The sequence below is a fragment of the Gouania willdenowi genome, chromosome 2 (assembly GCF_900634775.1).
Source record: "Gouania willdenowi chromosome 2, fGouWil2.1, whole genome shotgun sequence".
Lineage (NCBI taxonomy): Eukaryota > Metazoa > Chordata > Actinopteri > Blenniiformes > Gobiesocidae > Gouania > Gouania willdenowi.
In genome coordinates, this window is record NC_041045.1 from 9,104,932 (window position 1) to 9,249,110 (window position 144,179).

The 144,179-nt window shown below is 37.9% G+C and overlaps 1 protein-coding gene across 5 annotated transcripts; it reads right to left on the reverse strand.

The window, feature by feature from the left end:
• Positions 1–2,387: 2,387 nt before the first annotated feature.
• Positions 2,388–85,617, reverse strand: LOC114475363 (potassium voltage-gated channel subfamily H member 7-like). Of its 5 annotated transcripts, none has more exons than XM_028466100.1 (18): positions 85,114–85,189; positions 83,493–83,723; positions 55,412–55,567; positions 47,875–48,357; positions 46,217–46,237; positions 43,535–43,558; positions 42,019–42,233; positions 32,822–33,247; positions 22,371–22,602; positions 22,117–22,284; positions 20,636–20,835; positions 16,340–16,583; positions 14,424–14,629; positions 13,806–13,890; positions 11,482–11,727; positions 8,847–9,000; positions 5,795–5,984; positions 2,388–5,166 (listed from the first exon to the last, which is right to left on the reverse strand). In XM_028466100.1, exons 1-18 carry the CDS (start codon positions 85,187–85,189, stop codon positions 4,951–4,953), a joined length of 3,573 nt encoding a protein of 1,190 aa, XP_028321901.1. In that variant the 3' UTR covers positions 2,388–4,950. The 5 variants fall into 5 exon arrangements, with proteins under 5 accessions (XP_028321901.1, XP_028321893.1, XP_028321910.1 ...); XM_028466092.1 differs by having other exon boundaries at positions 16,340–16,592; XM_028466109.1 differs by lacking the exon at positions 46,217–46,237 and having other exon boundaries at positions 16,340–16,594; positions 20,635–20,835; positions 85,114–85,617.
• Positions 85,618–144,179: the final 58,562 nt, after the last annotated feature.

The following is a 144,179-nucleotide window of genomic DNA, read 5'->3' on the forward strand; positions in this document are numbered from 1 at the left end:
GTCCTACTTACTATAAACATTGCTTGTGGCATATTTGACTCTTACTTTTTAAAGTATCTCGCTCAAAAAGTTACTCAAGCGAGAGAGCTCCCCTTTCCAACGGCAGGACGTGGACTCGAACCGAAGACCTGCATCATGAGATGCCCCGGCCAAGCGCTGATCGCCACAGTCCTACTTACTTTAAAATTTTTCGTGGCATTTTTGACTTTTACTTTTTGAAGAAACTCACTCGAAAAGTCTCTCTTGCGCTCTGTTCCAAAGGCAGGACCGGTACTCATACCCAAGCACTACTGCAACACATGACGCAGCCAAACGCGACTCACCACAGTCCCTCTGCCTATACCTATTGCTCGTTGTGTATTTGACTCTTTTTTTTTTAAAGTAACTTACTCAAAAATGAGCTCTTGTGCAAGAGCTCCCCTTTCCAACCCGGGAACTGCCACATCAGACGACCAGGTCAAACGCGCTTCGCCACAGTCCTACTTACTATAAACATTGCTTGTGGCATACTTGACTCTTACCTTTTAAAGTATCTCGCTCAAAAAGCTACTCAAGCGAGAGAGCACTCCTTTCCAACGGAAAGACAAGTACTCAAACCAGAGCACTGCTGCATCAGAGGCCCCGGCCAAACGCTTCTTGCCACAGTCCCACTTACTATACATATTGCTCTTGGCGTATTTGACTGTTACTTTTTAAGGTAACTCACTCGAAAGTCCATCCCAGTGCTCGTGGCGTATTTGACTTACTTTTTAAAGTTACTCACTCGAAAAGTAACTCTTGCACAAGGGCACACCTTTCCAACGGGGGGACGGGTACACAAACACATCAGAGGCCCCGGCCAAACACCCTCTTACTCTGAACGGTGCTCTTGGCGAATTTGACTTGAAAAGTATCACTTAACACGTGAGGTGTATTGACTGCACCATATGATATTCTTTAATGCAATATACATTTTACCTAGTTTGAGTATTGGCTTTCGTAACACGTTTTAATAATCAAACACAGCAAACACTGCTGTTGGAATGTTTATTGCTTGTGAATTGTGGAAGTTGCCTATTCCCGGCCTTTGGTTGTTGTTGCATGGGGGTTTTACCACCATAATAACCATTTGTTGCTTCCCTTCTTTGTTGAAAGCTAAAGTTTTAAACTCCACCTGTTAAGTTTCAAGTTTCTGATCAGATCCATATATGCGTGTGTTTGGTTGTTGGCTCGTCAGTGTGGCTTTTGGCTCTGCTGCGCTCAGGACCTTGCAATGGAGGGTCTAACGCGGACACTCATCACTTTGTATTCATAAAATGTTATGTTTATATCAAGAAGGTGTCCGCAGAGAATTCTTCACATCACCACAACATTTAGACGCGCATGTCGCGAGGCTGTAAACACTTGGCTTAAATTTGTGTGTTGTGATCATAGGTGACGGACGTTCGTAGTACAGCTCCTGTCCGACAGGGAATGTTTAGTTGGTCGAAGCCAGCCAGAGATTAATCCAAACTAGATTCGAAGCATAGGCCCTTTATAATTCAGTTTATTTTGTGTGATTGCTTTTGTGTGTTGCTGGTATTATTTTAAATATTCAGTCAGTGTGTGTTTTTAGTGTCGTTAGGTTGTCTTTTTTTTAATATGTTTTTCTATTTTTGTGTATTTTGTACTGATCTTGTGTACTTTTTTAGTATGTCTTAAATATATACATAATCATTATTTTGTGTATTTTCATTGTCATTTCGTATGTTTTAGCATTAACAGTCATTCTCTGCATTTTTGCGTTTTTTGTGCATGTGTGTAAATCATTTTTTTTCTTCCTTTTTTGTTTTTTATTTGGGTTTTTATTTAAAATAATGATAAGTATTGTTTTGCTCACAAAGCACATTATTTATACATAAAATAAATCGATAACTGCCTTCACTGATCCTGGATCTATTCCTAAGACACAAAGCAAGCTCCACACACATCTGTTCAAAAATCTAAACACACACAAAAAAAAAAAAACAAATGTTCTATGGTTTCAGATTCAAAGTAAGAAGTTATTGACTTCCATATTATTCTTATTCGTAGGAAAATCTTTTGTGGAATACATTTTAAATAACACTTTACTTGTAGTTCTTTGTTTTTGGGTGGTTTGGACATCATCATAGATATAAACTTGACATCACATGGATTGCAGCTGCCGTGTGCCTTTGTGGTGGCCATCTTGGTACAGGCCTGCTACCTATCCCATATTTCATGTCATTGGAGCTATTATCATGACATGAACAGTGTTTAATGGTGATATTACCACTAAATACATCTTTAAATAAGTAAGTTAGTACATGGAGTTCTACATTATATACATTTATAGATGAATAATAATCATAAATCACCAAATAAAACCTTTTTTTCTCAGTAGGCATTCGTTTTTATTCATTTTTAACAACTTATGCCTCTCCCATCAAAGTCTATGTACACAATATATTTCATTTTAAATATACTTCGGAACAGAAACATTCAAATTAGCTGTTTAAGTGTTGCATTGTATAAAATACAGTGGCAAACATTAAAAAAATGCATAAAAACAATTCTGAACAGCACTAGATTTAAAAAGTGACATAATAATTAATAATAATCATGATAATAATAATATCGAGTACAGCAAGTTTTCTAATCTGTGCAAAAGTTTGCAAAATCCCATGAAAGGTCAGCAGGCGATACTCGCTCTTCATCAGTACCAGAGGAGGGTATCCTATCAAAGGGGTGGGGGAGGAGTCTTAACAAGCTGGGAGGGGAGGGGAGGGGAGGGGGGCCAAGAGATGAAAACCAATGTGCAAACCAAACCGAGACATTGGATGAAGCTTGTAGAGCCGTCTCCCTGTGTGCTACATTGGGAGGCTGTGAATCGCATTCATCATCATCATCATCATCATCATCTTCCTCTTCCTCCTCCTCATCATCATCCAAAGAAAATCAGGGTTTCCCAAAGTAAAGAATAGAAAAATAATTGGCAAATCAAACACTTTGCTGTAGAAAAATAGGTCGACATGTTGCTAAATCTCTCCTTTAACCTACGTGTGTCACACAGCGTTTTGAGACTTTAGTTACCAAGTCAAGTGCAGTCTCCATGCAATACATGAGTGTGTGTCATCGCTACAAAAACCAAAAAGGTCTGATTTCATCATGCAGTTCCATCTAAATTGTTGGGGGTACATTTACACGTGGCGTTGTCTGTAAAGGCTCGAGTGGACGATATAAAGCTAAGGCTGTCGGAGCGCAGATGTCGGCTATAAACATAAAAAAAAAAATCTTGTTTGCTGTTTGTTTTTTAAAAAGTGGATTCTTCGGAGAAAGGCGATGGAAGACCGAAAACATGCAAGAGAGGGAGTCAAGGGAAGCTATCACATGCTAATCACATGTTTGATGTAAAGTCAAGTCATGCCTGTATACTATTTGCCAAAAGTACCGGGACGTGTGTTTAGGACTTTGGTTAATTTTCAGTGCGTATCAACTCAATTTCCTCATATTTGACGACAATTTTTTGTTTGTTTCAAGTCACAAAATGTTGTCTGGTGGGGATAGTAAAGTGTGCATTTTCATGGGAGTTATCGCCTTAGCCCCAAACCCTGAATGAAATTTTAGAATAAGATGCAACTGCACAAATTAACTCAAAATTGGTGTAAATGGCACAAAAAAAAAAAAATGGTACACACAAAAAGTGAAAGTGTAATTTTCATGACAGGGTCAAATGTGTTGGCTCCCAAAATTGAGAATCATTTTTTTTTTTTAACTTTTGCCTGTTCAAATGGATGAGGCAGATAACTATTGGAAAATGTCACACTTTCACCATACATACGATTAATTATATTTAACATTCCTAAAATACACTACACTTTATTTACCATAATGTGCCATGTGTTTTATTTCCTTTATATTTGATCACGTGACTCGCCATCTTTCCTTACGTCTTTGTGTGTGTATGTTTACTACCATTTGAATGAAGCATCCCAGTACTTTTGGCAACAGAGCATGACATGTGTGTGTTGTTTGCATACACACAATGCAGCGGCAGGGTTGCCAGATAAAGGTGATGACTTCCTGCACTGAAACTTGACAAAAAAACCCATTAAGATTCCACCAAAAACCTCCCACTTAGGTTTGTAAAAACAACACATTTACTTTACTTAAAATCATCCAACCTGGCAACGCCGCAGTGCGAGTCGGACACAGAGAAACAACACACGTGTGTTCTAATTGATTAACTTAATGTGAGCCTCCACAGCAAAAAGCGCTGCTCTGAGTTGTTTTTTTTTCTTGTACTGGCCGTCATTATTGCTCTCAAAGACCCATGCGGGTCGTTGTTGTGCTTGGGAAGCCCACGGAGCCCCTTCAATGTCGTCACACTGTCTACAAAGAAGTCTTTCCGTGTGTTGCGGAGAACACTAGGCACACTAAACTTGGAGAATCTGGTGAGGAGGGATAAGATTGTGACCACGTTGGAGCTAAAATGGAGCTTCCAATGCCTCAGGAATAGTTTCAAGTAGCTTTTGTTCCCTGCAACGAGGAAATAATGAGTAGAAGGAAAAGGAGCTACAGTTCTCTGGGAGCGCGCCGGGATCACACCTGAATGCCCCGTTTAGTTAAGGTGTGCGAGGAACATGCAGAGAACAGAAAAACATGGGAACCAAAGTCATGCATATCTTTTCCAGATGCACATGGTGTGTGCGTCGTGTTGCTGGCAGTGTTCTGTCAACTATGTACATGGTCGCTGATGATAACAATATAGTGTGTGAATACTTCTGTATAAATTGAGTTTATTCATCTACATGTGGAGGTGGGTGGGGTGGGGGGATTGGAAAGGAATGGAAGTAAGTCTACAGTTTGTAACCTTTGCATATTCAGTCTCTTTCTTAGACCCTGAGTCAAGCTTAAGAGAAGACCTTCAGTCATCGTTAGAGGGTTAAGGGTTGGGGGGGCCCAAGGTTTCTAGTTCCCTGGAAGCCCCGGGTCGGACACCGGCCTATGGAGTCCCAACATTCCTGAACTGCTGGGAACGTCTGGTACTGAAGCCGGTCGAGCCGACGGGGGGAGGTCCTCCGAGGAGTCCAGTCCAGCTAAGCTCCCAGTTGGAAGAGTCTCTGTGTAGAGGAGGACCGGGGAGGTTTCTTTGGATTTGTTCTGGGCCATTTCAAAACCAGGACTCTGTGGAAGACAACACAATGCTGACATAGTGCTGGTGTCAAATTACAAGCCTACAATGCTGTTTAGAGGCCGATTTTCTTTATACTCACATTTCAAAGTCTTTAAAAGGGATGTGTACAACATTCTCTTATTTCTCATGCCGAATACAAATAAAATTGAGGCTGGTGTCAAATTACAAGCTCTTGATGTCAACGTTGCAACAACAAATCAATAAAAAAATCGACTATTAAAAGCGTTGGCAACAAATTTCATGATAAATTCGTTGCATTGTGGGATTTTTGTCACTGACCGTGATGCAGAACCGTTTACTCCACCTACAGACTGTTTGCGTGTGCGCAGTGTTTGTGTGTGTGTGAGTCTGTGAGAGACACTTTAATTTCAGTTAAATCAGCTTAAGGTATAATTGCTTTATAGATAAACTGTTTCATTAAAAAATCTGATTAATCGATTATTTTATTGACCGATTAATCGATCAGGAAAATAGTTGCAGCTTTACTTGCGTCCAAGGTTGTGTACAGGGTGATGGTGAGGCTGGTGTCAAATTACAATAATCTAATTTTACGCATATTTATTAACCAAACACAAGTACGAGGACTTACAGTGATGCAACATGAGCGACGGTGTGTACCTGGGGCCGAGGAGGGGCGGGGCCAAGGCTGAGATCGCTCTGGTGTGCTGACACAGGCTGGTTCCTGATGGCCGGCCTCTGGTACTCAGGGCTGGAAGTGACGGTGCTATAGGCGGGGGGCCCGGCCGTGGTCTGCCTCTGGAGGAGGTGCAGGATGGCTTGAATATCCGCTGTCATCTGAGACTCCAGTCTGACCAACACAGAAGGACAACGTCAGGATAAATAAAGTAAACAAACAGTATTAGCGCTATAGTTAGCGACTTTAACTACCGTACCTTCTGGCGTACAGGACGCAATTTTTTTTCCTTTAAAGTGGAGGGTGCGGGCAATGCTGCGGTGCGCTTTATGTGTGGATTTTTCAGTCAGTCGTCAAATGGACTGATATGCAGACGTGGAGCAGTGAGGAGGAGACTTCATGCTGATTGGAACTGATCACAATACACTGCAACCTACGTTAACCAGCAGCCCTCCCACCTGCCTGTCCTGTTATTACAATGCTACAGAAAACACGTTTAGGCCACTTCTAAATGCATTTTAGACCAAAGTTGGCCTAAAATACATGACAAAATGAAACCTTAATGGAAATTTATTGAAATTTTTGGTTTAAAAAGTGCAAAAGTTCAGTAAAATCACCAGTACATGGCACTGTTTCTCTTAAACACAAAGCAATGATTTAAATGTATTGTATTTGAGATTGGTGTAGGTACAGGTGAAAACCACCAGGGGGAGACTCAACACAATTCTTTTTTTTTTTTTACATGTTTGAGCCATTAAGCCTTTAATATGCATGTTATTTTCCTTTTTAATTAGCAAAACAAGGTTTATGTTTGGCATTTTGCTAATGCTTGTTAAGTGGAGAACAACCAACTAGCCTAACAATTAGATTTTAGCAGAGGTGGCAAAAGTACTAGTCCTCAGTACTCAAGTAAAAGTATAGAATAAAAAAAATTCTCTGGTATACATAAAAATATTGAAGTTGCTGCCTTATTTGAGTAAAAGTAAAAACATACAAGCTAATAAATGTCCCAGTCACTTTGTAGATTTTCTGTATTTTGTTGTCTGATGTATTTTTGTTGTTCTTTTGTGTAATTTTTTTAGTATACATGTTGTCCCATTGTGCATTTTTTCTGTTTTTATGTCCTTTTTTTTGGATTTTTGTTCTTTTGTGTATTACTTTGTTTATTTGTACCTTTTTTTTTAGGATCAATTTTGTGTATTTTTGTGGTCCCATTGTGCATGTTTTTCTCTTTTTGTGTCCTTTTTTTGTATTTTTGTTCTTTTGTGTATTTATCCGTTTATTTGTAGGTTTTTTTAGGATTTATTTTGTGTATTTTTGTTGTCCCAATGTGCCTTTTTTTTCTCCTTTTGTGCATTTTGTTGTCCTATTAAGTATTTGTGTGGTTATTGTAATTTTGTGTATTTTTTGCTGTCATTTTTGGCATTTATTTTAGCCTGTGTGCCATTTTGCAACAACAAATTCTTTTTTTTATTTGAATTAAAATGATCGAGATTTATATCATATATCGCCATTTTGAGAAAAAGTATCGAAATATGAATTTCGGTCCATATCGCCCAGCCCTAGTAGAGAGTACAGATATTAGTTTAAAAAAGTAAGGTACAGATACCAGAAAAAAATGACTTAGTACACTAAAGTAGTATTTGGATTTTAGTCAGGCTGAGCTAGCAATTGGCCATTTTATCTGACTCTGATATAAACTCGGAAATCTTCTCAACAAATGTGATGGCGGCGTCCCCAGAGGGCGGCCATTGTGTCACAGAATGAACCATTAAGGAAGTGGTGCATGAGCTCCTCTGTAGTCAACAACACATTTCTGCTGGAAGTATTTTTACTCCACTCAGTAATTAAATGAAACGTAGCCAAACGGCCCGTCAATTTGATGCATCTTTGTGCTTTTGAGGAAAGTAACAATTGTTCTTGTCTCTCGGGCACCAAACTTTTCGCAGTATTTGTTGGGCATTTTAAATTAAAGCTCTATAAAAGGAACGTATATAAAACTCGAAGTTAAGTCAGGGTGTTTTCTTGAAAACAATTAAAACCACATAATCAAACATTTTTTCATGTTTACTTGCCCGAGGCATTGTAAAAAATAAATAAATACGGTGCTTTTATTAAAAATATTTTTTCTTGGTATTATAAATGAATATTGTTTTATTATTTTAATTAAAAAAATGTGAAGTTAAATTTAAGTGAGCTACTTTATAATTAATTAAAAAATAATTTAAAGGAGGACATTACACACAAGGATTCAAGCACATTTTCCTCCTCAATCTAAATTTCCCCACATATTATCGACAACTAAGAAGTTAATTTGGCTCATTAAATTGAAATATAATATTTAAGTGACACATTTTATATGAAACTTCAGTGTGTTCGTTTTGTGATTGTCATTCTGCTTCCTTTCATGCCATTTTCTAATCATTTTCTGTTTCATTGTTGCTGTATTGTGAAATTTTCTTTCATTTTGTGGTTTTTTGGAGTCATTTTGTATACTTGGTACTATCATTTTGTGGATATTTGTTGTTTTTAAGATTCATTTGTATATTTTCTGTTGCATTTAGTTATTATGTTGTTTGATGTTTCTTATTGTTGTTGTTTTGTGTATTTTTGTTCATTCTGTGCATTTGTGTCACACAAAATTAGACTGAGGGCCCACCTGTTGCCATGTCTGCATTAGACACAGATGACACCAGGGGTCTTTGGAGAAACCTTACTGAGGTTCCTACACTGATCCACCCACCAATCAAAGTCACAAATGGGAGAAAATGTGCAACATCTGTCGAATAAATCTCTCAGGGTGACATCAGAACTCTGGCTATGTGCTATAAATAGCTGTAAATAGCTAAAAATAGCCAAGCCGCTAATTGCCTGTATCCGGGAATGTAATGTGTACATAACATACAGTACATATGTTCATCAAGTCCTAATTGCTTTCTGTTTGTGATCTAAATTACCCGTGTAATTTGACACCTGCCTCAGAAGATAGTTGGGTGCATTTACAGGCGTTTCTACTAAATGTAGATTTGAGGTCACCTGTTGAGGTGCTGCTGCAGCATGTCCAGCCGTTGCTCCACCTCGCCGTAGGTGAGGTCAGAGTCGCTGTCCTCATGACCGGCGGGCGTTTCCTGACACAGGGGGGTCTCCTTGGCCCCCTCGCTCCCTCTCACCCACTGGTCTGTGTGGAGCTCTGTGGAGAAAGGAGTAGAAGTGTGCCATACATCGATTATTACATTGACCACGATTCGACACGTGACGGTTCGATAACGATTCATAAATGTTTAAAAAAATAAAATAAATCAATGCTTTTTTAAATAATAATAACTAAACAACAGGAACACGACCGCTGCTCGCAGAACAAAAGAGAAAGTTGCGCATGCCGCCTGGATTAAAACCTAGCGTTTGAAAGAATCGAGTGCTATATTCTATGATTTATCCTTTTTATCAATCCACCTTTTTGCCTAAAAACCCAAATTCCACAAGAGAGCCGATGCAGGTTTTATATGTTTTTAAAGCTGCTTTTATTGTGCAGAGCAAAATTTTTAGTTTCCTGTTCTTGAAGTATTTTTTTTTTACTGAATAAGATAGCTTTTGTGTGGGTTCAGATTGAATAAGCTAATGTTTTAGTCATTTAGTTCATCTGTTTGGTTAATGGATAATGACATATGTACCTGTATTTTTAGACAAAAACTGGAGACTTAATTACCTTTGCTGTTAAAATGAACATGGTTGTCAAGGGAAACTACTGTACAGAAGAAAAAAAATCCACCGTTGTTCTTTCACCATTGATTTTTCATGCAAACACTGAGTGGAACTTCTGCTGTTACCACGGTAACAGCTAACAGTAAAACATCCAATTGGAGAACTTGCTAAATAAATCATGGGGATGTTAATTTTATTTCAACTTAAAACAGCCTCCTATAATATGACTTCTAGTTCTAATATGTTAAGAGAAAACGAGTGCCAGTAACATGCTGAAGGGCACATGTGACATTTGTAGAAGCAATAAAACAAAGTTAAAGGTCTATCAAAGATATTTCTCTCCTATTAAAGTGGTTTTAACTCAGGTGAAATCAAAGTTTTCCTTATTAATGGAGTTTATGGCAAAAAACGTGCTAACTGGAGTCGATCGCGATCCTTCGGTGGATCGTGATCTTCTAAAGAACAAAATGAGATACAGATACTGAAACGCTTTAATACAAAGAAGTGGAAGCTGAACTCAGCATCACATGTAAACATTTTTAAATCCAAGTTAAAGGCGTTTCCTTTTCTCTACTGCGGATGACTGAGAGGGAGATTTTTTTATTGTTTTTACTGTTGATTTTAATGTTCTTATTGACTTTTTAAACTATTGAATGTTTTTTGTTGCACTTTTTAATCATGTTAAGAACAATGAATTCAGAATGTTTATAATTCACTAAGTACAGTTTAAAAACAGCACAAGGAATTTAACTTGGCAGATGGTGCGAAACACAGAAAAAGAAGAAAAAACAAACCAGAAACAATAAAAATAATAAAAAGGATAAGGGATAAATAAATGATAATTATATACATACAGTATATACAAGTGCGGCAGGTAATTGCCTTGTGTATGAAATGTGCTATTCAAATACATTTTCCCTGCCTGCCTTGCCTTATTATTATTATTATTATTATACAAATTTTGAATAATTATTATTTGTAATAATAATAATATAATAATAACTGTAATAGAGTAAATATTAAAATCTAATTATTTACAATTATAACAGTAAATAGTGAAGAGCTGTCAGTGGTAAAAAGTAGCTTGCGAGCCGAAAAAGTGTGTGCACCCGAGTTAGAGGGAAACCTGGGCCTATAACTGCAGAGTAGAGAACAGTGGGAACGGCTCCACCTTAGCCACCATTTTACTGGTGTGTGTGTCATCATAACATAATCTAATCGCGAGAGTGGACATGGGCTCGTCTGTAAGCGGTCACATTTACTGGTTCAGTAAACGGGAAGAGATTCAAATTGTGATGTAGCTGGTTATGATTGAAAGTCCGCATAAACAGGACTGAATCAAAACATAACCTAACCACTAGAGCAGACATGGGCTCGTCTGTGAACGGTCGCATTTACAGACCTTGGAGTCACTTACCAATAAACGAGAAGAGATTTGTCACCTTTATAATAAGTGCTGACTTGGACACTGGGAGTGAGACCCAAAACCAAGGCAGGCCGACTTGATTATAATGTATCATGTTTTTCTGCAGTCAGTGCCTTCTCCTCGTCCTTCTCTCTCTGCTCTATTTCAGATGTCGTGAAGCTGATGATGACAATTCCTGATCTGTGGTTCACGGCTCAACTAGTCTGGATGTTCTATGTCTCTATCCTGTTCTGTTGGTCCTTCTGTTTACTAACCACAACCAGTCGACGCAGATGGCTGCCACCTCTGAACCTGGTTCTATCGGAGATTTCTTCCTGTTAAAAGGGAGGTGTTTCTTCCCACTGTCGCTAAATGCTTGTTCATGTGGATCTTGTTGAGTTTTTTTCTTTCTTATTATTAATTTTATGTTTTGATAAGCGCATTGAGATGACTTTGTTGTAAATTGCGCGATACAAATAAAGTTGAATTGAATGTGTGTGTGTGAGCTCGCTGTGATGTGTGTGTGTGTGCGTGTGTGTGTGTGAGCTATCTGTGATGTCTCACCTTTGTATTGCTGACTCTGTGCTCCGTCTCCAGCCTGAGCGTCAGGACTCCCACTCAGCCCCAGGCCCAGGGCGTGGTCCCTAACTACCGGGTAGCCAAGCACCCCTGAGCACAAAGGCCTCTGTTCCTCCTCCTCTTCCTCCTCCTCCTCCTCCTCCTCGTCCTCATCCTCATCCTCTCCCTCCTCGGCAGAGTCTGTTCTCCCCTCCGCTGCGGAGGAGGCGTAGATCTCCCTCCCCCGCTCGGCTGCTGGGAGAAACCACATATCAGGGAAAACACCCACATCTCGGGGGGCCACAAGGTAGCCTCGGTTTATCAACAACAGGTTGAGTGTTTTCTGGTTCAACTGAGGACAAATGATGCTCATGAGACTTTAGCAAGAAAGTGTATTTGTCCAAATAAAAACGAGAATCTCATGAGGAAAAGAAAAAACAGCACAATGATGTGAAGTTTTATGTGCAAACCCATCAACTTGGCGTCATTTTAACTGAAAGCTCTATTAAAATATCTTATATATGTTGGAGAGGGTGTGGAGAGGAAAAAGCAAGCTGTGTGTGCTTCCTACACGCCCTACTCTGAGCACATTCTGGAAAGAGGTTGAGAAGATACTGACAAATATCTTTGACCTAAATCAAAACCTGAAATCAGAAAACTTTTTGGGAATAAATGTATCATTAATAATAAACAAGGTGGATATCCCACTCTTGAATGTTTTATGTATTGCAGCCATGAAGCAGGTGACTAGGACATGGAAACAACAAATTTCACCCAAAATAAATCGTTGGTTGAGAACAGTATAGAGCAAACTTTAGATGATGAAAAATGTCATCAAAAATTAGAGATAACTTGCAAAAAACTAAAAAAAAAATTACTTTTTACTTTATTACTTTATTTTTACTTTCACTTTATTTACTCATTTTTTTAACATTGTTTTTTAACAAAACAGAAAAGTAACCTAACCCCACCCCAAGAGCAACCACAGACATTTTCTTGTGAAAATGGTTTGTTTATATTATTTTTAAACTGGTTGATGGTTGGACATTGTTTCAGCTCCACACTCAGTGTGTTCCATAGCCTTACTCCATTATTTGTTACGCAGAATCTTTTCATTGTTGTTCGACATCTCTGAATCTTAAAACTCAACTTTTCCCTTTACTCATCATTTACTCTGAAAATAGACCATTACATAATTTCATAACTTTTTATTTCTCCATTTTTGGGGGGGGTTGTTCGGTTTTGGTCTGTTTTTCTTTTTTTATTAAAAAAAAGATAGAAAAAGGACTACCAGTATCTCTCGTCCAAACTAAAATAAAAAATTTGGATTCTTCCAAGTTTGATTCAAAGGGCAACCAAATCAGTGGCAGATGCAAAGTTCTTCTTTAGGTCTAAAATAAATAACAACTTAATAATAGAGAACATTATGGTAGCTGTTCAATTTTCTGTGTGGATGAATTGATCAAGACATTAATAGCGTGTTGCTGGTTTACAGATTCAAACAACTATTGACAAGTAGACATTTCTAAACTATTAGGAATACGTGACATTGCCAGATACTGGTGGGACTTTAGCTCTAAAGGTCGTATAGATTCAGTTTTCCCTCCTACTCTTCCTTGTGTTGAAGTGTTTCTGGCTAAGATAATGTCACAGGCTCAATCTTTTATCCAATACAGATCCTTTACCTAAAGAAAACCTAAGTGTACATACATGGGGGAGTCTTTTCAAAGGCTAATCTTTCTTTTACGTAACATAGCAGCTATCAAGCTAGACCCAGGGCAGTGGTTACTGATAGCGGAGTTCCAGCTCTGCTCAGTTAAGTGGGAACTTCACATTGTACATTTCACCTTACATAATATAAACTGTCTCCCAATCTCAAGAATGCGTTCAGGGTATGCTAGGCTGGGCTACGTGTCCACTATACTATGCTAAAAACTAATGTGACAAATTACCATGTTTTTCTCAAATAATACATGATTGAGATATTTTCAGGGATTCCTTCAAAATAAACGACTGTTCTAAATTTGAAAAAATTCCAGCTGCAATGTTGTAGAGTTAGCGTGTTTAGCACGTTTACATAGCCATTGAAGCATGTACTACAGTGCATTGTTCATGAGTCTCTGTAAATTATTTAAGCCCTACTTTATCCTTTGTAAAATGGAAAAACTCACTCTATAGAGGTCGTAGTATTCTTAAAACAAAGCACAAGCTAAGATTTGTTTTAAAACTGTGTTAAGTATTTGTGCTTCAGTTATGCTAACTGCCTAAACTCCAAGGTCGTAAGGCAAAGTAGCTTGAAGTTTTGTCACAAAACCACCCAGTTTGCTCACCTGAAGAGGATTTCTGTTTGTGCGATACCCGTCTTCGACACTTGTCGTCGTCTGTGTGTGACCCGTCTGCTTCAGAGAAGCTCGTCTTTAAAGAAACGGAAAGTACGTAACATTGGAACACATGAAACAGTTTGCTGCTTTAAGTTAAAACTACGACTAGCAATTCATGAGCCTGGGTTGCTAAATTTGACACTGTAATCTGCTCCCTTGTCACAAGAGCGCGCACGTCGCCAGGCTGAAATCAACTCGCTTAAATTAGCGTGTCATAATCGAGATTCGTAGGTCAGCTTCTGTATGAATGTTTGGTCAGGTGAAGCGTGCTAACAGAGGTACTGTAAATCCAGGATATAATTATCTAGCTTCGTAGTACAGGCCCTACAAGTAATAAATACAATTGTAAAATCAATCCTAAAACATACTGAAAGCCAGTGTAAAAACTCTAAAATGAGATAATATGGTCACATTTCTTGGTTGTTGTTTTGATTCATGCAGGTAAAAAGCCTATTACAGTTACCTAAACAAACAAGAAGAGATAAAATAATGTAAAATTGTTTCTGTCTTTAAAAGTTAAAACAGAGCGTATTCTAGAACTCTGTGAATGACCGTTAACCGACTCACCTTTGCCTTTTCGTCCCGGAGGTTAAAAGTCAGCTCCAGGTTGGTGAGAAAGTTGTCAGCAAACTCTGGATACATGTCCAGCACTTCCAGGATCTCCTCCCTCTGAATGGTGTGCAGGTCGCAGTAGCTTAGCGCTCGCACATCTGCGCAGGACTTCCCCGGTTTGCTGAACAGGTGAATCATTTCCCCGAATATGTCGTTCTTACCTAAAAAAAAAAAAAAAATCAAGCACGAGACATTAACGTCTGATTCAGGACATCTCTGAGATACTCAGAACTCACATCCAGACCTAATGCAGGTCAGTGTTTAGTGACATGTGAGAAGAGACGCCACCTGGCTGAGGAAGGTTCTGGATCCTTAAGGGCATCACAGACATCTGGAGAGGGGATTTGTGCAACGCCTGTTGGTTAATGTGCAGTCACGCAGGTCAAACTATCTTTTTATTGTTTAGTCAGTAATGACCTACATGGAAAGGCCAAATGCTTTATCATGCTTGGTTAATGGGGGGCTGGTTGATGACTACGGAAGGCTAGAAAAGCCCAAATTGGAAAACAAAGACAAATGTACACACAAAAAACCACAACAGTAACTTTTAAAAAATAATATGAATAAATATTTTTTGTAGTAGTTTTGTAGTTATTAAGGGGAAAAAAACTGCATCCTTATATTAATCAAATAAAAGTTGAGATAGTGAATTCATCCATGGTTCTGGTTCTGCTCCAGTTTTCAATGCAGTCTGTGGATATTTCAGTAAAAAGCTGCTCACGTTGATGTTTTGTTTTGCAGTGTTACAGTGCAAATAGTATCCAAATAAACTGGTGACTGACTATCAACTGTAAGGTAGAATAGATGTTACATCTTCTACGATTTGATACTTTTGCAAAAACAATTACAATGCTTTTTTGAAAGCAGTAAAAATATATACAGTATATATTTTAATACCGTGAGCCACTAACAGCAGCCGTCAACACACACAGAAGTTGATCACAAGAAACAAGGAGCACCACTAGACTCATTACACCACCTCTGGTTCCTTTAATCATATATCGTGTGTGCTTTTCGTAACATCCATTTTCTTTGTTTTGATTTATTTATGCATTAATAATGTTTCAATTCACCAGCTCATCAGTAATGTGCCTTATACATTGCTCTTTTTTTTATTGTAAGGAGTAAAAGTCCGCCCCCCTGTGTGGTGAGAATAAAATGAAGCTCTAGTCCTAGTTTCCCTGAAAATATCCAAATATCTCACAAACAGAACAAGATTTAATTTTAAAACAGAAAAACGCTGATTATCTGATTTTTGATATTTCCGTAATTCTGTTTTGGCTTTAAGTCAGTAAAATAAAATAACCACACTGTTTATTTGTTATTTTTATTTGGTTTTAAAACGGAATAACCAAAGAACGAAGCGTACACAGATTTGAATATTCTTACAGGAAGTCCGCAATGGAAAGATTTAAGTACTTTAGCTAAAGACGACCTCACCTCAAATGACAAGGTTCACTAAGCAGAGTGAGTGAAATAAAGGCCTGGGAGCATAGGAATGATGTATAATGAGTACGTGGGAAAATAGAGCAATCAGCAGTTCTTCTGCAGAAAAATATGCTGACTGAGTGTAACCTAGAATTTCACCATACATGGTTCTTGCTCATCTTGACCCTGTTGTGTCATCGGCGTTCACAAAACCCTATTGACCGTGTGGAAAAATAAAGCAGGACACCCTCGGCACCGTCTTCGTGGAAACAAACTGAAAAAGCGGGATGAGATTTACTATTTACCTCTATCACCAAGCAAACAATCAATACCAAAAAACTCTGAAAAAACTGTCATTTTCTGTCCCTCCTTTCCTTATTCGAGGCATCCTGAGGGATATTTATTTAATCACAATATAAATAAAAAGGAAAGAATAAACGCACCAAGGATGGCCACCACCACGTCGTCTTTGAGGATTTCAATGGATCCACGGGACACAAAGTAGAGCGCCGTCAGCACGTCGCCACTGTGGACTAGCGTGTCTCCCGGGGGTGCGTGGGTAGTTTTGAACCTCATGGCCAGGGCCCTCAGGCAGCCTTTGGTGGCTCCACGAAAGGCTTTGCAGCCCTGCAGCAGGCTCTTGTTCAGGTGGAGGCAGATGTCTGCCTGCAGGCACTCTGGGAAACCCTTCAGGACCTGGAAGTGAAACATGGGTCAGAGCACAATCACATATAAACGGATGCTTCTCTTTCTTCTAAATATGTCTTTCAATGCAAATTAAGTGTTTGGTTTTGGTGACGTTGGGGGTCAAATTAACAGGCTCTCCAGAGAACTTTGAGACTATTGCCACTTGTGTTCTTTCCTTCTTCTCAAAACCTTTTCACACCCCTGCAATGTGGGTTGTTTTTATCTTTACAAGGCTTTAGGCAGCCTTGAGGGAGCTTTAGAAAAGACAGCAGACAACATTTAAAGAACAAAACGCGGCAGAAAAACAAAGCGTACGGCAGGAGGTCAGCGCATGGGTTGGAGCTTTGCAACAGTCGGATTATTATTATTATTGCCTCTATAACTATTGATTTAAAACAGAAAGCAAGATGCTTAATTCACATTACATGCAACAAATAAAGCTTAAACAATATAGCTTTCAATAAAAAATCTGAATGACAAAGATTGTTTGTAAAAAGAAAAAAAAAGCAAGTGTGATGATCAGCAGATTAAAAAACCTACGGAAAAACTTTAATTTACTATAATTCACATTTAGATTATTGGAAATATTTTGAACATAAAGAATACATATAATTAATTTTGAGATTAGCTATTCAAATAATGTCTTATAAAAGTACATTCATATTTTTTTTTTTTTTACAAAACAGAAAATGTTTTTTTTTTAAATGCATTATTCATAGTTTTATTTTGAAAATTACAAGAATACGTCAACAGTCCTGGTGTTTCTGGTAAAAGAGAGAAAAGAAGTCATAACGCCTAAATCATGTAATTACTACAAAAGAAAAAATGATAAATGTAAACAATGTAAGATCACCAATCAAAAAACCTATGGAAAAACTTTAATTTACTCTAATTCACATTTAGATTATTGAAAATAGTTTTAACATGTAGATAAAATATAATTAATTTGAATATTAGCTATTCGAATAATATCTTCTAAAAGTACATTCATGAAAAGCTTTTTTTTAAAAAAAAACAAAAAAAAAAATATTTTTTTAATGTTGCATTAGTATAATTTTATTCTGAAAACAAATCATTTAATATGATGGCAATTAAATCTAAAACGTTATTATAACGAGGCTGGTGTTAAATTACATGAATCGATCAGCAGTACTGGTGTGAAAGAGGCTAAAATATAAAATGCAGGCTTGTTTAGGGTAAACAAAAGGAAAATGTATTAGGATTATTAAAGTTAAACCTACGTATTTTAGTAGAACAGATGCCCTTTTACAATTAAAGACATTTATATAATTTAAAGCGTATAACTCCAACTGGTGTATGAAAACAAATAACACACTTACCCTTCAAAGACAAAAAAACAGTGACCACTGACATAACAATTAAATCTCCGGACAACTCAAACTGACTGTAAATAACCAGCAGACTCTCAAGACACTGGAAGGCAAGAGAAAGAGCGTTGACGACAGGAAGAAAAAAAGCAGAAACAACCAAACTTTGTCTGTTTGCACTCGACACAATGTGCTAGGGACACATCACAGATGAGAGAAGCGTTCCCTGAGATGAGTTTCCTGGGCTCAGACAAGGATTTTTTTTGTTGTTGCAAACAACAAAAAAGTGGATCAGTAGATTTGGAAAGGAAAGACTGAACAACATTTGGCAAGCACAGGTGCCATCACAGAGCACACTGCCAAGCCTCCCACAAGTGGGAGGGAAACCTGGCAGGACCCCCGCGTGGCTGTGCACACACTCAAAGGCGTGATTCACTCCGTCTCTGGTACTAGATGAGCATCATGGGGGTGTTTTTGAATGCACATGCAGAGAGAGAGACCCTACAGCTGGCCACATGCAAGCCTACTGCAGTATACATACGCACACATACTGTAAATCCATGTTGTGTTTACACAGCAGGTTTACAGTATAGGCGGCGTTTGGTGTGTGTTCCTAGTTCCAAAAAAGTTGACAAGTTGAGTAAAATGTCCTTTAAAATATTCTCAATCACACATTTTACTTTTAAAAACATCAAAATCTACATGATCATTTGCAAATCTAACCGTAATGAATCATGATTAAGTGCATCTCGTGAATTTTAAAACATGTCAAGTTATTGCACATCGTGCTCCATTTTCATTTTTTATTTTATTTATTTATTTTTCCATGCTGTTTTCAAACTGCATAATATTTTTAATATACATATATATATATATATATATTAGATAAAATATATAAAATATTAAATATATATATAAATTACTGCATCAGTATATTATTATTTGTATTTTATTTTTATATATTATGTATAAAAATAATGAAAAAATTACAATAAAATAAAAATGTATATATATATATATTAATAAATTAATATATATTATTAATATTTATTAATTAATATTATTAATATTTTCTTCATATATTAATTTTTTGTGTATTTAAAAAAATAAATAATTAAATAAAATACAAAATTATATATATATATATATATAAATGACTGGATCATTAAAGAATTTGTTTTATTTTGATTAAATTACCTTACATGAACAAGATAAATGATATAATCTGTTATTACCTAATCATTGTTATTTTAAGTTTCTAAAATTCTATAACTGCATTTGTTGTTTTTGCCGTGTAGTGTAAAATTGTAATGAAATTCTTAAAAAAAACCCACAAAAACTAATGCGGAAAAATAATGCAAAAAAAGCATTATTTATACGCAATAATACGCAAAGCCCTAATAAAAACAAAACCAAGCAGCATCATACATTTGTAATGGAACTGGGGAAAACACCATATCACACCATTATTTGGAGCAGATTTATATGTACGTAAATTATAAGAATTATAATCATTTCTTTTATTTTTTTGCATCCATTTTGTTTATTCAATTTTACGCACGTTTCAGCCTTTTGTGGAACAGAGGTTTTGTGTAATGAATGAAAGACCCTCGTTAAACATGCATGGTTTGGTTTTGTAATGACAACTGTGTCTCAAATGGTTTTTTTTCTTTTGTGTACATCACAGTTCAAAGATAACATTGCATTCAAATACTGAATAACAGACAGTAGTTGAGTACCTCCTGCTCTTACCATAGTGGTGCGGTCATTCCATTTGACATGTGGCAGGCATGGAAAAGACAAACTTCTATAAGTACCTCCAGCAGTTTCATGCTAAAGAAAGCTAGAGTGACTACAGGCAATACACAGTACGTCTGGTTTATATTGCATTGGTGGCTATGGCTAAACATTGTGTTGCATACCAGAGTTTCTCAAATGGGGGTATGCGATGGCACTACAGGGCGTACTTGAGATAGAGAGAGACAAATGAACAAATCAAGTGTCGGTCTTGGTCTAACCCCAGGCGTGATATGACGGGAAATGATAAAAACTGTAGAAATAAATCTATTCAGGAGCCACTAAATGTTTTTCAACCTTGGAGTTTAAATGGGGTCGCCTAAAATTGAAATACATTTTTGAAATATTTTAATTCTTCTTCTTTTTTTAAAAAATTAAAACAACTGTATTTCTATGCTTTCACTTTGTCAATCTAGTTCAACTAAAATACAGGAAATATTAAAAATAAATACATATATACAGTATATATATATATATGTCTGAGCTCAAACATGTTCAAAAACTAATTCTAGAAAAAAATGTCTTCGGGGTTGCCAGAAATTCTTGATAATATGAAAATGGGGTCACGATCCAAAAAAGGTTTGGAACCACTGCATTAAATAAGGTTTATTACCACTTATTTACAAAATGTGATTCTTTAAAATGTGTGTTATCGCTTGTCCATCATCCCATTCCATCATTATGATCTATAATTGTTTTTTATAGTATTCTGAGCAAAATGTCATACAAAGGGGGTACTTCGATTCAGAAATAAGACAAAGGGGGTACTAGAACCTAAAAGGTTTGAAAACCACTGTAATGTATACAAAGCAGAGGAAGCATCTTTAGAACTCACACATGATGTTATCAAAGAGAGAGAAATGGGAGGAGAAAGCCAATCACAACCCAGGTTGTGTTACCACTGTGTGTACCCACTCCCCCTCGTACCATGTTCATGTCGATGCCGTTGGTGTACGTCCAGGCGTGTTGAAAGTACTCCTCCAGCCGCTGCCTCAGAGGGTTTGGGATCTGGTGAAAGCGGATGAACTCTTTGACCCGTAGCATCTGGAGGTGATACCTAGCCGTACCTGAGTACAACCTCTGGATGATGGCTGACACGTTTCCGAAGATACTGGCGTACATTAAAGCTGGCGGGGAAGAGCGGTGGAGTAGAGTTCGGTTAAACGTGTAGCAATGATTACCTTTACTACTTCTACCTAGATTTGCAAATCGATGTGAAATGTACAGATTAAAAAAAGGTTTGGAAAATTATCACTTTCGATGAAAGCATATCTTGGTTCAGGCTGAGCGATCTCAACATTTTTTTCTCAAAATGACGATATACGATATTAATCTCAATATCTTTACCTCAATAAAGTCTGACCAGAAAGACAATTCTGGGTTAAATTTGTAGATGAAAAATGCCACACAGGCACATTTATTAACAAGCAGCTAAACAATATGTGCCATTTTTGGCTTTTTCTCCTCAAAGGGACAGCACGTGTGAGTGAGTTCTGTAGTGTGGCCTTTTTAAAGGCACAGGTCTGGGTGTGGACACACTCAGAAATCCATCCAACTGTGCTTTTCATTCTGTTCTGAGATGTAATGAAAGCAGCAACTCCTAAAACTAGTATTTTAAAACAAAAAAATTGTAAAGGACAGTTTGAATAACATGAAATACTTGTATGATGTGACTTGTACTGTATGATTGTATAAATCAAAACAAGTTAAAAAAATAAAAAAAGATAGTTCTTGATATACGCAATATTGTCATTATTTATATTGCCAGAATAGAAAACTTGATATATCCTAATTCTCTATATATTGCCCAGCCCTTATCTCGATGTTAAGATCATTTAAACAGTAACTAAACCCCTGCTTTCTCCTGACCTGCCATGAGGAGGGAAATGAAAAAAAAATGCCTTCATTATGGGCGGGGCTCCAGGAGCTGTTAAGACATGCCTTGTCTATACTATAACATCTCAAATGAACAATCTATGCTATGCTAACTAGCTACTCATTATACCTCTCTCTTCTCTCTTCTTTCAATCTAACCTACTCACCACAGATTGTATATAGAGCCCACAGGTGATATCTTTTATAAAAGGGGCGGGGCTAACAGTGCTTGTTTGTGATGCAGGATGGTCCCAAAACATTATATGATCTTGTTTACAGCCAATAGTAAAAATTAATTGTAATAACTGGATTTTAACCCATAGAGGGCAGTCACGCTGACATTTTACAGCTAAATAAACCGAATTGAAATACTTTGACTAAAATGTTGAGAGTTGGACCAGGATCAACCAACAGCACTACTTCATACCCAAATACATGGTTTTGGGGTTTAGTTACTCTTCACGCGACCACTTGAATCTGAATAAAGACTTGATGAGCAGTCTAGACCCGGCCCAGTCTCAGCTGTCACTCACATCCAATGAGCATGACACAGATGGAAAAGATCTTCTCAGAATTGGTGTTGGGGGACACGTTCCCAAAGCCCACACTGGTCAGGCTGCTGAAGGTGAAGTAGAGCGCTGTGACGTACTTGTCTTTAATGGATGGACCCGAGCTTGGGTCACTGTAGTTGTATTTCTTGCCTTTAATAAGAAAGAGATAACAAGCCTGATAAATTATCGGTTTTGAACTCACACTCAAACCCAGACGTGTTGTCTTCAGACTCTACCTATCGATACTCCAAGGTTGTCCAGCCAGCCGATCTTGTGCTCTAGGTAAGGCTTCTCCACGTTGCCGATTGCGTACCAAATGCAGGCCAACCAGTGGGCAATCAGGGCGAAGATGCACATGAGCAGCATGAGGACAGCGGCGCCGTACTCAGAGTAGCGGTCTAACTTGCGCGCCACTCTTACCAGTCGTAGAAGACGTGCCGTCTTTAGCAGCCCGATTAGAGTGGTGGTCTGAAAAACAAATTTGTTCACTTAAAATAATTCAACAAGAGTATTACTAGCAAAGTTTCCATTACTCTTGGAAATGCACAAAATCTAAATCGTGCAATGAAACACAAAAACTTTCAAATATCGCTAAAGAGTTGTTGCGCTTTCATGAGGAAGAATTTCAGATGTTTCGATATTGAAATGTGTCTCAAAAGTGGTATAGAAACACTTTTTCCGCAAATAAAGGTCACAGAACGTGACGTACCTGGTGGTCACCTGACCACTTCTCTCCAAGTAAACATGACGCGGTACATGTAGACAGAAGAGGAGACCGGGACATTTCTTAGCATTATACTTTATTAGTCCCATATTAGACGTGAAACACCAAAGGAATGCAAAGTTCCCGTGGTGAAGTCTCGTGGGATGAGATTTCACGGGAGGAGCGAGGCTCCTGCCCAAAAAAACGTTCCATGGAAACACGTTCAAAACACAATTATACTTTGTCAACATTTAGAAATATTGCTTTTATTTTGCCAAAATCTGTAATGGAAACCCAGCTAATGACATGCAAAGGGTTACAGTGCTTCAAAGTGATATCAATAGTGAGTAAAGCTGATGTGTTTGCAAAGAAAACTGGGATTATTGATGATCTGATGCAAAGCAACTTCAAACAAAAGTCAGATGAAGCCATGACTCTTTAACGTCCCTTTGACATCTTTTTCATGTCGATGCTAAATTAAACTACAAACCACGAATAGTGCTTCCACAATGTATGTTTTATTATTGAGTCTCTCTTGATTGAAAAATTGACCGTGTACAGTAAAATCTTGCACAGTTTTCAGTTCGGCTTGTGATTGTGATGCATGACAAGGTTCTGGTATCTTCTAAATAGCAACTCGCAACTTTTACGCCTCTCTTCAAGTGGCTAGCGTGAAGTGTATTCCATGGCAGACAATCCTGTACTCATTACTTTACTCAACTGAGATGCTGTATCCTAGACCTCATTCACATTAATGGGGGTAATGGGTGGGTGATGTGGCCAACAAATGCCAGAGGACATACATGACCAGTAAAGTACCATCGCCGGTCCTTGTTGCTTCCTTTCTGGTACGTCCTTATGTGATATTGTAGACTAATCCAAGTTTTCCAAGTATATAATTGCATACTGTGGGTCTAAATGCACTGTACATACGCTTTTATGCTGCTCCAGAACACAAAAAGCAAGTTACCTCCTCTGGTTTAATGAAAATTGGATGCTGCTGTGAAAATTACAAAAATGTAATAAACAACTAATTAGTGCCAAGCTGTGCATTATTTCATTCTCATGTTAACGGATGTTTCCATGTTATATTTAATAGAATATCTTGGCAATAAAACATATGATGTCACAAATGGTGACAATGGGACTTTAATAAATATACAGGAGACAGTTGTGCTAGTTTCTGTTGCTTTTACTTTAACTGAAACATTAGCGTGATTATTCTATTAAAGGCTTTTTTTTTTAGCTGATGTTGAGGTTTGCTTTCAAAATGAATACATATATAATGCATATTGGAGCCTTTGTCACTCTTGAAAGTCATTCACGTCGAATGAGCGCACCTTTAACCAGCCTCGCAGAAAGCACGCGCACACTCCGGTACATGCTTGAATGCATACATTGCAATACACACACGGCTTTCTGCGTTTTAATCCTCCAGCTTCTGGCATGGGCCAATTAACATCTAGATAATGTGGTGAACTAGGGAGAAGGGCACAATGTATGACTACATCACAAGTCTCAATCTATTAGTGTCGGGCAATCTGTAAACACAATAAGGGGAAATGCTAATGGGTTCCACGACTTTTTATCATGCCAGACAATTATCCTAATATCCTTTGGGAAATCATCACGAGCCACCTCCTGCAGTAAATGTGCTTTCCCATGTACTGTAGATGCTTGCGTGTTTACACCTGTTATGTAAGGGATTGTAAATATGACAACAAAAAACACAAAGAAGGCCTAAGGCTGTCCATATTTTAAAGTTAGCGATTCGTGAGAATGAGAGGGTCTTGGGTATAGCGAGAAGGATGGCCGTGGCAAACTTTGACAGCTTCATTAAAGAACTTTCGTCTCCCCTAAATCACCCCCATCATTCACCAAGCTATGAACATGCAGCTCGCCCTTTCACTGACAACACAGTGAACAGTGCATGAATCATCCAGGAAACAGATTTGCACTAAACTATTGCCTGAGAGCCTGTCTGAGGTGTAGTGCGCTTTGACTTTGAGTGACCCACACACACACGACACGAAGCAGTCCACACAGCGTAATGATGATTAAAGTCTAGGCTTACACTAAATCAGAGTTGTTTTGGGGGCCGAGCGGTAATGCTAAACCTCCCATCGACCACCAGCTGCATGAGGAAGTCTCGACAAATATCCTTCGGGCCATCTGCCACAATACCACTCATTAAAAGCCGAAAAACTCACTTGTGTCTCACTGCTAAACAGTTTTTTTGGGTAGACTGTATGTAGTATTTCTAGGAGTAACACAAAGTATGTACTTTTAGAAGCAATGCAGCTTAAAGCTAATTAGGGGTACTTTAGTTTAAAACATAATTCACTACAAAGAGATAACATACTGTACCTCTGAGCACCAGCACCTGTTGGTGAGGACAAACAGGGATGTTTTTATGTCTTTATTATTCAATCAAACAAAAATAATAGATTTGTAATAATAAAACAAATACTAACTCGTGTTTACAAATCAAAAACATTTTTGTTTGCGTTTCCTGAAGTTTCGGTTGCGGTTCAACTTCAACTTGTGGGCGGGGCCTCCTCCGGACGATGTTAGAAGTTTTTTTAATTGGTCAGTTTGCGCATGCGCTACGACCAGAGCTTAATTTGGGCCAAATCCTGCTGGAGCAAGACCTGGCCCCTCCCAGATTTTGACCGGCACTTATTTTGATTGGATCCAGCACCTTGTTTATTTTCTATTTTTTATTTTCCCAGCACCTCATTTACTTTTAGGTGTTCTGAGTATCATATTTGGACAGCTGTGTCTTTTATTGAGTTGAAATCAATGGATATATCATTGTAAACACAAAACTGAGTATAAAAACTGAGCGCGAGTGAGGAAGAAAGAGGTGTTACGGCAAATTTGCGGTTGACCTCATTTGGAGACATGATTTATTGCTCTGGTTGAATGATGGAGTCCAGGCGAGGCATTGATGATTTTATAAAAAAGGTTTATTATAAAACTAAATAAAAAAGAGTACAAAGATGGACAAAATTAGTGACCGCCCCAGGCGGACGTCCGATGATCGAGTGGCACAGTTCTAACTCATCACGTATATTCCCCCTCAGTCCCCCTCCCTCCTCCCCCCGGGAGATAAAGAGGACAGGGTGGAGGTGAACGAAGAGAGTGAAAAGAGACAGTTTCTTCTTTGGGTCAAAACAACCAGTTCTCTGGTATCTCCTGATTGTCGTGAGTGTTGGAGGTGTGTGCGTGTATGGTGTTTGTGTGTATGAATGGATGTGTATTGGGTGTGTATGTGTGACTATGTGATGCCTCCGTGTCTGAGGGATAAGATGTGTTTTGGGAAGCTGACCTCGAGAAGAGAGCAGAAAACATGAGACAGCAGAAATGAAAAGTCTCAACTTAAAGCCTTAAAAAGAATAAGGTCTATGAGTAAATATGTTAATAAACATAACTAACGATTTTTGCCCCGACAGAGGAAAGTCAGGCCACGCCCAGGCTATGTCTAAAGTGTGATTTTTCGCAAAAATTGTGTCTTGGAAGACGGTGGACAATGGCAAAAAAAAAGGCAGTTGGATTAAAGAGAAGCTAAGCGTGAGGTAAAGTATTTCTGTGGATATAACAGAGCAGCAGCAGCAGTTAGCGTAGAGAGTAGCAGCATTTTTAGCAACAATACTAACGCCTCCAACGGACAGGACACGGGAGGAGAACTATCCAGGGAAAATGAGGAGGACTCAGGGACAGAGAGAAGAGGAGGAGACGACGATAAAAGTTCTGCCATGGACATTGATACAGAGGCTAAGCTCAAACTTATTTAACTTATGAGAAATAAGCTGTGAAATATGTAACAGAAAGTTGGGAGCAGACCTTCTCTTTTGGACAAATAAAAGGTAAGCACACGTTATGTTTTCATTTTTCTGCTGCACTGCTGAATCACTAGGTGTAAAAGTGGTTAAACTAGCAGTGATTTAGCGCTGTCCTTGGTGCTGAAACACAGCAGATTTTGGCAGCTGTCACTCAGAGAGAGAAATGGATGCTCCGTAACAAGTGACTGGTTGTTGCTTGGAAGTTAATTGGCTGTTTGTGTTCATGTGATATTATTGGCCCAATTAGCGAGCAAAAGTTTTATGTGACATTATTGTCTCTTTCTTATTGCCGGAACAACACGCGGCCAGTGTTTCAGGACCTGATGCTTAATTTACAAATTAGGCACTGCCGTGACCCTTTGTCGTCACCGGTCGCGGGGTCATTTGGACAAAACTACACGAATCCCATTCACTCCCATCTCTGAAAAAAGCAAAAGTTTTTTCCAGTTATCAATACAACACCATTTAAACAAGGTCAGTTTCCGCTTGTGTCGCAATAAGTTTGTGCATAATTTTCTTATTTATTTCCGTGTTGTTACAGTAGAATGATATGCTTAGGCATTACAAATCCATTATTTTTGCTTGCAAATTCTTTTTTTGTTTGATTGAATAACAAATCTACTTCCATAGTTTTCCTTCTCAGTAAACTCTGAGTAATCCAGAACACACTGAATCAGTGTCGCTACTGGGCCGTGAAGAAGCCAACATGGCGCTGACCTCGTCTTGCTTACAAAGAGTTTACTTGTACCTGTGGCTGTTTCACAAGGATTAATGACGAACCTCTTTGGACTGAACCTCTAGTCTTCTGATAGGGGTGCAAATAATGTTAACGACAAGTGACCTTTAGGGAGTCAACTCAGCTGTCATTTCTGGGTGCAACGGCATTGCTCACAACATTCCACTGGGAGGAGCAACGGAGGAAAAGTTGTTTTCAATGCGTGATCGTCGCCTAAACCGTGTGTCAGACACATTGTTGGAGTCTCTACATTGACTATAAAAGTGAATGTTTGTGTGTTGTTTTATTGACTGTATGTTAACCAGGGCTGGGGTCAATTAATTTTTTCAGTTACAAGTACGTTTTCGATTATCAGTGTTCAATTACAATTCAATTACGATTAGTTATCAGCATTTTTTCTAATTCAAATTTAATTCCAATTCTTATGTATCCTCAGAAAGTCAATTACGATTACGTTCTCAATTACTAAAGTTCAATTACAATTAATCACAATTACGGAGCCTGGAATAAATAACCTAATAAAAGTTAACCTTCTTCTTGTGTTAGCTTCCTGTTAGCATCTCTTATGCTAACGGGTCCTAAATCAGCTGTAAAATACACTAAAAACAAATAACTATCATCTAATTTATTTATCTATCTATTTGAAATAAGCTATGTAATCAATAAAAAGACATGTTTTAATATTTTTTTAAATGGTAATAAGTGTCAAACCTTGTTATAAAAAATATAATAACTGTTAACTACATATGTGTAGAACTGTACAATATTTATAGAATTTTTATAGATTTTTATAGAATTTATTACATTATTTATTATACAAGTCAATTATCTGAACTTAATTACAATTTAATTAGGATTACAACAGCAACAGATTTTTAAAAGTACAATTATAAATACGTCATAGTTGTAATCAATTATCAATCACGCGATTACAATTATAACTGACCCCAACCCTGATGTTAACCCTTACCTAAATGTTTATAGCACATTAGAGCTGCAACTAATGAGTATTTACATAATTGATTAATTGATTTTTAATTGATTTTTTTTCTCTATAAAGCACATTTAAACCCTGTTTAAGCTGATTAAACTGAAATATAAGTGTCTCTCATGCACAAACGCGCGCGAACGCAAGTCACACAAACACTGGTGAGTGCGGACACAAAAAACACTATGCGCGAGCGCACACAAACTCTCATGGTGCACACACACAAACACTTGTGGTGTTCGCACACACAAACACTCATGCGCGAACGCACACACAACAATGCGCACACACAAACTCGTGGTACGCGCACGCAAAAGACACGTGGTGCGCGCACACAAAAAACAATGCGCGCGTACACAAACACTCGTGGTGTGCAGAAACGCACAAACACTCATGGAGCATGCACACACAAACACTCATGCGCGCGCACACAAACATTGTGCGCAGACTCACAAACACACATGCATGCACACAAACACTCGTGGTGCGCGCACACAAAAAAACTCGTGGTGCGCGCACACAAAAAACGCGTGGTGCGCGCACACAAAAAACAATGCGCGCGTACACAAACACTCGTGGTGTGCAGAAACGCACAAACACTCATGGAGCATGCACACACAAACACTCATGCGCGCGCACACAAACATTGTGCGCAGACTCACAAACACACATGCATGCACACAAACACTCGTGCGCGCACAGGTGAATCAAATGGCTTTGCATGAAATTCAGTAGTCGATTTATATCGATTTGTTGTTGCAGCCTCATAGCACATGTCACCTTTACACAGAATCTAAACCTAAACTGATATTGAGTATTTAATTGAAAACCATATCCCTGAAGACCAAATGAAACAAGGGAATAAAGTTAACTGTGCCAGTGGGAATATTTCAAGCACACAAACATGTACTCCCTTTAATTATTATTAACTAAGTAATATATGACAATACGCTTTTTTTCTCTGCTTGCACATCTCGGCTAACTTGTGACTTATCCAGGATTTACACAAAATACCACCAGCGTGTTGCTTTGCTTTCTCATATGGACATTATATGCAAATAGTAACATCATATTACAACAAGGCATTCATATGCAAATGATTGAAGCGCTCAACAGACTCCTGTTAGAAAGAATTGTGCACCACATCATTTCTTTATCACTGTCGAGCAGTCGTAGGCACACAGAGAATAAAAGGAGCTTCTCTCACGTGAGAGTTCCACCTGATATGTTCCAAGTAAAATCAGAATAAAAAGCCTGACAAAATTGTCAGATTTGGTATCCAGGCAACAAAGGTGCATGAGATTAAGTGTAAAAATAGCCCTCGTCTCTCTGCTGTGAACTAAAATAACACCGCTTTTAAGAAAGAAGCTAAAACTGTGCACGGGTGTGTTTTTCCAAGTCTTAGTTGATTTGAAAAGCTAAAAACAACACGCTATTTTAAGCCTTTTGACCACAAGTTGTGAACACACACACTTTGAGAGTGCATGGTGGCACGCTTCTATACGCATCATTCAACCGTCAGAGCCTGTATTTGCACCTGTCACTCATTGCTGGCCCCTGGCCATGTTCTCTCTCAGGATCGTACACCTGGTAAATAAATACAGAGTCAGCAAAGAACCAGCCAGCACACGCCATTATCTGTGGTGCACTTTGAGTGTTTAGGGGTGTTTTAAATGCTCCATTAAACCCCTTTCACAGATTATAGTGGACAGTATTGCTCTAGTGGCTATTTTTGGGCAGAAATCACATTGTTGAGTCTCTCAAAGTTACATTTCTGAGCCAAATAACAAACTTGTATGATATTTGAATGAGTTGTTTATATGTTGGTGATAAACTACCACACCAGAGTTGCTACTCCCCAGAGATAAGTGGCTATCAGCTGCTCAGAAAGTTGCTAAAAGTCACTAGATTGCGCCGTTTCTAGCTGCTCGAGCTGTAGAGAGAGATCCACCAACGTTGCCAATTTAGAGACTTTGACACTATATTTAGCAACTTTTTAGACCCTCAAAGCTTTTTCTGGTGTACCCAATTACTTTCTCGAAAAAAAACTTTAATGTTTTTTCTCGCAGTCGTGCCTCTGTATTTCTCTTGTGGTCATCATTCATCATCCAAATGTGTTTGAGCAGCTTTACAAGCTCCAACTAATGCTTTTTGTTTGTATTTTGTATGCGTTAAAACCTAATGTATTATTTTCTCTCTTTTTTTACTCCAGAAGACGACAAGTATTCTAATTTCAGAGGGGCTGGTAGGCGCAAAATGGCAGCCACATTGTAGCTTACCACCACTGGTATGACTGATGTGAGTAACTGGTGTGAATGAATAATGGTTTCTGTACGCGCTTTGAGTCTCCTCGAAAAAAGCACTATATAAATCCCAAGCCATTATTATTATTGTGTTATTTTTCTTCAATTACTAGACATTTCAGCTGACCCCACATAAAATCCAGGTGATATATGAAAATATGGAGCATTTTAAAGCTTGGATAATACAGAATATCACAGCAGAGACACAGAAAACAAAAAGTATATATATATATATATATATATATATATATATATATATATATATATATATATATATATATATATATATATATATTCCTGAATATATGGGAGAAAAAAATATACATATCTTTTATTAATTATTTTCTATTTATTTAGCTTTTTATCCAAATTCCAAATGAATTAATCAAAAAATATAATTTAAATAGAAAAATCAAAATGAAAAGTATTTAAAATCCAACTTTTATAAGTAGTTCAGAGGTTTTGCCTGCAAACCACTGAGAATGACTCACTTTTATAAAAAAAAAAAAACAAAAAAAAAAAAAATTTTCTCGGTTGTAAATTACGCATTAAATAGTCCCTGTGTTACCCTTGAATGCACGCACTCACCGAGCTTTAGCTAACTGATTCAGCTCCATCTCGTAGACGCACTAAATAGTGTCATTGCAGGCGGAGTAGTTAAGGGAGGCTGAGATGGTTTTAAGTGATTTCTGAATGCCGGGGGCCGCTCAGTCTGGTTCTGGTGAGAGGCGAGCGGAGGGAAGCAGATGTGACAGCTGAGTGTCTGATTGGTTTAGGGAGTTAAGTGGCGGATATAACGGCTCAGAAACATGACTGCCACAATACAAAGGTTGTTTTATGCAGCTCAGCAATGACAAAAAGAAGCACATTATTATTTTTGTAGTTGACTAATCTATTGTTTTTCAATGAGCCGACAAGTCACGATTATTTTTCTGTGATGAAGCACATAATTTAGAGTGCTTCAATCCTTCCATCTGTGAACGTGTTCCTTTTGTACTGTAACAACATGTTTTACAGAGAGGAATTAAAACTGACATAAAACATGTATTTGTAGTGTAGTTGTCATATTTAACACATAAAATAGCATTGAAATCACAATAAAATTATGAATACATTAAATATCACAAACTTGAAGGGGAAGTTGTCTTGAACAAAGTAGTAATAGTGTAGTAAACAGAGAGGAAATAAGTAACCCATCTTTATTTGTTCTAAGAAACCCGAAAACAGTATTTGAGGTTTATTTTCCCAAACTCGCCTGTGAAAAATCACTTTCTGAGCAACTCTACACAAACAGGTTGATTTGCGTCCTACTTATGCATATTCATGAGTGGGCGTGTCTATAGACGGGGCACTGACTTCCTCCTCCCCGCACCGTGACGTACGGCCAATGGACGGCCCGCCCTCCTCCCACCCACTCCGTAGCCGAGCTCATGCTGCTTTATAAACACGAGACAGAGCGTGGGGGCGGGGCGTTTGGCGGTACATACATAGACTTTAGAAAATACATACATAAAACTGCGCGAAGGACGCTGAAATGCTCACCTTCGTGGGTGTGTCTGTTTACATGTCAATCACGGCAGAGAGTTTCCTGGAGGCGCGGCTTCTCCAGCTCAGTGCCGCGTCAAGTTCGGCATCAAAGTGGGAACGCGTCATCAAATTGGAGCGAGGTGTTTGGGCTCACCCTGCAGTAAGAAAGGAGCAAATCACCCTCTAACTAATAATTGATGGAATTGATGGTTTCACCGGTTTGTTTTTGGTGAAAAATTCTGAAGCTTTAGAAACTTTAGGTCGCGTTTAGCTTCAGTTTTTTTTTTCCTCTTTCTGCTATTCTTCTTCTTCACTGTTTAATTGCACAAAGTTAGTGGTGCAACACTGGTCCTAGCGGTAAATGTGAGGTACTGCAGAAGAAAAGAAGCAGGAAGCGGCCGAGGGCTGGATTTTATCATTAATTTACGAGATTAAATTCAAATCCCAATTTTTGTAGTCGACATTATCGAATATGTTGACTAATCATTGCAGCTTTAAAAAAAAGTGTTAGAAATTAACCTTCTAATGAGTGTTTGTGATCTAAAAGCAAAGGACAAACATGCAAAATTAGAAATTTAGTCCTACCTCATCAGATCCGGAGCCAAAAATGAGCAGGTCAAAGGGAATAGCAGCGACCATGTCTATAAGGAACCAGCCTTTAAAGTAGTGGATGGCGATCTTCGCTGGGTGGCTCACCACTTCCTCATTGATGTTGACGTACGTGGTCCGAAAGTTGATCAGTATGTCCACAATAAACATGATGTCCACGATCAGATCCACCACGTTGAGTGGTGAGCAGGAGTAGCCACATTCCCGTCTCCGCTGCTCCTCAATGTCGTTCAGCAGGAAGGCGGCGGAGTAGGGGGTGAAGATGGCCGTGTAGATGACCAGAAGCAGAATGAGCCAGTCCCACACCGCCTTGAACGGGCTGTAGTGGAGGATGGTCCACTTGTCCATGCGGGGCGTCTGGAGTTTATACTCGGGCAGGACGTCGGCGCCTAATGAAAGAACCTGAAGCAGAATTTTTAAGTAGTGAGAACTCAACGTAAATTAATCGTGAAGCAAAGTTTTTTCATGATCTCTTATACTTTAGTTCAGTGTTTCTAAAATGGGGTTACGTGTACCCATAGGGGTACGCAATGGCACTTCAGGGGGTACTTGAGAGAGAAAGTGTGGAAAATTAACAAATAAGGCGTCAATCTTGGTCCCAACCCAGGTAAATGATAAAAACTATAAAAATAAATCTATTCAGGAGTGTTTTTCAACCATGGGGTCGGGACCCCATGTGGGGTCGCCTGGAGTTTGAATGGGGTTGCCTGAAATTTCTGAAAAATTAAAATAGATTTTTGAAATTTTATAAATATTGTTCTTTTTAAAAAAACAAAAAAAAAACAATGCACAATCTTAAACAACTGTATTTCTATACTTTCACTTTGTGAAATATAAATCTAAATCAACTAAAATGCAGTTAAAAAAAAATAAATAAATAAATATCTGAGCTCAAACATGCTCAAAAACTAATTCTAGAAAAAATATATATTAATATCAAAATGGGGTCACAATCCAAAAAAGGTTGGGAACCACTGCACTAAACACAGTTACTTTCCACTTATTTACAAAACGAGATTATTTAAAATGTGAGTTATCACTCGTTCATTCCATCTTTATGTTCTATAGTTGTTTTTAAATAGTTTTCTAAGCAAAATGTTGTCGGACAGAGGGGGGACTTAGATTCAGGAATAAGAAAACCTTTAAAAACCTCTCTAATATCAATAATAACATCGAGCTACATCAATAAATCAATAAATAAAAGAAAGGAAGGTGGACAGAGAATGAGTAGATCAAATGAAACAATAGCCTGTGAGAAATGTTTCCATTCTTTTTACAGATATCTGCAACAGTTACTGCAGCCATCTGTGAGTAAAGCTGTGACAGGTAAACAGCGTTAGCTTTGGTAAATCACATTGCATGTGCAAAGTTTCGGGCTGTAAACAATTATTATTAAGGAGCTACATAAAAAAAAAAAGATGCTTAAGATATTTACCATTAGAAGTGAAAACAAATGCTTTAATACAGGTATTTTGAACAAACTTACAATGGAATGGACGCATTGCCCAGCAATTACCAAGATTTACTCAAATTTAACAGATTGTGTCAACGATTCCGCAAGGTTTTTGAATACGTCAATTACCAAAAAAAAAAAAATCTGATTCATTTTTTCAGCTTGAAGCCTCGTTCATTTGTTAATTTAAAAAAAAAAATATTTCGAAATGTTATTTTTTGCCATCTTAGGTTGACACGCATCTTTATTTTTTGACTCGGCATAATATGTTTAACAAAAAAAGTAAAAAAAAAAAAAAAAAAAATGAAACAAATTGGTTGGTATTATTACAACAGCAGTTTTATTTTCCATTGTAAATTCAAAATAGAGCTTTCTTTAAGTCAACTTTCACCCAAATAATCAATTAATTGATGGAATAATCGATAAAAAACACTATGCATTCAACAAGAATATGGATGTTTGTAGAGATCAACACTGACCCCTGTGGCCACAGATGGTACTGCTATGTATCGCAAGCTCTCGGATGAACCTGAGAAATACTAGTGTGATTTGCTATACAGGACTGTCTTTAACATTTGATACATACTGACACTGTCAGTAGGTGGCAGTAGATAGTCGAGTAAAGTCACATAACCGGTGTATATTTTAGAATAAAGTATGACGGGCCCGTTTTAAATGTATTATGGCCCCAGCTTATAGGCGTCGAAAGTCTGAGATTTGTTGTGCAGCAGCTGCATTGTCATTCAACATCGCTTGGCAACTATAGGAAGATTTCCCATGAACCGATTCCTTGAGGCGTGATTTCCCCACATATGAAATATTCATGTGTGAAGTGATGGATGAGGAAAAGCTTCTCATGTAATGTTAACTACCCATTTGAGAATAATAATGAAATAATGTGAGACGCATGAGGCAACCTGCTTCGTTGCAGTATTTTCTGCAAACACAGAGGAAACCCTGCAAGTTTGGAAATGTTTCTCTGTCATTTATTAGGGCAGTGTTTCTCAACTAGGGGTACGTGTACATCTTGATGTACGCAATGGCACTACAGGGGGTACTTGAGAGAGACGGAGAGGGGAAAATTAACAAATGAAAGCATTAAAAATATGGGGTTTTTATCATTTTTATTTTTCGTTAAAAATGATAATACTAAATATTACCAGCAACTCATGACACAACAACAAAAACACAAAATAAGAGAATAATATACTGAATAACAAAAAGAACAGACAACAACAAATTACACAAAACGACACCAAAAACACACACACTAAGAGAGAAAAACACTTACTATTACCGGCAACACTGAAAAAAGACACAAAATGAGAGAAAAATACACAAGATCACTTCAAAGTACACACAAATAACAGAGAAACAAACCCCAAAAAAATAAATAAAAAATAATCACACACAGAGAGATTTAAATGATACCAAGAAAACTCAAAAACGACAACAAAAACACACAAAATAAGAAAAAAACATTATGAAAAATTAAAAAGAACAGATAAGAAAATACACAAAATGACACAAAAAAAACACCCAAAATGATGATTGAAATTATTTTAAATGCTTAAAATACAAAGGTCAGTCTTGGTCCCACGTCAGGAGGGAGATTACCGTAAATTATAAAAACTATAGAAATAATTCTAATCAGGAAGCACTTAATACTGTTTCATTTCACTTATTTACAAAATAAGATTCTTTAAAATGTGTGTTATCACTCATTAATTCCATCATTATGCTCTATAGTTGTTTTTTGATAGTATTCTGAGCAAAATGTAGTAGTTGGACATAAGCAGGTACTAGGATTCAAGACAAAGGGGGTACTGGAGCCAAAAAAGGTTGAGAACCACTGTCTTAGGGGATAAGAATAACTTTAAAGGGATGAAAATATAAAAATAAAAGTATTAAGGAGGGACTACTTCTGCTGTATGAAAACATATTTGAGCATGCAGGTTTGATCTGCTCCAATGAGCCTGAATGCCACAATCATGAGGCCCGTTATTGCCGTTGCCATACATTCCCGAAAAGCCTAAGCCATCAATATAACAACATTGTCATGGACCATTTCAGATAAGGGTCGCAATGACTTGGGGGTAATTATAGAAGCAGGCAGAGGATACTTCCATTTATCTTAAGTGTTCAGCACCACAGTTGCTAGAAATGAATTCACCAGTAGCGCTTCTTTCATTGCCGACAGTGGAAACTAAAGGGCGAATGGAAAGAGACACAGGTAACATGAGTTTAATATTGTTAATGTTGGCCTGAATTTTATTTTCTTGCTGATTTAAAGCTGATTAAATAGAAAACGGTGACACCAGAGAACTTGTCTGTGTTTTGACCAGCGGAAAGGTCTAAATTTTAATCTGGAATTTTTCAGCGCTGGGGTTTTGTCACTAATAGGGACAAAGTAGTTTTTAAATGAGCGGGGACAGAGTTAACTGAATCAGTGGGCTTATGTGCACACAGTTAAGTTGATTAAGAACCTCTCATCTTGTCTGACGATACAGTACATGCAACAGAAAAAATGTAATGTGCTTTTTAAATTGTGACTTGTCTTCCTAACTTTTAACTTTCTTGTGCACTGTTTTTAAATGTGTTTTTCTTGTAATTTATTGTGTTATTCTTTGTTCTATTGTTATGTTTTTTGTTTCCTGCCTAGGGACTGTGGAGGCTGATTAGCATTGCTGCTGCAATTCGGCTTATTTATGTTTATTACTGTCTAAATCGATGCTCAATAACGTCCACTGTCCCCATCAGATAAATAATAAATAAAAAAAAACTCCTGACTTACTCTGACTCCGGCTGTAACCGAAGAGGAAGATAACAATGCATAAAAGTATTTTTTAAGCCTTTTTTGCCCTCTATGTATTTTAAGCTGTAGCAGCATGAAAATGGTTTCCTCATTCATTCAAAAGTGCTGTTTTCTCAAGCCACATGAAAACACACTGAACAGATCTCTATGGGGCACGTTTTGATACGATTTTGGCAAGTTTGGCAGAACAGTAATGACATCGAAGTAGAGAAAGCTGATAAAATGGAATGTCAAGCTGTAGTGCTGGTGCTAGTTTCACCACACGGTAGCAAAAGCTGTGTCTGGCTAGCTTCTCACTCCATTATACACTGCCATAATATAATATAGCACCCAGTGTTTCCTTAATCACAGAAAACAGAAGGAAAAAGTTCACTACTTAAAATGGAACAGAAATGGCAATATGACACTGAATATACCCTTGCATGCATATTTTGGAGCAATATCACACATTTACAGACAATGTTTCACTGTAAATGGGTGGGCAAAGGGACGGAAATGTCCATTCGGGGGCAAAATATCAAGTAATATAACGCAAAATATCGTTCACCTCCTAACATGGGAATACCTATATGACACGTACTAAGCCCTCACTAGCTGCGTTTCACCTGAATTTAAAAAAAACACTCAGATATTGCTAACAGGTTTTTACGCTTTCATGAGGAGGAATTTCAGATGTTTCAATATTGAAATGTGTCGCAAAATCACCATGGAAACACTTTTTCCGCAAATACAGGTCACAGAACGTGACGTACAAGGTCACATGACCACTGCTCTCCAAGAAAACATGACGCGGTATGTGCAAACAGAAAAGGAGACCGGGACATTTTACTTTAAAATTATTAGTGCCACATTAGACGCGAAACAACAAAGGAATACAGAGTTTTATAAGGAGGTTCTGAGCGAAGTCTCGTGGGATGAGATTTCACAGGAGTCACGAGGCTAGTGCCCAAAACAACGTTCAATGGAAACACGTTAAAACCACAATTATACTTTGTCGACATTTAGAAATATGGTTTTTTTTTGGGCCAAAATCTGTAATGGAAACCCAGCTATTGACATATTTGGGAAAATAGCATGAATTTATTGACAATTTTCTACCATAAAACATGCAGCTTAATGTGTAGTAACACTAACAAATGCACAAACTTCAAATCTTGCGCACAATCTTGTGTGATTTCGGCGTGTGCATGATTTGCACAGTTTCGGGAAGTTTAATATCCAGTAACAAAGCCAGTAGGCACATTTTAAAACAGAAAATCTGAGCCTCTATGCGTAGCCCCGGAAAGCACGGCTCAATTCTACCAAACGGATGAAGTCTGTTTAAAACTACAAACAAAATGGACAGGAAGTGTCCCAAAGTGCAATTTTTTGCTGTCCTTTGTAGACAGTAAAAAGGTTTACTTCCCCTGTTGAAATAATGAGAACATGAGGCTTTACAACATATTCAAAAGATGTGCAAAATGAAGGTGTGATTGGCAAGTTGGCAAGTCAAACAAATATAGAGAGATGGAACAAACAACTCCGAGCGCACGTGGATACATGAACCCTCTGCCTGTGAGGAGGCCTGGGAAGAGTCAGTTGGTTGGCAAAGTGACAGCTCTAGATTAGAGTGTTGTGGCCAATCTGTTACTAAATAAAAGATCCCATCTTAATTATTTAACCTGTGGTCGCCACTGTAGCTGTGTGCACTCGCTGCAGATTAAATCATGATGCCAATGAGCATGAATTTTCCCTGATTTTAATTGAGGTATTAGTTCTGCCTTAAGACTCTTTGTGGTTGTGCCCTGGGACAAAAATACTTTAGATAGGGCTGTCACTTGTTAACTAATTTAATTAAATACAGGAAATAATATTGCACAAAACAAAATAACCTCTGGTAATTGCTTTTTTTTTTCTCACTCCAAACAGGGCGAAACCATTCTTATTTCAAGAGTTCCCTCTATACCCAGAATTCTGATGCACCGACAAACAATACAAGACAAAGACTGCAGATGGAAAACAAAGCTAGTTGTGTGCAAATTGTGCAAGAAAGAGTTTGCCGAACGGAGCTTTTGCATCCTCCGCTACCACCTCAATGCTAAACATGTAGCAGCTAGCACGGACACTCGGACAGTGCGAACAGCTACATGCTGCGAGCACGCCCTGATAAATATTATTATCTGAAGAAGAGAAAAAGCAACAAGTCTGTTGTCAAAAAAGTGTTCTTACAGTTTATGATGTGCTAACTTACAGAACTACATATGACATTTATTTCATTTGTATGTTCTACTATTTAGAGATTGGCAAAAGTACATAGCAATATGACATGTAACCCTTGGGACTAGTCTCAAATACAGCGTAATATAAATGTCTACGCCTGCATCTGTTCAAGTCTGTCAAAACAATAAATTACTTTATCAAGCTAGTTATCTATCAATGTTTTGATCTGCCACAATAATGTAATTTAATTGAAAATACCTCAAGTTGGGAGCTTTTCTCAGCAATTTGTAGGTGCGATTAAAAAAAAGAGATTAATTAATTAATTACAGAGAATAATTCATTAATCACACTTTTTTTTATCTCTTGGCAGCACTAGCTTTAAATGTCAAAATCACATGCATGGTTCCAAATGTGCTTTACTTGAACTCTCCATTTGCCTTTGGGAGCTGAGAGGAAGCCAAAACCAGTGGCAAGGGTAATCTCCAAACTGGTTACAGAATCTATTTATTCCTCCTTTATGACTCCAAGAGGTTTGACATTGGCTCCAGTGCTGGCTAAAGTTTCTATGTGATGCTATCATTTACACCATTAATGGAATAACGCAAAACTGAGACCCAAGTGTTTTGAGGAAAACTTTGCCCTTGAAATACATTACTATGCAGTTCCTCTTCTGCTGTAGCCTCCAAGGACTGGCAGGATAGGTGAACATGACCTCTAACCCTCTTGGTAACTAGTGTTACAGTAAGCTCAGGTCGCAGCGTGACATCTGTAAGAGTATCTCCATTTATCAGCTAAAGGTGGTAGAAAGCCTCTGCTGCTTTTATGTATCCGTCTTCACGCTTTCAATGAATCATCGCGGAGCTCCGAGGTTGTGGTACATGTATCCACTCCACTGACTGTGGCGACAATTCCATCTAAGCAAGTATTACTTAATGATGACAACTTGATAGAAGAAAATTCAAAGAAACAAATGTACATTATGGAGTTGACTTGAAGGATTGGTCATTAAGATGTAAAACTGATGACAAGGTGGGTCCCTGCTATTAAGTGGTATGTCCTGAGTGACGTATCATCACAATAGAAGATAGTGGGTTACTTGGAACCATGGAGGATTGGAGCCTCAAGGAATATTAAGATGCAATTTTAATATCATGTTCTAAGATATTATCCTGATCAAGTGCCACTTTGAACACAATGTGGACATCTGCTGCTTAATCTCCATCCTCTAGAACCCTTCCCCCTCCACCATCCAAACACACACACACACACACACACACACAATCTTAGGCCCAACATCATGCTCGAGAAGCGTCACTTAGTGTAGCGTTCAGAAACGACAGCAAATATATTGGAAGTGGTCGACAATTACCCAAGCTCGCATGAGTTTACTGATTTTTGTTAAGTTAGCCCGGGGTAGTTGGCTGGAATGCCAGTTTGTAGAAAACGCCAAGCAAAGGTATTTGCAAAAAAATATGAATAAACTGAATTATTTATGTCAAAGATGAATATTATTGCTTGTAGTTTTTGTTGCTATCGTGAAAGTAAGATTATCGGGTTATCTTTGCCCACAATAATGGTGAAGTAAAAATGTGATATCATGAACGCCCCTGGTGTAGCCTTTAACTCAATGTTTCCTTGTGCCTTATACTTTATGCTACTCACATTTGCCAGGCACAAGTCACAACGTTTAAGGGATCCTCCTGTTTTTACAAATGTGCCCTAAAACCTTTGAAATGTCCTTATTAGAAGATCTAAGCCTAACAAATCGCATCATTTTGCACCAGATTCGTTTTATTAGCTTTTAAAAATGGGACGAGTTTACGTTTGAGAGCCTGTGCGCTGCCATGTCAAAATAACATCATTGATTATGTGAATCGCCCCTTTCAGTTGTCTGTATTTACGTGCACTGAGCTCTTCTTCTCTTCTTCATGCCGTCTACAAAACAGCAGAGTTGGAAGTGTCGCCCCCTGCGGTCACAGATTTTTTTTGGGATTTTGTTTATCAAATTTCAGTAAACAAGAGGTTTACACTGACTTTTTAATATATAATCTGCATAATCTGACACTGATAGTTATTTTGAATCAAAAATTGCACAGCAGTGGTATGTACTGTATATCAGCTGTTATAGATACCAAAAGTACACAGAAGGTGCCTTGAAATGAGAATAAAGAATTGTCTGATAGAAAAAGTTTATTAGTCACACGGCAGCTGTTCTTAGGCTCATTTTAAACCAAGATAGTCTGGAACTAGGTCAGAATGGGCAGGAAAAACTGGGAATCCTAAAACCTTGATTTGGCTTGGTTTGTGTTCACAATTTGCTTTTAAAATCCCAACAAACTGCATTTGATGAAATGTCGGATTGAAATGCTATTTCACCAAAGACTTTCTATGCTAGCCAAAATATGAAGAGTAATCCTGTAGAGCATATGTGAATGCTGAATGCTCCAAAACTGCAAAGTCCAAATATAAAGGAATATCACGTGTTTCAGACTAAAAGCTGCTATAAATAACTCCAAAGACATTTGACCTGTCATTTAAAGCGCGTTCTTGTGATGGATCAGTCCCATAGATACATATTTCTTTAATTCTGAACTAAAGTCGTCATTGTTTTATAGACATTAGCCCAAAACCAAAGCTACAAAGATCACATGCTGCACATCATCCGTTAAATTCATGTATGTTGAGTTGTTTAACAGAATCCCTTACCTGTGTGACCTTGTCTGTGACGTTGTGTGTGCGATCTTTCACTTTCGGAGCGATGATTGTCTTCTCAGACGATGGAGGAGACGGGCACTTCTTTTCATTGCTGGGATCGGAGAAGTTGAGCGTGATGAGGGGAATCTTATTGATGGTAGTGTACTTGTTGAGGTTGGAGTCAGAGGTGGAGCCCAACAGGCTGGATTTGATCTGACTCAGTGGGCCTAAAACAAAATGGAGATGATGTCATCGTTTAAAGTTGCCACGCTGTGTTTGCCCTCATGTGTACACATCACACAAGTCAAGAGCCATTGTTGTGACATTAGTGGTGAGCATGGAGTGATTGTCAATCTCGGAAATAGGTCCACCACAATACAACAACAACATCAACCTTTTGTTTCAGATTTATCTTTGTGGGTGAAAAAAAATCCCTGTTGGATGAAACTCAACTGTTGTGATTTCATGAAAATCTCCCTTACTGCACAATATGGAGTCAACCAATTTATACACAATAACTATTTTCTTTCTTGTAACAGCATTAAGGCTGCAACATCGAAATAATAAAATCGATAAAAATCCACTATCAAAAGCACTGGCGACGAATTTCCTTATCGTTTTGTTGCGTTGTGCGACTTATGTCACTGACTGTGACGCAGAACCGTTTGATTCACTTGAGGAGCTTGTGTGTGCGCCCACGAGTGTTTGTGTGTGCATGCGCCACGAGTGTTGTGTGTGCGCCCATTTGTGTGTGCATACCACGAGTATCTGTGTGTGTTCGCACGAGTGTTTGTGTATCTGTGCGCGCACCACGAGTGTTTGTGTGCGCGCGCACATTTGTTTGTGTGTGCTCGCACGAGTGTTGGTGTGTGCTCGCACGAGTGTTGGTGTGTGCTCGCACGAGTGTTTGTGTATCTGTGCGCGCACCACGAGTGTTTGTGTGCACGCGCACATTTGTTTGTGTGTGCTCGCATGAGTGTTTTGTGTGTGTGTGCGCCCGCGAGTGTTATTGTGCGTCCGCGCACGAATGTTTGTGCACGTATGAGTGTTTGCGTGCGCGTACACCAGTGTTTGTGTATGACTTGCATGTGCGAGCGTTTGTGCGTGAGAGAAAGCAGGGTTTAAATGTGCTTTAAAGATAAAGTTTTTTTCAAAAAATCAGATTAATCAATTAATTTATTGACCGATTAATCAATTCTGAAAATAATTGTTAGTTGCAGCTCTAGACAGCATTCAACAATGTGTGACAGCACTGCACACACTATGTGGTCAATGATTGTGATAAATAGTGGAAAAACAGACGATCGCTGATTCCGTCGTGTGAGCCAGTAGGGATTTGTTTTTTTTTTTGTTTTTTTTTACCATCCCTCTTTTCACAAAGTACAGCACAGTGATTGAGAGTCAAGGACAGAGAAACAGACAGCTGAGGATGAGCAGTTGCATGCACAGCTTCAATACATGCCACAGTCAAGACAAGTCAGAGAGGGCATAAAGTGGAACTGAAAGGAAAAAAAAGCCAAAGCCATACCCCCAGCCATCCAGGAGCGAGACACTAGCAAACCAGGAGAGAGAAGAGATAGGAGGTAAAGGGCAAAGTGGGATCATGGAGGATTGGAGGGTCAGTCATAATGGATGCAAACAGCAGCTGCAGTTACATGGACAGTTCAAAGGTTACTTCTCAATTCTTTTCTTAAGCTCAATATGAAACTTTTCAATCAAAAGAACTCAAAGGGAATTTAAAGCAGATTCTTAAAGGTTTCAAAGTTCTTTAAAAGCAAAACAGTCTTTCCTGAACAGGAGGAGTTAAATGTATTTGAAAACTAAGCACTGGTCAGAACGTTGACACACTCGCAAACTGATATTTGGATTTTAATGCTTGACAATGTAACTATAGAATGTTTTGTTTTTGATCTTTTTTTGTGATTATGTTTTGTGTCAATCTGTGTTTCTTTCAGTTAATGTGTCTGATATGGTATGCTATAGCCCCTCTTAGTATCTTATTAGTGTGCATTGCAAAGAGACTATCTTGATAGGTAGACTTTTGTCTCCACTCAGGTGAAACTCATGCCCTGATCCCTCTCTGAACTATTTAAGTAGTGGTTTCTCACACTCTGTTTGCTGGTGGATTGTTTTTGATGACTTGGATTCTACTCTTTGTGTTTCCAGAAACTTTGGTTTTGGTCTTTTGCATTTTTTCCAATGTGAGTCGTTCATGAACTAGTGTGGGAGGGGGCTGAAATTTTCATTCTTTAAAGGTGATTGCCGCTAGCGCTGGGCGATATGCCTGGAAAATGTATCACGATATAAGTTTTTCATATCAGTCGATAGCTATAATTATTAAACCTATTCAAAATAAGTACCGGAAGAAGAAAGGCAGAATTTAAGTACTTTTATTTTACATGTAACATTTAAAAACTATGGAAATAAAATGCTCAATCAAACAAAATGTACAGCTACTCCTCTGTCTATAACCCCCAGAATGCCTTGCGGTTTTGGGTCGGGGATTGTTTACGAGTTTTTTCAAACGGAGTTCAGTAAATTTATCGAACATTCAATTGCACATTTTCTATGGATATTCATTCATTATCGTTATATTGCCCAGGCCAAATTGCCACTACTGTATGTCAAAATAAAAGAAGGACTGAGGGCTATGAGTGTAACGTATGATTTAAAGAAGATTTTGAAATAAACAAATTAACCACCTTCACAACGGTTTTGTTTCTAAGAGTTAACATTGTGATTGAATAATATTATGAAAGACTAAAAGTAAAACACACTATATGAAGTACTATGATAATAGAAACCACATTATTGTTAGTACATTTATTTGGTAATGTATTAGTTTAGTCAGTAAAAGTACCACATTAGAAATAAAAAACATACCCATATTTTTAAATGGAGCCCAAAGTAAGGCTTGTCCACCTACGTGTAAAAGTCTAGTTTGGTCATTGCGGCTCACTAATTCATTTATATTTAAACAGGAAGAAGTGCATCAACGTTTATAACCAGAGGTAATAAAAAAAAGCCTCTGCATTGAACTGAGATATTCATGTCCATGGAAGCGTAGCTACTATGGCATTTAAAGCAAGATTGAGCAACATGGTCAACAATTTCATCACATAACAGTCAGAAAATGCACAACTTAGCATAAAACCATGACCTTTTTTTAAAAAAAACAATTTCATGCAGCATTAACAATGCTAGTTGATACTGTTCCTGTTTATTGACTAACATATGACAACAGAGAGTAAGAAGTTGTAGAGGGAGGTTTCATCTCGTGAGGCCTTATTGATTTTCTCCGATGAACAACAGGCAGTGGAGGCTTTGATTGTGTTGCTTCATGCAGGCGTGTGCTGAGGTCAGTGTTGGGTTTCGCTGTTAAACAGTCCTCCCTGGGGGTGAGCTGATAAGACAAAGTCATTCAGCCCTGCACTGGTCTTCTAAAGCTTACAAACACACTAAGTGATCCAGAAAGGCATTCTGCAGTGGTCTAACCCTCTAATTTCCACCGCATCCTGCTCCATAACTGCTCCGAAACTGCAACGCGGCTGATATTTTTCCATTCCAGTGAATGTGTCAATTTCCAGCGCATCCGAATCTGCATCAGCACAGCTGCGTAACTGCTGCAGCATGCTGGAGCCGCCTGCAGCAAATACGCAGCCATTCAACTTAACAAAAATAAGCCAGTGCGGGACAATAAGTAGTGCATCAACACAGAATAAAATATCCAGATTATTTTCAAAATAAGGCGGATCGTAATTCCATCCACTGACCGAGGTTACCCCTGGCAGAGGAAAACACAGACCCTCCGGGACCTCCAGCGGGCCCATTTCGGACTCTACCTGAAAACCAAGCACATATATGGGCTCGGGGGGACCAGACCTTTCCGTTGATACCATGGTTGACTTGATCCAAGCACTTTTAAAATCGTATTTCACATATAAATATTGCAGTTATCCATGATTGTATCACATATATGTATCGCACGATTACACGTGAATTAGCGGGATCTTCTGAGTCCTTTCTGCAAAACCGGAGGCGGTGGGGATTGACGGACTGAAGATTGCGCTGCAGTTTCCAGCGGAGCAGTTTCTGAGCAGATACGCATCCAGTAGAAATCCAGGGAAACGTGTCATGCAGCAAGCAGGCTCTGAGTGCTATGCATCCCGTAAACATGCTGAAATTTACTAGAAGACTGCATGTTGGTTACCTTTGATATTTCGACCATTGTCTGTGATGACAGTGAAGAAGAAGCAAGGAGAGAAAAGGGGAGGGTTGGGTTGAGAGAGTAGATTCTAGGTTTTCTATGATGATGAATGGAGGCTGGTAATACAGACCTGCTACTGTCCCTGTAAACAATTCATTACAGTCAAGTAGATGCATGACGGTGTCAGTAACTGGGAGCCTATTTGAAGGAAGACTGAACATAAGGGGATGGGGGTGGACTGATTGTTCCACATAAAGCAGGAGACAGTCTTGAGCTTTTCTACTTTCAACCAAATGAGGGCCAAGAGGCTAATGAGTGCTTTAACATATGAGAAGTTGGACAGCACACAGTGTCTGACTCACTATAATACATCACATTTCTCCTATTCTAGGAGAGAACGTGGGGGTTGGAAATTGGACCAGACAAATTAGGAGACCTTACATTTGTACGTGTGTTTCACAACAAGTGGACCACAGATCCAAGGAAAAATGATCATTAAAACCAATAGCGGTAAGATGAAATATCAGTCCAAAAGTCCAAGTTGTATCAAGAGGGGGATGTAAATCAAAAAATCCAAACTTGGTCTTCTTGCTTTATATTGTATGTATATTGTTTGTCTTTTTGTTTTCTTTACAAATTATCATATGGTATTGTTCACGTGAACCTAACATCACGCAAATCAGCTTTCGCTTATTTAATGTAATTACTGACATACTAACAATCCCCAAATTATGGCAAAAATGCTTAACAGGAATAAATTCATTGAAATCTTGGAAATATTTGCATTTTTGCAAATATTCAAATGTAAAAAAGGATTCTCAAATTCTGCCAAATCTTTCGTAGCATGCAATTTTGCGCTATAATATGAAAATCCTTTTTGTTTGTCTTCCAAACACTTGCTACACATTTAACTCAGCCTTTAATGGGGGAAATATTTAAAATGATTAATTTTGTTTTCCGTAGAAAAGCCCTAATTAAACTGTGTGGAGAAGTAAGAATACGTCAAAAATCCCATTTTGATGTGTGTGTGGAAGCCAACCATTGGCTTACACAATATTGTTGAAAGTGGTGCTAACACACCAGCTAATCGGTGTATAATTCTCATGTGGTAACTAGATTTCCAAACCTTCAAAAACCAGTAAATTAACTCAGGATCATCAATGATGCATGCTAGGGCTAATTCTTAGCAATCAATTTAAATTTAAGCACCATTCACTACAAAAGCAGGTTAGATTTCATTTGCTAGCTTAACAGCTTTACGTAGCTAACCAAACATTGAGTAAATTACAGGAATTTTGTGTATTTTTTCTGCCCCTATCATTACCAAATTTTCAAAAGTTCACAGTTACATGTACATTGATTGGTAGTTGAAAACGGACGCTATATCTGAATTGTATTTCTATTGTTGCGCCGTTGGGGTTTAAACCAATTATGTCAAAGATTTCACATCTTTTTATTAATTTACATGAATTAACATATTGCCAACATTTGACCCTTTGTATCATAAATGAATAACAATAGAAAAGGTAATAAAATAGCTTTCAACCAAACTAAATTTAATTAAACCTCCAAGATTCACTTTGTAGTTTCATGAAAAGCTTTTAACCAACCTTTAAATACAATACTTTCCATATACCAAGTGGAGAACAAGCAGACCCTACCTTCGCTGGCGTGTCGGTCCCTGAATGTCATCTTGGAATTGCAGCCAAAGCCTTCCATATCATGTACTGACGACGCTCTACGAATACTGCACATGCTTTCTCCTGAAGCCGTTGGAGTAAGGCCGGGGATTGACGGCGCTGGTATCAGCATGTCCTCCTGGCTCTGTCGTAGTGTCCGAGGTCCATCAACCTGTTCTGGGTATATCCTCTCCCAGGGACTTTTTGGAGACGAGTGGTCCAGGGGCCCAGACACCGGCGTGGAACGGTGGCTTGGCCCTATAAGGGCGCGGGTGTCATTGGCGTAAGATGGGCTGCAGCTCTCGCGGGTCGTGGGGAGTTGATAGTCGCGTGTGACCACCGAGCCGTCACTGTGGCGGGGGGAATCCACCATGACGGCATCGGGGTCTTCTTGGGGAAGGGACTGCTTGCTGATGCCCAGGAGAGGTAAGGCTGGTAAACGGAAGCGGAAGAATTTCCCTCTTCCTGATGGGAAAAAAAGAAAATGCAAAAGCAGTATGAACCAGCTGAGAGTGTCTTTTAGCCATCACAGTTGGAAACCAGCAATGACAAAACAAGCCGTATAGAGCCAAGGCAGTTTGCATATAATACAAATGTAGAGCCTCTCTTCAGATGTGGTGATAAAATCCATCTTTCTGATATCTCATACTAAGCCACAACAACAACCTGCTCATGCACCTATCTAAATAAAAGCCTGACAAAACAAAGCAAATGGCAGCTCGGCCTCAAGGCATCAGCTCAGTCTTTAATTTTTATTATTCAAGAGGTTGAGGTCAAATGACTGAATTATCATCAGGGCATTCATCCTGTAAACGTGTAACTGATAGCTTCTGGCGTGACAAAGGTCCATAGGTTACCTCTACAATTAGTGCAACTGCCTTGATTTACAGCACTCCACCTACACACCACGCACTATAATTCACGGAGCGTTATCACACCTGTGCACAAACATGCTCACCACAAGTAGCAGGCAGACTGCAAAAGATGGCCTCCATGTTGCAAGTCGTGTTGCCAACTAATGACTTTCATTATGTTGTAAGGAGACAAGAGGTGTTAGCCATGTGGAAGTAAATAATCCACGAGCCAAAGACTGTTGATTATCAGAAGATGGAGAATAAGTACAGTAGGATTATTAAAAGATTTATATTTTGGAGATGAAGCCGTTAAAGCCAAGCTAGCCTACATCAGAACACGTAACGGGTAGTTAAAAAATGGCTTGAAACCAACAATTTTGTTCTCCAAACAAAACATTTGTCTGCATTGTAATATTGCTTTGCCTAAACATACTGGAATTTCAACATATTTAGTAGAGGGATTAGAAGTCCATAGCTTCTTCTTTGACTTGATAAGATGTACATTACAAAAACAGAAAAATGTGTTATGAGTGATAGCAATAGATGTCAGAAGAGAAGAGTCCAAAATCTACCATGAATCGTACTTCTCAGGGCAAGTTGAAACCATCCGGAGCATTACCACAGAAAAGCACGGAGGAGGTCCCATCATGCTGATAATATGCCTCTCAGAATTGGCAGACATCAAAATAATTAATTACCCTCACTGACTGTGACTAAACCAAACTTTTGGAAAGAAATGTCTCACATTTTCTAGGTGGTGTTACTAATTTCACCCATTTTTGACAATAATTATGCAAAAACTACCACAAAATGGCATTTAAGTCCCCTATAAATATGAGTGAACTATACCATTTTGTGGCAGCACTGCTTGAAGCGACTTCAAACTAATCTTAACGATGTGTAACTCAAACTTGTCTTTGTAATGCAGATGTGTTGACACGCTCAAACTGAGGCACGGGCACCACTGCCTTCATCTTCCTCAGAGCTGCTTCTGCAGGAGTTAGACAGAAAAAAATGTGTGGGAAATAATCTAATTTTAGACTTTTAGACTCAACACAAAGCGAGTGTTAAAGTCAGGTCCTGATACCGATAACCCCAGCCTTTATTTATCACATCTAATAATCTTTTATGGCGCTACTCCTAGCTAGTAAACTCAAAACATCATACAATTCTCCCCTCCAGATGCTGTCACACACCTCTGCAACATCCCCACACTGACAATTTCCCCAAGTAATCAGCCACTTGAGCGTTAGCCAGGGCATGACGGTTAAAAAATGACACCGTAATGCTGTAATGAATGGTAGCGCTTGCTCTGAGCGCTGCTTCTAATTACAGCGCCTGGAGGATAAGCGGACATTATACACCACAGATCTTTTAATTAGCTCATAATTTTGTTCTGCTGTGTGTGCGGAGGATTATAGTTAAGTGAGGATACTAAAAAGGATGTCCTTTCTGTCACGGCATTGCAAAAGCTAGCTTTCCCACAAGCCACTGGACACACTGTGGCCCTTGTTGCTATGATACTGGGCCGAAATATTTGCATTGAATATCAATTGGGCCCTCAGATGCTCATTCTCCTGGAAATTTCTGTTGCGCCGTATTGCTAGTGTGAGTCACATATCAAGGGAGAAGCAGCGATGGGACTAAATTGCTTCATCTCTTGCATGTTTTTTTTTTTTTTTTTTTTGTCTCTTTTAAGACGTTCAACAAAACTGGTGAAAAAGCAGCAGCAGCACCAGCAGCGATGCGGGGCTAATGATGTGGTCACGAGCTAATTTGCATACAGCATTCTTTTACCTTAAGGGGTGTTTACCTGAGCTCCCAGTATTCCTATGACTCACGCCAGCTCTGGAGAAGAACACTGAGATTGATGCTGTGCCCACTTTTCCCCACACATTATTTTATGAGGAAACAAAAATCTGATTGCTTTGAGCAGGTGGTAATCGAGGCAATCATTGATTGCTTAAAAGGCGCCTGGTGACCACTTTGCTGATTTGAAGACGATACCTGAGTTTTATATTTACTACTCAAGGGTGTCAGCAGAGGTTGATCCAAGTGTAAACCTTGTAAATCTTGATAAACGTACAAGTTTAATTAAAGCTAGTTGAATCTTTAGGAGGTTGGGGTGAGTCAGAGTGAAAGTTGGGTTGACAACGCAGCAAAAAAAATACTGTTATTTGCTCTCTTTTCTTAACCACTGCAGAGATGGGCAACTTCTATCAGCGTGGGGCCCAAAAAATGTGGATGTCTGATCCGAGGGCCACATTATCAACATTTATGTTAGCATTTAATTTTCATTCCACACTGTGGAAACTGCGGAAACATGAGGCAATGCGCCGGGCACGTGATGCTGAGTCACCTGAAGTTCGAAACGCCCGTCTGGCCAGCAACGCTGCACGCAAAGCAAGATGTCGTGGGTTTGGATAATCCGGTAAATTTATTATCCATTTGCTTAAGTCCAACATTGGTGCAACCATTATCAATTTATCATGTGCATGTCCTGTAGAATTAAACACTACAGAGTATGTACACCTCTTTGTACATCCAACCTTCAAACACATACTCATTTGGCACATACTCTATTTGTGCTCTCACTATATGAATACATACCTCCGATGGACATTGTACTAGTTTAGAATAATGGCCAATCTATTAATACAGGAAATAACACAGGGTTTTGTCTTTGTAGTCATTTTGTGTGAGTTTTCTTAGTTTTTTTGAATTCATTTTGTCTATTTTCTTTTAAATATGGCACATTTTGTTGCCTTTTTGTGTGTTTTTGTGATGTTTTTCGTGTTATTGTTGTCCCTTTGTGTATTTTTCTGTCATTTTGTGCAATTTTGTTGGCATTTTGTGTGTCTTTGAAGTCCTTTTGTATGTGTTATTGTTGTTTGTAGTCATTTTGTGTTTAGGTGGTTGTTTAGTGTGTCTTTTGTTATCATTTCGTGTACTTTAGTTGACATTTTGCTGTCGTTTTCTGTGTTTCCGGAGTTTTGCGTGTCATGTTGGGCTTCATATAACTTCAGTCTTTATAAGTTGCAATTTTGTTTTGTGGGGCTGCACAAAATTAGACCGAGGACTGCATGTGGCCCCCGGGCCGCCAGTTGCCTATGTCTGCCCTAATGATTGTTTTTTGATGCTCAGTATCCGACCTTCACGTGTCAAAAGCTTTCTCCACACGTTAGTGAAATGACTGTAAAACCGTACAGGATACAGCATTCTCACATAAATTTTGTTTGGTGCAAATGCAGATTTTCTAGTTGTTATTTATTTATTTTTATTTTTTTTTACCAGGTTTTAGTTTAAAAAAGTTGCACAACATGCTAATGTTTGACCTTGACCTTGACCATGGAATGTAGCTCATCCTGCTCTTATTTCCCTATTGATCCTCTCTACACAAGTGGGCACCCTCAAATTTACTTACAATATAGCAGCAAGGCCAATGTAAGTTCACACTCACTGGGTTCCTCCCTGCAACTGATATTTTCGAGACATCTGCTTCTGCAGTGCTCCTCAGAATAGTAAGAGGCACAGGTTTCACCCACATCTTTGTACATCTGTAGCAGCTTGTTCATCTGTGATGTTCATGTAAATTATACAGACATTCATTATTTATGACCTTTGTCCATATGGTTAGTTCAAAAAAAGATCAAAAAGCTTAAGAATGGACTGTGTCTTTGCACTTTGGGAGAGAGAAATCTATGAAAGGCTGTAAGACAATGGCGCTGTAACGTAGGTGGCCCCATACGTCAAGCTACTGCATCTCAACTTGAAAATAACTCATTAGAACACATCAAAGAAATCGGCAGACACCTCTGAGGAAGACTGAGTTGAAACGTTGGGAAATCAAAGTCAATTTCCTGAAAAAAGTTGAATAAATTAAACCTTAACATACTGAACATAAACTGTTTGAAAATTATAATAAATATATCTATGAATAGCTCTGAAGTTGTTGAAAAGATCTGATGTGGTGGAAGTAAAACAAAATATTTATTTAGTACATTTTTTATTGCACTTTTATAAGACGGACCTTTTGTGTAGACAAGGTGTACAAGTGTATGCACATTTAAAGGAGTGCACAAGGGTTTAAAAAAAAAACATGTATTTTATTTTCCTCAGTGTTCCCGGTGTTTTATAATGAAAAATTGCCACTTCCTCTTTTTGCACGCATCACTCAAAGCCACCGGAGAACGCAGCTACTGCGGCGTGGGAAGTGCAACCAACGCGCACGTAACACCATCCAATAACACGAAACCCAAACTGGGACATTTCATTGCTCGTGAGAAGTAAGAAGGTTGGTTCCTTTGTGCATTTTCTTTTTTGTTTTGCTATTTGATGCCTTCCTCATGAATAGTAATCTTCTTTACACTCTTTACACTTCTTTACAAAGTTATTGCTGTTGTTACTGCTTCGAACCACTTCCTGGATTAGCAATAGAACTAATCACATATTCAAAAAACCTTCTTAACTTTTTACTGTGCACCATTTACAGGCATTGTACAGTCATCTAAGAGTCAAAGAGCATCTTCTACAAACAACACAAGCATCATCTTAACCCTTTTCACCACACCTCCCATGAGGCAAGGCAGGCTTTTAGGAGTCTCATCCAATTACAGTCATGTAGAGGTGACCTCTGGTCCTCCATGCTGCTGTGTTATATGTCACACTCAGAGAGTGGATAGAGGAGGGAGTCTTAGAGAAAGGAGGGAAGGCAACAAGATTGCTTTAAAGAGCACCGCTGGGCAATAGCATTATCCATGGTAACAACTAAAGCTGTAGGAGGTCCGATCCCTTCATAGCGCTGCTCCGTCAGTCCACCGGGCCTTCCTGTCATGATATGAGCTATAATTGGGCCAGACCTTTGAAAAGATAGCAGGCGGATACATCAATGTCCACTAAACGCTGGTGTCAACGTACCATATGAGATGTCTGTCGAGAAGCCACATGGAAGACCGCAAATGTGAACATACTGTACAGTTCTTGACAAGTTAGCATTTAGACATAGAATGACTTACTAAAAACTACAGACATGCTACTGTTTAAAGCTGTTTTTTCTAACACCTATATAGACATAGCATATGGCCTCGTAGATCAATAAATCAAAGGTATTTCTTCCAAAAACCCAAATAATTTACTAATAAACAAATGTCAAAAGTTGAACTTTTGAATGTTTGACTCCCTAACAAACAATCGGTTTGATGTCAAATGGTCTGTTACTTGAAGTTCCGAAAGATTTCACACACAAAAGATTTGTAGTTTATTGTGTTTCATCACCAGACATAACAGTGATTCGCTTGACGCCATTTTTGTTTTTTTAGGGTGTGACGTCACTCCACGAGACAATACATTTCGGCCGTTTGAGTAATTTCGTGGAAACCCACAATATCAACATCCGCCATTGTTTTGGTACAGCTTTCAATCCATGAAAACACTAAAAATATCTCTTTGGCAGTATTTTTTGGGGCACACTGGCATCAGAAGTGGCTGAGAACAACTAAAGGTGTGGTTTAAAAAATGTTAGATATCGTCTCCAGCAGCTTTAACTAACATCATAGGCCATATCTCAAAAAAGGCCTTATTTGGGGAGATACCCCTCCGTCCCCATGGTAGAACAAAACATAACTGTATTTTTTTCAAAGTATGATATATAAGAAGTAAGAAAATGATTGTGATCTCCGGAATTGGTGGTAGGGGTGTTTTTTAGCGTATTGTAATGATATACCCTGTGGAAGATTTTTGCGATTCATCGAGAACACAATTGTCAAATAAATTCCCTTCAAAACAGTTGTTTGTCATATTTGGTGCCAAAATGTCGACAAGGATGAGACATCTTCAACAAAACAATTTTGGTCACTTCTAAACCTATTTTGGCCGTCAGGTGAAAAAAAGTGACAAAACAGCAGTCAACAATATTTGGACTTGAGGAGTAATTTTGCACAAGATTGTCCATAACATGGTCAATATACACGGCAGAGCATTATTTAAGGTCTTAAAATCATCCCAGTATATTCTTTAAGCTCATAAAATAATACTTTTGGCAATAAGAAACAATTATTGTGTGAATATAGTCCCCTAACTAATATTACCCCCTATATTTTCGGCAAAATCGAAAAAACAAAAATTAACCGAAATTTGGAATGGACTGGGATAATTTTAAAACCTTAAATAATGCTATGCCGTGTATATTGATGAAGTTATGGATAATCTCCAACAAAATCTTGTTAATTTGTCACATTTTGTCATCTGACGGCCAAAATGCATTTTGAAGCCACTCAAAATGTTTTATTGAAGATGTTTCATTAAAAACACCCCGACCATCAATCCCGGGGACCACGACAATCATTCTCTCACTTCTTATATCTCATACTTTTGTTCCACCATGGGGAGGGGGTATCTGATTTTTTTTCTGGTGCTGGCCACAGACCTATTAGTAGCTTTCAGTCTAATACTGATAATCTAATACCAGATCAGACAAGAAACATAATTTTTTAGATATTAAAAATGTGTTGCCCAAAACATTTTACCATTTTAAAAAGCACTGATCAAAGAATCCTCAACTGTTCAATCAATTTAAGAGATTCAACTCCAAGTTATTTGGTTGGATAGTGTGTTGCTGATCTAAATGTCACTGTTATCTCCTACACTCCCTCTGTGTCTTTACTCACGCTGGTCAGCTTTGGAAGGTGAGGTGTGGTTGAGTCTATCCAGAGAGTCGCTGCTGCCCTTATCAAGGATGTAGTCGAAGTTAAGGATGAACATCATGACCTCTCCGTCCTCGTTCTTCACTGGGATGATGTGGGTGGCACAGAGGAAGTTAGAATCTGTATTGAAACAAGCACAGGCGTAGTTAGCCTTTGTGTCGACTTGAATTAGCATGCAATTGAAGACTTTTGTAAAGGGAAGCACGTGGAGTTACCCCATTGCTAATCCATACAGTACATAACACATGGCACCCTCGATCTTGTCCACCAGTTTGTGAAAAAGTATGAAAAAACTATGGGAACCCTTGCTAATCTCACAGCATTCACAGTCAGCTCAGTTCTCACTTAAAGTCTGAGATTACTAAGGAGACTTTGTTGTGGATTGGAATACATTTTTTTAAAATATTCACTCATTATGACAGTGAAATAGATCACCAATTACTGCAGTAATTGTTCTCAAAATTATTTTTAAAATGTGGTAAATCCCAGTCGTACTTGGAAGAAAAACAAAATGGCAATACAGCAAAAAATTATAAATAAAAAAAACTGTTTTATAGAGCTTGGCAATATATCATGATTCAAAATATATATCGAGTTTTCCATTTTGGCGCTATAGAAAACGACAATATCACCCAAATCAAGATATATCTATATTTTTTTTTACCCATTTTTATTCATACAATCACAGTACAAATCACATCATACAAGTATTTAATATCATTCATAAAGTCCAGTCAAACAGTGTCTTTAAAATGTTTCCATATTTCTAATATATATACAGTATATATTTATATAGGTTATTTTGTATTAAAATACTCGTTTTAGGAGTCGCTGCTTTTGTTACTTCTCAGAACAGCATGACAAGCACAGTTATAAGGATTTCTGAGTGTGTCCTATCACAGACCTTCCCCCAAACAAGCCACACTACAGAACTCACTCACATGTGCTGTCCCTTATTGGAGAAAAAGCCAAAAGTGGCACATATTGTGCAGCTGCTTGTGTTAATAAATGTGCATGTGTGGCATGTTTAATCAGCAAATGTATAGAGTCATATGTATCGCCATTTTGAGGAAAAACAATGAGTTATGAGTTTTTGTCCATATTACCCAGCCCTATTGTTATATTAGTTTTTGGTCATACCACCCAGCACTCCGTAAACAAAAGGCAATCATTACTAGTTAATGAAATTGGAAACAAAAAGGGTAAGGAGAGATGAAGCTGGAATGATGGCTATGATGAACCTTCAAAATAAAAGTTACCTGTTCATGAAGTGCAAAACTTTGTTCAACGCTCACCTGGCAGAACGCATGTACGCGTGTTTGACAAGTGGTGGCTCTGGAAGAGGTTCAAAGTCCTGCTATCAGTGGGAAGCTATTTATAGTTCACTCAGCCTACAGATATTGTATTCTGGGGGAAGCACAGACTCACGACAATCTGTATCGTTATCCCACAACAGTAAAAACCAAATCAATGGGCATTTCCTCTCAATTTCTGCGTAGACTTATTAGTTAGATAATAAATAGGGTTGGTGGCTGATTTATGCGTAGAAAAGCCCTTATTTCACTATGCTAAGCAGTACGCGGCACCTTATAGTACATCAGTGTCACCATGAACAGATCGAACAATTAATTCTAGTCAGACGGAATAGAAGGGGTGGAGAAAAGAGGCACATCTAGGCTTTGTTGGGTTATCGGAGGTTCTGGGGGATGGAGGGAATAAAGTGCACACAGCAACCAATTGGTATCAAACACCAGTGAAGGGCTGGGATTGAAAACATGTAAGACATATTAGATTGTTGATATATTTGTCTAAATGCCTTGGTTTAGTAGCAGTGAGTGAGACATCTTGGTATTTAAAACGGTTTTCTTTCTAATTAAAATAATCATGCCTATCTCCATGGAAACAAACTAACACCCCGAAGAAAGTGCTTGCACTGCCAAGTTGGATATTAGTTTCATTTGTCACTGCTTCAAAGGCACCTCTTTGTGAGACGACAATGTTTTTCATCTCCAAGCAATAAATGAACACAACAGCTTTGATGCCGACAATTCGCTCCTCTTGTTTAGAGTTAGTGGCTTGTTTTCTTGAGTGGAGAAGTAGCAGCCTATAACTCTACAGCTCCTGTGACAAAGCCAGGAGTACCACACTATAAAAACCAGCTACCTGCATTAGCCATGCAGCCTTCAACATGAGAGGTTGGAAAATACCCTTGAGTAGCAGAGGCAGATCAAGGAGACCGTAGAGACGAATGAATCCTTAAAGGGTTCCTGGACTAGTAATGTTTACAACGTCAGTTGAGTTGCAGGTATTACCAAAAAACAAAGATGTTAAAAGTACTTTTGATAAACAGTTTTCTTCCTTCAGGCAAAAATAATAGGCAGCAGCCACTTTTGGCCAGATGTGATGTAATTTTGTAGATTATCCATTATCTGGTAAGAATAAACAAAAAGTGTATGTACATCGAAAGCTAGTCACAAATTTAAAATAGGACAAGTCGTAACTGTGATGAAATGGGTGTAAATGATTATCGGTTCAAGACAGAGAGGGATACTGCTTGTGAGGAGAATGAGTCATTACAGACGCCCAAGGAAATGGCATTCAAGGACAGTATGACCAAACATCACTACCTCTGAGCATGAGAACCTGATGGACAGGTGAACTGAAGACAGTAACTCCAGAATGCCCCGAGTAATACAATTATTCATACAAAACAACTGCCTGTGACGCTGCCAGCATGGCACTGACCGTGACTTCCTGAGTGTGGTTACCTAGTTCCTGGGGCTGTTGCATGATTGATACTTTGGTCTTATAAGCATTTTTTAGATTGAGCTTGAACATTTAAGTTCACTACAGCAGGGTTCTCACCAGGAATTTTTCACAGCATAGGGGATCGCAAGCACCACTGGCGCGGACAATTTTAAAATGTACCAAATTGAGTGAAGTAAAGCTAAAGTTGGGTTTGGTTTTGTAGTTTTTTTTTTTTTTATCTTTGTTCCAGCCTTACCTTAAAGCTAAAGGGTATTTGTTGAATTGGTGAAGGTGATGATGAATGTAGTTAGAGAGTTACTCATGCTTGGTATAGATATACTGTATATGTAGGTCATTCACTAATAAATACTCACACACGGTATAGACAAGAAATAATTATTTTATTCAAAAGACTGATTCCAAGACACGCTTTTCAAATTTAAATGAGGTATTATGTGGGACCTGCAGTCATTTTGGAACACACATTTAATCGGCTGAAAAAATAAGGCATGGCCCGAGAGAACACGGCCCAAACCTGTCCGACCAGAATGAAGACGATGTCTCTTTAAGCCCAAACCAATTCAATCAGACGGTGTTCACGTCTGTGTGCGCGAATGTAACATCCGCTTGAAGCTAAACCGTTTACATTGGACGGTAGCTACGGTTACCAAGTGGAGTAAGTACACAGGCAGCATCGGCGATAGGGGGACTTTGGGTCCTCGGGTAAAGGCGGGAGCAATCCGAGCAGATCGCCTGTATTAAATTGACGGTGCGGCTGATGAATGTGTTATTCAGATTAAAAAGAGGTAAAACAACCCGTGCACGCCTGGAAGTGCCTTTTGTGTCCCAAGTGTGCAACAATTATTACGACGGTACCAACTAAAAAAGGAAAAAAACAACAGAAAATCTTTCCTATTTTGCAAAAAACTGAACGTAGGGGGCACCATCGCTCCGTAGGGTGAGAACCGAGTGTCAAACGTATTAGGGTGAACAATCTCAAATAAAACACTGAATGTAAGTGGAAAATGTCTGATTTTGATATTAGACTACAAATCTCTGATAACAAGAGCAGCGACAAAGCTACAAGTGACATAGATGGTTAGTCACTTCAATTGGCAGTGTGGGATTTGAAAAAAGGACTTCAGGCACATAAACTGCCTTAAATACCCGCAGCAAAGACGGGAATGAAATCTCATTTACTCAAGGTAATTGAGGCATTAAGCTAAATGGGCTCCTCTTAGTTCTGTTCAAATAAAGTGATGTAAGCTCTAGTTTGGCTGTGAGAATGTGGGTTCACCGTCTTTCATTTGCCACTCATGCAGAGTAGACAGAAAACGAACTTAAAAACACGTTGACCTCAAATCAAACCGACAAAACAGTATTTCATTTTTCAGTCTTTTTTTTTGCAAGCAAATAGAAAATGTGTGAACAACACTTTTAGATCATGATGACATTATGATATCATAGCTAGGTTAGCGCACTAACCTAGCTATGTGGAAAAGAGGAACACAGTAGTCCTAATATCTTCTTTAGTAAGGAGAAAAAGGTAAACACTATCAGTGTCTTGGGAAAAAGCTTCTGCTACCAGAGGCACCAAGCTCATGTTCCGTATCTTTAAACCTTCTTTGATCAATGGACGGGTTTTAGCCATTAACCATAGCGATGAGGGGTGTAACTATACATGTTTTCTGTTGCTAAAGTCTCAAATGACACCAGGGACGTGTTCAGAATGGACCTTAGATTGACATACAATGCCCCTCCAATCAACATATTAGGATCCCTTGTCAATCCGTGTATCATTCGTTCATTCATTTTTCATTATGCAAAAAAAACATAAAAAACGAAAAAAAAAACAGTCATTATTTGATGTTTGTTTCCAAAACCAAAAGGAAAAAACGGAAAACACCTTGTTTTTCAAATTCAAGCTCTTTTGCTTCGGTACAGAAAACAAAAAAACGGAAAACGAACACCTTTATCCATTTCTCTATTACCGATTGGCCAAAGACCGCGACCCGGAAGTGTACTCTCATCCGACGCTAACGGCTATGCTAACGGCAGTTTGGCATGACAAGATCGCTGCTTCCAACTGTGCATCCGTAACGTGTCCTTTTCGCTTTAGCTGGTTTTGGGCACAGAACCTCCTCACGGACATTTCGGAGGATTTAGAGACTCTTAAGTGTTGCAGAGCTAAAGATATCATGAATGTGTAACGCTTCACTTCTTGGTCACGCACGTTGGCCGATTGGTAATGGAGAAAACAAATAAAGGTGTTCGTTTTCCGTTTTTTTGTTTTCTGTACCGAAGCAAAAGAGCTTGAATTTGAAAAACAAGGCGTTTTCCGTTTATTCATTTTGGTTATGGAAACAAATATCAAATAATGAGTGTTTTTTTTTTGTTTTTCATGTTTTTGTTACAAAATGAAAAACGAATGAACGAATGATACACAGATTCTTGTCCAAGCCTTTTATTGATTGTCTTGTCTTGGTCATAACATTCTCAACCTTCCCATTTCTGTGTAAAACAACCTGAAACTGAAAAATGTAACATTACAGATTTAATGGTGTACTTTTCTGCAAAGGTGTTGATTTGTTTTCAAGTTTGCATATATTTACCAACAAACCAATATATATCATTGTGGTACCCGAAATAAAAAAATGTGACCGTTCCTGTGCAATCTTTGCAGGGAAGGAGCGTAACCTCAGCTACGACCAGAGATGTGTGTGTATTTGTATTGATGCATGCGTGTGTGTACTCTAAAAATAAGCCAGCTGGAATCTATAGACATTTATAATTCATAAGAGCAAAGTATTAAGTTCTAAAAAACCATTATGGCTGGACAAGTTCGACCAATCGAAAATTTAAAGAAAGGGTCCAGGTTTGCGTGATGTGTGGGTGGAAGAATGGAAATAGAGGAAGGATAGGTACATCGCCACAAAGAAAAAGCAGCTTGTTAAAGTTTATATATTTATATTCCTGCCTTTTACACACAGTTACAAGTGTGTATAAATAGATTTTCTGATTGAGAAACTATTTTGGTTTTTTTTTGTGTTTTTTGTTTTAAATTACTGTTTTTAATCTCTACTGATTGTTGCTGCTCATCAAAGCCCGCTGCTCATACTGCACACTGCAACATATAATTCCGGCTAATCTACAATTAAACAGATTTGTAACCCTACTTTAAATTGTGTCTTTCGTCTTATAAAACAACTGGCCGTTGTATTTGGTAGCAACATTTAGTTAAACATTTAACTGTTAACCCTTTATCTACGAATACAACTTTCAAAACATGATTCAATGCCTTGCTCTTGCTAACGTGCTTATTTACTACTAAATAATCAATAACCCTTACAAACATTTTGCTACCTAACTGGGGTCTCATTTATGACCATGTGCATTAACAAAACACGGCTGAACAGACAATCATTGGATTTATAGAAAAAAATATACAAGGCCTATAAGAATGTGCACACTGATACATTCACTTTGGGCTAAAGCTAGCTTAAGGCTAGCTTAAAGCACATGCTAGGTTCGACTTTTTGCTGTGCATATAAGTCTAAAGCCCAAACTGGCATATTCAGAGAATGCAAAGTGATAAGTCTGCCAATAAGCTAAACAGTATGCTAATATTGTAAAACAAATGATCAAGCAGACAACATCACAAGCAAAACGCTGTGTGGGCATAGAAAGTTCTAAACTTTAGTGTCCTATGATACCAAGATTCTCACCAACGCTGTTGAACGTAGGGGCCCCCAACATTGTAATTTAGCTCCCCTACGGAGAAATGGCGCCCCCTAGGCTCTGTTTTCAGCAACGTTTGGGGGATTTTCTTTTTTAATCGGTACCGTCGTAATAATTGTTGCACACTTGGACACAAAAGGGACTTCCAGATGTGCACAAGTTGTTCTAACTTATGCTTCAACTGGGGCGTAGCATATCGCGGCACATGAAGTTGATCATTGTTTGCAAATCACAACGGATCATTCTACATGAGCACGGATGTGAATACCGTCTGGTTGAAACGTGTTCAGGCTTAAAGAGACATCGGCTTCATTCTGGTAGGACGGGTTCGGGCCGTGTTCTCTCAGGTCAGGTCTTTTTCCGGCCCGTTTAAAGCTCTACCGCGTGCGTCCTCAGTGAGCGTGTGTGTGTTTGTGTGCGTGCCTTCAGCGTGTGTGTATGTTCCAATGTTACTGCAGGTCCCACATAATACAAAGTCTTTTAAATTAGAAAAGTGTCTTGGAATCAGTCTTTTGAATAAAATGTTATTTCTTGTCTCTACAGTGTCTGAGTGTTTATTAGTGGAGGACCTTTCCGTGCCAGTCGCGTTCGTTCGCACATCACGTAATAACCCTATGCTGTGAAAAATTCCTGGAGAGAACCCTGGATACACTGGTGATACAGATAAAAGCGGCAGTCGGGAGGGTTTTCGAAGCAGTTTTTAGTGAATACACGTTGTCTCGCCGCTGTAGGGGAGAATAATGGAGCTACTTATTCAATGCAGGCCTAGTCGTCTACTGGGGAAGGAAAACGTCCTGTCTACTTCAGTGTGAGCGCTGTATTCACCTCCGCATACTGATTTAAATCTGCATTCAAACAAAGAATTGACACTAACAGCCACTCTGTTACCGCCAGGCGATATGCGTTTCATTCTTCCTATTATACCCCCAGAGATACAGAGGAGTGTGTGATGAGGCACAACAAAATGAAGCCGTTTTTGAAGTCAAACTCAATCTATAAATACGATTTATCTCCCCCGCTTTTCTCCATTTCCCATTATCACGTGTGTTCAGCCACAGCCTGCCACTCCACATCCTTGTCTATCTGTCACGCCGTTCATTCTTCACTCTTATTAAGACGCCTGTGATTACATGTTTATCTCACGGCCCTCTGGGCAGTATTCCTCAGGTTCTCTGAGGGAAAGGCTAAGTTTTCTAAGCGGACAGTTTAAAAAAAAAAAAAAAAAAATGGCTGTTGGTGCAGATGCAAATTCCTGCCTGGGAGGAGGGTTAGACGTGCAAATACACACACATGCACCACGTTTACATCTCTTTGCTGGACACAAACAGACATCCATCCATCCACACACAAGCACTAATGAGCCTCAGACAGTCATACACGGAGGAACTGCCGGCAGCATTAATTAGCAGAATGTTCTCTGTCCAACTAAATGTAATCAGCAGGCGATGGGGATGCTTTATATGGCACAGCAACGTGTGAATGCACCTTTCCACGGCACTAAAACTACTTTAGTCATCGCTGACCTGAATATTTCAAGAAAGCAAGGCACAGCCAGACGTCAGGTGCTTTTAAAGAAAAATGCTCCTTTCGTTTCAGTAAAAGGGGAGTATAAAAATAAAATGAAAAAGTAGCCAGACTCAGCAATTTTCTTCCCAAAAGTCACATCAACACTCATAGATGGATGAATTGAAGCAAAAGATGGACAAAACCTTTGTTCTAATCCTCACGGGGTGGAGGAGAGAGAGGAAATGCTGACTTGTTCTTCTTTTAAAAAGAAGAGGGAGTGTGTATGTGTGTGTGTGTGTGTGTGTGTGTGTGTGTTGGTGTGTGTAACTTCAAACCCGTTTTAAAACGCGCCGCATCAGGAGGGATTTCATTTATATAGTGCAAATTACAACAATAGTCATCTCGAAGCGCAATCAAAATATGAAATTCTCAAGAAAAAAGGAAAAACCCAACAAATCCACATGAACATGCATCATGATGAGCTTTAAAGGGGGAGTATCATGAAAAATTCAATTCATAATGGTTTTGCTACAGTGATATACAAGGCCAAAGTTCAAAAAGTTGTTTCCTCGCTCCCTTGTTATTCCACATTTTGTAAAAAGTCAGCTCTAAACGGGCGAGTAGGATTTTTCTCGCACTGTGAATGCAGAAACTCCTCCTCCTGACAATCATGGCTCCTCCTACCCTCCTCACAGGTAAAACAATCACACCGACGGCAAGTTAACATTACAGCTAATATTCAGTACATCGATAATCCAGTATATAGATAAACCGAAGAGCGCTCACAATCAGTTCCACTTTTAGTAGCCGTTACACCGCCTCGTATTGCCTTTATGGGATGATCTGACATGTTTGTCACCCAATGTGAAGCAGTGGTTGAACAAAACAATGGACTATCGTCTTAAATGGACTATTTCTGTGACCAGAAGAGATGCGGATGAAAAGAAAGCGCCATAGTAGCTCATGTAAGTGTTTGAAACAGCTGACTCAGCTGGTAGTTGAGAGTTTACTTCCCTGTGGCGCAGAGCGAGCAGTTACAATCAGTTCCATTTTTAGTAGCCCTTATACCGCCTCGTATCGCCTTTATGGGTTGATCGTATTTGTGACCCAAAATGCAACGCAGCAGTCGGACAAAACATTGGACTATCGTCTTAAATGGACTATTCCTGTGGTCAGAGGAGGTGAGGAGAAGAAAGTGATTGATGTACTTCTGCTGCTGCAATAAACACATATGTTAGAGCAGCGAGTTAGCTAGTGCTAGCTGACTGTTCCATGCATTTTTTTGGGGGGTAACGATGGCAACTGTTCAAAAGCAGAATCAGTTTAGTCGGTTTAAATGACTGATCGTTTCCGGCCTTTACCAAATGACTAGCTTAACTACAGCTGATCTTTAAATGAAGCCATGTGTTCATTTGTGCGTTTAGATCATTTTCAGGCGATAAATGTAGCTCCCATCACTTTAGTCATCACAACATCTCCTGGAAACTGCTGAGAAATAAGAATAAAGATGACAAAATTTGTTTATTTCTGTTTCGAAACATACTGAAATTAACTCGTGCAGTTTCCTGTCTGGCTACTGCTATATTCCTGCTGCAATGTTGCACTCTGGTCTGTCAAAGTCAAACTTTAAGTCTGAGTGAAACAGTGTTATCGATTCAAACATTTCCCACTGGACTTCACTTCGGCTACTGGTAAATCTGCTGCCACACAGACGACAGCACAGCGAGGCAGCACCTCCACGTGCAGCTCATTACTGTTTCCAGCCCTTTGGTAATAAACACAAAGTCACCTCCATGCGGGTTTGTTGCCCCACCGATAACTTCTTGCATGACTGCACGGTCTGAGGATATTAGCTAAGGTGTCGCAGGTACCACATGCGGTTCTGAGTCTAATTTTGTCTGACCCTGCAAAAAAAAAAAAAAAAAACACAAAATGACTCCAAGAATACACAAAATGGCAAACAAAATACACAAAACAATTACAAAAACACACAAAATGACAACTAAAGTACACAAAAAACTCCAAACGTACACATAATGACTGCAAAAAACACAAAACAAGCCAAAAATGACAATAAAATACACAATACAATTCCAAAAACACACAAAAAGAATTCAAAATGTACAAAATGACAGTTAAAGTACACAAAATGACCGCAAAAAACACGAAACAAGCCAAAAGACAGAAATACACAAAAAGATTCCAAAATCAAACAAAATGACATTGAAACCACACAACATAACAAAAACACACAGAACATGAGAAGAATACACAAACTGAATTGACAAAAAACTCTAAAAGTACACAAAATGAAAGAATACAAAAATGACAACAAAAATACAGCAAATGACTTCCAGAATACGCAAAACATCAAGGATGAAGGACTGTATAACCCCCAAAAACACAAAATGATGGGAAAATTAGACAAAATGACAGAAAAATATACAAAAAAGCAACACATTGCTCCATAAAACACACAGATCACCCATAGACACAAACAAAATGGCTCTAAAAACACACAAAAAGCGAAACCTCTCTGTTCCTTCCTGTGTTAATGCTCATATTGGTCAATATTTTAAATGCTGATGTGAATGCGTCCGGTACAGGCGATATTAGGCAGTATATAGATGTAGTTTGACCTTGAGGTTTGCACTGACAGCAGCACTGCGGGTGACGCAAAGGACGAAGTTCACTTCAGGACACTGTGTTCCAGCTAAGTCTTCACCACACGTGCACACATTTCTCCATCCCTGTTCTCGTTATCACTCAAACTTTCAAGGTTATTGCAGCTGAAGCTGGAGGCCCCCCTCACCCCCCCCCCACATATAACAACCTTTACAGTCTTTCATTAATGGCACACGCTTTTATTGCACATTTTCTTACTTCTGCTTCTGTTACGATGACTCAGCACTAAAAACTTTACAAATCATGTTGTGTGGCTTTGTCCATCTGGAGCGCAGGCATTAGAAAGAGACTTCTACACAAACATGGACCAGATCAGACATGAGCAACTGATGGCTCGGGGGCCACATGAGGCCCTTTGTTTTTTTTTTTGGGGGGGGGGGGGCAGAGAAAAAAAGACCAACTCCAAAATGAGCAAAAAAAAATGTACTCAGGTATTTCAAACACAACACAATGAATAAAATGTATTAAACGACAGCAATAACTCACAAAATAACTCCAAAAATACAAAAAAAGGACAAAAACACACGAAACGCCCACAGACATACAAAATGACAACAGAAATACACAAAATGCCAAAAAGAAATACACAAAATGACTCCAAACACACAAAAAAATTGCACAAAATTACAAAAACATTTCAAACAAAATCACTCCAGACACAAAATGAACACAATTTATATATTTTATTTTTTTAAATATTGTTATTTTGCTTCAACTTTAAGTACTGGCAGCTAAGCTATTGATAAAATAGACATTTCCAGGAAGTCTTATCAAAATAAAACTGTTCGGTGACCCTATGCTGACTCTGTTCTCGTTTCAATTTTTTTTTTTTTTTTTTTTTAGTTTTGCTATCTTTTCTGAGTGTCATCACTCCTCTTTAATCAGTAGAAGTACAATATTATATTGTAGCACGACAGTACAAGTCAGGTGCACAAGTCGCACCTGAATATAAATTGATTTACAATGTACAAGTGTCCTGTTTTCTATGAGGATACATGGAAATTCATGTTTTACTCACAGGGTTTCACTGTTGGTCTAAAAACGAACATATAAGTCGCATTGTTGTATTGGTTCACACTCTATAACAAGGACACAACTTACACCAGGTAACCCTAATCCTAAATTATGCTAGCTAGTCAACAATATGGAGGTAAAAGTGACGTATTTAATGAAAAATATAACACTTTTGCCCATTCTTATTTTTGGTAAAACACTTTTAGACACAGGGAATGTACAGATTAATGTAGTGTTAGCTGCACTATGCATTGTTGCTAGGTTGGGTGGTACATACTATATAAATATAACTAAAAAGGGATGCATTAAAAAACACTGTTTCGCTCCTGGAGCTATACTTAATGGTATTTACTCATTTAATGGATAATAGTAGAAGCTATTTAGCTCATTAAATGTCTCACACACACACACACACACACAACACACGTTTCTGAGGGGAAGTCATGAGCAGTGCACGTTTGCATGTCAACTATTGAGTTTGTGCGCGCCAAGGCAGCGCACTATAAGACGAGTTTCAGTTTCAAGATGCTGGAAATTTCATTTGATTCCATTTCCACTATCAATAATTAAAACAATGCAGCTCCACGTCGCCATGCTCCCACCGGCAGGGTAACTGAAGTGCAGCGCACGGAGTAGGAACCAGGGAAATAAAGGCCTTCTGCTCTTTTAATACAACACAGGAAGAAGTTTAAGGTCCAGATGGGGATGGAGAGGCGTCTTTGGGGGGGGGAAGGAGAGACGTCATTGGGACCACCCTCTGGCACCAGCACTGCAGCTGAAATCATTTTAACTTCCAGACTGCGTCGTTTGCTGTGGGTTAACGTGACATATTGAGTGACAGTGGTGTGAGCTGAGCCTCCACAGGCTGCCGGCTGCTGTTTCACTGCTGTCAGGGTCACGCCAACGTCTCGCAGCCTCTCTCTCCCACTCAGCGGGGAACATCCTCGTCTTGGCATTGCCGAGTGTCATCAAACCTACTTAAGCGGGTCGCTTTCTGACCCCAAGTCCGTGTGCCAGCATGAGTCTGAGTCAATCATGGCCACTGACATTATCATCTCCTCTTACGCTTGACACGAGAAGGTGAGAATTACTAGAGATTATGTATGACGATGACTCTGAGATGTGTGAACTTTAAAGTGGCACGCGGACACTTCTTATTGTACGTGTGAAAGCCCAACATTTGGGGCCATTAAAGTGCCAAAAGGAGATTTTTTTTATCACCATGACAATGACAGTGAACCTGCTCTGGTTTATGAATGACTACAATGCCAGGCCGTGAGCTAGCTTAGCAGGATAAAGTGTGCGCAGTTTCCACAGGCTACAAACAGGTGTCTTTACACCTTAAATATTGTTGTCAGTTTTTTTTTTTTTTACACCATGTGTCCGATTTTGACAATTATGCTATCAAAATGTTCAGAAAGTTCCCCAGATTTATGCTAGCACTTTTAAAATTTGTAACTTTTAAACTTTTTGAGTTTAAATTTTTTTGTGGGACCTTTAACATGTTCAGCTAATACGTTAAACCCATTTCAACGTTTTCAAACCTTTTCAACCTTATCATTAATTAACATTATAATGCTAGACTAATACCAATGCTCGGTTAATGCTAGTGCTAGGCTAATGCTAACATTTAATTAATACTAAAGATAACTAATGCTATGTCAATGCTAACTCATGCTAATGATATGCTATGCTATGGTAATGTTATTCTAATGCTAGACCAATGCTAATGCTAGGCTAATGCTAATGATAGGTTGGTGCTTATGTTAGATTAATGCTATTGCTAGGATAATGCTTATGTTGGGTTAATGATAATGCTAACATTTGGTTCATGCTAAAGATAGTTAATGCTATGTTAATGCTAATGCTAACTCATGCCAATGTTAATGCTAACATGCCAATGTCATGTATGGTAATGCTACGTTAATGTCAATGTCATCCTAATGCTAGAAAATAATAATGCTAGCTAGTTAATGCTAGCTAATGCTAATGTTAAGCTAATGCAGGGTGACGCGGGCCAGCACCTGCATCCTCACTTGCATTTTCTTCAGGAAATGCAAATATTCTCGTTATGTTAATGTTAGCTCATTTTAGCTCCTTTGTGTACTTAGCAGCTACAGACTCTCAGGGGACTTGTAGGGTCCGGGTTAATAGAGACGATGCGTCGACGAGTCCTGATTCAGTATAAAAATTTGGCTCAAACCCAGATAGTTCATTAACCGGTTAGTTCTAAAGGTTGCGTTCACACCGACAAATCCGAGAGTGATTAAAGCGCTCTGTAAAGTAGTTTAAACACTAAAGCTAGAGCGGATAAGGCAAGAAACTTCCAGAGCTTTTGGTTAAACTTGGAGCGTTTCCAACTGAACACAAACGCTGCTCAGACCAAACACAGGAAGTGTTTTGTAGAGCACAAGGAATTCTAAAGGTGGTCAGGAGAACCGGCAACAGTGTGAAACATGAAAACTATTTACTGAGAGGTGGAAATGGTAAAAATCAATATGGTAACAACATATTTTCCTAAAAAGCCCAATTCCCCTCATAAAGCTGCACAATCGAGAATGTTTTACAAAACCAGCCACTTAAAAAGCTGTGGAAAAACTGAAAGGCTTTGTAGCTAATGTAAGAGTGCAGCTGCTGATCCCCTCCAATCGGCCAATCAGCTGCTGGGAGAGTTGTTATGGTGATTCTAATGCAAATGAAGAGGAGAGTGTTACAGAAAGCTGCAGACCAGGATTTTTATTACATCTGAAAACTGTGGCTTCCTCTGGTCTTTCAAAGCATAAATAGTCCTTCAACGTTAGGACATTAAAGTATAACCCAGGGAGGGGCCACATGAGATCGTCTAATCTGAGGACCACATCATCAACATTCATGTCAGCATTTAGAATAATGACCAATCTGAGCATTAATACATTAAAGAAGAAGAGTTTGTGTGGTTTTATGTCATTGTGTGTGTTTTTGGAGTATTTTTTATTCATTATCCTGGGATTTTGCTTTTTTTTTTCTTCCTTTTGTTTGTTTTTGGAGTGATTTTGTTGTTTTTCAGTTTTTCTTTTTTTTGTAATTGTTTTGTATATTTTTCTGTGATTTTGTGTATTTTTATTGTCCTTTTGTGCATTTTTGAGCCCCGTTTGTGTATGGAGCAGTTTTTTGTTCGCTTGTATGTTTTGAAGCAAGCCATTCTGTGCATTTTTGTTGTTTTGTGTGTTCATCTGTTATTGTGTGCACTTTTGAAGTCACTTTTGTGTATTTGTCTTGTTCTTCTGTGTGTTTCGGGAATCATTTTGTATATTTTAGTTGTCATTTTGCATATTCTTGAAGTAATTTTGTGACATTTTCTCTTATTTTGTGCATTTTTTGAGTCATTTTGAGTATTTTAAATTCTTCTAAACGCGGGTGTCAAACAAAAGGTACAAGGTACAAAATTACAAAGCAAGATGTTAAAGGACTCAACAAACTGAATTACTGAGGGGACCAAATATGCACCAGAACTCACACAGTTTTAAAAAACTCCTTATATAGTAGAGCGAGGCATTCAGGGATTCAGGCACACCTCTGTGGACGCAGGAGGGAGCCTTATCCCTCTCTCAGGACAACATACAAACTGACAAGACACAAACAGGAAACCATTACCTACAGAGTGAGAATAAAACCATAACTGACATATATACAACGACAAAAACAAGAGTGGAAAATCCCAACTAAATAAAACTCAAAAAACAAACCACAATTCATAACCGTAAGTAATACTTTCGACTGACTGAAGCTATTTCAATCAACCAAACCAGCACATGCTAAACAATTTGGGAACTTTTAGAAATTGTGACATTTTAAAAAGTACATCAGTCATCAGGAAAAGTGTGAATTACGAGGCACTTTGAAATGTGAGTCACTTTATGTGAAAGTGAAAGGACTTTAATTTCTCACAGAGCTTGAAACCTGGTAAAAGCCTGCTAATAATAATATATCTAGCATAAAATATGTCTGATGGTGCTAATAGCGCGCTTGTCTGTTGACGCAATCCGAAGGCATTCAACCTGGAACGTTTCAAAACAAAATGTAGCTTTTAAAAATAAAAAAAATCATATATTACCAACGGCATTGCAAAATGAGTGCATAAAAATGTTACGTTTTACTCTGCTTCTCAACATTTCGGTATCCAAATAAAATAATAAGAGCGTACAGTTGCGTACTGTTTGGAAATAAATACTTTTATTGCATCTCATTCAAGCATTTTACTATCAAGGGGTATTCATTAAATATTAAATACATAAAAGCCAAAATATGATAAAAGTACAGCAGAGTGTTTAAAAAGCTAGACTTTACTAAACACTTTCATAGGATTGTTTTGAAAAAGAAATAAACACACTTTCAAAGTCAAATTTGATTAAATAAATGAAATAAGATATAGTTTTAGTTGTACCTCTAATTTTAATACTTTTTCAAAATACTTTATTACATTATTTAACAAACAAAATGTAATTTTCACAGACAGCTGTCATCAAAGGTACATTGCAAACAGAAAAACAGAACAGAACAAAAAAAAAACATACATTAAATGAAATTGGGAATAAATAAAAAAGTGTAAGTGCCTGTTTGTCACACATCTTTTGATGAAATTGTGTAATTGTGAAGTCTACTTAGTCTATTTTCAGCATAAATTGTATTCATGTTTTGCAAGTTATCTCTAATTTTTAATGTGATTTCTTCATCATCTAATTTTGATACTTAAGGAAAATAACAGCGACTTTACTTTTGTCCATTTTTAGTAGATTTCCACTCTTGCCAATTCATTCATATTCCAGTGATTTAGGCAAAACTGATATTTACATAAAAAAAAAACACATCTTGTCTATTACCTCTCACTTTTTTAATTTAATTTAATTTAATTATTTTACAAAAAATAACAAAAATTTTCCGGAAATTTCACACTTTTAAAGATAACTTCCAGCACCAACAATATGACTGATATTCCCAAGGGCGCGTGAAAGAAACCAAACCGATCTAATAAATCATGTCTGACGTGGCAAGAAGTAAAAAAAAAAAAAGATGAATGTGCAGCTCGCTCACAGATGTGTGCTTTACATATTCAATCTGTGAATGAGCGAGAGGCACGGATCATCAGCGCTGAAAAATCAGAGTGGGGGAGGGTCACGTGGCTAGAGGGAAACCCCCTCTGCTGGGATTTCCTTGCACTCCCCATGATGACACTGCAGAAAAACTACATGTAGAATCTAGGGCTGGGCAATATATCGAGAGTCAAGATACTGTATATCGAGTTTTCTATTTTGACGATATAGAAAATATCGCCTATATCGAGATGTATCAATATTTTTTAACTTGATTTTCTTTATACAATCACACTGTACAAATCACATCATACACATATTTAATATTATTCATAGAGTACAGTCAAACACTGTCCTTCTTTACAATGTTTCCATACTTCTGAGATATATACAGTATTTTATAGCTTATTTTGGATTAAAATACTCGCTGCTTTCACTATTTCTCAGAACAGCGTGAAAAGCACATTTAGATGGATATATGAAATCAAAAATCTACCAAATGAATGAAAAAACAACACAAATACAGATTAAAAATACACAAAAGAACAAAAACACAAAAAAACACACAAAGTTACTCCAAAAACACACAAAAAAAACTATTTAACAACGAAATTACACAGAATGACTACAAAATATATTACATTTTCTATTTTGACGATATATCAATATCACCTGTAATTATGTACTTTTATTTTACATCTTGTTGTTACGAGTCGCTGCTCTCGCTACTTCTCAGAACAGCATGAAAAGCACAGTTGAGTGCGTTCTAACACATACCTTCCCCTAAACATGCCTCACTACAGAACTCACTCACACGTGCTGTCCCTTTATATGAAAAAAAGCCAAAAGTGGCTCATGTTGTGCAGCTGTTTGTTAATAAATGTATGTGCGGCATTTTGCATCAGCAAATTTAACCCAGAATTGTCTTTCTGGTAAGACATTTGACGAGTTTTGGTTCATATCGTCCAGCCCTAGTAGAATCAACTCCAGTAAAGTGATTCATTCCGTTGTGCAGAGAAGGCATTATTGACCCAAATGTAATCCTTTTACATGACCATAACCAAAGTAATCATATCACAATATCATCACATAATGGTGTGCTTAATCCACACATACAACAACAGTGAAACTACATGTCTTCATCGCCACCATATAATCCAAACCATTTCAAGCGATCAAACTTCTGAGGTTGACCTTCTCAGGGAAAATGATGTCAAGATCAGTGACAGTAAAGCACGAACCAACAGGACTGATGGTGGTGGTGTGATGGGGGGGGGTCACTGATGGTTTATTGATCGGGTCACAATAAATAACGGGAGAGAGAAAAAAAAAAGACAGCATTGATTGGTTTGAGGATGCACTCGCCCGTGTGGTGAGTGATATTTAAAGGTGAACCTCGATTGTTGATAAGGTAGAGGTTTTTGTGTCAAAGATTGTAAGAACTTACCAATTTAGGTTATTTGCTTAACTCACTTAGGGTCCATTTCCTTTTATTACTATTCGTATTTTCTTCTTCGTTTTTGGTTATTGCTGTGTTGCAACCAACTTGAATTGGTGCATACCGCCACCTACTGTACTGGAGTGTGTAGACTCAACAGAACTCCCCACATTCCATTCTTATTACTATTTGGTTATGTTTTTAATAGAAACATCTGAATTTTGAAAAACCATTTAAATATCGCTAAAAAGTTTTTACGCTTTCATGAGGAGGAATTTCAGACGTTTCGATATTGAAATGTGTAGCAAAAGCGCTATGGAAACACTTTTTCCGCAAACACGGCACAGATCGTGACGTACATGGTCACATGACCACTGCTCTCTGAGAAAACATAAGAGGATACCGGGACATTTCTTAGCGTTATACTTTAAAATCATTAGTGTCACATTAGACGTGAAACAACAAAGGAATACACAGCGTTATAAGGAGGTTCTGAGCGTCCGTTATTCTGCAGCGAAGTCTCGCGGGATGAGATTTCACGGGAGTTACAAGGCTTCTGCCCAAAGCAACGTTCAATGGAAACACGTTGAAAGCGCAAATATACTTTAAGATTTAGAAATATCGCTTTTATTTTTGCGAAAATCTGTAATGGAAACCCAGCTAATGTCATGGAAAATCAAAGAAACTAGAGTTTGTATTTGTCCACGGGAGATTTCATGTAGCTATGAATAAAAAGTGCAAAGATTATTATAGATTAAATGAGTCCGTCATTCCACAAAATTTTATTTTGCAAAATTTTGTGATTTTACATTTTTGTCCCTTTGCTATCATTTAATCCCCCGTTACGGGAGAAAATAGTGTGAAAATGTGTTATATTGTCTTAAAACACGCATGTGAGGATATATTCAGATTATAATCTGTAGTCACATTCCTATTTCCATTTCAGAAAGTGAATGTTGTGATTTCCATCCGTTTTTTGTGATTACGATAAGTCAGAGACTCAACAAAAGACGTTCTGGCTTTGTAGTGCGATTTTTCTCTGAATTGTCTTTCCTAACCGTGATGAAAAGTCTTTCTTTTCTTCCTCAGCTTTTTTTTTTTTTTGTAAGACAACATGGATTATGAAATGGGCTAGGCGTTAAAAAGTGGTAGCATGCGTTTTCAGTTTCATCGTCCTGATCCACAGTATCAAAGCACCCAACCAGCAACTAGGAAGAGTCTTTGGAAAATAAACTGGAAGTAACTGATTTTTACTAATTATTCAGTATTAGGCCAAAAAACGGCATCCACACCAAGCTTATTGTCTTGCCATATCAGTCTGATGCCTTGTTGCAGTAGTCAGCTGGACATTATTCATTTTACTGGCACGGTCACAAAGGTGTAAATCCCCCGCCCTTGCAGGGGGACAAAGGGTGTCGGATACAGAATGAGGGCCATCTATAATTGAAGCCGCTCTTGAGCTCCTGGACTGCATTCAAGGGGGAGTTTCTGCAACGCAAGACGCCATCTGACATTTAACTGCACCCGATTTCCCTCTCCAACGCCTTTTCCTCATCTGCCTGCTCACAAATACGCAAGCCTTTCTGAATCTACCCATTTTTCTTTTGTGGTACCCCTTTTCTCCACTCTCCCGACTGCACCTGCTCCCATTTTCCCGCAATCCTCCTCTTCTCAGAAGAAAGCACACACTCTCCACCGTAAGGACCTGACAGCTTCAAAGAGACAGCGAGCAATGCAGAATGAGGGCTTATCTGTTAGTGCAGCAGTTGCACCTGCAAGAAGGTTATTGTCCATCAGGCAGCTTAGCTCCACAACACCAACTGTGTCCATTTTTTCTTGCTTTTGAGGAGGGCTTTTTTCTAGAGCACAGAACTACAATTAGTTAAACTGGTGACACAGGCCCTCTAATATCTATAATATATTTACTCCCCAGACGACTCGACAACAATCTACCAGAGTTAAATGATACCAGGGATTCTAATTGAGCCAAGCAATAGGTTCACCAAGATTATTCACCTCCACAGTATGGACCACCGACTCCCAGCTAGTCCGTGTGAGAATGAAAAAAGACTCTTGGGAGTCTCTTGAGAGGTGAAATATCTTCAAGCAAAACAAAAAGAAGCATATCTATCTATCCAATAGTGCTGGCAGTATGGTATGACCAAAAATGTATATCATGGTATTTATTTTTTTTAAATTAGAACGGTTTCACGGTGTATGATGGTTTGTTTTCCAAGCGAGACTGCCTGTTCAAAGTCAAAGTCTATCATTTGCAAATAATTCAGAGAATAATTACTACAATAAATTGGCTTAGAGTGGCCCTATGTTCCTGTCATAAGGAGTACATATCATAGAAACACATTGATATCACCACCAAAGTCATTCATTTCACATTAAAAAGAGAAACTATCCATTTTTTAATCCGAAAAGTCTCCAGTAACACCAGAAAACAGTTAAGACTCGCTACATCTGTGGTTTGTGTGACTGAAGGGGCTGAAGGAGTCTGAAAACTCGCTAATTAACTAGACAAAGTTGTAAAAACTCTCCCTCACTTCCAGGAGATTGTTGATGATTTGCGGGCATCAAGGAAAACATTCACAACTTGCAGGATACTTGGGATGTCTGCTTCCACATCCATCCATCTATCAATGTATCTATCTATCAATCAATCTATCTATCTTTCCAATATTAGGGACTGGATAGAAACGTTTGTGGTAGATTTTCTGACATCTCAAAAACGTCTCCACAAAAATGCTACACGCTGTTACGAACCATCTCCAGTTAGGTTGTGCGTCATTGCGCGTATCACAAATGTGTCACGAATCACACAGATTTGACATTCATAATGTATCGGGGCTCTGTGTAACCCCAGCTTAAGTTAAAAGGATATGCATGTAAACAGTTCAAGTTCCATAAGTAAGTTTTGTTCAATTACTATAAAAGACGTATTAATCTTTTAAACTACTCTTAGACAGGAAGCATTTTATCGATAATGTTGAAGAAATGGCCCAAGACCAAATTGGTTGCTTTGGGAAACAATAACAAGCAACACAGTGTTGGATCAGTCGATGACAGAGCGACAGATACCTTGAATCATCGCTAAATATTGTCCCAGGAATAACGAATTGCACCCTTCATTTTCATGAGTTTGGCCATTTTGTCGCCCCTGGCTCTGAGGGTTTGAGACGTTTTATGGGCTAGGGAGAAAAAAAATACTCTTTAATCTCAGCAAATATCACCGAAGCACAATGTTAATCTTTTTAAAGCGTGACATTTTCAGGCTCATTTTGTGATTTGCAAGCAAGAGCTTTTACCGTGTGCTGAGCTCATGGATTTCTTCACACACACAGGACTCTGAGTGTGTGTTCTTTGAGAATGGAAAAGCCAAGCATGCTGATTATTCACTTGGAGGGTGTAAACAGCATATAGAGCACGTCCTCATAAGGGAACTTTTAGTGATATTTATAGTTATCAATAAATTCACTTTCTGGTGCGATCTGATTGGATTTTAAGTGAGTGGTTTAGAAGGTAAATAAGGCTGGCACAGTGTTATTCAATCATTTTATATTTGTTTTAAATGAAGACAGGCTATTCAGCCCTGGATGATCAACAATGTCAACAATGTTAGGGTCCAATTATGGTGAAAACTCTTATTGATTTCAGTATTTCACTAAATAATGCCAGGAGGAAATAATCATGGAATTCATAATCCATTCCAAGCCTTTAGTGGGAAATTCATGTTGTTTTCCGAATAAAAAATTGTTAACTGATTTTTATGTGCAAACATTTTCAAAATACATTACTCCAACATCTCAGTTCAAGAGGAACACAAAGGTTTCAACGCTTTAAGCTGTATTTACGCTCCAAAACAGCAGGGGACAGCATACACAGTAAGAAATATGTTGTTGGTCCTTCTTTCGATTAAAACAAAGAGTAGTGGATCTGGTCATTGACATCATGCTAAAGAAGTGTGGGGATTAATTAGGGATTAAGGGATTAACTAAATTAAATCTAGTAATTAATTGAATCTTTCGATGCTTCAAAGGACAATATGGTCCGTTCAAACTGCGCTAAATTCTGCGAGATTATGCGAAACGTGCAGTAGCGCAAGATTTGAGGCTATACTTGAGGCTATTCTTTCCAAAAACATGACCACACATTTAACCAACCATTTTATGGGAAAATAGTGATTTTTTTTTTTTATATTCCCCCAAAACAGGTAGGTGGGGGTAGATTTTGTTTCATGTGACTATTTCCATTTATGCAATCACGGAAAATTATTTTGTGAAAACAACAAAATAATGCATATTTTCTGTTGATAATGTTTTTTTTGGAGGTTTTTTTTTTTTTTTTTTTTTTTTACTGGCTTGGTGGACCTTTGAAGCAATAATAGAATTGGCTAATATTTTGCCTAGTTTTCTTTTTTTGGTATTGGAAAAGATTTAGATTGGGGTTTTTGATGCACCCTATTATACAAGCACAATAAACACATGTGGAATAAGAGCGGCCTGTGTCTGTGCTGTTGTGAAAAACAGTCAATAGTAAATAGTTAAATAGGAAATGTATTCAAGGCTTGGGAAATGTCTCTTGGAGCAAGAAGCATTAAACAGTTGAAAGCTAAATATCAGAGTGCGGGGCTTAGGCATTAACGGTTGCCACTTGAATGACAGCTCCTTCTTGCACAGAGGTCATTGAACTCACTGGAAGGCACGAGGACCAGCATTTCACCGACAGCACGAATTAGAAAGCGTGAAGCCAAAGATAGTGCTGACAAGCAGAATCTACTTTACGGACTGCAAAGGACAGCGGGTGAAGCGTTTTTGCTGACCCTGGATCACAGGATTAAACTGGAGACCATTGCCTAACAGAAACCACAGGAACTAAAATAGAGAAACAGGAACTAAGAGCTAAGAGAATCTAAGAAGAACAAAAATTACAGATTTAACTACTTTTCTGAAGCCAGGATATAATCACTGCGAACTGCCATTGTTATGAAAAATCAAGCTCATGAAATTAAAGAAACCAAAAGGATGTTTCCTGATTTAAAAAAGGGAATTGTAGTTTAAATAAAGCTGTTGAGTGACCTTGTCTGGTGGAGATTGATGTAACAAGGGGTCAACAGAAGCCATGGTGTTCTTTTTATCCTTGGCCTCTAAGGACAAGCCATTGGAGGGTGGCCAGTTGGGGATTGATTTCCACTCTCCAATGGCCCGATTTCTAAGATCAATGCAACATGAAGGCCTTTGTTTCCTCATTAGCGCTGTTTGCTCAGTGGATTGATGTTAACAGAACCTTGGGCTGGTCTTGTCCCACAGAAAACAGCCCATGACGAGCAGCCGGAGTCTAATTGGACAAGTTGAAAGTAGATAATTCACTGGAGAAAAAATGCTTACCAAAGCGACAGTTGAAGCAAAACCACTTAACCAAAGTACTGAGTACTCTTGCTGTCTGGTTTTAGTGGAACCAACATATTTCAGTATTCCAAAGGACTCAACATGTTAGGTTGTTACGCAATAGTACTGTAGTCCCATATTAGAGAACTCTGTTTCTTTAGGCAAGACTAAGCTAGACATCTGCCAAATGGACTTTGAAATGGATTATATAGACTGATACAAAGATGGATGCTACATTTCTGACCCGGTTCTAAGATGCTCTACACATAACATAAATTGTCTAATAACAAATGACTGTTTGGTTATTTATTATTTCCCATGTTTCCTGTTGATATTTGTTTTTCTGTTGACTGTGATTGAATCCTCTTCGTCTGACTTGGTCATCAACCATTGGCCTGTTCATTAGCTTTTTAGCTTCATTTTCAGGTTTTTGCAGTCAAAGACATACAGTATGCAGGTTTTTTTTTTTTTTTTTTCTTTACCGGAATACTTATTAACGCTCCATCCATTAGCTTTAATCTCCTCCTCCCAAGGTGATGCTTCCATGTGCCCTTAGAAGTCATACAACACCTCCAAAGATCCCTCTGGATCTGACCTCCTTACAGCCAGCCCACACAGACCAAGATGCATTGCTTTCTCCTGTTTACACTGCAAGTGTCTGTCTGCTGGAGGAACGTCTCTACCTTAATATGCTATCTGGATGTTTTTACGTTGGTTTTACTCTTACATTTACATAAAAGGAATCAAAGTCAGAGCTAGCTTGACACAAACTTCTACCCCTGATTCATGCATTAAGCATGAACTACAACTAATGCTATTAGTTTTCTTCTTTAAAATGATGACTAAGCACTGCCAGGAGCATTTAGGTTAAAGATTATTCTGTCACAAAGCTGCTGTTATTTGTTATTACTTATTTATTTGGAACTGAGCGATGTGACATGGGTCTTAAAGGAAGATTGGGAGAAAGACAGATGCGGGTTTTTCAAAAACAAAGGCTTGAAAAAATATGGAGTTAAATATATTCAATATTAGCTTTTTGGCAATATTTGAAATACAGAATTTTTTTTTACACAAAATGTCTGATTTCCGAGATTAACTGATATACTGATATATAAATGAACCCCCTCACCTAATTATATGTTACAACATGTGTTTCCATTGAATTAATACATGAATTAATTATTTGTATGTACTATGTACCCGTAATAGTTAGTCACAGAAGCATGGAGTAGTCAACTGAGATTGACGAAACATTAGCAAAAAAGAGATACAACTGTAATGATGTGATCAAAACAACAACAACAACACACCTACTGTACATTTCTCAATTTAATTGTGTATAAAACTAAAGCGACCACGAGTGAATGGACGTGTTTCAGTGACGAGTATAATTAACCAGGGACAGTTCAGCTACATTTCACTCCATTAACCTTTGTAATTTTGAATGTCTACAACATATTGCCTTATATGGTAATGTATGAAAAACAATAAATAATGTAACAAAAACGGAAACTTAAAGAGTAACTATAAAAGCATCGAGGGAAGTCAATATTATATTTTTACAACAAATTGAAATACTTTGACTAAAATGTCAAGAGTTGGACAATAATCAACCTGCAACAATACTTTTGTTTCCAGCAGAAAAAAAAGTTTAAACTTCGAAATAATGTTCTGTTATTTATGTTTAATGTTGCTTAACATGAGGGAAAAACTGTTTTACCTCAGTTTAGCACTGCGGTTGAGTTTATTTAGGCAATGTTGCTTCTTGGGCCTTTATTTAAGTAATACATATTTAAAAGGTCATAAGATCAGGTGAAAATATTTTGTTAGATTATTTTGGTTGTTTATTTTGTTCATTAAAACGAGCTGAATTGGATTTTTATGGAATGTAAATCTGTTGGTTATGGAATAAGACTGCAAAACGTGTGATTTCTCCGATATGGTTATTTTTTTTTATTTTTTTTTTAATGGACAGTAATTAATCAATCACTTAAATAATTGTATACTGCAGCCCAAGTATACAGTGCAGTTCTTTTTTCCAAGGAAAAATATGCATATTTTACAAGGAAAGTGTTCACCTAAAGAACACGGAAAAAAACAACATATTGAGGTCAATGCATATTACATTTTAGTGCAAATATTGGCCAATAATATCGCCCGTTTATTAATTGTGCACTCGTGTTTGAGCAGAGGGAAGCTGACATTAACCCCCGGTAACAAAGTAGTGGTTTACTGGCAAACTGTGAAAACAAGCAACTGTAGCTCTTAATAACCATCACTAATAAGCCAGCACGATCTAATAAAGTAAGCCCCTCCATTAAATATGCAGCTCACATGGCAACAGTGAGTTCCGCTGTGAGCCATAATGAAACTTCACCAGTCCGTAGGTGATATGCACAAAGTGTTCATCATGTGGACACATACTGTATGATGAAGCAGCGTGCCATTGTTGGAGGTCACTGTGTGAACTCTCCATGAACTGACTAATGTGGCTGCTTCAGCCTGTTCTTTACTTGGACCTCACCTTGAAATAATAATAATAACAATAATTACCCATCAAAACAAAGCCAACAGCAGTCTTCGAGGTGCTCATCATCTACATGAAGACGTGCACAGTGGTCATGTTTACGTGAGAGCTTTAATTCTCCAATTAATTCAGAATAAAAGTTAAATCCTCTATAAATTGACCTTGTAAGCACTTAATTACGAATGCAAATATAATTACGAATTAAACTTAGATTCGAAGTTAGGTGGCTGGTTTCAGGGATGGGGTCAATTATAATTGTAATCATGCAATTGATAATTCAGTATTATTATTATTATGGCTTTTATTATTATAAAAATCTGTTGCAAATATATCAGAATTAATTGTGTTGTCATAGAAATTCTACAAAAACTGTCAATTACAATTCAATTAATCCTTACAGTTCTACACATATGTAGTTAACAGTTAATAAAATATGTTTCATATCAAGCTTTCCCACATTTTACCAATTTAAAAAAAATGTAATCGAGGGGCATACTGACACAAAAAAGGCTTAGATGCTCACATCAAAAATATTAAAATCTATATTTTCATTGATTATGAAACCAAACAAGGAAATCAATATATAGGAAAGAAATTAAATGATAGATATTTGTTATTAGTGTATATTACAGCTGATTTAGGAGCCATTAGCATTAAAGATGCTAACAGAAAGCTAACATGAGGAAGGTTAACTTTTATTAGGTTATTTATTTCAGGCTCAGTAATTGGGATCAATTTTAATTGAACTTTAGTAATTGAGAAGGTAATTGTAATTGACTTTCCGATGATAAAATATAATTGCAATTTAATTGCAATTGAAAAAAATGCTGGTCACTGTAATCATAATTGAATTTAAGTAATTGAAAATGAAATTTTAACTGAAAAATGTAATTGACCCCAACCCTGGCTGGTTTATTCCGATTTGAATTCCGAATTAAATACTTCCTCTATCTTGTAAACGTTAAATTCCGCTTTAAGTTAAATACGGTAGTTCTGCTTATGCTCAGACAGTCGCAATGACACGCTGGTGACGACATAATCCAAGATGGCCGCCGGGATTTGAGCAGAGACTATTTATTTAATGAGAGCCTTAAAAGACATGGATATAATAAAGAGTGGATGGACGGAGGCATAAACATGAGGAAATTCACATGGGTCTATTACACACACATTGACATCGGCAAAAGGTACAGGTGATATAATAAAACCCAGAGACGGAGTAAATGCATCCCCATACTGCATGCACAGGCTGTAATATCCCCAAGTTTATCATGTTACCTGTTGTTAGAGCTACTATCTTTAGCAGAGAGCAAATATTTACTCCTGGTTACTGTTTTCTGGAGTTTTACTGGGCTTTAGTTACCAGTGATTAGTTTCTATCTCCGTCTCCTGCTCCGAGGACCAAAATGAAACTTCAAAACTACAATCAAAATAAAAGTGAAAACAGTTCTTATGTGGTCTTCTGTGTTACAGCCAAAAATAAAAGGTTTGTTGTGTGTTTTTTCACGATAGCCGTGATACGTCACATTCGCCCCCTGTCCAATCAGAATCCTTCCCCACCCCCAGACCTAGTGGCAGCAGAAGGGGCGAGGTGATGCGCCTGCTTACGACTGCTTGCCCGCCCCTCAGCGGCTGGCTGCAAACCTTCCCTTGTGGTGACCCACAGTTCTCCCGCTCCTTTCCTCCTGTGTTAATTGTCTTTTCATGTTTCTTGAACGGGATGAAACTCTAACTGAATTGCCCCTCAGGTATAAATAAAGTACTCTGAATTTGAATCTGAATAAAGCCAAATAACTTGTTTACCATGTGAACCTCAATTTGGAATTACTATTTCCATGTAAACATGAAGCAGAACACTTTATTCCCAATAATTCAATAACTAACAATCGTGTAACCTTGGCCAGTGAGAGGTGTTTGGAGCACTCACCATCCTTTCGATGGAAGGTGATCTCCACCCTGCGCTCCTCTGACCCCAGCAGGGCCTGGGCCATCTGGGCCACGGCGTGCCGGCTGGTGTACTGCCCGTGCAAAAAGTCGCAGGTGCATGGCTTCTGCATGACGTCCGGCCGAGAGAAGCCCGTCATTTCGCAGAAGCCGTCGTTGCAGTAGATGATCGCACAGTTCTGCACTCGGGCATTGGCTATGATGAACTTCTTATCTGTGGAAAGAAAAAGACATGAACCAATCAGGTCTGGGTCATATTGTGCAGATTTTCAGAGTTAAAGGATGAAACTTTTATAGATTCAAGTTTCAAAGTGTTTATTATCATGTGCACAGTGCGAAAAATTGGTTCCCTGTACAATGAAATTCTTACTTTGCTGTCCACACTGGATACCGTAAAGATTAAAGAAAAAACTATAATAATAATTTAAAAAGTCATTAAAATATACAGTACAGTACATACAGTAACTGTACTTGAGTGCAAGGTAGAGCTGGGCGATATATCAAGATAAAAGATACATTGTGTTTTTTATTTTGGTGATAGAGAAAATTACAGTATTGCCTATATCGATATAAATACTTTTTTTATAGTTTATTTTGTTAATAAATTTCATTTGAAAATCAATGCCTTTCAGGTCACCGAAGGTCACTTTACAATGCATAGTCTAAAAAGTATAAAACCACAATTAAAGTACGCTAAAACAGTATAAAAACAACAATAAAAGTGAAGCAAAAACGCACATTTTATTTTAAAACAACTTGTTTTAGGAGTCGCTGCTTTCACTACTTCTCATTCACATTAAAAAGCACAGTTATAAGGATTTGTGAGTGCATCTTACTTCAGACCTTCCCCTAAACATGCCACACTACAGAACTCACTCACACGTGCTGTCCCTTAGACGTGAAAAGGCCAAAAGTGGCACATTTTGTGCAACTCTTAATAAATGAGATTGTGTGGCATTTTTAAACAGCAAATTGAACATTGAATTGTCTTTCTGGTCATTTGAATTAAAATCATCGACATTTATATCGTATATTGTCATTTTGAGAAAAAAATTCAAGATATGAATTTTGGTCCATATCACCCAGCCCTAGTGCATGATAAGAAAGATAAAAAAATAAAAATAGAAAAATGATAGAACAGAAATCATTAGTATTGCTTTTTATTCTCCAAGTTTGTGACGATTGGGGTCGCCTGGAATTAAAAAATAAGGTTGCTTGAAGTTTCTAGTAACTGGTAAAAAAATAAAAAAGACTGCTTAAAATTATAATTTTACATTTTTTTTTAATATTGTTCTTTTTCAAATTAATGCATTGCACTCAATAAATATCGGCTATAACTGTTTTCTATACTTAAAACTCTAAAATGTGATGCATCTTGTAACGAACTTTAATAAACATGAATAAAAAAAACTAATTATAGGTGGAAAAAAATGTCTCTGAGGTCTGTGATATCAAAACGGGGTCACGACCCGTAAAAGGTTGGGAACCTCTAAATTAAAATGCTTTTTATTGTAATCACATGATTTTACACCCGGGGCCTGCAGATTGTCATGTAGACACAAAAGCCAGACACAAAAACACAAAACATGGCAGTTTGTACTCACTTTGTCCATCAAATTTCCGAATAATCACACCCAGAAATGTGTTTTGTGGCGCTACATGACCCCTCCGGACCGGCATGGTGCCCCTGCCCACACCTTTGAAAACCCCAACACGATCTAGGATCTTTGGTTCTCCTGCGTAAAGCCAAGTTCTGTCTCCAAACCAGCGGGGGGTCCTGGGGCTTTCTTTGTCAGCACTCAGTCATCCTCGGGAATCGAACCTCCACAGCATCCACCTGCACGCGCTCCCCTTATTTCAACCGGGACGCGGCTGAGGCGCATCGCAGCGTCCGCGCGATCCTCGGCGGCGTCGAGCGGGAGAGGAAAGCAGCGCACCGCGGCTTCGCCAACATGTCACCGCTCCTGGAAACCGGCTGCTGTCTCTGTCACTCTCTCTCTTTCTCTTTGTGTGTGTGTGCGTGTGCGTGTGTGTGAGAGAGAGTGTGTGTGTGTGACAGAGAGAAAGAAGACGGATGATCTCCTATAGGCCATTGGCTGAGGGATGCGCAGCAGAGGACGCACATGGATGCGCAGACAAAGACCGTGACGAAGTAACGGAGCAGTGTGCGAACTCTACTAACACACATTTGATTTCTAATTTGTTTGATATATACATATATATGTATGAAATTTACAATTTTTCAATCTTAAATTAATGAATATATTTTAATGCGTTTACGCTTCACACTAAAATGAGATAAAAATGTGTGTTATTATGGTTTTGTTTGGTTATGATTGCGCTGATGACTGTATTTTGTGTCACATACTAGTTTCCTTTTTTTGCTTTATTGTTTTAATAAATGTTATTTCCGATAGGGATGTCCCGATACAACTTTTCCCACTTCCGATACAATCCCGATATTGCAGCCTTGAGTATTGGTCCGATTCTTTCATTACTTATAGTGTGGAATGTTAGAAAAGGATTGATCAAGAGATGTTACTCAAACCGAAAACAATAGTCAACATGAAAAACTGACCCATTTATTATTAACCAATTGGTTACATACATTTTAACCTTCAACATAATATCTACAGTAATCTACAATTGAATAAATATAATATCATATATATCCGAGGTTTTAGACGCAGTCCGATAAAATCCCATACTCGTTTTCTGGCTGATATCAGCATCGGATCGGGACACCCCTAATTTCAGATGTCAATTCAATCGAAACACCTTAAGTCACACGTGTTCAACTCAAGGCCCGGGGGCCAAATCTGGCCCTTTAGAGCAGTGGTTCTCAGACGTGTTTGTCTCAAGTCCCCCCCTTTGTCCAACGACGACATTTTTGCTCAGAATACTGTGGAAAAAAAACAACTATAAAGCAAAATAATGGAATGAATGAGTGATAGCATACATTTTAAATAATCTCATTTTGTAAATAAGTGGATGAAACAGTATTTAGTGCCTTCTTAATAAATGTATTCATTGTGCGACCAAAAACTGTTTTTAGTTCATGTTCTAATCAAGATAATTTCCATCATTATTATTATGATTAGCATTTTTAAACAAAACAAAAAAAAACATTTTTAAAATCCCCAGATTGTATTTGTTTAATTTCCATTTTCAAGTACACCCTGTAACGCCATCACGTACCCCCATTTGAGAAACACTGCTTTAAAGCATCCAGTTCGACATGCACAAGAAAGTTAAAAAAAAACCATGAGTCATTGAGTAAATTACCAATTAATTCAGTTGTAAATATCTCAGCTAGATATCTCCAAAATAATACACAAATTCAATGAAACTCCGCAAGGCTTACATTGTCCTCCAAGCTTATATCACATGATGACTGTACATATTTATTTTTTTTATCATTTATTTACACATAGAAGTGCAAACTAGGGCACAATAATGTTGAAATTGGTCATTCTCCTGCCGAAAATCTGTGGCCCACTTAAGACAAGCTACTCTGTATTTTGCACCCCTGCCTTAAGTGTAACATTTATAGTAGAGGTGGGACAGTATAGGGCTTCAGAACAATATAATACAATATTTTGGGAAGATGGCATCTTTATGTTTTATACTTTTGCCAATTTTTATTCATTTTAATTATATAATTCATTCATTTTTTGCAAAAAAATGTTATTGTTCATTTCTTTTGATTTATGTAGATTCCACCTGCTTACATCAAAGGGCACAACTGTTGAAATGGACAATTTGACAACTTTTTGCATTTTTAAAGATTTCTGTAAGTTGTGTTTATATATATTCATTACACATTTATTGGAATACTATTGGAGGGAAAAACTAGCAGGACTAAAGACAATTTAAACTAACAAAATACAATTCTTAGAATTTATTTAAAATGTAATCCTTTTTAAAATGTAATATAACAATTGAGCTTCTTGTATATTGCTTTTCAATTTCATTATTTTGCTATTTATCTGCTTGAATGCAACATTGTATCCTATTCTCATCCTACTAATGGCCCCATGGCATAACTGGAAAATTTGATATATTCTTGACAGAGTCATTATTTCTCTATTCCAGGGTTCAAGTTTAGATCTGTAAACCAAATCCTTCAATTGCTCCGCGTTCAATTGCTTCCCCTTCACTTCATCCAACCCCAAAACATCTGTCCTGCCCTTCCACTCGCCCTCCCGCCATCTGCTCCAGTGAGGAAACCCTTCAGATGGCGGGGTTGCACAAAGGAGGGGGCGTCTGAACATATGCTGCCTCTTTGACCTTTGTCTTCTGACTACTGAGGATTCCCCATGAAAGCAGTCTTTACCAACACTTCTCTGCCTGTCAAACCCTTTCATCAAATGACACTCGCGTTATTTCCCCCTTTGATCAAATAACACTCATTATTTCGCATGTAGCCTGTTTTGATGTATTTATTAGCACTAATGTATGTTTAAATCACCAGTACCAGCATTCTCATTACAGCCAACGCTGTAAATATACCAGAAAACGTGAAAATAAATGAATCCGTGTTTATATATTTGTCCCCTGTTGTTCTTTGTGCAGTCACAGCATCCATGAGTCATGCACTCACATCTGCGAACCAGTAAAGGGTACGCACACCCTTGAGTCATATTCACATTAAGGAGGCTGACAGCGCTCATTAATAGTATTTATAGCTAATAACAAGTTCACTGAAAAGACAACTAGTGGCAACAAACACAATCTATAAATAAAAACCAGTCGTGGCTACTGGTCTCAGCATGCGCACAGTTTGTTGACCCAACATTTCACATTACAGTTTTCCAATTCTCAATAGAATTTACATTATACACAAATATTTTAAGTGCCGAAAACACAGTGACATGAGAATAATTATTTGTAGAGTGGGCAAATTTATAAAAAAGCTAATGGGGAAAAAATAACCTCATTTGTATTAAGAAAAAGCTGAAAAGTTTGATGGATACGTGATTAAACACCTAGAAAACTAATTTCTGGCTAGCTACTTAGCTTGCTAATTGGCCAGCTGTATACTTTTCTTAAAATATCAAACATCGCAATAAAATTCCATCTCAAACTACACAAAAACAAAACCCAAGAATATGCTTCATCATTTGCAAACTGTATGAAATTATTTACACTGAGCTAACCACTTGCTAACTACTGAGCTAGCTACTTAGCTAATGAATTAGCAAGCTATTCGGCTAGATTTTTAGCTAAATATCTGTTCGAGAGACAGATTGAAATTTAAGTGAACCACAGGCAGTTGTCACCCTACCAAAGTCAGATTAAAGCCATTATTACTGATACTGAAAAACATTCCTAGTCACACTAATATCATATCAAAGCAAAATACAACTACTGTATGATTATAAACCATAGAACAATGGTTCAATGACCCTTTCGTTTCCTTGATTTCCACTCACTTCTTAAACATCTCTCTGGGTTCTCTAAGCACCTACTGTATATTTATGAATAGACGAACCTGTATTTACCACTCGTCAAGGTAAGAAATCACTTATCTGTTTGTACGAGTTATGACTGCATCCATCTGGCAGGGTTTATGAGCCGTAGTAAATAAAGGAAATTGCATTTTTCCATTGGCCGCTGTTGTAGGAGTAATGAATGATAGAATAGAAGGATAAACAATGGAAAAGGGCAATTATTCTGAATGGGAACTGAAAGTGGTGATTCAGAAGGGAGCGCTGCTGGGCTCGGGTGTGTTTTAGCTCTAACTTCTGCTGTAAATTACAAACACTAGATGTTTCTCAAGCATGTATGACATTTTGTCTATTGGAAATTATGTCATTTTTTGGTAAATCGGGTCCTTTAAGCTTTTGAAATCAGCATAATTTATTGTAAGCTTTCAATAAATGTGTGATGATAAAAGATTTGGGGGACTGATGCCAGCTTTAGTGCAATGGCGTTGTAGCTGGCAATTTGGTTTTAGTCACACATAGATATTCTTTGTTAAAATAAATTGTCAAGAGAGTTATTTTGACCCTTTTTGGATCTTTAAAAAGGGGGAGACTTTCAAAAATATAGAGAAAGTAAACTTATTCCAAAGGGCAGGATAATTTTAGAATAAGAATTTGACATGTCTCAAAGACCCAATTTATCATTTCTGAACACGTCAGAAGCAGGTTTTTCAAGCTAATGAGTTCCAAATAATTTGTTCAGAGTAAGAGACTCCCATTTTATATGTGGTTTTTTTTTTGTGATAAGTTAGCGTGATGCAAAGTTGGCATTTCTCTTTTCAGAGGTCAGTTTCTCGAAAGGTCAATGCTGCCAAGTCTTTAATGGTTTTGATCAGTGATAAATCCCCATGTCATTGTTGATCAATGGCACACCAAAATTACCGATTATTGCGTCAATATGTTGTAAAAATGATTGAAGTTTTCATAACGTATAAAAAAAAAAAGGGATAACTAGGTCTGGACTGATTACTGACTATTGTAAAAGTAGCAAGAAATGTTCTACCAAGCATCAAGACATTTTTCTGCAAATGTTCTCATGATCTGGAGTCAGAGCTGGATTTTTACCCAATACCTTTATTTAATAGGCATTTGTAAGTGCCTATCATTATAAACTTACATAATTCACAAATGTATTCTATATACAATTATAATACATGTCTTTGTCCAGAAATACGAGATCTCATAATTTCAATAAAATCTCAGGTCAAATGGCTGACAAGACAAAATCCAAACATTTGAGTATATTTAGGGTATGGCTAGAAGTTATTGTTGGGGTTGTGGCTAGGGTTACTTACATTAGGTGTTGGTATTTTATAAATAAAAAAATAAAACTGAAACCTAGGTTTTGGTCCATGGGATTTCTCATGGATTTGTTTAAAAAAGATACCATTCTAATGGATTTGCCTTTCTTTACTTTTGGCATTCTGATCTGATGACCATGGTTTCAAAAACATAATCTTTGGGGGTTTTTTGCCTTACAAGTTTAGTTAATCCCTCTTGCCTTTAAGAGCCAGATTACCTAAAGTTTTGTACTAAATATAAAGGTTTGAGCCAGACTAAAACCAGGTTTGTATTATTTGGGGTGGTGATGGCGCGACGGTTAAAGAAGCTGGTTTGTAATCAAAGGGTCACCATTTTGAATCCAACCTGGGCCATCGCTGTGCAACGTTGACCCTGGCTGCTGTTGTTGCTAAATTAAATTAAAATCTATTCATTTTCTGCAATCCAGATTGAGAAGTGCTCTTTCTCTTTTGAAGAACCGGTTTTAATAGAACGTTTGATCGAGTCTAACCAAATTTTGTACAAACTGCCATAATTCTAGGACAATTTAACCCATTATTTTTAGGTTTGCTTGTTCAAGAATTCCAGCTAAAGAAGGTGTATAAAGGATGTCTAAGTCTTTCACATTTTTACTAAGTTCAATCTTGGCCATATTTCCCATGAAATTGGTTTTCAGCCTCCTTTTGTGTTTCTCAAAGAAGAGCCTCTCCTAAGCTGGACTTTATCAGCCCCGTTAGTTTATTCAGAGCTTAATCTGCTCAGTATGCGAAGCAATTTAGTTGGTTCAGCCAGGCCTTGGCCTCTAATCCACACATCACTGCAGGGAAAATGACCCTATTTGTCTCTCTGGTCTGCTCAGTTATTTCTCCCTATTCTTGTTTTTGATTGTGGCAAGCTAAACCAACATGGCTAGTCTGGAAGATGCCACCACCAATGAAGCTTAGGTGGTTGTCCCTCGCAGGACCTCTTTGTTTGCACCTCATCAACACAAGCACTTTTTGTCCCCAGACTTTTTTCCACTGCCGATAAACGCCTCACCTTTCAACCACTACTGTCCAGATATCACGAGTGACCCAGTGGTTCATGGGAAATACACGCCAATGATGCAGTGTTGGTGTGACAGTGATAACCCGCGTGTCACTGTGAGATACAGCCGGCGGCTCATCGCAAAGCTGCGGCTTTGTCTTCCGTCAGCGTCGCCCTTAAAGCTAAACGCTTGTGACTACACAGCTCATCACCAGAGAGAGGTGTCATCCCGGAGATGTATCACCCTTCACATGACTCCATGCTAGTCCACTTGAGGTGCCACAGTTCACTACAGTTATGTGATATCTCTTCAGAACTGTAGTCATGTGTCTGCCCTCGTATGAACAGAAATACGTGTGGGTCCATCAGAGCAGGACTACTCCAATAGAATTAGGGATTTTGGTTTAACTCCATGAAGTAATCACCATCAGATGTACCACTTTAGTCTGGCCAGACACAATGACACCAATAATATTACCTGCATACTATCCCCAACAGTCTTACTGGGTTCAATTTGGGAAGCACAACCCTATCAGAGAAACCAGAATACAACTACAGCTATCACAGGAATATGATCGAGCTTATGTAATACTGTTTAAGTAACTTTAGGCAGTGCTTAATTTGTAAATCATCACGTCCTAGAACACTGGCTGGTGTTCCGGCAGTAAGAGAGAGACAAAGATATGACGGAAAACATTTTTTAAAAAGTGCCTTTTGTTAACAAAATGGGCCAATAATATCAAGTGAACACAAACAACCAATTATAGTGAATGCTTAATAAGAGAAAGATGAATCAGTCTTAAAGAAGCACGAACAATTGACCATTATGGAGCACATCGTCTTTCACGCTGAATGACAGCTGTCAAAATCTGATATGTTTCAGCACCAAGGACAGCACAAAATCACTGCTAATTTACCGTAGCCACTCTCATCACAAATGTCACTCAACTTTCAAAATACAAAACATTATAACAACAAAAACGGCTGGTGTATCTTTTATTTATGGGTTTTGTTAAAGTTAAGTAAAAAAAAAAAAGTGAAACAGTCATACACTAAATTAGAACGGAATTAGCATGGATCTTTTGTAAAACCTCATGAAAATCAACATTTAAATTCCCTGGCTCAGATTTTAGAGTCGGATATCTATTAGCATGCTAACCTAGCATCCTAGCATTTTCTCCTCTAAAGTCACGTTTTTTTTATTTTTATTTTTTATTTATTCAGTTTATTTCCGACATGGCTACATTACATTTTTTTTTTTTTTTTTTTTTGTACATGCCGAAAAAGGAGACGAGAGAAGCAGTTTGCTTATCTGGGTCCCGTCCCCTGTTTTACCATGGCAAATTTACATGGGTTTACACTAGCAACTTAATGCTTTCTCCCCTGATGTATGACTTGTTAAAAGTAAAAACCAAAAGAGGTTGTGCGTTTACCATTTTGTTTGCTGCAAAAACACCTCTCGCTAAGTAACCTGAGCCCCATAGTTAGCCATGTGTGAAATTGAATAAGAATAACTATCCACAATGTCATCTTCTCCGTATGTACCCACGTGAGATCTCTTCTCATCGCTCTCTACGGGTGCAATTAAATGAAGCCATCATTGCCATCACAGACGGTGTCATTGTTTTCTATTCACGATAGCAGCTGGATGTTTTCCAGCTACACAATACCGAACACATCACATGAATCATACTTTGGCAACAACAACTAGTTTGAAAACAAAACTATCCGTATGGAACAAAGTGGTACTAAAAATAAACTCACTTAGCAGCCGAGCTGGAAAAACTAATTTTAGACTTAGATGAAAATCTCTGAATGTCGGCACAACTTCAAAGATCTGGTCGGACCCCATGCCTTGATGCCACCCAGTTATTTCAAGTGAAGTATGATTCATTGTGATTAATATTGACCGATTCAATTCCAGTTTGGGTTTACTGAGTGAACTTCTATTCTGGGATTTCCCTTCAGAACTCCGTGTACTTCTGCCGCAGTTAAAATTCATTCAGTGATTATACTCAGTCGCAAAGCACCTTATGAAAATTGGAAAATTTTAATGACTTCAATGTTATGCTTGAAATACACCCCCTCAAGAAGGTTGCTGTTGGGTTTTTATCATTTGCAGTCGGAGCTTCTCTGTCAGATAAACTATTTTCTGTAGCTTTGGTGACAATTCTAATAATCACGGCTAGCATTGTTACAGCTAGCAAGGACGAAATTAGCTTCAGACTCTATTGCTACTTCGTCATCGAACAACATGCATGGAGCAGCAGCAGACAACCTAGCGTTGGAGGAGCCCGATGAAGCACACACCCTACCCGAAGAGACCTGGTATACCATCGCCAAGAACCAGCCTGGTAAAATGAGAGAAATTAGATTTAAAACCATTGGTCCCAGTAGTAGGTGGGACCCCCTGAGCCAAGTGGATAGGGAGAGCACACAGGTAGAAGGTGAAATGCCTAGTCAGTTCCAGGGTTTACAATGTGGTGTTTTGTGTATAGCCACGTTTTCCATATTTTTCTTTTCTATTATAAAAAATTGCACAGATTGCACACATTCAACCCTATTGGAAGACCGCTAATATGAAGACCGATTAAAAAAGGAAAAAATAACAGAAAATCCCCCCTAACGCTGCTGAAAATGGAGTGTGGGTGGGGCTATCGCTCCGTAGGAGGGCAAAATTAGTTGCTACACAACTATTGTATTTTGTGTAGCACTAGCTAACAGATGGATTGATCCAATATGGATGAATGTTTGTATGTTGCTCAGTTCAGTATTCATGTGAATGCAGTCTAAATGTATATGATGCACCTTTACTTGAGTCTTGTCAGCTCATGAAGTGCTCCCATGGCCTAACTATTAGAAGGTTGTCCCTCCAGAGACCCAGTCCTCCCGTGCAATGGCTCCATTCTTTCTCTTCATTACTGTACCATTGTCAAAAGCTCTGGCAGCTCTCCAGAAGACTCGCCATCCTCTCGCTCTCTTTCTCTCTGTCAGCTTCAGCCATGCACTCCTAGAGATCGGAAGCAGGGTTGCCTTGGCAACTTGTCCCATCCCTTTCGGTGGATGGTTCCTTGATTGTTGCCCCCACCCCCCACAGCCTCTAATACAGCGCAGCAGCCCTGTCTCTACCTCCTCTTCTTGCCGTGTAATCATTTCATCTATTCTTTATCCATGTGTCTTCTTTCACAGGCTTCCCTGAATCTAGCCAAGCTAGGAATTCATGAGGCAGCTTGAGTCAATCCAAAAAGGTTTTTATAAACAGCAGGTGGAATAGTTGGATCCGACATGCCTCAGTGGGATTTCCACTCACATTTCCTGTAAGTCACAAGGCTTCTGGGGACATGGAGAAATTGAACCATGAGGGAAACACCGGCTGGGCTTCAAATGTCCACAGCAGTATGCATGTATCCATGGACAAGCACGATACTTCAAACCCCTTTATTATCACGTATAACAGCGGATTACAGTCTCATCGCGCTCCCAGGGGCAAAGCTACACCCAAGGCCGTTATAAGGTCATAGAATTAGCTTAAAGTGAGCTCTCGCTCCAATGTTTCTGGGTCATAGAAGTAGCTGCCCTGTTTATGTAGGATCATAGTATTCATCGCTAACTTTGACACACTCAGCATCACAAGAACCACCAGAGAATATATTGAGTCCTTTTTGTTTCCATTATTTTCTTATTTCCAGAAGACAACGACAAAAATGAACGTGGATTTGAGATTGCTTGACTCTTAACCAGTAGTTCCCAATCTTTTTTTGTCCCTTGTGCACCCTTCATATCATTATATCCTCTACATAATTTCATATGCTTTTTCATTTGTGGAACAGTGGACTCTCCTAAACCCCTAACTGTATCTCGAACATTGGTTCTCAAAGGCTTATAATCTACAAATTCAAAACGGTGTATGGATTTTTTTTTTTTTTTTTTTTGAATACCAATGCAACTTTTTTGTGATTACTTGAATAGTAAGTTAATACGGTCTAGCTAATTGAGCTAATCATTGCCTCCTACTGTCAGAAGTGTGATAAAATGGCATATACAACATAAAATAATCCTGTTTCAAAAAAATCACAAGAAAATATAGTATTTAATTGAGCAATTGTACTGTTAGTTTGTGGTGAATTTGTCCAAAAAATATCCTTAAAAGGAACTAGGAGCATTTCCTGATTATTTTTAAACTAATTGTTAAATCTTTCCGAGTACCTTCAATGTGAACCACTGCTCTAAACAATGAAGTTACTGTGGCCTTTTACACTAATTCAGTCCTTATCTCGATGAAATACAAACATTGTCCATTAATTGTAATAATAATAATATATTATCAAATATATTAATATTAATACAATAGCTCCAGCGAGATTCATTTTGTCTTCATTTTGAACAGTATGTTAAGTTGGGGTTTCATTTATTCAGACAAGGTTTTTCCTTGTCTGAATAAACAAAATCTCACGTAATTATATCTGCTAAAGTGCGCAGCTCTCAGAGGAAATATACATAGCCTGCACAGACGAGCACTCTGTTCAATACAACTCTTTAAATTATACAGGGCAGCACACACTGCACTGGAGTGATTCTGCTGCACTGATTAGAATTTAACTTCCCCTCCCTTCCTTTTTAAGAGCAAAGTCTGTGCAAAAAGACAAAGAATTGTCCACGCTCTGGATAAATTACGTAGTTTGCAAAGGTTTAAATCCAAGTTCCTCCTTTTGGTCGTGAAAGTCGTTTGTAAATGCACTCCGTCCAATAAGGTGTCAGCACAATCCATTAAAAACATGTCAGACAAGGTGAGTTTGCACAAGGCTCAATCAACAACCGTCATGGATTTATGGCGGATGACATTGAGCGATGATTGTAGAATGCTCGTACATCAGGCTTTATTGACAAGCTGTACAGCTGGAGTAGGATCGTTTCCAGCTCCTGTCTGGCAAATAGGAAGAGCTAAATGTGGACTGTTACTTTCCCTCAGACGTTATTTATATCTCTGCTACTGAATGGCTCATTAGACTGCGGAGAAACCCAATAATGATGTTGTGTTTACCAAAAAGATGAGGCGAACAGGGAGAGCCTCTGTGCTCTTAAAGCATCGTTTTACTGAGCATGAAACTTTAAGAGATTGATCTGCCAAAGAGTCTGAAGTGAAGGGTTTGACTGTGAAAGTCAATAATATTGGAAGTTGGAATCTAGCCCTACGGTTAGCAGACGTATTTACAAATCTACAATTTTTTGTTTTTTATGCAAAGCGACATACAACACGAGACTTGCTCATGCCAACATTGCCCATAGAATCACTCAAAAAATAAACACGACTCCAAAAACATGCAAAGTTACTCCAAAAAAAACACGGACAAAATGACCGCAAAAACTGACATAAACACATCCAAACTGAAAAAAGACAGAAAAAACTACAGAAATACAAAGAATGACTCCAAAAGCCCAAAATTGACTCAAACAATACACAAAATGACTTAAAAAAAATTACTCCAAAACACACACAAAATGACAATAGCTGCATTTCCATTGCCCTTGGAAATGCGCCAAATATGAATAACTGGTAACGGAAACATCTGAATTAAAAAAAAAACACTCAAATATCGCAAAAAAGTTTTGACGCTTTGATGAAGAGGAATTTCAGACGTTTCAATATTGTAATGTGTCGCAAAGGTGTAATGGAAACAATTTTTTTGCAAATAGACGTCATAGGGAGAAACGTACCTGGTCATATGACCACTTCTCTACGAGAAAACATGGCGCGCTACATATGGACAGAAGAGGATACCCAGACATTTCTTAGCGTTATACTTAAAAAATAATGACTGCCACATTAGACGTAAAACAACAAAGGAATACAGTGTGTTATGAGGGGGTTTGGATATATATTTTAAAAAATCTGTAATGAAAACTTATCTTATAACACAAAAAGACAAAAAAAAAAGAAACTCACAAAATGAAAGAAAACCTTTACAGTATTACATGTTTGTTCCCCCATCTAATAACAGTTTTTCATCACTTCTCTAATCTTAATAAACTCCACTCTAAGTAGATGATCTAATTATCTATGAAGCTAAAAAAATAAGAAAAAAAATATGATAAAATAAAATAAAATATGACGTTAAACAAAAACAAATCAAGTTACCAGTAGAGGTTTGACAAGATCTTGCAATAAAGTAAAACATTACAAGATGTCTCATCGGAGGGCCTGAGTTGTATCGTGCGAGGGTGTTTTTCTCAAATTTGAGATGCCGTCTCTTCTCTACCCTCAATTTTTGTTGCTGTTCCTCTTCGTGTGGAACAGATCTAGCAGAAACATGTTGCAATCAGTCTGTGTGTGGACAATGACCAGTCTGTGATGTAGACTGCGTGGAAGTTTTTTTTAAAGGATGTCATAATGAGGATGGTGCACATAAATTAGCTGTTGCTCTTTAAAAAGAAAATATCTTATTTAAATTATTGTTTGTTTTCGATTTTGGATTCAGTTTGAGATTTAATAAAAAAAACTTGTACTGTCAGTTCAAAGTCATTTTAATTAGATAAAATATTGATATATTTTTCTTTTTTGTTCCTTTTAAAAATGTCTGTATAGCATCGATCTTGCTTAACCAATACTGAATATTATATCATGAACTATCGTTCCATCCCTAGTAACCAGGAACTAAACCTGTGCACAGCACAGTCGGTTATTGAGATTTAAGCAAACAAACCTCATGTGTCCAATGGTGTGACACCACCTCACATGACCTCAGTGTAACAGGAGCTCACAGCCTGGCAAGGGTAATGGAAACTACAGGTGTCCTATAAACTTAGACAATGATGGGGAAGGTGCTAGCTGGGCCTATTTCTCCCTCATGTCACCTGGACATCATATTACACGGTTTTGTTTTTTTTTTCTTTTTTTCCTTGTGTCACACTAGAGATGTGATTGTGGTTTAAAAAGCTCCCTAACCAGTGCTAGAGCTATTATGGTGCACGGTGTTTTCCCATCATCAATACTGGATGAGGTAGAAGATACTGCCAGCGCGCGCGGGGGAAAAATAATACTTTAATATTAATAGGTAATAAGGTTAAGACTAGTTTGTGACAATAGGGGTAAAATTCTCCTAAGCTGCTAAGAAATCACTTGATTTTTCTTAAATACTCTTTTAAGTCTATGTTGCCCCCTGCTGGTATGATGAGGTAAATACACCTACTTTCTGACAGAAACCAATCTACTGGTACTCATTAATAGTTGGGATGGTAATTATTTTAGAAACTAAACATTGAACAAACACTAAGTGATTCAATGTGAAGTTGTTGTTTTGCAGAATAAACAATGGTTGCTACACAAGCAAGAGTCATTTAGTGTCATTGAGGTGTGGCCAGATTATTTGTATGTGATGATAAATTATCAGTTTAGCCCATTCATGAAGGTTTTAATCTGTTTTCAAGTAGGATATTATCAATTGGTAATTCCTTAATAGTGTCCTTCCAATAACACAGGCAGATCAAATCCCTTGACCAATTTAATTGGTTTTATTGAGATTAAAAAAAACCTATACTTCAAGGAAGTCCTGGGTCAAAATGGCATTCTTCTAGCTGCTGAGATGAATAATATGATTAATCATCTGATCTTTCTGGTTTCTTATCCTATCTTATTTTAACTAACCCTATCAAGCATGTTTGGCACGATTTGTGGAAGTTTACCAGCCAGTACTCTCATCTAATTGGGGAAAGACGATGAAACAAAACAAAAGCAAAATAGGGAAAATAATAAAATGGAAGCTAGCACCAGGCTACTAAAACTTGCCTTACTGATTCCATTTTTAGCTTATTACCCAAACAGGCAATGAGCTAAGCTAATATGCTAATTCATCCATGTATGGCAATGGGTTTCAAGGCAAGAACTTGCATCACGCTCTATTTCCAAGTAGGGCCTTTTAAGTAATAGTCAAAGAGAGTTTGGGTGCAACAAAAATCGGAAGACTTGCGAACTAATCACAAATAAATGCTTTTGCAAGAACTACCAAGAGCTTCAAAGAACCCAAGATTCCACAAACGCAAATGGATATCACGTACAAGACTCATTCCCTCCATTGAACCGATTAAAAAATAATGCTCCTCCTGCAAACTTTCACCTCTTTATCAACTCTTGAATACAAAGTAGCAGGTTTCCGTTGTCCTGCGCCACCATGCTAGGGCCGAAGGGTCGAGCTTGATATCATGATACGACTTGTACCGCAATCAAACATTTACCAAGTCAAGTCAAACCATGTGTCAAGCTCGTGAGCCAGAGTATTGTTTACTGTCATTAAGCAGCTACAGCTAAGCGCAAAGGGAAAGTCGAGGAGAGAGTGTGACAGTAGCCTAGCTTTGTTTTTCCATGACTTAATCTGAATATAGTGTGTCTGTCAGTATGAGTTGGTTCAAGTGCTTGGATCAGGCTCTACCATGTCTGATCTGAGCTCCTTTCAGACATCCCATACTCAGCAATCTGTTATGAATAATATACCTTAAGAGCCCTGCTTAGCCACCAATAGAGCTAAAACCACCCTCGATTCCCATAAGGCACTTGGGAGATGTCGCACGAAAGCAGCTGAGCTTAGAAAAACACATTGTTACACCAGGGAGCTTTAAACTCTACAGACTGTCAGGCAAACACGTTAGCTTATCCCCTGCACTTATTTATTTTTTTTATTACTGTTGAAGGACAATCACGTTTCTCTCGATCAGTGTTTCTCAAATTAGGGTACGCGATGGCACGAGAGGGGATACTTAAGAGAGAGAGAAAGGGAAATTAACGATTGAAAGCATTGAAAATATGGGGCTTTATCATGTTTATTTTTCATTAAAAATGATAATCATACTAAATGTTGACAGCAACTTCCAAAACGACAACAAAAACACAATATCAGACAAAAATGACCTGCATAATAAAAAGAACAGACAAACAACAACAAAATGACACACTAACAGAGAAAAATACTAACTATTACCAGCAACACACAAAACGGCAACAAAGACACAATAAATGAGAGAAAAATACACAAGATCACTACAAAATGTGCACAAATCACAGAGAAACATACACAACAACACCAAAAACACGCAGACTGAGAATAATTTAAATAATACCAACAACAGACAATGACAACAAAAACACACAAAAGAAGAGAAAAATTACTAAATAATTTAAACAAACAAACAACAAAATGACACCAAAAACACACAAAATGACTCAAAAAGCCCCCCACAAAATTATGATAAAAATGTTATAATATTCTAGTTGGACTAAGTGAATACTTGAATCCAGAAATAAAGAGAAAGGGGGTACTTGAGTCAAAAAAGTTTGAGGACCACTGCTGGAGATCATAATGGAAAAACTCAACCTTGCACAAATTAGAATAGAAATATTTACAATTCTTTTCAAAAACTGAGCACAAATTAAACATGGTGCTGCCTTGTTATCATGATGACAAAAAAACATGAATTTTGACACTTTTAAAACCTGTTTAATTGCTAAATGTTATCGTTAGCAAGCTGCTACGTAGCTATAGCGCAGTCTCCATACCTCTACATTAAAAGTACCAATTGTGAGCGGAGTTGTACGAACTGTTGGAGTTGTTATACTTTCGTTGTTAAATTCTTTCTGAAGCTTCATGGAGGATTTTCCATCCAGGAAAATAGGCAGTGGCTATATACCGACATTCTATCCGTACGCAGCACCCCTATTCGGCCAGTTTAGGTCACGTGATAGGTCAGTCAACGGTCAGTTTAGGTTGCCCTACACCTAACCTTAAACCTAACCCTAAGACGCTACGTACTTCTACTTCGGTAACCGTACCAATAGCACCGGGGGTTGTCTGTACGGCAACCGCACAAAAATACACTTTAAATAAAATATGCCGTAATTTGACCCTTCTTGCTCTCTGTCCCGTGTCTGACTCAAACAAAGCAGCCACTTTAATAGATTCTGTAAATAATGTGTGTAAAATTATCATGACACATATTGGCTGTAAAGAACAAAAAAATAGATGTCAGAAAATGTTAAGATTTCTTTCTGAAAAGGAAAATATTGCTTAATTATGGCAGATTAAATGAATAAGACAAACAAATCCGGACAAAGTAGAAATCATGGGCACGGTAAGTCAAAAGTGACCAGGTTAACGATCAGTCAAGATGGGCTTTCTCTGCTTTTTTTTGGATGGAGAACATGTGGCTAACGGCTATGCTAACGTTAGCGTTCAGTGGAGTGGTGAGTAGCAGGAGAAACAAAAACCCCAGGAAATTACACAAAAACTCACAATACACAATTGACTGCCAAAAAATACACAAAAAAAAGTAAACAATAGGATGCAAAACATGGTGACACAGGAAATGACTTAAAAAAAATAAGGAAACACACACACAATGACAGAAAATAAACAAACCCTTAGTTCTTTCCTGTATAAATGCTATTTAACAAGTGTTTCCTAAAAAATTTTTTTTTTTTTTAAAAAAAGCAGATTTTTCAAACTGCTGCTCTTTCAGTTCATGGCCTGCAGAGGGCAGCATCATTACACTCAAACACCAATAGCGACTTATTAAAACAGCATTTTATTGAATTCTAAGTGAACAATGAGTATTATTCTAATGTTGGGCTAATAAAGGCTGCCTTTGTGTGTGTGTGTGTGTGTGTGTGTGTGTGTGTGTGTGTGTGTGTGTGTGTTATGATTTTAAATGAAGAGATCTCGAATTAAAAAAGTATTATTTTATTGAGAGTACATATAAATTAATCACAATTTAAAATAAAGAAAATGCATTCAGAAACTCTTTTTTTCAAGATAAAAGATAATGGTAAAATGTGTATAAAATTTTCACATTTGACTGTTTGCTTGTTATTTTCTATTTTTTTATTTCTTAAAGGGTTTTAATTTATTTTTTTCTGCTTTTTTATTCAATAAGAAATACATGAATATACAGTTTACCTTTATTATGTTCAAGTCAAACGTATACAATTTGAATTTTTTGAATTTTTTATTTATTTATTTATTTTTTAAATCTAAAACTTCTTGCATACAGAAAGTATTTATGGCTTGAATACAATAAATTATATGTTCAGAATTGAAAATTATCCATCAATAAAGTATATTGTAATTTATGCTCAACTACGTAAATCAGTTATATTCGTACTGTCCTCTTTTGTATACTTTTTGTGACGGATTTTTAAGGCTTTTACATGAAAAATAATAATAAAAAAAAAAAAAAAACAGTTTCTATTAACTTACAAATTTGCACTTAATCAACAACACATGGGGAAAAAAATGTAGATAATGATACAGTTTGTATTTGAAGAGTGATTTTAGAGGCACTCACTTTTACTGTTCCTCCTGCTCCTCGTGTAGTGCAGAGACAACAGCTGACATTCATCAAGCTTGATTAACGAGAAACAAGAAAACCCCACAAAATGGCTTCAAAAACACACAAAACCATCATAACACAGAAAAAGGAAGAAAAATACACACAAACATTTTAAAACACACGTGACAGAAATACACACAATTAGGATAAAACACACAAACTTGCAAAAAATACACCCAAAAAGAAAAACACAGAAATGACCCCAAAAACCAAGAAAAACACAATTAATGACAAGAAAAATACACAAAAACACTCAGAAAATACATAAAATGAGAACAAAAGCACACAATGTGACCCAAAAAATGCATTAAGCGAGAAGAATAACCCAAAATTTACTTTACAAACACACAAATTGGGCCCAAAAACACAGAAATTAAGAACAAAAACACTCAAAATGAGACCAAAATCACAGAAAATGAGAAGTAAACAAACTAAATGAGAACAAAAACCGACAAAACAAAAAAGAAAAACAAACAATGACTCCTGAAATTCACTAGATGACAAAAAAAAAATCACACACAATTTCTCATATAACACATATTACGAAAGAGTAATACACAAAAAAAACACACAGGACGATTACAAAAATGCAGAAAATCTCTTTTTTCTCTTCCTGTAGGTAAAATCTGACATGTGTGTGTTTTTGTGTGCTAATGCTATAGCCCACAAGTGGAAATGTATTAAATTCCATCATTAATATTGTGCTTTTTATTTCACAGTTTCATTAAAAATATAATTATGCAAGGTCTTGCAAGTGTTTGAAAAAGAGCACCTCTTGGTTTTATTACAGTTTTCTTTTTAATGCAGTTTTTTTTTTCTCTCTCTGTCTCTGTATTATTTTTGCACAAAAAAAAAATGTTTTTACCTAATGTTGTTCATGAAGAAAAGTCTTCACTTTCAGCTTTTTTTATTTTTTTATTCTGCCTTGTCTTTGCAAACATGTCCACAAGGGGGCAATAAAGATCAGTACACGCGTGGGAAAAAAAAAAAAAAAAAAAAAAAAAAAAAAAAACCTTCTTTTAATTGGAAATCAATAAAAAAAAAAAAACTCCCAGCGTGAAGGTAATGGATAACTTGTGAATTTTCCATTATACTTACTTAGAAAAATAAAATAAAATGTTTAAAAATCTGTTTGTTTTCTAAGGTTTTTTTTAAAGTTAAAAATTGTGGTTTTTAAAGGGTTAAAGTAAATGATTAAATAACATTAATCTTGTTATAGAATAACATATAAATTGCAATTTTGTAATTTTTCATTAGTTGGTTAGTATTAATAACTATTTGTTTGTACTTGATGGGGAAAAAAAACTATGTAGTGTTGACTGAAAAATATAATTAATTAAACATTTATTATAAAAAGACAAAACAATTACAGAAGAAAATACAGTCCTTTCTTGCAGGTCTTATTTTTTTTCCCCCTATGATATTTTCAAATCATAACATCCAACAGTAGAGATATTTTTGTTACAAAATACATACAAATGAACACACATTTACACACATCAAATATATCATTATTAAACTGAGATCTGTATTACTATATATATATATATATATATATATATATATTAGAAAAGAAGAATCCAATTTAAAAAGTTAACTAAAAATAATACACATAAAATAAATAATACAGTTAATCAAAATTAAATACTAAATATAATGTAAATGGATAAAGAATGGTCTAAACAAAAAGTTTAAAAAATAACATATGAAGAAATGATATAGAAAATACATACAAAATAAGGCAAATAAAAAAAGCACTACTTGTACAAATTAAATACATAATTCATTTTTTGCTAAACAGAGCCCTCTAGTGGTACAGGAGTTTGTGGTTTTTTATATATTTTTGTAGTTACATTAATGTGGTCCCATTTTTTAACATTACCAAACAGAACCAAATATACTTTAATTAAAAAATACTGTAAGATAAAAAACAGGAAAGAATAATGTTTCTTTTCTCACTGTAATATACTGATTTCTCCAATTCTCTGAATAAACGGTGAATTGTCCTTGAGAAGGTAAGGAGTTGTTATTCCTCATATTTCTTCTTCATGTGCTGAAATGAAGCTTTAAAGCTAGATATTATTGAATGCTAATCATGCTAACGTTCCTCTGACTGAACAATGAGGGTGAAGTTAGCCGTCATTACGCTAATGACGGCATGGAATAAGCGCGTTCTCTGGTGTTCTTTATGAAAACAGGTGAAACCAGAGGAGCTCCCGAGGTCAGCCAGCTGATTGGGAACCTCCTCGTTGGGATATTCATTATGAAACCCACAGGTGGGCTTCTTCTCCCGGGGGCGTGGGAGTGCGAGGAAGTAAGGTAGCTAAATCAATATCACGTGAATTATTAAGAGCTTCCTCCGTTGTCACGCACCGCGAGGCTTCCAGCTCGCCCTCCCCTTTGTTTTCTTTCCACATTCCTTCATTTCTCCTTGTAAGCTTCCTCCTCGATGAGCACGGCAACGCGCAGACGTAAGGCCGCGCCGCACACGCGCCGGTCTTTAAGCTCAACCCTGGTTGGAGTGCTCATTAGTCAGTGCAGTGATGCAGAGTAGCCCTGTCGTTAGCTGTGAGCTCTCTGTCCTCCGCTCCCTTCGCTGGGTTTTTCTTCTTCTTCTTCCTCTACTAAGGGTTCATTTTTATCTCAGACGCCCTTGGCATTCGCAGATCTACATGACAAAGATCTCACTAATCCCACTGAAGTCTAAATACCCTCTGCAGACGCTCTTTAGTAGCAGAACTGAGATCAGGTAGCCTAATTGTCTTTAGCCGTGTGTGTTGCTGGTTACAGCTGAAGCTGGAGAACCACTTTCTCTCTCTTTTGACTTTGTTTTCTTTGTTCTTGAATGGCAGGAAACTTTATTAGTTGACTTTTAAACATCTACTATATCCTTCTTTTTTCTTCTTCTCATTCTCCTTCTTTTGTTTATACATTATGGCCAGGGCTTTTAGTTAACTTTTTAGATCACCAGCCAGCATGGCTAGTTGATTCTTAAAGTTACCATCCAACCAGATTTTCCACCAGCTAAATTTTTTTTCCAATGAAACTAAACTACATTATGAGTGCCACAGGATAGATTTAAGGTGCAATATGGAACTTTGGGTGTGTTGGAGAAGTTATTCTCATAACTCTCATTAATAAACAAACCTAACTCAGGTGAAAATTGGATCCCTGGAACACTGTTTGAAGTTAAAAAAAGAATAGAAGTAATAAGTACTAAGAATTACATTTTCAAGGTAAACAAATGGTCAAATACCAGCCACTCACGACCCAACATCCATTTATATTAAAACTCCTCAATTTCTTCTGCTTTTCAGATCATCTTTCATCTTCATTTTCCCCTGAGTCAGCAGCAGCCTTCCTTTTTACAGTTCAGGTTTTGCAACACCCGATAAAAATCTCCACATGTTTCTATTGTTTATTTTGCACCGGACAAAATGGCTAGTAATGCTACAATGTTACCCGCCAACGTTAATTTGACGGGTGTTTCTTCAAAGCCCTGATTATGGCAATATATTTAACCACTAGTCTTGCGTTTGACAGTTTTTTTTTTTTGTTCAAAGCCAAGCCCCCGTAACTTCTGATTAAAGCTCAAATTCAGTAAACCAAGACCATTTTTTAGGCTTACGCATGTTTTTCGAAGCAGTAGTCCACAACTCGCCTGGCCACACCCACTTCCTTACTTTTTGTAAGAAAGTGGGGATAGTAATGCCACTGTTTCTGCTCACTTACTCGGTTTGGATGAAATCAAGCCTATCAGAGCTGTACAAAAAGTACGTCATATCTCCTGCGCCAAGTAGTGTCGCCCGCCACGGAAAAGACAGCTGCACTGTTTTAAAACACCACAACAAGAAGAGGCTCTAAAACCATAAGTCTGTATTGTACTACAGGCCATTTTTGTCTGCCGGCTCCGTTTAGGGAAAAAGATCTACGCTTGTAGCGCTATTGTCGTAATGTCTGCTCTTCAACCATTTGATTGGTTACTCGTCGCGTGTTTGTCCCGCCCCAAGAACTCAAACGCCTTGTGAGCGGTTCCAGACTAATTGCCACGGGCCGCAACCTTTCGTTATGGACTATTTGGAACCGAGCTTCAATGAAAGAACGTTTTTTTGGAAAGAAATGTATTTTGTTTCATTATAATAAATCAAAAAGAAAACAGTTTTACCATTATGGGATTTTGGGGTTGGATGGTTCACACTTATGCTGTATCGACCCCTTTTTGCCCCAAAACAGATTGAATCATGACCAAATTTCAGGAGCCCAATAATTGGCTCACACATCAAAACCCTTTGTTCTAATAAAGATATACAGTATAGTAGGAAACTAAGCAGCTCTCCTTTCTGAGTTTGAAAACTCAGTTTTTTCTGCTGACATTTTTGGTCTGAATCCTTTGATCTTGCAAGCTTTTCTTCACCCTGTGATATGTGTTTCTCTGGTTCGTCTCCTGCTCCTGGCAAACAAAGCAGCACGTATCAGGGAAATCACCATATTGGTTGTAAAGTTAAACATCCTAGCTTTCAGGAACTTTTAGAGTTTGGAAAAAGTGCATCCCTTATCAGTTCAATTAGGGAGATGTAGTTTTGTCTTCAAATATGGGACGGTTCTGTTTTTCCAGAGACAGTTTGCACCACAAGTTCTAAACAAGCACTATCTAACTCAAGCTATTTTTCTGCGTAACAAATACGATGGTAAAATCCTCAAATGTTTGGTTTATTACAACCTTACACTGATTGAGATGTAATCTCAAGAGATGAATCATAAAGTGAACTACTTTCCACTAGTCAGTGTGACATTTCAAGCACTTGATTTCTTCATTCAGTCTCAGGATGATCAGCCTTTACCAATAAGCTTTATTGATTGAGAAAGACTGAGCCAGGAGCGCTAATAGCTACCTCTTCATAAGGGTTGTTGAGTAATGTGCATGTGATCTGTTCTGCTTGGTTTTAGCATGTGTAAAAAATTGGCTATGTTCTGATGCTGCGATAGCATGTTTATACATGCAAGTTCATTTTCAGTTTTAGTCACAAAAGGGCAATTTTTACAACTATCATCAAATAACTATTGGTTCGGACTCCTTGATAAACGTGTTTTTAGCATGTCTTGTGTTGGTCAACACTGCTGACCAAGTCTTTCAAGTTTTTAGAAACTCACCTTGTAAACTTCCCATCAAGCCCTTCAAAAAATACCGTCCTTGCTAAAGCCCCAGTCGGAGCTATTTCTGTCACATACACACTCATTACATCCAACCTGCTGTGTTACCAGCATCACCATCAACAATGCAATTAAGGAACACAAGGATGGTAGCGTTGGGAGGACATTCCTCTTTGTTCGTCGAGCATTCCGCGCCGCATGCTATTACAAATGACCAAACACTCCATATAATAGCACATCATTTAGCCGACGTCCTTCGCTGGCTTGGCTCTCCACATACTCTCCACTGGCCATCAAAATCTCTCTGACAGAGCACATTAATTACACCCATCCAGAGACAGCTATGATTACAATTTCACACGTATGAATGGACTACTGCCATTTGCCACACAACACAGAGGCAGAGCAATGACTTTGGTTGGAACAGAGAGAGGGGGGGGGGTCGCTCATAATTCTCTGGAGAAGTGCGGATGCGGGATATGTGAGCGCATGGACGCTGACAGCTCTGGCGTTTAAGCAATGTGCTGTAATTGCATGCAAATGGCCCTGAATCTGTATCTTAGCACATCTTCATTAGCCGGTTCACAAGTGTCTACGCCTCGGATGGAGGGACAATGGAGGGTTGGAGTGAATTCTGGGTAGGCTGGTTGTGTTTTCATATCGGACAACTTTAATTAGGCGTTAGATTAAGTTCAGAAGGGATGGTTTATTGCACTGAATCCCATGAGTGCTCTAATAAACAGCAGAACAGAATCAGACAGTGGAATCTAATGGAGTTGAAAATAGAAACAGACATCTATATTTACACCGCTGAGTGCCTCTTATTTCAGCTAGATGTGCAAAGTAAACATTACACTGTGTGGGGAGGACTTTAGAATTTGTTCCTGTAGAAAAACATTACTTCTGAAAAAGACAGGATATATTAAAAGCATACACTGGTTACAACATTCTATTATTCTAATCCCATTTAGCTCAAAGGCTAAGTTGACACTGCAGTTGTTCGACTAGACTTTTATACTAAGGAGGATCGATCAGGCCATTTAAATACTAATATGGACTTATTAGTAGGCAAAAACATTTCCAGTCTTCCACAACATACTTACAATGACACGATTCTACTATTTTTCAATTGAAATAGTTTCAACGTTAGCTATAATGTCAGCTTTTAACATTGGCTCAGACGTTAGCTTTGAACTAATGTTAGATTTTAAGAAGAGATGTTAGAAATTAGCTTTTCCAATTTCTGATCGTAATCGATACCGATGTATACATAGATCACCTTCCCCCAACGTAATTTTAAATCACATAATGGAAAAATGGAAAAAAAAACATATTGTTTTTTTCAATATCGATGTACAAGTCAATACAGATGTTACTTAATATTAGATTTTATGGCAAATATCAGCCAATAATATTAATGGGCTGTTTCTATCACCGATTTCTAGTTTTAGGCAAGGATATTTGTTTAGCTTTAGCTTCACCCTTACTGTAACAAGGAAATCTACTATCACTGACAACAATAAAAGTAATTTTAAGTAGTTCCACACCTTTGTCAAGTGGATGTGTTGCTTAATAGATTTGCTGTTTGATCAGGTCCATAAATGGTGTTGTCAGGTTCTATCCATCGCCCCAGGTGGACTCAAGTCACGTTCCATTGTTCTGACAAATACCGGTCCTTATTTTGGTTGTCAACCCAAAAATGGATGTTTTTTTATTGTCCATCTGGCATCTTTGCCATATCAACACTGTGCTTCTATGCTAATTCTTGTAGCATACGTGTTGAATTAACATTGAGGTGCTTTTTATTACGAGAGACAATAACACCCACAAAAAAATAAAATTACCAATACTTTTGTGCTTTGTTGCTAAATATAATAAGTAGGCCTACTGGAACAGTGGTATTTCGCTAATCTAGATCCAGATTGAACACCATAAAAGCTAATGATGACAAATACATTTTATATCTTATTTATATCTCAAGAAAATAACTGTTAGTACATTTTTACCAGAAATTGAGGAAAAACAGCACAATGGACATTAGTTTTCTGTAGCTTCGACGTAGCCCAAAAACCGTCCCCCCTTGTGTCTGGAATGGTTTTGACCTGTAATCCTTAAGATTATAGTGGCTAAACTGCCCACTGTGTGTTTTCATGCTCTTTATCAACTCCTGGTACGCTCACCTAAGAGGACCGCTGGCCTCCAGATGCCCTTACCCTGACATTCAGGGATCACAGGGGTAGCTTGCTGTGTGCGTGCACGTTGGTGTGTGCACGTGGAGCACGGCTGCATTAGCACAGGTGTCTCTTATGCCCTTGGGGCGGAGACCAGCACCCAGGAGGTAACAGCAGGTCACGAGGGCACGGCAATTAGGAACCAGTTGGAACCATTAATTAGCCAATATATCACCTGCACTATTGGAGGTACAGACTGTGTCCACTGTAAAAAAAAAAAATGTTTAGAAACTGTTTTTTAAACTCATCTTCTGAAGTTACGAAGAAGCTGTGTAAGAAACTATCAACTTCAACGTACTGAACGACAAAAAAAGAAATGTAAACTTTCATACATTGTTTTTATCAGCAAGACAAGATAGATTGAACCAATAAATTGATCACAAAACATAACCTCACCCTTTTTCCTTTTGACACTGCCTAGCCAGTGCCACAACATGCTAAGCTACCAAAGATACGCCCTTGACGGTTATGTTTATGTTATTCTAGTAGTCACTTTTCTTGAGGACGTTTCACTTTTCATCCAAGAACTTTCTAAAAATCTAAATGTTGTACTGTGATCAGTTTAAATAGTTTACTGTTTTAATTTGCACTATTGATTAATTGTACAACAAGAGGGCAGGATGTACATACTAATTTATACGGATGAGGCAAGTAATTCATTGCATTCTAGTGACTAAAACACCTACTTTAGTTTCACTAAACCCAACCTGTAGCTTCTACGTGTTTTTTTTTTCCTTTTCTCTTTCATTCTTGATGTAAAATTAAAGACAGTAACAAGACAGTTTTCAAAATGTGAAAATTAAAAACATTCAGATGTGTATGTAAAAAAAAAAGTGTTTAGTGTCAGTAAAAGTTTGGATACCTGAAACACCGACTTATGGTAGGTTTTTCCGTTTTGTCCTCCACCTAAAATAACTACAGAATTGTCCAATCTGACGCAGCACTCACACAAATGACAACCAATCAGTAAGCAAACCTTAGAAAGGATTTCTGGTATTGAAAGAAAGAAACTCTCAGCTCTGTGCCACGTCTTCAGGCAACATGTCTCCTGAATTCACATCAAGATTTTTTTTTTTCTCCTTAGTGTTTCACCTGTGATCCCAGCCTGCCTTAAGCAGTTTGATTTTCCTCTCTGTGCCTCCAAGCCAGGCTGTGAACTTTCAAAGGCTGCGAGGATCACTGAAGATGAGAAGAAGAAGAAGAAGAAGAAGAAGAAGAAGAAGAAGAAGAAGAAGAAGAAAAAGAAGAAGAAGAAGAAGAAGAAGAAGAAGAAGAAGACGAAGAAGAAGAAGAAGAAGAAGAAGAAGAAGAAGAAGAAGAAGAAGAAAGGTAGGAGGGGAGTTTTTCTGTAGCTCTGCGACTGGAAGGGATAGGGGAAAGGTGGAAGGTTGGTTGGAAACCCCAAATTTTGGAGGTACTAATGGGAATTGACACAAGGCAAGGGTGGGTAATGACGTTGTGTGGGCGATGCAGCGACTACTCTTTAGATAAAGCTTATTCAACCGTTTCCGCACCTTCAACTAAAGGAGGAACACAGCAGAGCTGGTCAAGAGTAGAGAGGCCATTTTGCCAAGCCCACGAGTGATTGACAGGGGCTGACGATAACGGCGGAGAGGAGTGGCGTTGAAGGATAGCGGCCTCGGTGATGGAGTGCTCATGGGGAAGAGTAGCTATTGAATCCTCTTTTTAATCTGTCTGTCAAGGTTATTGAAAGTGCTGTCTTGGTTATTGCCATCAGCCTTGAACTTGAAGGGGCCAGAAGTGTGAGGACTCTCCCTTAGTTCGTGTGGGTGGATAAAGTAGTTGAAGAAAGCACTCACGGAGCTAAACACACATGAAGAGTGAATACGCAAACTTGTTGACGCTAACCACTTGTGCCAATGTTTAAACTCAGGTTTGTCCCACTCTGAACTGAACCCACGCTTTAATCGATGTTCATCAGTGAGCGTGAAAATAAGTCGTCAATGGTGTTCTCATTAGAATTCAAGTATGAAGCTGAGAGATATTGTATGGCACTACATCACCCTGACAGATGACTGGGTGATTGGCAGTTGGGGGCTTGTCATGAAGGGAATTTTAATCAAAAGAAGGAATGCTGTCAGATAGAAACTGATGTGTCCGTATCAAAACACTGATACTGCTTGAGTGATCTTTAAGAGTCCGTTTTACAAGAGAGGAATGTACCACACTTTAACTGCATGTTTGTAACACACAACTAACATTGTCCAACATTCTTTTCCACTTTCCAAAGTTAAAACAACTCGTACCAGGAAGCCTCGGCAAGTCAACAGTGCGACGATGATAGATTTCCATTACATTAATGCTTGTTTGGAGTAACTGTTTCAATAAGTCCATTTGGGGTCAAACGATGAACGATATAAAGGTAAGTATAAGGTAATTCATAGTTTTTACCAGTATTTATAGTAAATACATTAGAACAGCATAAATGTACCTAAATGTACAGCAATTGACTCATTTTGACATTTTTGGTACAGATTCTTGCAATGTCTATTGGAGCAAGACAAAAAGCGATCTGGCAAAATTATTTTGTGAACCACCCTAATACATATATATAATAATCCTGTTAGGGCGTTTAAAGGTCATTTAAGCTGTTAAACACTCCAATCCTTCAAATCCAGCCTCCGTTGCATGGATGGAGGGGCTTGCATCTCGATTTAACTCAATTTAGTGGCTGCTGCAGTGACATCCAGAGCAAATAAACACACCCACAATGCATCTCAATGTGTGACCAAAAACAGGAAATAAGACGTAACTAATTGCTTTACTTTTATTTTGCTAAGCATGCAGTTTATAGCGCTTCAAGATGACTATTGTTGTATTTTTCTGTTGAATTGAATTGAATTTAAAAGAAAGGGTGGGTTCAAGGATGTTTTCAAGCTTCTTATTTTTTTTGGGTAAAGAAATGAGAATGTAAGCCAGAGCTGTTCTGACTACAAATGGTAAAACAAAACAAAAGTAATAATGGTAATAATTTGGTGATAAGAAAATAAAAAAGAGATACATAAATAAAAAACAAATAAAATAAATAAAAAACAAAATAAGATGGGAAAAGGTATAAATACTAAATAAATTGAAATATTAAGAACAAATAATGGAAAATACATACAATTGAATTAGTGGTTATGAGGGATATTTTTCAGGAAAACATTGCAGTTGTTTAAAATTCAAAAGGTAGGAAATCAAAAATGGAAAATACTTTTTAAAGTAAAGTATGATTTTATATATTATTACTTTGTAAAAGTGACTTGTGTGATAAACCATGTAAACGCCTACAGTGGGGGCTTCAGCTCCAATAACCATTGCTTCCAATGAATGAGCAGATTTAGCCCTGTTGTTTCAGGTCATCTTTATGAAACGCTGGTTTCATGTGGAACAGAAACTTAGTGAGGAACAACCACCCTCCTCCCGTCTCTGGCACAGTGCATGACCAACCACATGGAACTAAACCTAATTACCATCTACTCCAGGTTAATTTGGTCACTAATAGTATTATAAATGTAAGGCCTAGTCCATTACGTCTGTGTTACTGAAAGACGAGATCAAGCATATACGGCACACATTAAAAATAATGAGTTCTTGTTTTTGTTTCTCGGTAACTAAAGGGAAGTTTTTAATGTTTGGTTATTGTTTTATCATTAAACTGGTATTTTCTTTCAGTGTTTCCACTGATCCGTGTACTTTGTTTCGATTTTATGCTGTCCTTTCATTTGAGTTCCATTCATTTGACAGATAAAAGCCGTCCTTCAGATCCCAGCTTTGGTAAGCTATGAGTGCTACTTGAAAGCTGGCATAAATCCAAGCGAAATAACCTTCCATGCTCTTATTCATTTCAATTCAAAACTTGGTCACAGATTGCCCCTAAATAGAACAATCTTTACAGAGCGAAACACGTGGCTTTGTCATCGCTTGTAAGGCTAGCTTCTATCAATAAAGTGGTCAGAAATTACATTTTCCATTAAGAGCTTCAGGTCTTTCAGAGAACTCTACTTTCTATCAAAAGCTCATCTTGCCTTGTATTCAAATGCTCCAATATTAATCATGAATATTCATTTCTTTAGAATAATGAAACTCTTGAAGATATCATATCTGTGAAACAAATACTTTGCCACAGCCAAATCAGTTATTTACTCAAAAGAAGCTCGTAATTTGTGCTGTATCTGAACCACTAATGGCTATCGATGAGGCCAGAACAAAGCAAAACCTTATTTTTCTATTTATCTATTTATTTATTGCACATCCAAACACTCAAAGGTGTAAAAAAGTACCTGAAAATACAAGTAACTGCAAATGACTTTTGTATCTTTGGAAAAATTACTTCAGTCTTAAAGTTGGGAAAGTATCTTGGGAATGAGTACATTTACTGTAAGTATCAAATGTACAAGTAAACCACAAAGTGCAGTTTATCAAAAAAAGAAAAAAAAAAAAAAACTCGGCAAGACCTGTTCGCAAGGCAAATACGTATTTAGCAATTGAAAATTGAAAGCATCGGCAAAAATGACAACCTGTATCTGGATTTGTTGACAAGTTTGTTCTTTTTACTAATTAAATTGAAAGTAATAATGCAGGAAAAACAGAAGACTGACCTTGACTTTAGATATGACCTTGACCTTCGCTCAAGGTCATATCTAAGGTCAAGGTCACACGTTGAACGTAAATGTTGTTCAATGGTACCAGTCTGAGCACTGTATCTCAATTTGTGGCCAAGTCATAGCGAAAAAAGTACTTTATTTATTTAAATTTTTTTGTGACGTCATGCACTTTGACGCTTTCCGATCTTTTTACTGGTCGTACAGCTTCGATCCAATTAAATAAAATGATCCACTTGAGATGAGCTTTTCATAAATGTATGCATCAAACTTGTACAATAAATATTCGGAGAGATATGGAAAATTGTGGTTTTTGACACTTGATGCGACCTTGACCTTGACATTTTGGCTCCAAAAAAGGTTGACTGCACATCCTTCACATTGCCCCTACTACTGTTATTTTCAATTGCCAAATACAATAATAATAACATTTCAAAACAAAGAAAAAGTGACTTGGCATGTACACTAATGACAAGGAAATACAACAATTGTCAAGAAAATGTAGAAAAATGCTACAAAATAGACAAAATGGCTACAAAAATACACGTCATGAGGAAAAATACACAAAATTACAACAAATTGCAGAAACTGACTACAAGACCACACCAAAAGACAAAAAAACTACACAAAACTACTAAAAACACACAAAATGAAGACAAAAACAGAAAATGATGACAAAATGGACACACAATGACAACAAAATATACTAAACAACTTCAAAAACACACAAACGACAACAAAATATGCAAAATGATTACAATAGTGACAAGAAAAAAAAAACAAATAACTTGAGTCAGTTACTTTGTGCATTATCTTTGGGGCCAAACAAAATGAAACCGACGGCCGCCTGTGGCGTCTGTTGCTTATGCCAGCTAGACATCATTTTTAAAGAAAATTTCCTTAAATTTTTAGCATTTTTAGTAAAAAAGAAAAATATATAAGAATACAAAATGTTATTAGACTGTACTTTACTAATGTTTTTCTTGCTTGAAGTACTTTTTTTTATTTTGAATAATTTGAACTAAGTTTATGTTCTGAATTTGAAACTGTTGATTACATTAGACAATGATACTATCAGCTGGTGTGTGTATGGGTGTGTACGTGTGTGTATGTGTGTGTTTGCTGACAAAACATATGCTTGAATCCGTGGGGAATAGTTTTCCCCTGAGAGTAGCCCAGTCAGTGTCTCAAATTAAGGGGGGGGGGGGCTAGAGGTGCCTCATCCGCTTTAATAGTATTTTAACTGTTATCGGCGCTCTTATATATGAGCATTCAGTGATGCTGGTCATGCGGCGCGGCTATGAAAAGCACAGTGGCACAATCGGCTCCGACTGAACTGTGACAGGCCAATTAATGAGCCTTTATTGGGAACCAGTCGTTCCATAGGTCACCTCAGGGGCGTAATTAGAACAACGCATTGTAGATTTATACTTTCATTGCGAGCGTTAAATTGAACGCGTAATCAATGCTCGTCATTAGAAATGCGCTGCCTGATAGATTTGGGTGGAAAAAAATTCAAATAGGTGGCTGTTTATTAGACGCGCACACACATAAACACGGATAAAATGTCACCCACGAGGCTTGATAGATGTGTCACACTGGGGATGTGAATGGAAGCCAATTACATTTATAATGTCAGACGAGGTGCAGAAATTAGCTTCAGTGTTATTATGTAAAAGCTAATTGCAAGTAAATGCTGAAAAGATTGAAATCACCAAGGCTATTTGAAGGCATAGTGAAGATAGCTACAGCGCTACTAGTTTTTACCACCACCCGTTTTATAATTACATTTAATAGGTTTGCTTATCAGTGCTTTAAAAGTGGACGCGCGGATTATCACAAGGCTGGACCAGACTGACAGAACAAAATGTATTTTTTTTTTCTCCTTGAGTGATGATTTCTGGCCATTCTGCTCACAGGAAGAAGGGAGGGAGATAATATTCAGGGGGTTAAACTCTTGGATTGCCTCTTCAAAAGGTAAAAAGGAGCAGAACACCATTGGCGAGGCCATGCTTTGTATTTTCAACAAGGCAGACAGGAAGGTCTACGATTGGCATTCAGCGCCACTTAACTCTCCACCGCAATAGATTTCCTACAGTATGCAAAGACACATACAGAGCGTGTTGCCAAGCCGTCCTCAGAGTTGACCCCATCCAGCGGCACTGACCTCACTATTGTCGGCGCGCTCAGCATTCAGATTGTATGCTAATAAGGGTTGGCGAATGGAGGTTAGAGGAAGCGCAAGACATGCTTTATTATTAAGCAACACTTGAGTTGTAGCTGCCCATTAGAATTCAGGGTTGAATTCTCAAGCTACGTTGGGTTTGGTGTTGTCCATCAGTTGATGTTTTTTAACGTTTTTCACTGCTAACCTCTTGGTTTAGTGGCTTGTGTTGTGTTGAGTTCATGTTTTGTTCATTTAGTCTCAGTTTATCGGTGGAGCTTTTAGGTTTCTAATTTGGTGAGTTCTCGCGCCTCTGTGCCTTCAAGTATTCCTGCTTGTCGGGTTGGGGTCAATTACATTTTTCAATTACAATTACTAACCAACTAACAATTATTTTCATAATCGATTAATTGGTCAATAAATAAATCAAAGAATCAAATTCTTTCGAAAAACAGTTTATCTATTAAGCACATTTAAACCTTGCTTAAGCTGATTGAACTGAAATAAAAGTGTCACACAAACACTGCGCGCGCACACACGAACAATCGTGGTGCGAGCACACACAAACTCTCTGCACACACACACACAAACACTCGTGCGCGCACACACAAAGCTCTGCGGGTGAAGCCAACGACCCTGCGTCAGGGTCAGGGAGATTAATCGCACAACGCAACAAATTGATGATGAAATTCGTTGTCAACGCTTCTAATAGTCGGTTTTTATCGATTCGTTGTTGCAGCCTTAACAATTATGTTTTCAATTACCAATGTTCAATTACAACTACATTATGATTACAATGACCAGCATATTTTCCAATTACAATGAAAATGACAATTCTTATTTTTCCTCTGAAAGTCTATTATAATTACTTTATGTTCTCAACTACTAAAACAAGTGTATTTTGGTATGAATTAGTGTTTTTGATTGATTCTTGTCCAACTCTTGCATTTTTGTTAAAGTAATTAAATTTGATGTAAAAAAAAAGGAAAAAGTGTGACTGCCCTCTATGGGCTGAAACCAGGCTTTTGCTATTGGCTGAGAGTGGTGGTTTGTGATGTTTTGGTGGCTTCTTACGTCCCAAACCACCACTGTTGGCTCCGCCCCTTCTATAAAAACTAGCACCTGTTGAATGTACAATCTGTGACGCGTAGATTGGATTGAGATAATTGTGATTAGAGAGGTGTTAGAAGGTATTGAGTAGGTAGTTAGCATAGCATGGATTGTTCTTTGAAGTTTTTATAGTATAGACTGGGCGTGTCTTAACTGCTCCAGAACCCCCGCCCATAATCAAGGCATTTAAAAAAAATCCCAGTCCCGATACGTCAGCCAAAATCTTGGGGTTTAGATACGATTTAAAACAATCACTCCTTATTTTTTTTACTTATGTGTTAAAATGTATATTAAAGTTAAATAAAACAGTTCTTGTTAATGACTTAGTTCACAATGTTATACTGTTAGGGAAATAAAAATATCATTTGACTACCAGTTGCATCATCAAAACTAAAAAAATGACTACTTTTTACAGTTTTTGGCCCATTAACACAACTTAGCTTTCTCATTTGGCTCTTTAACAAAAACATCCTGTGTATATTGTAGTGATTTGTACTTTACGGGTCTTTGTTTTCAAGACCTGAGATCCAGAGGCAAGTTGATCGCTCGATGCTAGCAAGATCTGTATTTAGTAAGCGAAGGTCGCTGCAGGCTTAAGGCTCTGCTGCACCTGAAAGCTTTATCCACAGGTGTACAATCAGCAACATAAGCAAGAGAGCCTCTTTACCCTAAGACCATATCATCCACGGGCAAGCCACGCAGACCTGGGGTGTCGTTGGAAGCTTAGAGAGAGATTACGTTGTGGATTTGAGGAAAGAAGGAATGTATCATTCATAATGTAGCATTTCCTGATGGTGTACGATGACCGTTTAACCTCAAATTAAATACATTTCCCTTTAGGTTTGGCTGTAAATGCATTTACAAAGTGAAAAAACTTGAAACAATTGAGTTAAATTTGAGGCACTTCAAATATAGAACATTGAAACATACATTATTATTACTAAGAAAACCTTACAATACGAACACTTTTAACCCCTTTAACCTGTTTCCTTTGGCCATTTTGCTACTTCCTTTGTCCCATTTGTGCCCCTTTTCTTAAAGTTCTGAGACTTTTTTCAAACTTGAGCTACCTTTTACCAATAAATATCCTTTTTTTCCTATTTTTTGGACACTTTTATTATTTTTTTTTTTTTATTTGCCACTTTTCATCTCAATAAGCTAACTTTTGCCTAAAAAATATCACTTGTTTTTTTTTTCCCCTACATTTTGCCTCTTTTTGTTACAAATTTTTGCCCTTTTTCAGTGTTGTTTGCCACATTTTGCCGTTTTTCACAATTGTTTGCCACATTTTGCCAATTTAAGCTACAGTTTGCCATTAAATACCACCCGATTCCTCTTTATTTGCCCACTCTTGACTGCTTTTGGCCCATTTTAGTCACTTTACACTCTTTTCTTGCCACGTTTTTGCCATTTTTGGATCATTTTTGTCCACCTGACCGGACAGTCCCACTTTGGGTTTATTGGGGATATTTTTCACCCATTTTGTTGAAACTTTAACTGTTTTAGAGTAATGAAGCCTCTACAATAAAACCACTTTTGGAAACAACAGGAATATAAATATTGTTCCTAAAACTTTTATACATTTCATTACTGTACTACTGATAAATGGCTTTACTGTGAGAATAAAGAACAAATCAAACAACCAAATTTGTCTCATTCGTCTTGCCCGAGCTAAGGTTTCTCTAACTGGAAAGCCTTGATGATAGGTTGGTCTTGATTTCACAGTGGCGGTAATCAAGCTCCCGGTTAATTCTAGGATCCATTATGTGCTTACGTGCAAATGTGCACAGTCAATCATACACACAGAACTATATAGCTGCCCTGTGTCTCTGTCTCACGGTGAGTCATTAGCCATTCCAGACGCAGGGTGATCAGCTCGGCCTGAGACAATTAGAGACCCCAAAGGTGGCTGCACATTACAATGAGCCCCATGGCCATGATTAAAACATCAGCCACTCGCTGTACGTAGGGAAGGGGGAGAGGAGATCACAAAAATAAAAAAATGAAAAAAAGATGAAGGGATTGAGAGTTCACTTCTATCATCCGTCTATGTTCCAGCTTAAAAGATGCGTCTGTTCGGTTTATGAGCAGGGGAGGAGACATCGTTGAACAAGGAGGGAGGCGAGTGTCATTCTTTTTATTGTACTTTTGTACTATTGTACATTTACCGCCACGCAAAACTACAGAGCTGGATGATCTTCCTCTGAAATGACCACGATCCTCTCTGACTCACTGGGATTTATTAAAAAACATGACAACGCTGGTTAAAAGTAAAATAATCCTATTTGGCGTTCCCCAGGGATCTATTTTAGGACGTCTAGATTTTTTTTTGATAAAAGTTCTGCAACAAACAGCTGCCACCTCGGTTGGAGTCAATTATAATTGTAACCGCGTAATTGATAATTAAATACATTTGTGGCATAAATATAATTGTAATTTTAAAAATCTGTTGCTGCCATAATCGTAATTATATTGCAATTGGGTTTAGATAATTGATTTTGTCATTGTAATTGCCATGAGAATTCTATAAAAACAAATAATAATTTAACACAAAACTGGGGAACCAAGTTACAGTTCTACAGATACTGTATGAAGTGAACAATTATTAAAGTATGTTTCAAATCAAGTTTCCTACATTTTACCATTTAAAAATAATTGAAATTGAGGGCAATACTGACACAAAAAGGCTCACATCCCAAAACCAAGAATATTAAAATCTATATTTTCATTAATTATGAAGCCTAACAAGGTAACCAACAGATAGGAAATAAATTAGATGATAGAAATGAGTTTTTAGTGTATTTTACAGCTGATTTAGGACACATTATCATAACTTAACTTTTATTAGGGTTTTTTTATTTCAGTCTCAGGAATTGTGATTAATTGTAATTTAACTTTAGTAATTGAGAACATAATTGTAACTGACTTTCTCAGAAATAAAAATATTTGTATTTGTAATTGTAATTGGAAAAAATGCTGGTCACTAATCCTAACTCTATCCCGGATGCCGTTACACACTTTTAGCAGTTAGTGAAGTCTTGTCCAGGGATTATTTGGCAGATATTGATAATTTTATGGCTGATCTATAAGATACCTCTGTATTGTTTAATGATCTTTAAGAGAAGACTATTGTGTATAATTCAGGAATCATGCATCTGTGCATGTGTGGTTTGGTTGGTGAAGACTTTTGTTGCAGTTAGCAGTTTAACCTCTCGTACGACTCACTATAAATAGTGCTTTTAAAAATGTGATGTTTTTATTCAAGCTGAAGTAAATCAAAGCAGGCTTTGCGTCACGTTCATTTATCTATTTCTATAGTTTTTTCTTTCACGTTGCGAGTTATAAAACTAGAGCAGTCAGTGGATTACCACCACGGCAATGTTGCTATCTCCTTTGACATTTGTGGCTTTGATATCTATCTCAGTGAGGGGAGATTTAGCTAGCAAATCCCTCAAGTGCCTCATTGAGCCCAAGGTGTGCATTACACCAAAAGCTCCCAGACGCTCCAAAAGAATAGGACTCTTCCATGAAAACCAGTCTTGGGTTTGACGCAACAACATCACAACAACAAAGGCGGGGCAACGCGACGATTCAGGCAGGTTAAAGCTTCTCCAAAGCTATTAAAGACTTGTGTATAAACTAATACGCTACAAACGTCTAAAATGTAAATACACAAAAGAAAGAAATAAAATACAAATGCTAATTTTTAATACACATTCAGCACATTCTATATATTTACTTTGAGCACTTTTTTTCTAGTCTAACCATGGGAGAAATCCTTTTTTTTTTTTAATATTGTATGAATCATAACAATTATAAAGTACAGGTCAAATATATTAGGCAAATCTAAATATTTTTGGCTTTAATACAAATGTGGAACATGAGCTTGGATACTATGAAAAACTGGCCAAGATTGTGTTTTGTAATTGTCTTGTAAAACTTTGCATTTGAAGACCGGTTTGTATTACGTTTCAAAATTAGCTCAAACAAAAAGCTAATTTTTTATTAAAAATGTTTACAATTTGATGTTTAAACCATTTAAATTCTATTCACAGTTATGTGAATGTAATGTGCGCTGGGATTGTATCTGATAGTACAAATCCATCTTATATTAATCCTAAAGCAGATGGTGCTGGTGTCAAATTACACACATGGGGGATTAAATCTGTCCTCTTCAAGTTATAAAGTCTATAAGATTAAATCGTAAAGTTGGGGGTAGAATTAACAAAACAGCGTTTACGTCTCCTTTCATTTCAAGCATGTAGCCTAGCATTTATGTCATGCTACTATGCTAACAGCTAAAGTGCTGGGGGATAATCACACATTTTCAAAAACTATATTTTAATACACTCACATGAGTTTGTAAAATCTTTACGTGTTTGCTGGAATGGAAAAACATTTTCAGAAGGGCTACCATTAGCATGCTAACACCTGGTTCTGCTACCAGACTTGCATTATTTTTTTATTATATCAAAAACCATGAAGGACGATTCTGAGATTATCTTTGAGGAAGTTTGTGAATAGCAATAGTCGCTGCAGTTCCATTACCCCTGGAAATGCACAAAATCTAAATAGCTCAATAAAAACGCGTAATGGGAACACCTGAATTTGGAACGAGCACTCAAATATCGCAAAAAAAGATTTAAAGCTTTCATGAGGAGGAATCTCAGACGTTTCGATATTGAAATGTGTCGCAAAAGCGCTATGGAAACGCTTCACAGAACGCGACGTACACGGTCACATGACCACTTCTCACTGAGAAAACATGACATGTAGACAGAAGAGGAGACGGAGACATTTATCAGCATTATATTAAATATTATCATTGCCACATTAGACGTGAAACAACAAAGGAATACAGAGTTGCATAAAGAGGTTTGGAACGTCCATATTCCTGCAGCCAAGTCTCGCGGGATGAGATTTACGAAGCTCCAGAACAACGTTCAACGGAAACATGTTCAAAGGGCAATTATACTTTGTCGACAAATAGAAATATGGCTTTCATTTTGCGGAAATCTGTAACGGAAACCCAGCTTATGTGGATTTGCTGAGTCATCATTATTTCTGTGCTTGCTGTCAGGAATCATAGTCGAAGGAAAACCAACATATAATAAATGCTCGCCCCACAGTGACTTGGCTCTTTGCCCAGACCCCCCACCTTTACCATCTCCTGCCACACCTTCCCTCGAGAGCCCGGCCCTGCTCTGATCTGGAGCGCCACCCCCACTTACCCAAGACGGCGGTCCCCCAGCGGAGAAAGGCAGAGCTGTCCCAGAGTCCCTGTGGTGGGCGGCCCTCTGTCCTTCTATTCTTCTGGTTCAGTCACCATTGAGCAAAGCCACATGGGAGCTCCACTCCTGTGCCTGCCTCAGCCACAGCGGTCCTCCAGTACTCCCATTGTCGCAGCTTGTTGCTCATGTTTCTGGCTTCATAGGAGAGAGGCCTGAAAGGAGAAAAGTCATGATCGGATGTGCAAATATTCCCATTGTTTGCAATAAACAAAACAATTGAAAATAAATTTTGAAAATTTTGAAAATTCATATCTCGGTTTGTAATAGACTGATCTTTATTTAATTTGACTCAGTTAAGTTGGGTTGGTTCATCAATAACTGCAACGATTTCATCGAATCGGATCCAGATGTCTATACATTTCTTCCAAGCCTTTTTAAAGTGTGAATAATCCTCGTACCATGATCAGAATCAATGATCCACATAACTGCCAATATCTGGCAAAGAGGAGATTGTGCACTTTGTGCAAGTTTACGCTCTCTGTGGGTCTTTTTTTAAACATTTTCACTCCACATTTACAATCTGCACTTGAAGTATGTTAGATTTCTCAAACTGCCTTCAACAAACTTAAACTTTTGTCGTTTTTAGTGTGTCCAGAATTGTACCAGACAGTATTTTTATTTAACTAATTGCATATAATGAATAAATAAATGAGCCTGAATGACAATAAATCAGTAAAACACAAGTAAAAAATGTCTTTATTAAATTGCTTCAATAAGATGTTAATGAAAGTGAGAAAAGGATAAAAATGGGGACTTTTTTTTGCTCTTCGTTGTCGTTGATGCTAATCTAGAAATGTTTCTTTCATTTCTCTTAAGTGACAATAACAAGACTACGACTAATTAAAAAATCCAAATGTGAACAAAAACTACTTCAAAAAATGTTGATGTCTTTGTCAACTAATAACAACGAGAACATTATTTCGTCACATGAGACGAAATCCGATCAGAACTCGTGATAGTGTGCTCTCACGCACTGATCGAAACTTTCAAAAATGCACAAACTCGACTACATCTGTAACAGACTTAGTTGTCTTTAATCTATTTAGGTCCATTTAGTCGACAAAAACTACACTATCACTTAAATAGTCTTGAAGACTAAGTTGCATTTTAGTCAAAAGACGAAATTTATCTCTGCTGCCAATCAGGTCCAGGATGTCCACTGACGCCGTCCCGTTGCGTTTGACAGCACTGCCACATCCGCTTCCCGTCCTGACGCATGCTATAATGGCTAATTAAATGTGATGGCTGGTATTATTCAATTCGGAAAACAGTCGTACCTCAAAGAGCAAAGAAAATTACAAAAATTGATTTGATGACAGCTAAATTGCAGGAGAAGGCCTTGATTTAACCAGCCAATGTAAATGAGTCCAATTTAAAATCATGTAATGCGAGGCTGGGAGAACGTGGCGGAAAATGATCAGGCCGGCCAGTCACAGATATTAAAATAAATTATATCTAATCGGAATTTTAGACACGGTACATTAACTAATAGAAAGTTATTAACATTTCAAGAGAGCGTGGAGGAGGGGGGAAAAGAAGCTTTCGTCTGCAAAATTAACAGTGGCTGAGCTGACCCCAAGACTGGTGGATGTGAACACAGTAATGACAGTATAATGGCATATTTACATTTAAAACCACACCGGCTAATATTCAGATTTAGAATTAAGTCACGGAATATTTGGTTTGGCCTTCTGGCCTCGTAGGCTTTAATTGTAGGGCTGGGCAATATATATATACAGTATATATCGATATTTCTCATCAAAATGATGATATACAATATAAATCTCAACATTTTTTAACTAACTAACTAAATATGCTGATGCAAAATGCCACACAGGCACATTTATTTACAAACAGCTGCACAATATGTGCCACTTTTGGCTTTTTCTCCAATAAAAGGACAGCACGTGTGAGTGAGTTCTGTAGTGTGGCTTCTTTAGGGGAAGGTCTGGGTTAGGACGCACTCAGAAATCCATTTAAATGTGCTTTTCATGCTGTTCTGGGAAACAGCGGACTCCTAAGACGATATTTTAAATTCCAGGTGACATTGTCATTTTATATATCGTCTAAATATAAAACGTACTATCTTTTGGAGTCATTCTGTGTGATTTTGTTGTTGAATTGTTTATTTTTGTACTAGTTTTGTGTGTTTCTCGAATCAGAAAGGTTTTTAATTCGCCAAATACAGTTTAAAACAGCATGAGGAATTTCACTGCAAAGAACTTCGAAGAGAAGTGGAAAACAGCAGGTAAGAAGAGGGGAAAAAGGCAGGTCCCAAACTATGCCCCTTTAGTGAGGGGCACAGTGTGGGATTAGATAAAAAAAACTCCTGTGTGATTTGTACTGTGATTGTATAAATAAAATCAAGTAAAAAATATATTGATACATTTTGATATAGGCGATATTGTCATTTTCTATATTGCCAAAATAGAAAACTCTATATATCAGAATCAGAATCAGAATCAACTTTATTGACCAAGTAATGTATGTTGTACACACGAGGAATTTGACTTGGTGAACTGTGCTCTCTCTAATAGTGTAAACATTAAATAATAACAATCAACTAGAAAAAATAATAATAAATATAAACAGTAGTTAGACTAGAATGTGCAAATCTAAATAAAATAACAAGATAATAATAATAATAATAATAATAATAATAATAATAATAATAATAATAATAATAATAATAATAATAATAATAATAATAATAATATAAAAATAAAATATAATAATAATAAGATAATATCTTGAATATTGATTAATAGTCCAACTTTTAATTTTCGGTGTGATTTTCCAAATTCTTCTTAAACCCAGTCCCAACATTTTCCTTTGTTGCCTTTGATCTTTTCAGAAGCACATATCTATAGAAATGATATGTGTTTCTACATGTGTCATCGTTGTATTATTGCTCTTTAGTGATGGGCCCAGCCTGTCATTGGGCTAGAAGGCCATTCCTGACAGCTATTATACCCGCGGCAACAAGAGTTTTGTATTCTAAGTGTTTCACTTTTATACTGGTTTTTTTTTTCCCAATATCGCTCCAGTCTCTTAAGCGACTTCAATCCACTTGTTTTTCTTTTCTTAAGTTCAAGGGCTGCACAGACTACAGAGGAGTGCTTAAAGACGTGTAGCGTTTGAGGCTGCTGATACCTGCCAGGTTTTGCTAATTTTCAAAGCACACTGAATCTCCATAATGAAACAGCTCCCAACAGTCAGCCAAGGACAACGCTGGCATTCAAAGGCGTTTCATCACTTATCACACACACTGCCCACTGAGCCATTAGTATTCACAACATATTAAAAGTTTCATGGACTTCATACAAGACGATTCAAAGCGATCCTTAATAAAGGCATGAAAATCTTTCAGTATTCACAAAGTTTGTTTTCATGACCGGGGGGTTATTCATACTCCACTGTTTTTCACTAAGTGAATAGAACAATTTACAAGCACACTGTGTGTATGTGTGTGTGTGTGTGTGTGTGTGTGTGTGTGTGTGTGTCTGTGCGCGCGCGCGTCTTGCTGTGTGTTATTGTTTCTGGGTTTTGCCGGAGTTTTGCTGACCTCTAGCCCAACACGTTCAGCGCCAGACATCAGCGCTGCTCTGCTCTGCTCTCCTCATTTCCACTCCTCCGCTCATCTGCAGCAGCTCTGCTATGAAATTTTTACAGAGTGGACTTGAGTTTTTTTGTCCAAACGGATGGTCGCTCACATGCCTGGCAGTGGTTGCTAATTTTTGTTGGTTTAGGGCAGGGATGGGCAACTCCATCACAGCGGGGGCCACAAAAATGTGTTTGTATCTTATCTGGGGGCCACAATGTCATCATGTCAGCATCTGCTGGGGCGAAGAATGGACGCGACAATCTGCCCAGTGGAGTGAAGCTTTTTGTTTTTAGAGCTCCCCCTGCTGACTGACTACAGTATAGGTCATAAGCCACGCCTCCTTAATGATAACAGACGGGATGTGGGTCAAACTGTGGCGTTAAAACACTCATCACATATAAGTTATTTGAGGTTGAAAAACTGGATTTTACATCATATATGACGATGACTGACAGCCTCGGGTCTTGCGTATCTCTATTTGTGAATAACAGGTACGTCGTGAATGAAAGCCGAGACGCTATTTAACTAAATATTAGAGTTGAAATATGTTGTGGTTTTGTACTAACCTCTATGATCTGAACAAGACATTGGTAGAATTTCTAGCGGGAAAGATACTTATGTTTTTGCTGTAGCTGGGCTGTGTAAGTCATCAGGGCAGTAATCTAAATGGGAGGGGCGTGTTACCAAGGCTCCTCCCACCAGACACTACTGCGCAGACTCTGGCCCCAAATGATGTAAAATTTGCAAGATGGAAGCACCCCTAAGCGCCGTATTTTGGCTTCAAGAACGTTGAGTGGGAGGAGCTACAGCGCACGCCCACTGTTCCGCACACATAGAAGTCTGCTGCTAATAAATATACCTGGCCAGGCCGGTGTGAGCGAGTGTGAGCGCCTTTGGGCTGGAGGAGGTTCTTCTTCTATTTACTGTATTATTAGAGGTTGTAAATGAACAGATTGGTGTGTTAGCGCCCCCTCAAACTGAGGTCAAAAGCTGAATTGTTCGGTTTCATTTCTGGTAAACGTGACTGCGCCGTTCTCATTCATTTATGAGGCTTTGCCGCCCACATGCGCGATCAACACAAAATACCTCCAAGATCGACTGGTAGATCGCGATCTACGTATAATAACCAATCTGAGGATTAACACAAGGGGGTAAAAGGGTTTTGTCTTTTTTTGTGTGTGTGTGTGGTTTTGCTGTTTTGTCAGTTTTTAGTAAATTTGTGTTTTTGGAGTCATTTTTGTGATCTTGTTGTAAATTTTGTGCATTTTTCTGTAATTTTTTTGCATTTTTGTTGTCGATTCGTGCGTTTCTGAGTCACATTCTATATTTTTGTTGTTTTTTTTCTGTATTATCCTGTCATTTTGTTTGTGTGTCTTTGAAGCTATTCTGTAATGTGTTGTTTTTTGTATTTTTGCAGTCATTTTGTTTGTTTAAGTGGTTGTTGTGTCTGTCTTTGTTGTCATTTTGTGTTTTATGGGTCATTTTCAAGGTTCCCACAGTTTCAGTCAAATTAAATTCAATACTTTTTAAGACTTTTTAATGAGATTTGAAATAAAATTTAAAACCAACTTCACAGTAAACACAAACGCCACATCAATTACATAAGGTTGGGGGTACATTTTTCCCAGTGTCTTGTGCAGAAGTACAACTGGCGGCCCCCAAAGCAAACACAAAAATACACAAAAAGACAGTTAAATACAAAACAAAAAACAGACCACTCAAAACACGCCATATTTTTTGCTTTTTGAGATTGTTCCACTTTCGCAACTAGAGGGCAGTCTAACATAGACCAATGTGTAATTTGTGGCAATGGGTGGAGGCTCCTGACTGCTGCTCTATTTATATTCTAGTTTCTAATGTTGTCATACTGTTTTAATTATTTTGTTCATGTACCCCCTGTGCAATTTGCGTACTCGTACCCCACTTTGGGAACCATGGCACTACATCATATAATTTATAAACAGAGTTCATACATATATGGCGCTAGCAACCAAGTTTATAGGCAAAACATTGTAGAGAAATCAGTTAGTCAAACATACTTTTAAAAATAACACTAAATATTAATTTAAACTATATTATTATTTAATAAAAAAAATAATCATATTATGTATATATATTTAAATGTAATAATATATACACAAAACAAGAAAAAGAAATGCCTTGCCTAGCAGCTAGTGGGCGCTAATGCAAACACACTGCAACTGAATCAATGTTATGTTGCCAAAAATGGCTTCTCAGCAATAATGCTTACCTGTTTAGCACTGGCTAGCTTGAATTGTAATGTGGCAAGTTATCATCACCTCTATTTCAGTTCGCTAACTGAGCAACACCGTGAATGTTTTACAGATGTTGGAAGTCTCTGAGAGTACTCCAAAATCCAGCTCTCAGCTGTTAGCGATTAGCTCAGATGTTAGCCACTGGTTGGTTGGTAGCATTGTGCTTTTCCAGATTGGAAGGTAGAACAACCATGACGAAGTTGGATGATCATATACATGAAGATATTCTGACAAAATTCTAAATACCAAACATTTGCTCTAAGTTTAAAATTTGATGACAGTTTTCTGATTAGCTGCAGCTACACGAGGTTTAAAATACGGGCCTAGCAACACACGGGTTGAAAGCGGTTAGCTTTAGCGTTGTGCGTGATGCAAGTAGGAGGCGATATTTGAGTTCATGCACGTCAGGGTCGCATTATAAAACGTTGGGAGTGCTAAATGTACGATGGTATTTGAGGAAAAACGCTAAGGCTGGATTCTCGCTGTCCTTTTAGGCTGACACTTTTAGCTTTTGACATTCATATGCTGTGTGTGTGTGTGTGTGTGTGTGTGTGTGTTCCTTGTTTGTGGCAGTGGTGGTCTGTTATTAAATTGAAAAAAAGAAACAAAGAGCAGCACGGGCACTGACGTCCAGCCAGCGGACCTTCCTCTCAGCCCACCATCTGCTCCACACACACACACACACACACACACACACACACACACACACACACGCACACACACACCTACACCCCCTCTTTCTGCCTTCCAGCACAGTAGCTGGTTTCAATCTGCACTGATGTGTGAAGCAATAAGAAATCATTCTGTCTGCTAATACCTTCTCCTTTTGCCATTTTTACTCGTCGTTTAGCTAGGCTACATGTAGCATTGTAGCATTTTCCATCTACTCTCGTATACTGGAAGTAGGCTACAACCATTTACTACGTACAGTACGTTCAAAGCACAGTGGTAAAACGTGGTGAATGTCAGAGGTGAAAAAGTACATTTTTTTGGGTACTTCGTCATTTTACGTTTTAAGATAAATAATACATTACATTTCTACACCCAGCCGTTATTGAATACATTTTATATTTTTTGTTTTAAAATGATCAACGGACGGACAACGTGAAACTACAAAAAACGAAATAAGACAACAATCTAATGCATCACATCATAGCCGACCAATCAGATTAATCGTATTGCACGGTGCAAAAACAGCATAGAATGGAGGTTATTTTCTCAGTTTTTAGACTTCATAAATGTATCTATACTTAGAGACAGAATTTTTTTTATTTTGAATTGAATTCGTTGGTGTTATTTTATTTAAAAATAATGTTACATTTTGACAAACCATTTATTTTTATACAGATGTCTTTGTGGAAAATAAAATTAAGTTCCAATTGTGGTAGATTTGGTCTCTTCCTTTTTAAGTTTATACATCAGATGTTTACTGTATGCAAGGAAACCGTGGCAACATTTATTACCAAAAATAAACATGGGAGGTCAAAGTAACTACTGTAGTAACTTTTACTTTAAGTACTATTTAATTGAGCTACTTTTGACTTGTACTTGAGCATTTTATGTATGACTTACTTGTCAATGTTAGTAAAAAGCTTACAAACATTTGGACATTTAACGGTCCAAGAGGCAGAAGCAACAATATTGATCAATAATCAATGTGATCAACAATCACACATTATTGATTATATACAAAAAACAAACATCAGTTCTCAGAATTACAGTTCAGCAGCCATGGCATCATTAGCAGGTAGCATTATGTTAGATTTAAAAACACCTCCAATAAAATACCTACTTACGCACGCACATGCTCCGGTGAGCTAACGTTAGCATGCTAACTGTGATTAGCTTGTGTGCTAACGCTTGCCCGGTTGAAATTTAGCCTCAAAGTATTTACAGACGTCTAAATTTTTTTTAGAGCCATCTCACAGCACCTATAAACCACAAAACAAACGCTTTCTTAACTCTTCTGGCCTTTGGGTCCCCTAGAAAGTCAAAATGGGGTCCCGATCTGACAAAGGTTGGGAACTACTGTGCTATACTGTTTATTTCCACTTATTTACAATGGGATTCTTATAAATGTATGTTATCACTCATTAATTCCATCATTATGCTCTTTAATAGTTTTTTTTAAATATATAAAATTCTGAGTAAAATGTTGTTGGGCAAAGGCGGTTCTTGGATTCAGAAATAAGAGAAAGGCATAGCTGGGCCAACTAAGTTTGAGAACCACTGACCTAGTGGACGAACAGCATTTTTAAATGATTTGATCAATATTCTGACTGATCGCTTTGATTGGTCACAGAAGTCGTAGCAGTGGGGCTAAAGAGCCGTCAGTTATCAACGTCTGATTTCCAATAAATCTTCATCCGTGCGCGTTTGCGTGTCGCTGTGAGGATCAAGTTGAGTGGCAAGCACGTGTTAGCCGACGCGTCCGCATCTGCACCCGTTAGCGTGTAACAAAACATCCCCCCCCGCCAACGCTCTACAAATGAAATCAGTGCTGCGAGGCGGTGGATTAATATCATAAGGAAGGCCAGAGTGGGCCATTAGAGTGGTGTAATGTTGCTCCGGGGCCTCGTGATGAATGGCCGTCGGCGCTAAGGCCCCATTTGCACACAGTCACCTCTGTGGTGGCCGCCATTAGCAGCACATGGGAGGTAAGGACTAAGAGATGACGCTGAGGCGACTCGACCAACGTTTTACTATTAGAGATGTTTGTATTTTACCCTTCATGCCTGCGTGAGTGTTTGTAATGTGTGTTAGAGCAATCAGAGTGGTGTGTGTGTGTGTGTGTGTGTGGACAGATGTTGCACGAGGCGCTCTCCACTTTATCTAACGTGTCTGTCTCTCCCTCAGTGGACGGCAGCAGTAGGCTGAAAACGCACACAGTGTAATTAAGACAAATTAGCCCGCATGGCAGTTTGCAATAACAGCAACATATGTTTGGAGCTTTGTGTACAGAGACAAACAATCAAAATCCTCATTAGCGAATCACTTATCGTAAACACAATCACATTCTCCGACATCGAGCGCTTGCTGATCACAACGGAGCTTTCCCGTTACTTTTTTCTTGACTGTTTCAGCTTTTGTTCACCTTCATTCAGAATGATGACCAATCTGAGCAATAATACAGTTTATTAGAAAATATTTTGCAAAGAGTTTAAATTTGGATTTTGACCACACACGTGTTGCATAAAAGAATTTAATTCTGGCTTTCCCGCCTTAACCAGGTGGTGTCCACACTATTGTTATCTTTTTTATCCTGCATTAACCATGCCTACAGCGTCTGTCCGATTTTAAAAAATAAGCTATCAAAACGTTGAGAAAGTTTTTTTTATTTTTATTTATTCAGTTTATTTCCGACATGGTTACATTCACTTTTTTTTACATTTTTTTTTTTGTACATGCCGAAAAAGGAGTCGAGAGAAGCAGTTTGCTTATCTAGGTCCTGTCCCCTAAACCAAAAATTTACATCAAAGCTTGTCTCTCTAGTCAAACATTCTTAGGTTGTTCTGAACAGTCCAGAGATGTATGCTTGTACTTTTATAATTTGTAACTTTTAAATGTTTTAATTTCATTATTAAATTATTTGGTAGAGTGGAGCTGCTCCCATTTTTACCTTAAAATCTTTGCAAACAAATTGTTATAAATTCAGTCCAGTTCAACATCAGCTAATGCTAGCTAATGATAATGCTAATGCTAGGTCATGCAAATGCTAATGCTAGTTTATGTTAATGCTAATTAATGCTAATGAGAGGCTAATGGTAATGTTAGCTAATGCTAATGCTAGTTCATGCTAATCAATGTTAATTCTGATGCTAGCTAATGCTAATGCTAATGCTAGCTAATGCTAGCTAATTCATACAAATGCTAGGCTAATGCTAATATCATGCTAATGCTAATACCAGCACCTGCATCTTTACTTGCATTTTCTTCAGGAAATGTAAATATTCTAGTTAAGTAAGATCTTGTAAATAATGGTATTTTCCGATACTTAAATTTGAAGTGGTGCGCTCAAATTGTGCAGAATCTTGCAAGATCGAACAGGAACCGCGCAGTCTGGCCAAATTTTGTAGCTACGTTAGTTTATGTCTTGCAACTGATTTAATTGCTCTTTCTACTAGAAAATATGGTGAAAATGTGTGATTTTTCTCCTAAAACATGTAGGTGCGGCTAGGTTTCCATCTCAACTAACTATACAGACACTTTATATCGCCCATTTTTTGTGATCACCAAAAATCAGTGGCCCTATGTGCTGGGCTTTTATAAAGGGAACTTGTTTTCATTTTTAATCATTAAGTAGCTTTAATTCGGTCTCCATCTTCATTTTCCTTCTTCCTGCGTCTTTCTTTAATGCTCGTCCATCCTTTAGTCAACCCGTCCTTGCTGCTTCTTTGTCTTGCTCTATTGCGTTCCATGTCACTTCTCTTTTTTTCTTTCTCCATCTTCCTCAACATTTCAAAGGATTGTATTACTTTGTGCTGTCACTTGGCCCTGGCCAAGATTTCATTTTTGTGGGTCAAGTGTTTCAAACTGTCATTTTTGACAGGAACCATCTCATACAATAACTACATGGATGGCCCTGGACAAGGAGTGCTTTTTTTCCCCCACTTCTTTGTCTCTTGCTTCATCTGCATGCCAAGAAGATCTCTGCTATTTGCCGGTACAGAAAGATGGAGATGGAGCTAGCGCGAAGAGCTGTGAAAAAAGGACGACGGAGAAGGGATCGATACTGGATTAATTGATTCGACTCGACCACGTGCAAAGTTACATGAGGAGAGACATTTCAAAGGCGCCGACATCCAAACACGTATTTCAGAGGACAAAGAAAAACAATCGACATGGTGGAAAAAACGGCAAAATGTAGTCGTGACAAAGTCCAGCCTACATCATACACTTGAGACTAAATAACAGGTAAGTATGTTAGGTTTCCAGTGTTGCTTCACGATCTATTTACAGTGTGCTCAAGGGAGCTTCTAAACAAATGTTGAGTAATTTCAGCCAGGAGTAATTACCCTTGCCACTGACAAGGAGAGTGTGTTAGCATTCCCCTTCACCTTCAGCCCTGTCCAGAAGGCAAAATGCAAGTGTCTAAACGCTCTCACTTCCTCTTACAAGTGTGGCGACAGATCAGCAGTTGATGCTTATCGCAATGAACTATTTGGTTTGTTCGTGTTGAAGAATTACACGCTATTATTTTACTACACATCAAGTAGCTGTAGTTATTTACCAAGACGCTCCAATTTTCAGTTTCAAAATTGACCCGTTTATGATATACCCAAGTTTCCTTTTTCAATTTTGTTCCCGTTTGATCAACTTTCCTTATTTCAGTGCCCACTATTGCAACAAAATTGGTGAAAAAAGGAAAAAAAAAAAGGTAGTTGTTCTTCAGAATTCATAAAAATAACATAAAATGTGCAATCACATATTTAAGAACAATAAAGTTCTTTAAGGTTTAGCAAGGCCGTTATGTCATGATGGGGGCGCCCCCAGTTTAGGAACCCCTGCCGTAGTTAGATGTCATTACTGGCTAAAAAAAAAACCCCTCCCAAAATTGTGGGCAAACAATTTCTACACTGTTGTGCCAAATACACAAAGGGAAAATCACGCGGGATTTGACGCTAGTCCATTTGCTAAAGCTGCTTCGTTTTACCGTGGAAAATCGTGTGTAAATTGCATGTGATATTATCCCAAAAATTTGCATGTGAGGCGATAATACTTGTATTATTGCAATTTACGCTTGATTTTAACAATATTTCCAATTCCGGGTTTTTTCTGTACGTTTTCTGCGATCATGGAAAATCGTGGGCCATATTTACCCAGTAACAAATCAAAGGTTATTTTCCATAATGTAGAAATGTAATATATAATTCTATTTATACATTTAAAAACCGCAATGTGATTTCTTTTTCAAAAAAAAAGTTGGTAAAACAAGTGAAGACAATCGATACAATTTTGCATTTTACTTCAATGTTGTAAAAGTCAAATTTATCTCTGGTGAAGATTTAGTTCTCTCAAAAAAGATGAAAAAGTAAAGAAATTCAAGGCGTAGGAGAACATTCGTTCATTAGGGATTCTTTGTGCGTGCTCTCCAGGCCAACAGATCACACTATTGAATAAACAAAAACAAGCAATCAAAGTCACATTCATTCCTCCATTGTTTTACATTTTAATCATTTGCAGGACTTAATTGCAAGATTGAAATGTAACTAACGAACAAGCAAATTCATTTTCACCTTAACCTTTGAAAGCCGTGCAGGCTTTATCCCGTCTGATCGATTATGATCTCTCGGCTCAAACCAAATAGATTCCCATGCAAATTCAGCCGGATCAATCTGCATTTCCTCGGAATCAATGCAGCGGCTCCACCGACCCTTCCAGAAACAACCGTATGATTAGAAGACGAGGCGGTAATGAGCAGAGAAAGAACACGTTCAGACAAGATCACATTAGAGGAAACTTGAGGGTGGAACAAGTTTTGTGTGAGAGAATAGAGGAGTTTAAATTCTTAGGAAAGCTTTAAGAGTTTGTCTGATTCCCGTCTGCTCCCATTGCCTTTGATTCCTGCTAATTGGGCTCAGGCTTCTGGGACTCATGGGCGTTACTCCGGTTCGGGTTTTCAAACCACTTAAAACAATAAAGGAAATCTTATCAATCCTCACAAAATCCCAAAGAAAAGTACATTGTCACACCTAATATTATTTCTAACATGCCAACGTTTCAGAACAAAAGCTTTCAGTTCATCTTTTATAGATATTATTATTTGTATTCTCAACGTTTCACTAATGTAAGCTAAGCTAACCAGTCGATATCGTTGGTGTGGTTTTGTTTACATGCGTCAAATAAAGGAAGCTCACTTTAAAGCCATTAAAAAGTTTGATGGACTACTCAGGTGGACGTTTTTTGGCTTTAGACACAATATTAGCATTAGCATGTCGCAGGCGGCTACATCGCAGGAGATAACTAGCCAATCGAAACATGTCGAGTTTGAAAATCGTTTCCACAGCACGAAAATAATGGCAAAGTCGTGGTGGTATGCATCACGAAAAGCGTAACTATCATTGTTTCCCCGGGAAATTGTGTTAGCGTTAGCTATAGCTAAGTGTGCATTCAAGCTAGGCTTAATTAGCTCGCGTTAGCTGTGCCAAGCATGGATCAAGTAAATGGCCTTGACATGTTTGCGATTGATCCCTTGCTTGTGTGGAGAAGTGACGGACACGTGAATTAAGTCCAATATAGGTGGAAATAATGGATGATAAAACCTCAATGAAGATTCAGAAAAACGTATCGTATTGGACGTTAAGGTTACAGTGATTTATTGAAATGCATATTTGATGATTATTTCATGTTCTGGAAGCCTTGACTTTAACTTTAACTATAACTTTTTATTAAAGTCTTAGTTTCTAGGAGGAGATGTTTCATATTGTTTCAATGACAGAGATTTTCAGAAGGTTTACATAAGATTTTTCATGGACAGATTGTTCTAATGCATAATAAAGGGGATCGACTTAAGTCACCATTGATTTCAGAGTGTTTTTTAAGCCTTTGTCATAAAGAGAGAAATACGTTTTGAAACCTTTTTGAAAATAACAACCTATTTATTATATTTTGCAGTTACAAGGTAGAATCCAGAAAACATTGAGTACTTTTTGAGTATGTCGAGGTTGGCCCAAGAGTTTCTATAGTCATTTTGTGTGTTTTTTTTTTTGTCATTCTGTGTATGTTTGTTGTTGTCTTGCTTGTTATGATTGCATTTTCTGCCTTTCTGTTGTCCTTTTGTGTATTTTGTTAATTTTTTGGAGTCACATTGTGTATTTAAGTTGTAATTTTGCTTGTTTGGTAGTACTGTGGGTTTGCGGAGTCCATTTTTTTTTTTTTGTCTTTTTGTTGTTGTCGTTTTCTGTAACTTTGTATATTTTATCATTAGTCATTCTATGTATTTTTGTTGTTGTTTTGTGTTATATGAAGTCATTATGTCGTAGTTTAGTGTGTTTATGGAGTATTTTCTGTTTTTTTGTTGTTGTCTTTTTCTGTATTTTCCTGCAATGTTTTAATTCTTTGTATTTTATTAATGCTTTTGTTTTGTGTATTTTTCTGTCATTTTGCACGTTTACTTTGGGGGCCACATAAAATTAGACCGAGGGCCACCAGTTATCCATGTCTGGTCTAAATGAAGTAAATGGAGATACGTGGGCATGAGTTATCACGTCGCGTTTCGAGCATTATTAGCGTAGGATAGTGTGTAATCTGTTTTTGAACAACTTCTCCCTCCTCCCTCTGGATGGCGGTGGGTCTCGGTAAGCGGCGCCATTGTGCAGCCTTGGCCGCGGACTACTGGAATGTTGGCGCCAGGCCCAGAAGCAAGGTGAGGACAAACTCTCGGCGAGATCCACAGATCTCCATGTCTGCTCCAGAGTCGGGAGCGTTGCTTGTGCTGGTGGGTGTGCGTGCACGGGTGCACCTTTCATCTGCGGCAAGATTCGGACGGGCTTCACTTTGCGCGAGCTCCTTAATTCTCCCTTAATTCATCATTCGACTGGCTGCCAGGATAACCTGGGAATGATAATGAAGTAAAAGAGGAAGCGAGAGCAAGGGACATGAAAACATCACAGCACATGGCTTCCACCTCCATATCCCCTTTGAATGTGTTCTGAATGGATTTAGGGCTTTTCTCCCAGTCTTTTAAAAGAAGACGGATCCTATTAGTGCTGATTGCTAGTCACAGGGCGTCTCCTGCCTCTGGAACCCACCTTGCATAACCCTTTAAAAACACCCACAGAGATGTGAGCGGTACAACGCATGCAGATTGATAACTGCTTATCAAATATGATCCGAGGATTGATTTTGTATGAGACTCTCATCCACAGAGAGGCATCTTCATACCATTGACTGAGCATAGACACAACTTGAACACAATAAGAATAGGCAGGAGTAGAACACTAATAAATGATGCAAAATCATCATTATTTCACAGTAATTTAAATAAAAAGGGTTTAAATAATCTCACACAAGAATATACGTACACAAATATGTTCAAAAGTATTTTTAGTGTTTATGAGTTTAGAGTCAGTAAGTATTGGAACATTGATTTTAAATATGTAGCGTACAAATAGATTTACTAAGAGTGTTAACCTCAATGAGGTTTAGGACCGTTTAAAAATAACACATTGCAAGAACAAGGTGTAAAACGAAAAATAAATAAATAATAGATAAATAAATGAAATGGGCCAAAAGCAGTCAAGAGTGGCAAAAAAAAAAGGGAAAAAAATGGAAACAGGTGGTATGGTAATGACAAAAGGTAGCTTAAATTAGCAAAATGTGGCACACAATAGAGAAAAATGTGGAACAAAAAGAGGCAAACAAAGGAAACAAGTGACATTTATTGGGCAAAAAAAGCTTATTTGAATGAAAAGTGGGGAAAAATGGTTGAAGAATCGACAAAAATGTAATAAAAGTGTCTAAAAGAAGTCTGAAAACACAAAAAAGTGTCAACATTTTGGGAAAGGGGGCAAAAATGGGACAAAGGAAGTTGCAAAATGACCAAAAAAAAGGGTAAAACGAGGTTTAAAAGTTTCCCCCTTTTAAGGTTTTCTGGCGGAACAATATTTGTAATTCACTCACTAAATAATGGTTTTATCATGGTTTTATTAAATTCATTTAATAAACTACATTGGGAGTTGTTGGTTGCCCTACTATTAGAACACCCTCACTTAGAAAACCACTGTTCCACCCCTGTGGAGCATAAACTTACAAAAGAAGCATTTATATGCAATACTAACACAATGTGGGTTGTGTGTATTATTCCAATGAGTCCCAAACAGTGTTTTGGGAATTAAGAATAATCAGGAAATGTTCCTCGTTCCTTTTTAGGCTATTTTTGGACAAATTCACCACAAACTAACACTATTGTAGTACTATTACTCTAAAAGAAAAACTACATTTTCTTCATATTTCTTGAAAAAATGATTATTTTATGCTGTCGAGGCCATTTTATTACATTTCTGACAATGGGAGACAATAATTAGCTACATTTTACAAAGGCGACTTACTATTGAAGTAATAACCTAAAAGTTGCATGGTATTTTGTATTAATAAATTACACAATTTTTATTTTTTTTTTTAACTTGGAGATTAAGCCTTAGGGAAGCAATGTTTTGAACCATATGACAGTCAGGGGTTTATCGGGGGATTTTTAGTAAAGAAAGAGGAAAAAAAAAAACAGAATTTAGAGCAATCGACTTCATTTTCTGTCGTTACATCTCCTGCATCCAATGACATCTTGAGAACTTTAAGAACAAAAAAGTAGAAGGAGAAGGAGAAGGAGAAGGAGAAAACACCAAACAAGGAGCAAACAGGAGCTCAGAGCGCGGCCGATCGATAGTCAGAGTCGGCGCCGTGATTTATTTACAGCTATGTGTGTTATGTCGAGGCGAGAGAAGGAAAACCGCGCCATGCGACCACGGGCAGCCGACATAATGGGGCCCTCTCAATCTTCAGTGGATCGTCGCCGCTGTTCAAAAGCGCTATCGGATCAAACCCCTGAGACAGATGATTACTCACCGTCAACGACACAAGAGAGAGAGGAATAACTACAGCGGATATGATGACTCAATAGACTCAATGACAGACGATTTCAGATAAAGTGTTGATCCATCATAATTTAATCCTGTTACTGAGCATAAAAAACGTGCCTAATGCTATTAAACACATGTCCAACGACCTAACCTGTCCAATCTCTCTATTAACTCTCCTGTTTTCCTCAAATATTACCAGAGTCTTTAGTTTGACCGCCACTTATTTGATTTGATCCAGCACCTCTTTGCCTTTTAGGTGTTTTGATTCCATTTTGAAGTATTACATTTGTCTTTTATTGAGTTGAAATCACTGGAATCTGTCATTGTACACAGACAAAACTGAACGTAAAAACTGAGCGCGAGTGAGGAAGAGAGGGGAAAGTCAGGCCACGCCCACACTACATCTAAAGTGTGATTTTTCTCAAAAATTGGTGTCTTGGAAGACGGTAGAAAATGGTTCACACAAAGGGGGTGTGGGGAGTTAAAGAGTTTTTTTAAGCCAATAAGTGAAGCTAAAGTTTGTTTCTGTTGGTCACGATCCAATAAAAGGTTGGTAACTACTGCACTAAATACTATTTTTTCCACTTATTTACAAAATTAGATTATTTAAAACGTGTGTTATCACTTGTTCATTTTCTAAGCAAAATGTTGGAGGCAAACAAAGGGGGTTCTTGGATTTAGAAATAAGAAAAAGGGGGTACTTGAGCCAAAAATGTTTGAAAACCACTGTTCTAAAGAATACTTAGACCTTGAATTTGATTAATAAATCTTTTCATGTATACTGTCCAGTGCATAAGAAACTCTCGGCGTACATCATGTAGCCCTGGTTAGGAATTACTGTAGGGGTGCAGTGGTGCCAACACGTGCTTCGACTCAAACTAAAGGTCAACTTTTTTTCTTTTTTTGAAGGTTAAATCCATTAAATGAGGAATAAACTGTAAAAAAAAAAAAAACTGAAAGTTTGACACGTTCTGGCTCGGACAGACTGCCGATGTCATCACATTTAGACAAACTTTTCAATCTGAACCAACCTTGGCTCGTCCGTCCGTCTCGTTCTGGGCTTCGAGAAGGAATTAAAAAAAAAACGCATCGCACGTGGAATGACTTTTAACGTCTTGATTTGTTGGATTCCTTTAAGGTTTTTAATCTCAGGTTTACAGTAGGATTATTTATTTTGTCTTTATACAATTCTCACAATAATGGTAACAAACAAATGAAAAGATATCACTCATGCTTGGCTGTACGTTGTATATCTACTTCTCTTTTTCTTTAAATTTGGGCTCATGAGCGCCATTTACATGTGGCAAGAGTGCTTTTTCACTGCATTTTCAAGAATTAACACTTTACATACATGTATACACTGACACAGAGTATATGATAAAATTGTTTAAAAACATGATATAAGATACATATAAAGAGCTAACTGTAGATTGTACAGTCTAAGGCAATGTTTCTCAAATGGGGGTACGTGTAATTCTAGGGGTACGCAACTACAGGGGGTACTTGAGAGAGAGAGAGAGAGAGCGAGACAGAGGAAAATTAGGCATTGAAAATATGGGTTTTTATGTAGATTTTTTGTTAAAAAATGATAATCATACTAAATATGCCAGCAACAAACAAAACGACAACAAAGACGCACAAAATGAGAGAAAAAATACACAAAAATAACAAAGAAACATACAAAACGACACCAAAAACACACACACACACTGAGAGATAATAATTTCAATAATACCAATAACACACGACAACAAAAACACACAAAATAAGAGAAAAATGTACAACAGACAAACAACAACGAAATACACAAAAAACACAAAATGATGATAGAAATGATCGAGAACATGAAATGAAAATACAAAGGTCAGTCTTGGTCCCACACCAGAAGGGAGATGACTGTAAATAATAAAAAAAAACTATAGAAATAAATTTATTCAGGAGGCACTAAATACTGTTTTATTCCACTCATTTACAATGAGATTATTTTAAATGTGTGTTGTCACTCATTTATTCCATCACTATGCTCTGTAGTTGTTTTTTTTCACAGAAATCTGAGCAAAATGTAGTAGTCGGACATAAGTGGGGACGAACCACTGGCCTAAGGTGAGGCATCAGCTCGTCCCTGTATCTGAGAATTGCATAAACTCTGTTTTTTTAATACAAAAAACTGATGTGGAAAAGAATCAGATAAGTGGACAAATGTTAACATTTAATTCCTTTGACACCCATCCCCCCCCCCGTGTTCCCCTGACTGATGTCACTGGATTCTAACGTGTATGACTAGAGCCTGGGGACGTTAGTAGGACATGCAATGGGATTAAATTTGTACAAGAGGTGATAATGTATAAATGCAAAGCAGCCCCCTGAAGCCTGGGTGAGCCACGAAATGATACGATAAACCTGTGCTGGTATGCGGGCCTGACACTCACCTCATCAGTCAGACCCTGTCCGGACTCCCCCCCTCCTCACCCATCACCCCCCGCCACCTGCCCTGAAGCCCCCCTGACTGACAGCTGTTGATTTGGATCTCTCCATCAGCCACCAGATAAGAGACGCTTTCAGGACCTGTACCTCCCTCTGCTCCCTTCACTCCCTCCAGTCGCTGCAATTCACTCCCTCCAGTCGCTGCAATTCCCAGGCTCAGGACTTCTTCGGGCCCTCCTAATGAAGTCATTCTCGGCACACATGATTGGGTGAGATTGCCACCACCACTGTTCCATCCCCCCACCCGCGACCCGAGCGTCCTCATGTGGAGACTGCCAGTGGTTGTGTTCATTCGTGCGCACCTCCACACACACACACACACACACACACACACACACACAGGTGTGTGTTTTTAACTAAGCTAACACAACCTGACTGCTCCTAATTGGATGTCTCCATCGGCATTTATACGCGCCGTTATTCGAGGCGAGGGGGGGGGGGGGACTATGTCTGCAACACTGTGAGAAAAAGGGACTGAATCACTTTCCAGCAACACAAGAGAAAAGGAATCGAGCTGTTTTAAAACATAAATGTTTCAAAGTAAAAGCTTGGAAAAAGATGGAAACGTCCCAGATAATAATGGATAACTATTATTAACATTTTTCCAAAGTATTTATTCAAAGACAATTATCTAACAATTTTTTCAATAATACATTTCTTTTATTGCTTAAACTTCCTTTAAATACCTTCACATCATAACTTATTGCTTATTCGATAACAGCAATAGTCAATATTTTAGGTTATTAAGTTCATTGTTAGTGCAAAAATTTACCGTAATTTACGGTCTATAAGTCGCTACTTTTTTCCCACGCTTTGAACACTGCAGCTTAAACAATGACGCGGCTAATTTGTAGATTTTTTCCGGTTTTCAAGCTTTATGCTGCCAAAAACTTTAGCTCCGTCACATTAGACCAGGTGGACTTATGCAACTATTTGTTTAGAGGCGATCGCGTCCGTATTATGACTTTAGTAGTTCACGGTAAGGAGAGCGGAGGGAGCGATGTGTCTGTCTGCTTCACGTAAAAAGTGACCATAAAAAGCTGTAAATGGACTGATATGCAAACGAGGGACAGCGAGGAGGAGAACTTCATGCAGTGAAGGAACGCGGTAATCTTCGAGCCCACCTGCTCGTTCTGATTGGCTGAGTCGCCAGAAGGGCACCCTCATCAGCCAATGGAGTGCGACCTATGCTACGCAGTGGCCTTTGTGTGGATTTTTCCCGGACAATTGCTAAATTAATGAAATGCAGCCACGATACCGATGTGCTTTAAAATCCGAACACTACGGTATGTGTGAAATACAATCCACAGCGAGGCAGTCTGTGTGCTACTTCCTGTCCCACACGAGCTTATCTTTGCTTAATTCATGCGTCGTTGCGGAGGGCCCTGGACTGACGGGGTCGTCACGTTACGTAACTGTGATGGACGACATACGCATGTGGTGGAAATTGACCCATTGACTATCATGGAAACATATACAGTGGATCCGCATCAAGTGAAAATGCACCTGTATTTTCCATATCTACCTAATTCTCACTATAGTAAACAGAAATGGAGAATGTTCTCTTCATCGTTGAATGAAAAACATCCCCTCTACACGTGTGGAGAGGGAACAATGCCGAGGATGTTTCTGGGATCAGATGTCTGTGCCGGTACAGTTTGTGCTTCAATAACGTGAAGCCTAGAGAGCAGGAATTCAGCTCCTCCAACCTGTCAATCAGTGTCTGAAAGCACTCTGATGAGGACTGATCTGAGAACAGGCAGACAGCTGAGGAATCTTTCTCAACATCAAGCCCCAAAATAAATAAATCCCCTCCTATACACCTGCCACACACAAAAGCCGTCTTGGCGGAGGTCTCTCGCGCCGCCTAACGCTCGTCACAGTCCCTGATAGTTCACTCAGCGACACAATCCTCCAGAGACAACCTCGTTGGCTGTCAGTCGGTCGGTCTGCCACTCAACGCTAACGCGACAGCCCGTCCCAGAGTGCCTGTGAACACTCGACTTGTGACG

What these genes read in the sequence shown, in the direction of transcription:
- LOC114475363 (XM_028466092.1), bottom strand. Translation starts at nt 85,189, where the DNA reads ATGCCGGTCCGGAGGGGTCATGTAGCGCCACAAAACACATTTCTGGGT. An exon ending in TTGGCTCCGGATCTGATGAG is followed by an intron (nt 22,603 to 32,821) that starts GTAGGACTAAAT and finishes TTTGTTTTTCAG; the next exon opens with ACCACCACTCTAATCGGGCT. An exon ending in CAACCTTGGAGTATCGATAG is followed by an intron (nt 22,285 to 22,370) that starts GTAGAGTCTGAA and finishes TTCTTATTAAAG; the next exon opens with GCAAGAAATACAACTACAGT.